Source organism: Pantherophis guttatus, chromosome 1, assembly GCF_059756535.1.
Source record: "Pantherophis guttatus breed Tessera chromosome 1, ASM5975653v1, whole genome shotgun sequence".
Taxonomy (NCBI): domain Eukaryota; kingdom Metazoa; phylum Chordata; class Lepidosauria; order Squamata; family Colubridae; genus Pantherophis; species Pantherophis guttatus.
The window spans coordinates 111,068,471-111,211,540 of NC_142063.1; the positions used below are offsets into that span (position 1 = coordinate 111,068,471).

Genomic DNA, 143,070 nt, shown 5'->3' on the forward strand with positions numbered 1-143,070 from the left:
CATACTATAATTTTGAGTTCAAAGATGGAGGAGCAGCTGTATCAAGTCATCCTTGTGCTGTTCGGATCATATCAAATTAGCTAACAGTCATTTCTAAGTTATGGAGAATATAAAAAGATATTGCTATTAACAATCTCTTTGAAGTGGCATGGGAGTTTGTATCCTATTCCACTATTAAAGGTCAGGAGGAGAAAAAGTCACCTGAGAAGGGATGAACCTGGCCTTTGCTACACAAATCACTCCCATTTCAGGATTTTCCACCTCTGACTGATTTTAAGAAAGCGGAATAGGGTATGCATTACAACTCAAATCACCAATTCAACGCTGCTTATTAAGCCATGAGCATAACCTGTCTTAAATAGCCTGTAAAGGGGGGTGGGGGGACTCCATGCAATGGACGATTGTGCTGGTGCTGATTTCTCTCTGCGGGAAAGGACATTAAGATGACATCCAGTGAACTTGCTCCTTTATAAGAACCTATAGGAAGCACCACTTCACGTCTTCAGAGGCTAGTCAACTTGAGGGGCTAAACTCCAAAGTCCAAGCTTAAGGACGGATATATTTTATTTTTATTTTTTTTATTTGATTTGTTTGTCAAACATGTACAAGGTAGCAAGTGTAAATATGAACATGAACACGAATAAAGGAAATAAATACAGATAAATGGGGACAGTATGACAGGGACAGTGTTACTCTGCTGCGCTTATGCATGCCCCCTTTACAGACCTCTTAGGAATGAGGTTGGTGGGCATGGTGTGGCTTGGTGGGCGTGGCAGAGGAAGGATACTGCAAAATCTCCATTCCCTCCCCACTGTGGGGCCAGCCAGAGGTGGCATTTGCCGGTTGTCCAAACTACTCAAAATTTCTGCTACCGGTTCTCCAGAACCCGTCAGAACCTGCTGGATTTCACCCCTGATATGAGAGTTTAAGGTTGAAGCTGTGAGGGTTTATATATTAGAATTAGAATTTTATGTATGTATGTATTTATTTATTTATTTTTACGGATTACATTAAACCGGGTATCTGAATAGGTTCGTTTTCAGGAATAGATTAGTTATGGATTGATTAGAGATTCCGTCTTCCACTCTCCGGAATGATAATCTATTCTAGATAGAACGGGAAGGGAAAGAACGCGGGAGATCGGCTTCTCCCTCCTTTTCTCTCCCCCCCCCCCCCCGCCTCTCCTCCGAAAGCTCCGCCCCGCTGCGCCCTTTGCGTACTCTCCTTAACCCAGCCCCTCCCTTCCGTCTGCTCCTCTTCCGCAGCGCGTAGCGCTTTCGTCACATCCGCTGCGTTCCGAGCGAAGCACCTGCAGGCGGCGCTCCTCTCGCCGAGCCTGCGACAATCTCTCTCTTTTCTCTTTTCTTTTCTTTTTCTTTATCCCCCCCCCCCCCCCGCTGACCTTGCGCAGATCTTCCCAGCCTAGGCGCGGTTTCGGTCGGCGGCTGCAGCGGGTTCAAGGGCGGAAGGCCGTCCACGCGTTTCTCCCTCACCCCCTCCTCAAAGGGTGAGCGGGCCGAGAGGCAGCCACCGGCGCAGTCATGCTGGCTTTCCAGAGGGGGCTGCGGTTGCTGAATGGGACCGTGAGGAGCCAGATCCTCCCAAGGGCAAAGATGTCCACCAAGTCAGGAAAGAACAGCTTCTTGGTGAGAGTTTTTTTTCCCCTTTCCTTAAAGCTTCCAGCACCACACACACACACACACACACACGCACGCACGCACGCACGCACGCAGGTCAAAGGCTTCTATTTTAATTGCTCTGCTACGGGGAGGCCGTCTTATATCGTGCCTCTTTTTCCGGGACGGACTGAAATAATGTGGTGGAAGAGGAAATGCTGCTCCCAAGGACAGCGTCACGTCCCTTCATGTCTTCTCTTTAAAAGGGAATTTTAAAATGGTCGTTTAAATGCCTACGGTAAAAGTCTTCAGCGTAGCTGGCTGGAGAATTCTGGGAATGGAAGTCCACAAGTCTTAAAGCTGCCAAGTTTGAAGACCTCTGGCCTATGGTATTAGGCAGAGGACCTTCACCTAGTTACATGGGGGCCGTATAGTTGCAGGAGGCCTTAATGGAAACCAATAGACATAAGCCTTAAATCCTGTCTGCATTCTTGCACGCACTTTGCTTACTAAAATAAAGATCATAATAGGAAGGCCAGAGAGATTAACTCTCCCTTCCTTCCTCGCCTGCCAATATTTTCCCCCTGAAATTCATTTAAATGTGTAAGATTTGCTCTTAATAAGTAGACTTTTAATTGCTTGTCACTTTAAGACAGTGTTTATATCCAACATTTTACAATCTGAAGCATTATATCCCCCCACCACAAATGCCCAGTGTTGTAGCAATCTGTGTTCCTGAGAGGCTGCCATGTAACAGATGAAATCACAGTGAAAAATAGGATGAGTGGTTTGAGCTGGTTGTTTAAAAATCATTATGATTGGTTTCTTAGTTTGGAATGCTTCCACTCGGCGCATTTGTGTTTGCTTCATAAAGAATTTTATGAGACTAGACTAGATAGTGGCCTTTTTCAGTTTTTAATCTTTTCTACATTCCCATTTTTTTCATTTCACAAGAAACTGGTAAGAGGGGAAAGTCTTACTGCCAGGAATTCTTATTTCAAGACTATCTAAATTTTAATGGTTTCTTGCAGCAAACATGAGTACATTATTTTTCATGTTGAAGATTTCCCTGCAGTATAGCACTAACTGCATACATTTAAAATAGACTGCAGTACATCTGAGATTTATGTTGCCATTGTATTTGCTGTAAGAAATAAAGTAAAACGTAACAGATAGAACCTAATTTGAAGGCAGTACTCTGTAAAATTACCTCAAGGAATCTACAGGAATTTGTACTATTGAGAAAACTCAGGATCATTAAAATTACAATGAATATTGTATATGCCATAAGTTATTTGCTATATGAATTATAAATCACATGTACAGTAAGTTATAGAAGTTTGCACGTAGTCCATAAGCTTTCATATATAAACTACAGTAGAAATGAAACAAACAGTCACAATTCTCACCTCACTTGTGCATCTACTATCTTGTATGCTGCATCCTTAACACTTTTTTTTCAATTTACAGGAAAATGCCATTGGATTCACAGTGATTTTTACTGGCGGCTTTTTCCCAATTTGTTGGGTTATGGGCAATCTGGACAGTTACTCTAAATGAGAAGAAAAAGCTTTGGGAACATGGTCACGAAGAAGAAAATATCAATGTTTGTTATTCCCAGAGGCTTTCATTATTAAAACTAAAATTTAAAAATTCACAACAGCAGGTCCAAGTTTTTATTTAGAAAAACCAGTATGCATTATCTATGATAGAAGTAAATATTGGGCTTTTCTATATTAATTACAAAAATATTTTATGCAAATTCCAGACACAATTTTTTTAAAAGCTTCCCAGGAACAGAAGGCACAGTTGAAGAAAAACAAAGTAGGCCCTCATCATCATGAAATTTATATTGGCAGAGAAAGATATGATATGAAGAATAGTTTTTGACACCAGTTACAGTGTTTAAAATAATTTTTGTTGGCAGGACACCCAATCTTGAACCTAGTCACCCACATCTAGCCTAACATTGTACAATTCTAGTCTGCAGTTGGTTTATTATTCAGAAGGCCATGTGAAAATGTGATTGACTAAACCATGGCTAAGTAAGTGTAAGTAAATGTAAATAGTGTAAGTAAATACAACTAGTACTTGGTTAACAGCAATTGGGACTGGAATTTTTGTCACTAAGCAACATGATCTTAAAGTGAGATGTCAGATGACCACATTACTTATTCACATCAGTTCCAGCCTTTCCTGGTTGCCATTGTAATAGAATTCCATGTCATTAAGTGAGGACATTGCTGCCATTTGTGACCACCTGCTGGTTCTCATTGAGTTTGTTTGAAGCTAGCAAACAAGGTTGCAGATGACAATCACACAACTTTGGGATACTGCGATGGCTAGAACTTTGAGGATTAGTCGTAAATACCATTTGTTCAATGCTGTCAACAAGTTAAAACTATCAGTGAACAAGTCATTAAATGAGAACCATTTGTGTTATAAATAACCAGTCAATCTGGAAACAAATATGATTTGTAACAAAGATTGAGAGTAGGGAGCTATAGGGTTTATGAGAAAGAATGCAAGGAGTTACAGCTCAGCATTACATTTCTGTTTCTGGATTCTATCACACTTTTTAATGTGATACCTCATAAGTATTATATAGCTAGTTAAAATGCTTTTTAGTTTTTCTGATAAAGAGAAAACTCAAGCTAGATTTTTATTTAAGTTTTTTAACCAGGACTGTCAGCTGAACCTAATTACAGGTAGTCAACTAACAAAGGTTCATTTAGCAACCGTTCAAAGTTACATCACTGAAAAAAGTGACATGACCATTTTTCACATGCAGCATCTCCATGGTCACATGATCAAAATTCAGTTGGTTGGCAGTTGACTCATAAGTTGCAGTGTCCAGGGGTCATGTGATCACCTTTTGCAACTTTCTGACAAGCAAAGTTAAATGGGGAAACCAGTTTCACTTGTGTGATTAACAACTAGTGATTCACTAACTGGCAAGAAAAGTCATAAAATGGGACAATACTCACTTAGCAAATGTTTCACTTAGCAATAGAAATGTTGGACTCAATTGTGGTCGTAAGTTGAGGACTACCTGTAATTTATGTTGACTTTAAAAAAATGGCATTTATTTAACCCATTTAGGCTGATTGCATTTTTACTGTTTCTATAAAATGTGAGGGTAGCATTAAATTATAATTCCTAGTATCTTTCTACATCTGGCATGCAGGGCAAAACTACTAGTATTTATACTCTGAAAGCCACATAAATGGTACCATAAGTACATTAGAGGTGAGTAAATAGGGCACATAATTACTGAAAAAGTAACATTAATGAGAACAGGTTTATTTAGCTGGCATGTTTGAACTATGAAATAGTCTGAGGAATTAACTTTGCTTGTTCTATAAATACCCTATGTAATTTTAGATAAGCAACTGAAGTTTGGTATACCTCATTTGCTGAATTACCCTAATATCCCACAGGTCTTTATGGACTGTATCTTTATACATGGAGTATTCAGATTTTTAAGATAAATCTGGACAGTGAAAGCTTGACACTTGGTTGGAGAAGCTGAGATATCCTGATAATGAGATTATCTATTATGCCAAATCTATAATGGGTGGGGTAAAGTAAGCATTTAAATAAAAGGATTTGGTGAGAAAATAAGTTTTAATGTTGTTTGGCAGGAAAATATAAATGGCTGTAGTTTTAAAGACATTGGACAAAAATAACATTTTGTAACATTTTAGACATTGGCTGAAAAATAAGACTCATTAAATGGTCTTAAGCTAGGTTCCATTACATATTACATTAAAAAATAATACAATTTTTGGATATATCTATTTGCAGGCATTATTCAACTTGTGTGGGAATAAAGCTTGCATAATTTTTGAATATAGGTTTTTAGATTCAAAAATATGTGACTTGTTTTTGTTCAGAGTAAGATAACATTTCAGATGAGCAAAGCACCGTGATTTACATCCCATCTTTTTTAAGCAGAAAAGGGTACTGTAGTTGCATTCTTTTTTCCCACCAATCTTGTGAAATAAGATGACTTCATTATGTATGACTCGCCTACTCAATGAATTTTTGTGGCTAAATCTGGGTTTCTCTGCTCCTAGCTCAGTACTTCAGTTGCATTAAATGCAAACTCTTTTCCATTAGAAAAATAAAAGGCATTCATTCCTTATCCATCTTACATTTTTTGAAAAAAATTATGGTAGATCTGGCTGAAAGTGGTGATCTTTGCAGAGCACATTTGCTTTCATCTGATACTCATATTCATAAAACTGTTGGCCTTAATGCATAGGAATCCTGATTTTCCTTGTGAAAGCATGAAATTAGTTTTAAGCAGCTACACCTGATCTCTAACCACCTAATACATAGTATAGTAAGATTGGCCAGTGATATGCAACACTGTTCACTTGATTCGGTGGAGGTGAAGCCTTATAGCGAATTGCCATGCAATTTTGGGGACAACAATCTTAGAAGTGATTAGCCATTGCTTCTTTTCCTGGGGCTGAATGAATATGAAGTTCCCTATTGAATTTGTACTTATGGAAGGATTAAAACTGTCTTCTTGTTTCTAGCCCAATGTTCTTTCCACCACACCAAAGTGACTCTTATTTGGAGTGTGTGTGTAGTTGCTGTTTTCTTGGCAAGATTTTCAGAAGTGGTTTGCCACTACCACCTTCTTAGGACTGGCTTTATGCCAAAGTTGGTGTCAGAGTTCAGTTTCTTTCCAGCTTAGTGCATTAACTACAGCAAACTGCCTCTCATGACATGTCCTTATTTAGTGACTGTTTGCTGTTACACCAGTGGCAACAAACTAACTTTGTGACCAATCATTGCGTTTATGGCTTTCACAGCCTTTAAGGCAAAGGAAAGCTGAATTAAGGCCATAAGCACAGTTTCACTTAGCAACCATTTCACTTAACAATGGAGTTGGTGGTCCAATTATCACTAAAGGAAGACTACGTGTATTAGAAATGTAGTGGTGCAATCATTAGGACATCTTTGCACATAATCTACACAAAAAGGCAATGAATTAAGTGAAGTATGAAAGATGATGCTGCCAGAATTATTTTAGAAGACCCAGCCCATGTACAAAAGACAGATGTTAATTAATACATTTCAAATGTTATAGTATTGCCCTTTAGTTTGTTTTCTGCACCTCCAGTAGGTAAGCTGTTGTAAATACCACTTACTAGTTTTCACTTGGAGACCACTCGATTTTTGTTAATACTTTTTAGAAAGTAATATTGCACATCATAGCAGAACAAGGAAAATAAATTTAGTCTTAAAATATGGCACTCTAATAAAAGCTCACTTTTCCTGTTTCCATCATAAAATGTTCAAGTATGCATTTTAATAGGACTTATTAGTGCATTACTTATTTCCATAAAAAAAATATTTGAACACATGGGTACGTTAGTCGTTATATTCCAGAAAAAAGTCACAAGCACCTTTTTCCAAGAATCTGTTTTAATACAGATAAGTGTGACTGTTCAAATCACAGGGAAGGCAGGAAATTTTAACAGACCAATGGTTTTGCCTATCCTGCCATTTAAAAAGAATGGCTATGATTTTTCTCCAATGAACTTTTGAAATTTGAAATAAATACTGCATGTAAAACAAGTATCTTTGTAAACTACAATAAAACTACAACCATTTCCCTTACTCATCCATTAAAGTTGGAAGAAACCATAGCAGAAATTATATCAGCAACACTAATTCCATTCATGATCAGAATCTTTTAAAACTATTTCTACATCATTAAACAACACCTTGGATCTCTTGAAAACACTCAATTCAAAAGTCAGCTTGTAAAAGAAAATCAATAGAAATGCACAAGAGGGATGGCAGAGACATTTATTCCAGCAGTTGTTTTACTGCATCATATTTCAGGATAAAATATTGTAAAACATGAGGAAACCCAAAGAAAAAATATAAAAACAAATCCACAAAATTTATGACTTTATTCTCAGAAAACTCACGATGGGACTGAGCAATTTCCTTTATTGCAAAATATGGGGAGGCAATGGGAAAAAGTGTGAGTTCCCAGTTTTGTTACCTTTGAGCTATCAGGAAGGTTCCAGGAAAAAGATCATACTTTCCGTCCACCCATCAGAAATGCCTGACAATGGTTGAAGACAGCTTTACCTTCTTGCACAATAAGTGCAAAATGGAAGTCTTGCTGCTATCCTACTGTGGAGCTAATGACCTGCACCCCTTTAGTATATGGAGCACCTAGCATTCTCCAGTGGAAACTCACAGCAAGACAAATTCGCCATTATAGACTACCAAACCCCATTTTGGTGACAACAGGATGAATGCTCCCAAGGAATACACTACTCAAATGTTAGTGCATAGGAAGGAATTCCTGACTCCAAGCACCAAAGGGTCATGCAGCAAATGCCACTTAGATCTCTGTACAAGCATGACAAAACGTTTCCCCCAGTCCCTCCCCCCTTAATAGCATTTAGTACAGAGTCAGTGGTCAGGGCACTGCCAGTTTCAGCAACAGTACAAGATATTTCCTCAGCCAGTGCAAAGTCCTCTATGTTAGGATATCATGGGCTTGGTGTTCCACCAACATTTCCATGTTCTTCACATCTGTGCACCAGAACTCCAGACGGTCTTTCATACCCTTTATCTAGAAAACAAATCAACAATCATTAGAAATTAAGACACAAATGTGACAAACTGAGACACTACAATTGCCATATCGAAAATTTCGCAAACAGTGCACAAGAAGCTGTAAAGGCTCTCTTAGCTCTCACATTTGGCAACCTGTGGACCTGTACTCCTGAAAGCACTGAGACTCCTAGATGACAACTGCCACACCTCCACCCATGCCCTGAAGTCTCAGATGATGCCACACTCGAAACCCAGCTGGGCACATTTCAAAAAGAACCAGCCCACCTGCCTCCCTTCCATACCCAATTAGATTTTGGCAATATAATTGCCAAATACAATACATATTTGAAACATTCCACCTGCTCAATAGAACTTCATCAATCTAGTGAAAGGGGTGAAAATTTCTTGAAAATACCAGGACATTTGTTTTAGGTAGTTCATTTTGAGGCATTCAAATACTGATAGTGCTCTACAACAGCTAGGTGCCCCAACTTTTGCTACGGTGCTGCACTGGATGGTTGGATCATCCATATATAAAATTATATGGGGCAACTGATGAGAGGGAGAATGAGGTCCATGGGTGGAAAACTATAGGTGAAAATAGCTGGTATAAAACCTCAAATAAAGGGACAGTAGATGTGGAGTATAGGCAGCTTCAAAAAGTTCACTCTGAAGACCTCTAAATTCTAGCATTCATTTAATCCAGACTGAAGGTGCTGTGAGAAATGTCTTTCCAATTCTAAATCAACAGGAACAAAAACTTCCAAAACACCCTACATTACTGGAGAAAGCATACTTTTTTTTTCTCAACTCAGAATTCGTTTCCCAATATCTTAATGGTTCCATCTGTCTTGGAAGCAACATATTACACTGACTGAAAAGTGTTGATAGAAGTAGATATGCTGGAAATTAGACAGAATTAATGTGATTTCTGCTGCTCGTTACAAAAATGTAAGATTTCTACATTCTAAAACTGATGTGTGTGTATATATTTAAAATGTGAGGATTAAACAAGTGAAACACACTGCCAACAGCCTATTCTATTTTCCACCATAAAACTTTTTGGTATAGTTCTAAAACAAAACCTGTGAGGGAGTGCATGAGGAGAGGCTACCTGTTGTAAATCCAACACACGTGGTTGAACCCATGTCATGTGAACCTTTTTATCCACTTCATCAATACTGCCTTTCACCAAGCCTACTGAGAGTGCTTTCATCACTAGCAGCTCCACCTGCACAAGAAAAGAAAACAGGGTCTTTACTGTCTTTCGAAGTAGTATCCAATATGTCCCAGGTACAATTTACTGATCTGAAAACATGGTACAGCTAAAGGTGAAATAGTGAACAAATACAGAGAACACATGGAACTTACAGGAGTTAGTTATAGCCTTGCCCAAAAGCTTAAACAACAAAAGTTACTTGAAATGAAAATGTTAAATTAAATGGTGGATTGATTTCTATTCAACTGAGTAAAAAGATGGTATATAAAGCAAATAAATAAACTGCTCATCGGACCAGAACATCTGGTTACAACTGAGGTTATTTCCAAAAATAACTCACCTCATTTATAGTAACTTTGGCACTTCTAGCAATTTCTTCAAAAGTAAGTTGCCTGTGATTAGCTGGTCTGGTGAAGGTCATCTGTAGCCAAGAAAAGCTAGAGGATTAAAACTAATATGGACTTTAAAAAATTATAACATGCCCACTGCACAAATCTGTTTTTATCTATCCTTGCTGACCTCAGTACAAAATGTTATTGACATATAGATTTTTGATAGAATCTTTAAGAAAAAATAGTATCTTGTATTATAAATGAGAACTATATAATTATATATAGAACTATATAATGATCTCAAAAACACGACCCCCTCAAAGCAAGCTTTCAAATAAAATTTAAAATTAACTGATATTAAGCATGTGATTAACATTTAATATATATTTAATAACAACAATCAATCCATATGAAAATATTTCATATAATGGCTTCCTTTATACTGTTTTGGGGGTCTAATATTTTGAACAACAAACATTAAGACTGACATACCAAATGATTTTTCCCCACTAGTATTAAATAGAAGCCAATACAGAATGCGATTCAATTGAATGACATACTGCATATGGAAGGACAGGAAGCATAATATAAGTATTACTAAGAAACTAACTGGTGTTCTTAAAATCCATTTATTTCAACCACCATGAGAAACAGCCACTCTTTTTGCATCATAATTTAGTTTCACAAAACTTAAATAAAGAAAGTTTCAGTGATAAGCAAGACAGTTTCCAGAATAGGGGGGAAATGATCCTTTGCAGTGAGGATGCAAATTAAAGTAAAAGCAATGTCAGTTAACAACATAAATATACATTTTTGCCCCATGATTTTGACCAAAAAAAAATTATGCTATCCAGATAGCTAGCAATGGTGCTATCTTTGTTGCAGGACCTACCTCCATTAAACACAGTAGTTGGATTTTCTGCAGCAGAAGGGTTTCATTTGCAGCCAAGTCTGGCTGTAAAACATAAATCCAAAAAAGTTAATCTGCATTATTTTACAGTACCATTCATTTTGTGTTTTGCTTCTGTGCTCAAAACTATTCTCAAGTACACTACAAAATCATTCTAAACTTCTAAATGCATCTATCAAGATGAATTAAAATAGATCTTGTGAAGGGAAAGTGAAGACAAATAATAAAGAATTCCAACAGTCTTTGCAAATTATCTTTATCTCATTTTACTGGAGATTCTTAGCTCTGGATGTTAGGGATGCAGTTTTGCGGAAGAGGTTCTGCAGAACTCTCTGGAGTGTAAATCCAGCTCTTATCTGCAACTCTTTAAAGCTGCATCTTTTTCCAGGAAGGCACAGTTGCTTTAGTGAGCCAAAAAGTGTTATACATTCCAAAACATTGTACAGAAGAAGGCCTACACAACATGTGGAGAGCCAAGCAGATTGGTGCAGCCCATTAGCATTTTTTGAAAAACAACCAGTCCACTGACACAAAACGTCACTGCCACCAGAAAGTATCTGCTGTTATTGCCTAAGTTTTCAAGGCCTCTTCCATCCTGAAAGACATGCTGTCAAGCCCCTAAAATGCCTCCAGGCCTCATGGACACCACTAACTCTACTCCTGCCACTGCACTACTAGCAGCCAACAGCTGATCATCTCACCAGCTATTTCAATGTGATCTGTGATTATCTTTTAAGGTATAAATCTGGCCCTTTTGCCTCTACAAACTATGTAGGATTGATTTTACCGTGTTTCCCCGAAAATAAGACATGTCCTGAAAATAAGGCCAATTGGGCTTTTCAGGACATGTGATAAGCCACCCCCGCAAAATAAGCCCCCCCACCAACTACGTACCCCACTCCCCACATTGGGCATGACAGGGCTCCTGCCCCTTGTTTAGCCACCCGCCCCCTTTAGGGTGCAATTTGGGGGTGGCAGGTGGGGCGGGCGAGAAGCGACTCGCTTCTCCCCCACCCTACCTGCCACCCCTCTCAATAAAGAGACTGTGGGAAAAGAAAGCAGCCAGGCTGCTGTTGCCATTGGGGTGGGACGCGAGACATGCATTTACCTTTCCAGCACCATTACATTCATCGCCTTTCTGTCCAGGGAGACACGTTGTAGAAAAAACTTTCTCGTGAGTTCAAGGAGTTTGACTGAATTGACGAGAAAGTTTTTTCTACAACTTGTCTCCCTGGACAGAAAGGCGAGGAACATGATGGTGCTGGAAAGGTAAGACATGTGTCTCACGGCCCAACACGGCCCCGTCCCATCCCAATGGCAATAGCAGCCTGGCTGCTTCCCTTCCCCACCGTCTCTTTATTGAGAGGGGTGGCAGGTAGGGTGGGGGAGAAACAAGACGCTTCTCGCCTGCCCCACCTGCCACCTCCGAATTGCACCCTAAAGAGGGCAGGTGGGGGCGGGTAGCTAAGTGAAGGGCAGGAGCCCTGTCATGCCCGGCGGAGGGTGGGGGAGATGAGACGGTAAGGAGAGCCACGTCTTGCTTCACGCGTCTCACTTCTCCCCCACCTGCCAGAAACGAGTCTTTGTGAGACTCGTGGTGCCACCGCCGCTGCCTCGTAGAGCAGGACTCTGCAAGGCTTGTGCTGTTGCATGCAGGAACTGCAGCACAGCTGCAAGGTTCGACCTACTGGCACAGCCGCAAGCAGCAGAGCGCCAGCTGTGCCGGTATGATGAAGCTCGTGGCAGTGCTGCAGTTCATGCACACAACGGCACAAGTCTTGCAGAGTCCTGCTCCATGAGAAAGCAGCGGTGGCAGGAGACATCAGAGCAGCGGCCAATGCGAAGAACGGGGAGGGGAGGCAATGGCAACAACGGGACATCCAGTCCCACTCTTACCGCATCCTGCACCCCCAAAATAATAAGACACACGCACATCCCTCCCGATAATAAGGCCAAGCCCTTATTTGGGGGGGGGGGGGGGGCAAAAGAAAATAAGATTCAAGTCTTATTTTCGGGGAAACACGGTAAGTCAATCCAGGTTTGCAGGTTGAGTTCTGCTCACAGAACACAGTCAAACATGGATTGTGTTCTGCAAGATGCTCAACAGCTCTTTCAATTTTGCAATACTGGGCAGGCAGTGAAACTGGGGCCTCTTGTTAATTAATCAGCTTAACAAACCTAAGTTTGCATAAGAACTATTAAAATGATTTGATCTCTCTGAATTCATATCTTTACAGAAATAAAGAAATCGATTCATCTAAAGGTGTTTATATTGCTTTCCTAAAATGCTGTCAGGTCATGCCAATCACTAACCTGTTGGCCCCATGATGATTTCAATGCTTGGAATTTTTCCACATTGCCACTATTGAAGGCATAAAGGGTGTCAATCAGCCATTGTCTGTCAGTGTCCCTCAAAGATTCCAGTACAGGATGCATAAGCTATAGATGGAGATTAAGATATATTATTAACAGAAAACTTTTTTTAAACTCAACTGTTAAAACTAATATAACTCTACTTACCAGTTCCCCGAAGTTATAGACTCCTTCGCCCAAGAGTCCTGCCAAGCCTAAAGTAAAAGCTCTTTCCTGCTGGTCTGCCACTGAAAAGAAAAATTTTCTACTTCAGTGACTATCCCACATTCCTTCCCCCATTTCAGTAGCTGGGAGAATCCACAATTTCATAATTGCTATTTTAAACTCCATTCATATCTATTATATTTAATAAATACATGTAATATCTATTAAATATTTAATTCTATTAAATAATATTTAAAGCTGAAACACTGACTTTGTATAAGATAAACACATATTAGTGTGCATTCCCCACCCTTTTGAAAAATAAGGCTCTCTCTCTCTGACCATTCTATTCATAGAAGTGCCTTGTTTTTTCCTTAAAATGTTTGATGTGTATTTTTCCATCTGTGTTAGTTTTTTATAAAAGTAAATTCTTGAGTGGAGTTGCTCCTTCTAAAGGCCTACCTTTATAAGCATTACACTGCCAAACACTGCCAAACACATTCAGTGTGAGAGGGGGTGGGGAGAAATCACTACCTGGCAGGTCTTTGACATCTATGCAGCCCAGGAACCTTAATGCATCCTTATAGTAAGAGGCATGATTTCCAATTGTTTGATAATACTTGCTAGAGAGATCATAGAAGCGGCTGTGAACAGATGTCACTCCAGGAAGATTATTCAACATCTCCTCAACTTGTTCAATTGTCTCCTAAGGAAAATAAAATGGAGGCCAAATCTTAATTTTCTTAATTCTTTTTCTTCTTGTGCCATATCCGTCATTGGATGTTGGTAATCAAGTTGGCGATCCTATTTTTATCAACAGCCACACAAAAAAGTGCTGTTGAGTTTTGTCCAAACCAATTTTCTTAACTATATGTTATTATGGAATATATATACGGAAAGAATGTAAGTTTGTTTTTAGAAATATATGCATATACTCAATCAATCCCGAAGAAAATTATCAGTATTTGAATCAATGAACATTAGTAGATATAGCCTTGGGCTACCCATTTATTTTAGGAGTATGGCAAATAAATAGGCATTTACATGTCTCTAGAGTACATAAAGTTAGCTAGATTGTCCTGAAGAAGGCCTGGTATAATTAAGCAGGGAAATTTGTCAGAATGAGTGAACAATATCTGAAGTCAAGCAAGAGACTTCCTGGTTTCTAAAGAAGAACTAGGTCGTAATATCTGTATCTGTATATTTATTGGCAATAATTGCTTCAATTTCTCTGAACTGATATAAAGTATACTCCATTTATGTAAAGTAGAAAGGTACAACCTAAACTCTCCTGTAATTCCACATCTTAAGAGTCACTCTTAAAAATTTTAACAATTTTTAATCAGAACAATTTTAATCAGAAACAAGAGAGGATGAATTATTAAAAAATTAAAAGAGAATATGTATGATTAAAAATGGAGAAAATAGAATTTGAGGGCAAAAGAAGATACTGTTTACAGAAATAAGAATAGAAATATTAGGATTTGATTAAAAAATATGGAAAAAGAACACTTTGGCAGAAACTGTAACTAAGCAAATATATTTGGATATGACAAATTGTGTATGATATGGTCATTACTCTGTTTCAAAAAATATGTGGGTGTGTATTGGGGGGAAAATTAATGAAACTTGTTTTTTTAAAAAAAAAGAAACAAGAGAGGAAACAATATATAGGAACAGCCATATTAACAATATTTCATTAATTTAATTAAATCAGATTTTAATTTTCACGGAATTCAATCGTAAGCACAGGAATACTGGAAAGGAGAAATACTTAAAAATTGTGAGCAACCTAAAAATATAACTATTTAATGCAAAAGGCAAAACTGAGTCAATGAACATACTAATAAAATACTGTCTCACCTTTGTAACTTGCAGGTCACCAATGTTTAATTTTAGAGCACCAATGGCTGTTTTACATAGAATTACAGCTTCATCGCTGCTTTTCACCTACAATCAATATAAATGTCAAGTCACAAAACAGCTGTTGTATACTGATACATCTGTATCAAACAGTAAAAATATCAGATTAAAAATCCTAAATCTGACTTCTGCCCTTTGTCTATTTTCTTAGTGAAGAAAGCATACAAGTAGATAGATCTCAGTGTGATTAATGAATCCCATAAATTAGTCATTTTTCAAATATTCAAAATATGTCTATGGAAAATAGGGTAATTGGTTTCAGTTCAAATAAGCAATTAAAATTTTTAAAGCTTACATTTATTACTGAAATACAGCTAGTTCTCATTTTATCAAACATTCGGCAACTGTTCAAATTTACAAAGATGCTGAATGAATGATAAGTTACAACTACTCCGTGAAGTTATAGTTGTTGCAACATCTCTACAGTCACATAATCAAAATTCAAGCACTTGGAAGGCCACCCACATTTACAACTGTAGCATGTTGTAACTCCTCCTACAACTCCTCCAATCTCCCTCTCTCTCTCCCATATATGTCTTTTGGTTACCCTGCACTCTGCTGCCACCATCCATCATCTTCCTCCTGCTGTTGACAAATCATGCCTGGCCTAGGCAGTTGTTGGTCCTTCACAAAGCCTTCACAACAGTCATCTATCTTCCCCCATCTCTGCCCTTTGGGCTGCCATGCATAACCTTCACAAAGGGCCAGAGACTGCCTTGGCCAGATGTACCTCATCATGAGGAGGAAGAGGATCGTGAAGATCAGCTGGGCCAATGGAGGTACATGGTGAGTGCAGGATGGCTAAAAGGGCAGAAATGGAGGGGGAGGAAAGGCAGATGTGGGGAGGACTGAAGCAGAGGGGAGAATGGCAGGGCAGGAGAATTGTACAGTCCCTGCCTAAAGACTACCAGAACTTCTGTCACTAAGTGGCACAGCCATGTAATGTTTGCCTAACAACCACTTCGCTTAATGAAAGAAATCCTGTCCCAAATTAGGGTCGTTAAGGAAGGACTACCTGTACTATACTAGAGTAAAAGGGGATAAACCTATATCCAAAGCATACGTGCTATTTTAAGTTCTTCAAAATTAGCCTCTTCTTTGAGTTAAATTTGTATTTACCAACAAAGAAATAAAGGGAGACTAGTATAGATCTATTTCAAGCTATTTAGCTCTAAATAGCTCTATGGCTATTTAGCTAGCCATACCCTTCTGAGATTCAAACCTGGGCTTGAATAAATAGCTTGAAATAGATCTATACTAGTCTCCCTTTGTCAGTAAATATAAATGTAACACAAAAATAGTTTGTCGCAAAAGTGTCTGCCTGCGAAGGTTCCTGGATTGGGGCTGAAAGGCGAAAGCGGAAGCAGTATGCTCCGTCCCATATTTGGGTAGACCAGGTTACCCTGATAAAAAAACTTAGTCTCTTCTTTGAATTTTCCTCAAACAGAATTTTCCTTTTCTCCATTTTATACACGCAGCAATTAACACCTAAAACCCAAACAGCAACCTGCACTAACTGAAATGTGACCTGATATCAATTTATATTTTGTATTAAATTATTATTTGCGACCTACTTGTACATTGTATACCTGGCCAGTATAGCACATGTCTAAAACTATTTGAATTAATAAAAAATTATATATGACTGTCTATTGCGTTCTTTCCTTACCTTTTCGCGGGTCTTTTCCAGAAATGTAAGAGCAACATTAGGATCTAAAGAAATACATACCAGAGGCAACATTAAGGATTAGTTTAAAAATATATGCCATGCTCATCATGCATTTCAGCATTAACCCTTTAAAAATATTATGTACAATGAAACATATTAATATAAAACTTATAAAATATAATAAAATGCATTTCTACATTATTTTAAAAAGGAATGTATACAGTGAAATATATTAATATAAAACATATAAAATAGGATAAAAGAACTTCAGGCATGCTTTTTGTATCTCTTAATTGTAATTCTCTCAAATTAAAGGAAATCTATGGCATAAATAAAAGTGGATTTCTTGCATATAATTTCATCCTATACTGAAGGAACTGTAAACTCAAGATAAAATCCTACAAGTAAATGAGCAATAAAATAATATTTCAATTTCAATTGAATTGAATACTTTATTTGGCCAAGTGTGATTAAACACAAGGAATTTGTTTCCAGTACAGAAGCACTCCAGAAAAGCAACAGAAAAAAAATATCAATACATACCATTAAAAGAGGGGAGTAAAGAAGATAACAAGGATAAATAATGCTACAGCCACACTACATGGATAAATATACATAAACATTACATAGTACTGTGAGAATTGGGCATTCAGCAGAGTAACGGCATGAGGGGGGAAATGTCCATAAAAAATTGTTTTCAATCTATACTTTCAGAATTCAGCACTTAGCTTGCATATTAATACCATCTGTGAGCAAAATACTCAAGTTTGAAAATATTTTTTTGAAAATGTTCAAATAATGTTTGTTATCTTGGAATACTTTTGGAATAATCAAAAGTTGCACATAGCTATTCTAGATTTGAAACGGTTTACATAACACAAATACTCCTTTGCCGTATTTGATATAGGTATTTCAAAGTCAAGCAACAGTAAGTACACACAAAAGGCTAAATATACAGATGTTTTTCCCTAACAGAATTAAAGGGTCAGATGCTACTACTTTATTGAAGGTTACTGTATACCATTCCCAGCTTCAAAATTTCAACCTGAAATTTGTTTTTAGGAAAATAATTATGTGTAAAAGGAGTTTACCTGTCATTTGCCGTACCACATGAAGAATGATTTCTACAAGGGATAAAGGGTTCACCCTGAAATAAAGAGAAATTACTATGAATCGATGAAAATAATATAGGCTTTTTAAAGTCTAGCTATATGAAAAAAAATTACCTGTGTTCAAATTCACTGATAAAGTTCTCATAAAGCTGTAAGCCAAAAGAAAAAGAAGATAATTTTAAAAACACAGAAGCACATGTTAAGTATCTACAATTATTGCTACTGAGCACTTTCTTGACAATAGAAATATATCTGAACAAAAAAAGGGAAGAGCAATGACAGTTCTATGAACAGTAAAGAGACAGGATAGGGGTGTGGAAATCTGGCAAAATCACTTTCTTCTGTCCCAGTTCTACAAAGATATGAGAGAGTATATAGCGGAAACCTACAAAATTAAAGTGTCTCATTAAATCAAGGATAGTATCCCATAATCTATCTTATTTTAGAAGTCATCCAAGTAAGAAAGTGCACCCCTATCTCCAGGCATTAATGTAATGCCCTTAATGTAAGAAAGATTCATTACATGCTGCATCAGTATCTTTAACTGAAACTTGTTAGTTATAATTCTTCGAAGACAGAAACCTAGTTTTGTGTCCCATTCTAAATGGTATCCTTTCAAGAGTTTGAAGAGTATCAAGTTCTCCAATAGCAAGGAAAAATATATCCATTTGATCCTTCACTGGATTTGTTTTCAAAATCACTATAAACTTTTTATTTTTGCTATATAACTTCTTCAGGGCCTTACTTCATTGCAGTGACATTACATGCCATTCTACAGCAATGTGAATATCTGTGTTATAACCCTAAAAAGTAAAATCAAATTACTAAAATGAAGTTCCTTTGAATATATAAATTACAGTACTGAAAACAATAACTACTCTTTGCATTTGTTGGGGATGATTCTTAAATAAGACATTCTAATTGACACAAATTTAATAATACTAGGACACATACCTTGATAAGACCATCTCCTTGAGCAAAGCAGGGATCTTGCACAAAGTCCAAAACCTGCAATGTTAGTTGGTGCCAGAGCCTGTAACATAGACAAAAGAAATAGTATCAATATTGACAAATGTATACACGAGCAAATCCAAACTGAAAATTCACTCTAACACCTATTATATATGGAATATTTGTTTGGATAATAAGAAAACTTAAATAACATTGGTTTTAAAATAATGTACCAACAGAGTATGTTGCTTAAAATAAGAAAATAACCAATAATAACAAAATAACTTCCTAGGAAAAGTCCATCATTAAGAAATATCAGGTAGCAGGTTTTCAGGGAACTTCTGCCATTTAAACAATACTGAACAAAATAGACTCTCATTACAAAATAGCTTCAATATATCCATAGTCAATACTTTACAACAATGTATGCAGGCCATCAAAATCTGGGTAGGTATGTATGTATGTATTTATGTGTTTTCAAGTCAATGTTGATTCCTGGCAGTTGCCTGGACTGCAGTTTTTGTGGCAGGAATTTTTCAGAAATAGTTTGCCATTATTTTGGCAATACCTACATGTTGGTTGAATCCCCCAGTGGAGCCCACCTGTTCTCTAATATTTGAGAATTAGTAGTCTCAAATGCAGAGCAGATAAGACCTGTACAAGGGATTGCGGAAATAGAACATCAAATGGAAATCTGCTCTGAGAGAATGGAATCTTATATGCCTGGAATATATTTTAATGTTACTTTAAAAAAAAACAAAACCCAAAATTGTTCGGAGCATAAACATTTAAATATTCTGCTCAGAGGGCAGAATCAAATGCTGTACTGGCACTACCATTAGCTGCATGAAAAGCCAGGAAATACAGAAACTAGCAACCAGCAGACACCCCCACCCCAATGTGCATTTCCAGAGTAGACCAAGTCAACAAGATCGGCCTGAAAGCAAGCAGGACTTAACAGGGCAGGAAGTCTTGCCAGGACAAGTGAAGCTGCCTCGCCCAGCATGAAGAAGGGGATGAGATAGAGAGACAGGTGAGTGTCCTGTCTTAAACACACACAGCCTGCTGCGAAAAATGGGGTCTTTTTTTTTATTTGATTTATATGCCGCCCTTCTCCGGAGACTCAGGGCGGCTTACAGTGCGTTAAGCAATAGCCTTCATCCTTTTTTGTATATTTTATACAAAGTCAGCTTATTGCCCCCACAACTGGGTCCTCAATTTACCTACCTTAGAAAGGATGGAAGGCTGAGTCAACCTTGAGCCTGGCGAGATTCGAACTTACTTTAATTGCAGACAGCTGGTGTTAAATTACAGTGCTTAGTCTGCAGAGCTATCCAGGCTCTTCAATCTCTCAATAGCTTAGCCGTTGCTTCTTGTGCTTCGGCATCTCCCGAGTAAGGCAACCCCCTTGCAGTTAGCAAAGATCTCCCCCCGCCACCTCCCCATCTCCAAAGCACGTGTACCCATTTGCTTCGCTCCCCTTCCCCCCCGCTCTACTGAACCGATCCCCAGACTCACTTTTTATTGTAAAGCTCCTCCAGCCGGTGCCAAACGGCGGCCTGACCAGGCCCCGAGCTCTGGCTCTGCTGTAGGAAAGCTGGGACGTCCTTCATGGTAGGACCGGGAAGGGAACAACAGCACGGAAAGAACCGCCGTTCACTCCGAAGAGCAACAGAGACCGGCCCTTCTCGCCGCCGGAAATGCACACTCACTTCCGGCACTTTCAACGCGGAGCATGCCGGGTACCGTATGGCCCTGCGTAGAGTAGCCTCGCTTCAATATTCCGCCCCCGAAGAAGGATTGGTCGGTCTCTGTGCTAAGCTCTCCGAATGGTTACTTGGGAGTGTTCTTCTGAGCTGCCTTTCTCGCTCGGGCGCCCCCTGCCGGTCAGTTTGCGAAGTGACAAGAAGGCGCAGTTGGTTAGCATTGGGCAGCTGCCAGGTGGGAACGCGTCGTCGTTTCATTCCTTTCTGTCGCGTGTCGTGTCACAAGGATAGCAAGACGTAGTACGATTCATTATTGTTGCTGCCTAGGTGCGTTGACGTTACTGTAGTCTCTCTTGTAGGGACCCAGGACTCGGTGGCCTTGCTGGCCATGGATCTTGGGTTCACACTCGTAGCAGAACCAGTAAATGGGCTGCCCGTCCTCCAATAAAGCTCTTTGCTGTTTTCTATACATTCGGGCTTATTTTAGAATTGAGCAAATTAGAAAAAGTTAATGTTAGGAAAGACATTTCTATTCCGTTCTGTGTAGTTTGGAAAAAGCAGGTAGCCCTTGCATTTTAAAACAGTTTTGGGGAAAAATTCATGGTTTGTTTTAGAAAAATGCATGTGAGGAATAGTAGGAGAGAGATTTTTAAATTTTTGTTGAATTTTTTTTGCAGAGTAAAACAGTGCAACTTTAAAGAAGGAAAAGTAGGGGGAAAAGGAAGCAAAAATATATAAAGAAATATCTTCTACTCCTTACAGCAGTTATAAATGCATTTATAATTTCTTTTCTATAGATATTGCTCCATTCTTTCCATATTCTTTATAATCGTCAAACCCATAAAATCACAAGTTCATTTTTATTCTATTTTCAGCTTAAAGTCCATACAGGATTCCAATCACAAAATGTAGTTGCTGCCTTTTCCCTAATCAAATAACTCATTTTTTGCCATCTCTGCAAATTCTGTCATCTTCACCAACCTCTATTGTGTGTGTTTCACAGTGTTTCCATCTTTGTGCATGTGTTAATGATCTTGCTGCAGATAAAAAGTGAGAACAAGATTTTGACTGGCAGAGAGTTTTTCTACAAGGCCTTCCAATCTATTTAATTAGCCAATCTTACAGTACATACTGTGTTTCCCCCAAAATAAGACCCTGTCTTATATTTTTTTGAACCCTGAAATAAGTGCTTGGCCTTATTTTCGGGGAGGTCTTATTATTTTGGGGCGCGTGGAGCAAGATGGGACTCCTCTTGCCATTGTAGCTGATTTCCAGCTCTGCGTTTTATTTAATTAAATTAAATTAATTAAATATTTAATTTTCGGGGAGGGCTTGTTTTCAGGGGGAGGCTTATTTTAGTGTACGCATTCAAAAGCCCGATTGAGTTTATTATCAGGGGATTTCTTATTTTCAGGGAAACAGGGTAGCTATATAGGTGTGCCCCTATACCTAAAGCAGTGTTTTTCAAACTTGCAACTTTAAAATTGTTGAACTTCAACTCATAGAATTCAACAACCAGCATTTTAAAGTGCCAAGTTTGGAAAAAAAGAACCCAAGGAATATTATTTATGGCATTAATCTTATTGGTTTTCTAAAATACAACTTTTGTTCATACAGCTGTGTTGATAATTTTAGTAAACTCCGCTTTTTGGAAGGAATTTTGTTTCCAGAAATTGAGCCTTTCCACTTTACTAAGTTAAAACTCTATCCATCCATCCTTAAGCTGACAGAAAAATATACCTGCATGGGATCTGCTATCCCTATTCCAGTCCCAGTTTCTGCCAGTCACCTGTCTTGCTTCCAGAACTGTTTTAAATATCTTGATGCTGCCCTTAGTTGGTCTTGGAATAAGAAGATAAATGTTCCTTTTGACAGTGGTACAGTTTAGGAAATTTTAAAACTATCTCACAGTGTGGGGATAAAGGCAATATTACAGATGCAAGTTTCTACTAGTTAGTTGAAAAAGGGGATATGGTTTTAGTCATGTAGGTTTCAGTGAATCTTGTCTAAGTGAAACTGACTAGAATTCATCCTGTATTTTTTTGTATGGAAATGTAGCCACTTGTTGTGATAGAGGGATGGTAGAGGACAGGAAGGCCTGGAGAAAGGGATGGTAGAGGACAAGGAGGACAGGGAGGCCTGGAGGAACGTTGTCCATGGAGTCGCAATGGGTTGGACACGACTTTGCAACTAACAAGAAGCCACTTGTTAAAATTATTTAAAATTTTGGTTTTAAGTTTGTGGTGCTTAGTCAAAAAAATCTGATGATTACAGAATTATATAATGGCTAACACTGGAAATTTAAGCTTAAAGTTCCACCGAGCAAGTAACTTAATTATCACTATACTTAGAGATATTTACTTTTTTCCCTAGTGTTTGCTGTATGTGTATTTGGTTGGTTTTCCATATGTTTTTCTTCTTGTTCAAAATTAAATAGAAAAGATGACTATGAACACTACTAAGGGAATAAATATACTCCTTTATATATGAAGAAGGGGGATAATACCCAATAACATTTTATATCATCTGAGCATTAACAGAATATTTTATGTTTTGTCAGTTTTGCCTTGCCTTTTATACTTCCATTTTCCTAACTATAGCAATGTAGAACAATGCCAATTTTCTTAATTCATGCTAAGATCTTTATTATATGCATCACATTCTGGCAAATGGCAGAACATTTCAGTTACTAATTCCCTCAGGTAACACAAACATTTGCTTAGTTTTTAATTTTACATTTACCTCGTGTCATAGCTGTGCTTTCATATTGTACAACTTCTACCATTTCTACTGAAAGGCTGATTAGCATTGTCAGCTGTAATGAAAATGATTGGTAGCAGTGACTGTTAATAACGCAACTCTCCAAAAGGTGATTAGTAGTGAAGGCAGTGTTGATAACAACTAATACATGATTTAACTGATTTTTACTAAATCACAATTTATTGGCTTATTAATCATGCATTAATTCTTATGTTTTATATGTATGCTTATCCTTTATATATATATTTTAAATATTTTTGTTTTCACAATTATTAACTCTTTGTAGTCTACCCTTTCTATTAAGACCATAATAAAGATTTGAAAAGAAGCTGTAATCACATTAAGACTTAGCTTAGTGAGTATATCTAAACTAAAATTTTGAGGCATCTAGAAAATCTTCTAGTTCAGAATCAAAATTAATTTCATATGTCAATCAATGAGTTCTGCAATAAATCAACATTTGAAAGGAACCATATATAAGAAGCAGTGTTGTGTTTTCTTCCTCAGTTCTCATATGGTGATGGGATTCAGCAGCCCCCAAACTGAATATACCAGGTGAGTTAAGCAGGCAGTTTTTCACATAGTGATGTGCCAAGTAATAAAGAGCTTTATAGGTAAAGACCAGCTCTTTAAATTTTATGTGGAAGCCTACTAAAGCCAATGCTGTTTTTATACTCCATGTAAAGTAAATGATTGAAGCAAGAGGTATGCTTTGGGAGAAAAGGCAAAATCTCCTTTGGATTGAGCTCAATTCCTGGTGATTTCATGGGCAAAGTCATATACTTTGTTTAGAAACATATAGACACGGCAAGGGGAAATGGGACTGGCTGGATGCCATTTTTTTACATTCTCCCCTTGGTTAGGTAAAAGAAACATTGGCTGATTTATGTTAGTTTTTTAGTATTTCAAGATTGACTGTAGTGAGAAAAAATAGGGGTGGGTTTGAAGATGTTTCTGATGATTTTGGGGAGTGAAAGCAGGAGCCTTTTGGGAAAGCTTACATTCACCAAGGTCTACCCCAAAACACATCTTACCTCCTACTCCAACCCTCACTATTGCCTTGCCTCACCTGTAGCAGGTCCTTCGTCTTGAAAGAGAAATGATGGGGCACAAGCAAAGCAGAGCAATGCCCATTCTACAGGTTTTCACATTGGATAGAAGGGAGGCTATAACCATTTCAAACACCAGAGCTGTTTTGTGGCATAAGTGCTGCTGCGTTTCATTTCTGTTCTTATTTTTTCAGAGGTTTAGTAAGAGAGTAGTAGTGGAATCAATCACACTATTATTATACTATGCTCAAATACTGATAAAATAGGCTGTCATTGGTCCTTCTATTAGGAACATTGTGGTAAACAGTGTTCAGCTGTGCTTCCTGGCTCAAGATAATTGAAAGCAAACAGAGCTATGCTGCTTTGCCCTATGTCCTAAATTAGTCGTTAGATCATAGCCACTGACTAAATAATGCCAGGCTTTTATCAGCCCCTATAAAAACAATACTTTAAAAATCACTTCTCTTGGTTTTCTGATTTAGGACTAGGCCACTGAAGGGAAATGAACTGGAGAATGCATTTCGGAGTCTCTGCAAGGAAAACTGTGCTTCAGACTGCCAGTTTACAGAGATTAATTGGTAAGTCTCAGACTGTTTCAGGTAGCTCGCTGGATCTGGGAAAAGCATATCGGAGTTTAGAAAGGCTATGGAGATTTGTGACAGTAGGTGGACAAATATATGGGAGTTAATATATTATGAACAACAAAGGGAAAAGTTGAATATAGGAAACAATGCTGTTAGGATCCTCATCTAGTCACTAGGAATAAAGCTCAATTTACTTATTTTTACATTTTATTGCATAAATTGTAAGCAAATGCAACATATAATAAACAATGATAAAACTATTCCCATATGGCAAGCATTAACCATGTACAATTTTGTTTTGCTGAGCTAAATTATTTGTCATTCCTCTACAAAATGATTCTTCACTTTCAATATTTTCCCCAAAAATGTTTTTTAATAATTTTTAGGATGGAAGTCTCTGGATCTCTGGATGTATGCCCAGCATCAGCATTTTGGAAATTCTTCCAGTCTGACAGCCAGCAAAAATCTTTCCTTAATTCCATTCAGATCTGCCCTCTGCTTTCCTCATGGAAAACATTTGCTGCAGAAGACTTCAGAAAGTAACTTAAAAAATACAACAGACTTGTCTGGGATAAGGTAAGGCCTTGATATCCTTTGTGTAAATATTCTTTAACATGAAATTCTATTAAATCTTATTTAACAGTAAGGCTCAGTAAAACTCAGGAGATTTTTGACTGTTTGTTATGAGCCTATAATAAGCTACCTTTCAGGTTCAAAGTTCTCATTCTCATGATAGTTTTATTGCTGGCAGAAGGAAAGGATCCAGAGGACACTTTGTCTGTTTGGTATTAGACTAGAAAGCATGTAAAAAGCTATTCTCTGCATAAAATGATATATATTTTAAAATGTCATTAACTTAATATAAAATACTTTTAAGTATTCCAATCCATAGGTAATAATACAATGTACAGTTATCAGGCATACAATTTAAAAAGATTTTTTTTTTAAAAAAAAATTAAAATTATTTAAACTAATGTAAAAATATTTTTTGTTATAAGGACAAAATCATCCCCATTTAATGATACTGTGGAGGACATGTTTATGATGTTGGGTTGCAGTCAATCTCCAGAGTATTTTTCAGAGCTGTCTTCTGTGTTTTCCATAAGAATTCAGTTTTATGGGAATCAGGGTAGAATCCTTCTTTTTCAGATCAGGTTCTAAATATTTGGCAAGTACAGCAGAATAAGTTGGTCAGGAGAACAGATAGCATGAGATACCTTCTACATTGCTTTTCTGACAGAGACAGACTTGTCAGCAGGGTAAGACTTTTAGGAGAATGGCTGTCATTTTTGGCCAATGCCATTTCTTGTGCTTGAAATTGTGTTAGTGCTGATTGGAGGGAAGTTACAGTAATATATTTCAGATGTTGCCTCCATTCAACTAAGTATTTTCATACTGCATATCAAAGTCCAACTTTTTTGTTAGCAATTAAACTTTAATCAGCTTTAATCCTGCAGATACAGTATATCTAATACCCTGCTCTTGAAAGTCTATCAAAGCGTCCCCAGATGCAAAAAAAATAAAATAAATAAATCTTGGTGAATACCACGTTTTACATAACATGTAAAAAGTGCTTTTCTGTGTAAAAAGTAGAAGCTAGCAAACATATACTATATGAGAAATGATGCCATTGATTGTCCGTTTTGGCCTTAACTTTAAATGGAATTATCTAATAATTAAAAACACTCCGTTCTCCATTGAACCTAATGGTGCAAATATGCCCAATAAGGTTTTTTTCCCCTACTATATCTCCATGGTATTGCTTCAGCTTGACTTAAGTCCATGAATGAGAAAGCCCTAAGTCATCCTTGGCTGAACTGATGGTGTTTTTCACTTTACCTTGGCATGGTCCAAGGACAATCTGTATAAAATTTCTTAAGCCATATCGTCCTTTATCAAGGAAGTCAAGCGATTGCAATTATTTGAATGAGAGACAATAGGAACTGGTAATGGGAACAGAAAGCTCTATGCTAGTATAATTTTTTTTCAGCTAAAGGCTGGGTAGATCTGGGTAGAGATTGCTTTAACTCTGCATCAAGGGAAGAGGAAAAGCTCATGCTGATCCTTTTCTGAGTAAATTAGATAACAATCCATGGATGGGTATGCCTATAAATCATGGATTGGACTGGAATGTTGGTTCTTATTTTTTCCCTTATAAATGTGCTTCTTTATAATCTAAAGCAGGGGTGTCAAACTCGTGGCGTCACATTGTCACGTGACATATCACAACTTTTTTCCCCTTCACTAAACCAGGGGTGGGTGTGGCCAGCATGTGACGCATCTGGTCCGCGGGCCATGAGTTTGACACCCCTGATCTAAAGCATACTTACTGATAATGTTTGCTGCAGGACCCAGGGAGTAAGGTTCTTGTCCCTATCCACATTCTCAAGAGTGTTTTTTGGAATTGGCCAAGGAGGAAATAATGGTGGAAATAAGAAGCTGAGCCTAAGAGATGTGATGGAACGCATCCGGAAGAAAGAATGCCATAGGATAGTAGTGATGGCTGGAGCAGGACTCAGTACCCCGAGTGGGATTCCAGATTTCAGGTACTGTATGGAACTAGTTATATGGCTTTGCCAGCTTTAACCAAATAAGCATCCACCTCACCAAGCCACAAGGATGGTTATCCATGAAACCTGTTTTCAGTAGGTGTCACACTGTCACATAACTTTTATCATGTGTTAAATATCAGCGGCTCAAATAGGGTATTTTTTTTTGGAACTGTAGAGAAATGTCAGTGTAATTTTTCTGCCTCTCCCAACACAGAGCCTTGTTTCCTTGGGCTACATGAAATGTCATACCTTCAAGAGTTTCTTTAGAGGTTCTCAAGAATGATTGTGTTGCTAACAATAATGTTAGTATTATTGACCAAGAATCATTCGGCCTTTTACTTTCCTTTTTTCATTTGATCTTGCTATTCTAAGACATTAACACACTTCCTATTTATTTATTTAGTGTTCAACTAGATTTGATTATGTGCTTATTTCAGAAACATTTTCAGAACTGGTTTAGCATTGTCATTTTCTTAAGGTTGAGAGCAGGGGTGAAATGTAAAAATGTTTGCTACCGGTTCTGTGGGTGTGGCTTGATGGGTGTGACTTGATGGTCATGTGACTGGGTGGGTGTGGCCAACTTGACATCATTCACTATTAGAGCCAGGAGCTGCACATTTTGAAGCACATTCTGCCCTTCTGAAGCCCCCAACGCTTTGTTTCCTTCCACCACCCAAGCGAACATCTTTTCTTGCAGAAGCAGAATCCAGGCACAGAAATGGAAAAGGGGGGGATGGGGAGGAGAAAGTGTAATTATCAGAATCCAGATATAGAAATGGAAAGGGGGGGGAATGGGGAGGAGAAGGTATAAGAAGATGTTTCCTTAGATCACTGACGCTCCCAACAATGAGTTTGGCAGCAATCTAAGGAAACATCTTCCAGCTCTTCAAGATCAACTTTAAGCCAACAGCAAAAGTAGTGGTGGCGGGGTGGGGGCAACAGGGGCATGTGTGTGTGTGTCCGTCCTTCCCTCCGCAAGAACTTAGAGGCAAACCCTCTGAGGAAAAGAGGCGGCAAAGCCCTGGCTGTCACCTGGGAGAGGAGGACCACGGAGGGACACAGACACACACACACACGCCCCATCGCCCCCGCTGCTGCTACTTTTGCTGTTGGCTTCTTGGCAAGTCGATCTTGAAGAGTTGGAAGACACTTCCTTAGATCACTGATGCTCCGAACAATGAGTTTGGCAGCGTGGAAGGCAGGCAAGCATGGCAGGCCTGCTGGGAAGGGAGTAAGCTGCTAGTTCCCTTCCCCACAGCCCTGCCATACTTGCCTGCCTTCCACGTGGCCTTACACTTGCCTGCCTTCACAAGCTGGCCACGGGAAGGCCGCATGGAAGGCAGGCAAGCATGGCAGGGCTGCGGGCGGTGGTCTGGTTCGGGGACATGGCCAGGCAGCAATTGCTACCGGTACAGCGAACTAGCCCCAATCTCCGCTACCGGTCCTCCCGAACCGGTAGCATTTCACCCCTGGTTGAGAGGGAGTGACTGGCCCAAGGTTATCCAGCTGGCTTACTATGCTTACATCAAGACTAAAACTCATGTTTTTCCCATTTGTGATCTAACACTTTAGCCCCCAGATCAAACTGGCCTGAATTTATAAATTAGTTGCAAATTAAAAATCTTTTTTTACAGTTGGTCCTCACCAATAGTAATTGGGACAGGAATTTGATTGCTAAATGACATGGTTATAAAGTGCAATGTCACATAATTGTGCTGATTTACAATGGCAGTTCCAGTAGTCATTGTCATTAGGTGAATCATACGTGACGGTCATGTATTTGCCATTAGTGGCCTCTTGCTGGCTTCCTCATTGACTTTGCTTATGGAAGCCATCAATGAAGGTTGCAAACCACAATGATTTGGCCATGAGATGCTGCACTATCATAAGTGCAAGCTGGTTGCCAAGCACTTGAATTGCTGTCATGTGTGTGCAGGAATGTTGCAACAGCTGCAACTAGAGAACCCATTATAAATACCCCTTGTTCACTGTAATTTTAAGCAATTGCTGAGCAAGTGAATGTTACACAAGGACTACCTGTATATGAATTCATTTTACCAGGTAGGCCAGTCATTTCTGTTGTCTCCAGTGATGCTATTGGAATGTTGTGTTGCCTGTTGCATTTGGTAACTTGTGGATAGCAGCAGAAACCAATTAAATATCTGCTGTCGCTGTCTTAAAGTTGGGTGAGGTGAGCTTCTTCCTTAAAGCAAATCCAACCTATCGCATGCTCATTAAAACCCACATACATGCAAAGTAAAATATGTCTGGGAGAGGTAAATTTATTAGGTCCAACAGATGTTCTGTATTTTGTGGTGACTTCTTGGGATAATTTTTTTCTTGTCAAAATACTTCTAACTTGGAACATTCTAGATGTAATTGTTTTGTTCTGAGTGAAAAATAAAATGCATTTACCACTTTCCTTTCCTTAGAACTCTAATCATGTTGATTTCTTGGATTAGATATTTCAGTACTGTACCTAGGTATTTCTCTGGTTAAGGCTTGGTGAACTTGGTTTCCTGGCCTATCATTATTCTAATTTTACTCTACTACTCTTTTTGCAGGTCTCCTGGGAGTGGGCTATACAATAACCTTCAGCAGTATAATATTCCATACCCTGAAGCCATATTTGAACTTAGCTACTTTTTCCAGAATCCCAAGCCTTTCTTCAGGTTAGCTAAGGAGTTGTACCCTGGCAATTACAGACCAAACTATGCCCATTATTTTCTTCGACTTCTGTTTGACAAAGGGCTCCTTCTGCGCCTCTACACACAAAATATTGATGGGCTGGAGAGAGGTGAGCCACTTGCTACTGGCTCTGAGAAGATAAATTGAAAGCAGATTACACAGCAATAATATTTGTGGTGATGATGAGGGATCATCCATTTTAAATATCTTTTGAGTTGGTGAAGAGCTTGACCAAATCTTATCTTCCTGCTTGTGTGTTCTAGTTGCTGGGATTCCTCCAGATAAACTAGTTGAAGCTCATGGCACATTTGCTTCTGCTACATGTACTGTCTGTCGAAGAACATATTCAGGAGAGGATTTCAGGGTAAGCCACAATGCAGCAGATAACAGCACTCCAGGAATAGTACAAGTATTACATGTATCATTTTTAATGCAAATGTACAGTGAGCCTGCTTTTGTTGATTCCAGGCCTCCAGAAAGGTAACATTTCAATCAGTGGTGAAATATAAAATTTGTTACTACCAGTTCTGTGGGCGTGGCTTGGTGGGAGGTAATGTGACTGGGTGGGCGTGGCCAACTTTTTTTTTTTTTTAACTTTTAAAAGCATTTTTTCTACAACCTCTTTGGCTGAACAGGTTGTAGAAAAAAATGCTTTTAAAAGGCTATGGCGATCCCAGGTGAGCTGCGCGATCATCAGAGGCTTTTTTTTTTTTACTTTTAAAATAATTTTTTCTACAACCTCTTTGCCCGAAAAATGCTTTTAAAAGTAAAAAAAAAAAGCCTCTGATGATCTCGCGGCTCAGCTGGGCATGGGGGGGGGCAGGGATTTTTGCTACCAGTTCTCTGAACCACCCACCACCATCGCTACCAGATCAGGCGATCCGGTCTGAACCGGGAGCATTTTACCCGATTTCAATCCTTGAAAGCCTTGTCCTACTAGAACACCAGCCAGTGGAGATATCTGCTCCTCATCCTTACCCACACTTCATAGGGAGCATCTCCCTTACCCCACATCTCTCATGACACAATCCGAGATCATCATCTTTTCTCACGTATCAGTGAAGTTAGCAGTGTGATTTCTCCAAAATGCAAAGCAGACATTGATAAGACAAAGACAACCAGCCACTAATGCTCCTCCAGTTCTTAGCTTTTTCCTGGCTGCTCCTATTCATAGGCTAGGCCTCCTTCCACTGGCCAGGCTAAAAAATCACAGTTGCTGCCAAACTCGCTGGCTCCTCTTTTCAGGTGGATCCACGTATTTCGACTAGATCCTAGATCTTTGCTTCAGCAGGCTCATAGGATTGCCTTTGCTTTTATTGCAGTTTTGGTGTGCGCTGTCATCAGTTGTGATGTCAGTCTTGTGGCTTGTGCTGCCTGATTAGGAATTTATATTCCTATTATCTGATTTCATTTCAGGGGGATGTGATGACTGACAAAATTCCCAAATGCCCTGTTTGCAGTGGAGTAGTCAAGCCTGATATTATATTCTTTGGAGAAGAGCTTCCTCATCGGTTCTTCTTGCATTTGACAGATTTTCCTATGGCAGACCTGCTTTTTATCGTTGGAACCTCCCTTGAGGTCTGGCTATTATGAACATGGGAAAGAATAAGAGATGGGTTTTTAAGACAAAGTGATTCAGAGACTCTGGAGAACAGAGAGAAAAGCCATGAGAAGTCAAGGGAATGGAAGGGTGGCAGTTCAGCAATCAACAAAAGAGATGGGAAGGAATTTCAGAGTTTTAAGTTCATTATATTGTAGAACAGGGGTGTCCAACCTTGGCCACTTTAAGCCCCGCGGACTTCAGCTCCCAGAATTCCCCATTCTGGCTGAGGACGTCCATGAGTCTTAAAGTTGTCAAAGTTGGATACCCCTGCTGTAAAGCCTTAAGAATTCATTATCTTCAGCTGTCTTCCCCTATATGAATAATATTGCAGGCCACCTTGCTAGGAGGTTTCACTCAAAATATATTTTAAAGACTCTTAGGAAAATCAGCATACAAATAAAAGTACTGTATCATCATCTTAAATCTTGACAGTACCATTTTTAATACCCTGTGATTTGTGCACGGCTCATATGGAGTGGGCATATTCAGATGTTTGGTGTGAGCTTTCAGTTAGCATTTGAAGATGTATAACAATTTTTTTTCTTAGAAAAAATACCCTAAAGTGCAGCAATTTTTACTTTGCAAGAGAGACAACTCCGTACACTCTCCTTTCTAATGCTTTATTTTAGGTGGAGCCCTTTGCTAGTCTGGCAGGAGCTGTCCGTGGTTCTGTGCCCCGTGTTCTGATCAATCGAGACCTGGTGGGGCCATTTGTGGTCCGGTCACAGCACAATGATGTAGCTGAACTGGGAGATGTAATCAGTGGAGTGGAAAAAGTGGTAGAACTGTTAGGCTGGAAAGAGGAGTTACAGGAACTAATAAAAAAAGAAAAAGAAAAGGTAGGTCATTTTGATTTGAAAACTTTGCCTCTTGCACTCTTTTTATTTTGCTGGCTGGAGTTATGAAAACAATACAATTAAGGATAAGACTTTAACTAATATAGACTACGCAGTTATTTTATCCATCATAGTCATATAGGTTTATTTTTCTTGCATTTGTTATAGCCACCCAATTCCATGGGATGCTATCATTTTCCATCTTGTATAACTCAAGGGAAATGACTATGTCACCTGTCCTTTGTGACTATTTATTGCATTTTATTATTTATTTCAGTAACATTTGCTTTCTCAGAGTGAAATTTGAGATTTGGAAACAATAAATAAAATTATAATTTGGGTATTCCTTGCATATCAAACACTCATTCAATAACCAAAGTTGCAGTAGAACTGAATGAAAGATACTTAAGATAGTTCCTCTAATTTCCTGCCATCACAGCACCCTAGAGTCACATGATTGTTATTTGCTTGCCTGGCAACCAGCTCATACTCACAAAAGTTGCAGCATCCTGCAGTCATAGGATTGCCATTTGCAACCTTCCCTACAGGTTTCTCAGAAGCAAAGGCAATGGGGAGTTGGCAGGGAAGGTTCTGGTCAGTCTCCCACCTTCTGCTCACTGCACCACACCCTTCTTTTGGTTTCCCTGCCCTTGTATCAACCTGTACCTTTCTTCCCTCTGTGTCCCTGTACTCGTGTGAACCTGTGCCCCCCCTTCCCTTGGCCTCCCTGCACTCGCAATGTACCATAGCACACTCCCAACTCGTGCAGCCTGTGCCAATTATGTAAAATGAGCATCACTCTGTTTTGAGAGAAGGCCGCACAGACATATGTTAAACATATTTTGTCTGACAACCCAGAATGATATGATGCAAAATGTCAGTACATTCTGCTCAGGTTTAGGTAAACATAAGTGTGGTTAAAATTGGTTCTTCTTTGTACATTTATTTTACCATTTGGCAATGGTAATGTTTTTGTTTAACTAAATACAGTCTCTACTTCATCACTTTTTCTTTGGGGGGGCGGGATCTCAACAGTTGGTGTGGGTTGTAATCCATGTTTTTTGTGTTTTCAGCTGGATATAAAGGAGAAATAGAAGTGTATTCTCTACTTTTGGACAGATTTAACTCCTCAAAAAGTAACGTATGCCTCAGCCAAAGGTTATAATGATAAATTCACAGATTGGGGTGAAAAGATGGGTTTTTTTGTTCACCTAATAGGTAACGGTAAGAACTATCTGGAGATAGTAATTTAATTCCTTGGACATTTTTGATGTCTCAGAGCAGGGCATGTTCTCAAGCCTCTTCGGGACATGAAAATAAAATAATTTGATGAAGACTAAACCTTTGGTCCCGGTGACCAACCCAGATTGGATCCTGCAAATAATTTGAATTTAATTTTCTATGAAGATAAGCTGTAAACATTTTCAATGTAGCTGCTACCTCCCTTTTAGAAGGCATTAATTTTCTCCCATTTTTTTTTTTTTTTTTACTTTTCCACTTGGATTATTTCTGAGTCATTTAAAAAGTATCACAGATCTGAGGTTTTAGTCAGAGCCTCAACAAGAGTATTATTTCATTCATACTGAATCCACGATTTTCTACCCACTCGGAAGAAATCAATATTGGGAGTGGTTTTTTATCAAAAAGTGAATTCCAGCTTTCTTTATCAACGTGTAAAGAAAAAGTTCTTAAAATAATGTGTATATTAATTCGCAGATATCACTTATGTATCTTGAAAAGATAATTTGTTTATGCGTCAACATTTCTAGTAAGAAACTAGCACATACAGGAATGCTATACTGTAGCTGCTGGATGAATGTGTAGCATTTGCAACTACAGTTCAATTTAAAGCAAAATAAAATTATTTTAACAATAGCTCAGTATTTCTTTTGACTAATTAAAGCTTTTATTCTCTGACCTTGATTTTATTTAATACTTATATTTCAAAAAATCCTTATAATTTGGTTACATCAATCCATCAAACCATTCAACCATTATTTGAATCCATTCAGCAGATTCAACATCAGTTAACTAATTTCCTGTTTATCCTCCTCTTAAAAGAGATAGTGGTGTGCCTTTTAAGCGTTTTTTGTTTCATTTTACAGTAGTCATTACAATAAGTGAAGAGCTATTCAGAAATTTGTTGATAGACTACAACTCTCAACAGCCATAGCCAAAATAGGCTAAGGTAAAAAAAAAATGATTTGAAATGTAATCCAGCAAAATCTGAGGAAAGTCACAAATTCCCCTTTCCTGCCTTGTTATCTTCGTAAACTGTGACTCTGGAGGCCTCCGCCGGTCCCGTTTTTGCCCTCCCCGGCATCCAGAAACACTCTGCAGGCCAAAAATGGGCCTATTTTTGGCCTGCAGAGCTTCTGGATGCGGGGGAGGGCAAAAATGGGACATGCAGAGGCAAAAAACTATTTTTTGTTCTTGTTTTCCTCCTCTAAACCTAGGTGCGTCTTATGGTCCGGTGCATCTTATAGTCCGAAAAATACGGGTAATTAATGAAATTGATATTTTGTTCTTCCCTTATCAACTCAATATTGTCTTGACTGTAATATTCCTGTAAATGGAATCATCCACATTGATTTTAACTATGCCTTACATCTTTTATAAATATCCATCTGTTTTTAAGAATCATCACCCAAATAATTATAGACAAAAGTTCACATCTTGGTATTGGAAGGGTTTGTTTATTCCAATGAAAATTTTTAATTTACATTTGTGCTAAATTTTGAAATGCTAGTAAAATGAAAACAAGCTGGGAAATGGAATTTCTTTCTAAACCAGGAAGTTTAAATTCAGGTAAAGGATAAAAGTAACCTGTGAATGCAAAATGCTATCGAAATACAGAAAATAAAGCAGATAATTTATGGAAATAAAGCAGTCTTTTATCTCAACAGTACAATGAGCAATGTTATTTCAGACAACTAAACTTGTAGGAAGAGGAACACAAATGTAGTTACGACTGAAAAGATCAAAGTCCTACTGCAAATACTGTATATGTACTTCATTGTGGACCAAATACATCTCTGTATTTCCCATATATTCCCATATTTTATTTTGTGTGGTAATTTTATTAAACATTACAATTAAAAATTTAAATGTTAATGCAAACTAGGAAAAAATAAAAATGTACAGAAAAAATCGTGCAGAAAACAGAAAAGAAAAAACGTAAGGAAAATGAATATAAAGAAATGACTCCCCTTCCTTTATCACATGCATAAACAATTTTAATCTTTTTATCTTCTCTTAAAATACAAATTATCTCTTACTAGATCTCATCTCATCTATAAACAAATCCTTAAAACTTCATTACTGATCAACAAAAGTCCATTAAGCATTACCAGAGATGTTTATTTTAACTTGATCAAATAAACCAACTTTATATTTCTACCTTTTATTTTTAACAAACTTGATTTTTAATCCCTTCAAATAATGTTTTAGAACTTGGTTCTTTTTCTGTCTCACAATTATTCTCACAAAATTCTTCAAAATTTTAACAAGTCTCTGGTAAATCCAATATAGGGTAGATATCCAGATCATTTTTTTCATTTGTTATTTGTATATCCAGTGTAGCATTTTTTTTCCTATATCACTTGTGTAGCCTATTACTTTTAGGTCATCTCAGTCTTATCCAGGAAAACATGTTCCTCTTCCATAACGTCTTTTAAACACCGTCTATTTATAACAGCAGACATTCTGAAAATTAACTTTTGTGCTATTGTTCACAAATATCCCTCAAAAAGTTTAATCTTACAGTATTTTGTTCCACTCTATACTAGTAAATCAAGTTTAAATGTCCTTTAATTGTAATTTTCAGTTCCTTCTGGCATCCAATTTTTAAAATGTTTGCAATGTTGTGTTAAAGAATTCAAAAGGACAGCATTTTCCCTGGGGAAGAATTCTTATAATTTCAGATTTTTATTTCAAATTTATCTGGCGTATTGCTCCGTTTGTAACTTTCCAAAATCAATGTTCTAATCATTTTTTTGCAATTTAATTAGAAAGTTTTTTTTTAAACTCCTTAAACTTAACCCGTTTTGCTAAGGATTGAACTAAATTTACCCATTGCTGTAAAATCTGTTGTTCCAAGGATTCTGAAAACAGTAAGGAATTTCCAATTGATTAAAAAAGGAAATATGTGAACCTTGTGTCCAAAAGGACGTGAACTACGGTTTGGATGAAGATAGTGCTCTCTCATCTTCCAAAGCCCTAAACCTGCTGGACTCTTCATGAGGAGCAACTGTCTGGACCATGTGTGGGCAATCCCAAGTCCTTTCTTATCTGGAGAGGAATCCAAAAAAGTTGGTCCACTTGCTGTCTCTTCATTCCACTGTAATTGTTGTCTTTAGCTCCTCATTTCTTCCCTGGAAATTCTACATTCCCATATTTATTTAAACATACTTCCTTGCACCTACCTACACACACACACACACACACGCACGCACTCATACTTTCAACAATGGCTCTTTCGTGAAGATTTCCAACCATCCTTCAAAGGTAAAGGTTCCCCTTGCACATATGTGCTAGTCGTTCCCAACTCTAGGGGGTGGTGCTCATCTCCGTTTCAAAGCCAAAGAGCCAGCACTGTCCGAAGATGTCTCCATGGTCATGTGGCCGGCATGACTAAACGCCAAAGGCACAGGGAACACTTACCTTCCCATCAAAGGTAGTCCCTATTTTTCTACCTGCATTTTTTACGTGCTTTCGAACTGCTAGGTTGGCAGAAGCTGGGACAAGTAACAGGAGAGCACCCCATTACGTGGCACTAGGGATTCAAACCGCTGAACTGCTGACCTTTTGATCAACAAGCTCAGCATCTTAGCCACTGAGCCACCACGTCCCTTTCCAACCATCCTGAAGGTGTTCTAAAAAGGAACGGTATGCAACTACATTGATTGTCACACAATACATTCATAAAAATGCACACTTTGTTCACACATTTTCATAATATATTTCTAGACATGTATATTATACATACACATTCATATTTGCCTACATTTCCCATAACACAGTTTTTAAATGTTGTGCTTGGCCCAGAGATTAACGTAAATCCCTAATTCATACAATTTTTTCTCCCTAAACAATTGACTACATGTATGTACCCTTAGTGTTTCATGTGTTATAAGCTCACTTGAAACCACCCTCTCTTGCATCCTTGCCAATCTGCTGGAAAATCTTTGGAATGCATCAGAGGGTGAGACTCTTAAACAATGAGGAGAAAAGACAGTCAGAAAGACAAAGCTATAAAAAGCTTTCAACAGAAGTGCTGTAGGGCTGCCGAAAGAGAAATCAGATGGATGTGGGTGGAGGAATCTAAGCCATCGAAAGTCTTTTTCCAGGTGTTTGTATCAGAAGATCAGTCCTGATATAGAGAGACAATAGCAGGTCCATAGACTTGTGAGAAATAGAGGAGGATGACTCAGTCTATTTCCAAATCAGAATCAGATGATAACCTCTGCTCAGCTATCTGATGAACAGCTTCATCCAGGGAGGTTACACTGACAGAGCTTAAATTGCCATCAGGATCCAGGCCCATAGGTCTGATGATTTGCTGTCTTCAAAGGAGAAAAAGAAGAAATTGCAGGGATGAAAAAAAAGTGGTTTCACCCTAGAGAAAAGCCTGCCACGAAATGTCTTCTGACAAGTGAATATAATGAAGTGTTCATTCATCAATTTAAGCCCTGAAGATCTTGTGTGAGGATCTAAATCCTTTTATTAAAATTGAAAGAAAATATTACTCCTAATAAAAACAATTCTAAAATTTCCAGAGATTGATCCACAATGTATGTACTGGGACTGGTTTTGCTAACTGACATTTTTTGAAGAAGGTATGAAACTTCAAAATATTCTAAACAGACACTTTGAAATGTAATTGCTGTTGTTTTATATGAAAAACTCTATTTCAGGTTTCAAAAAAATGTAAGACAGTGTCTTATTTTCAGGGAAACATGGTATCATACATGTTTATATGAACTTTATATGAAATATTTTCATTGAAACCTGAAATAAGCGCTTGGCCTTATTTTCGGGAAGGTCTTATTATTTTGAGGTACGTGGAGAAAGATGGGGCTCTTCTTGCCGTCTTACCTGATTTCCAGCTCTGCGTTTAAATATTTTCGGGGAGGGCTTATTTTCGGGGGAGCCTTATTTTAGTGCATGTGCTCAAAAGCCCGATTGGGCTTATTATCAGGGGATGTCTTATTTTCAGGGAAACAGGGTAACTATTACAAACTGTCCTGGATAATTTTACTGAAGTTTGAAGGCAAGGCACCACCTCAGCCCCTTTCAGTGCAGAGATTATAGTAATACAGGTAAATGAAGAAGAAGAAATCAATCTCTTCAACCATCCTCTGGGCTCACAGTTGCCTTCAGACATTTCTTCCAATGTTAATAGAACTCTCAAACTAAGTTGCAAATTAGTTCAAAGAAAATGAAATAAGTTGAAATAGCTTGTCTGAATCCATTGTAATTTTGTATCTTAGAGCTTTTGATTTAACCAACTGCTTTCTTTCAGCCTGTTTGCCTATTAACAATCCATTTCTGAATAATTATGCTGAATCATTTAGTACCTGGAGAGTTTGTCAAACATGTTCACCAGTTTCATTGCCTCAAGCTCCTTCTGTTCATCTGTCATCCCTTCCATTGGATTGGGAAGCTTTTCCTCCACACGTCCAGTAATAGGATTAATGCTAAATAGTTGAATCACATAGTAACCCAAAGAAAAGAAGGTACAATATATGAAACACAAACAATTAATCAACAAATCCAATTCTTCATTATTTTTTCAGGAAGGTAACTATGGTCAGCTTTCCCACTCATAAAAATCAAAAGGGCACAGGGACTTGGAAGATATGATAAACATATCAAAATTTATATCACATATTCCCTTGGATGTTGTTTTTTAACGGATAAGAATAAAAAAGGTATGGCGAGTAGCCTAAAAATATAACTCTAATATTCATTTGATTAACACAAATACATGCTACTAAAATGAAGAGGAACTATATGGAATATGCAGATAATGATGTGTTTCTCTCCCCAAAACATGTCCATTCCATTATTCTTAATTCAGTTTTGTCTATCAATTTTCTGTTACTAGTCTTGCTTCTAAGGTTACAAGGAAATTCCCAATTTAATAACAGTACATCTTACATAGAAGAGTTTCCTTTCTAGACAATGTATTTAAATGTACAATAAATGTGTGCAGAAAAATTGGGAGTAAGGTGAAGCAGGAGGGAAACATATATTGCATTATATGTTTCCCTCCTGCTTCACCTCTTCCAATTTTAAAATAAGATGTAATTAAAAATTGAAGAGCCTTGGTAGTACAGTGGTCTAAAGCACCCTGTTATTAAGACCAGCTGCCTGCAATTACTGCAGGTTCGAATCTCGCCAGGCTCAAGGTTGACTCAGCCTTCCATCCTTTCTAAGGTAGGTAAATTGAGGACCCAGTTGTGGGGGCAATAAGCTGACTTTGTATAAATATACAAAAGGATGAAGGCTATTGCTTAGCACATTGTAAGCCGCCCTGAGTCTCTGGAGAAGGGCGGCATATAAATCAAATTTAAAAAAAAGAGAATGTCAAAACACCTAGAGTATAACTTTGTGTGTATCTATTGGGCAATTGAGTCTTGATAACTGTCACTGTCAATTAAGTCAAGAGCTGGAGGTAAAAGGAATTGTCTATTTGTGAATAACTTGGCAAGAAGTGAAATAGACCACTGAACAAAGAAGCAGATAGAAGAAACATAAGAGAAATCAAATAATAAAATGAACTAGGGCAGGGGTGAAATCCATCAGGTTCTCACAGGTTCTGGAGAACCAGTAGTGGAAATTTTGAGCAGTTCGGAGAATCGCTAGCGGAAATTTTGAGTAGTTCGGAGAACCGGCAAATACCACCTCTGGCTGGTCTCAGAATGGGGTGGGAATAGAGATTTTGCAGTATCCTTCCCCTGGAGTGGGGTGGGAATGGAGATTTTGCAGTATCCTTTCCCTGCCATGCCCACCAAGCCACGCCCACAGAACCTGTAGTAAAAAAATTTGGATTTCACCACTGAACTAGGGGCAGTCACAGAGCAGCAGGTCTTTTTAAAAAAATTTAAAAATGAGATTCAACTGAGTATCAGGAGGCATTTTTATGGTAAGAGTTCATAAGCAGCAAAGCGGGCTTTGTAAAACAGCTGTGATATTCATAGAGAGGCTAGTTGATTTAATGGATTCCTGCAAATGATTTATAAGGTTCATTCCATCTCATCTATGCTAAGATTCTAACATCCAGATACAACAGGGATTTGCACCAAAGAAGCAGAAGCAAATATATTTAAGGAAGCAAAGCATGAAATGCACCCCTACTTGGGTTTTGCTTCCTTGTATTCCTCTGTATCAGTATCTTCATCCTCAGAGTATTCTCCTTCTGTCTGCCCCCCAGCCATGAGGCCTCGTGCTGCCAGAAGACCAGCAGCATTTCCATATCCCGTGTACTTCACAAACCGTGACACTGTGGAGACATAGGAAGTCAAACTTTCTCTTATTAGTGTAGAAGCAAATGAATTCAAATAGTAGCACATAGTCTCATCTTGATCAGACTAACTTTTCAAGGAGGTAGATTCTTGCAAACCCCGAGATAAAAAAGAAGCTGAGATGACTGACAGGATTCCTCTGTTACTGATACAGCTGGATGGAAGCATGACTCATTTGGACTGGAAAAAATTCTTGATCGTGACCACTTGTTTAGTACCATTCTTCTATATTATAGTGAATCTGGTAAAAATTTAATACTATTCTTCTTCAGGCCACTTCTTACCTTTTCCTTAAGTTAATATAACAACTACATTAGGTTAGGGTTATAGATGTCACATAGGTTATATAAGATTGTATACTGTCTACCAGGTAAACCATTTAAAAGAAAAATACCACTCTGAAAAAAGGCATCTTTGCAAAGCTGCTTTTCCTATTGTAATGTTCAAGAAAACTAACAGTAGCTTTGCTGTGAGGAAAAGTCTGATTAACAGCTATAAAGAATTCACAAGCCTGGCAGCAACAAATTTTCTTCAAGTTTATTTATCTTCTTCCCTAATTTTAAAATTGGTCCGGGGAATGATATTTCCCTTCATTTCCATGCAATGTAATTTAATCCAAATCCCTATGAGATTCCAGTTTACCTGTATTCTTAATATTCAGCCACCATCCAAATAACGTCTCAGTTAAGATGGATTAGCTTGTTCCTATTTACTGATTCAAACTGCCAGCATACAACAGGCCTGAGATGAACAAGAGAGAGCATGGATAATTACCACTTTCCTTGCAGAGTACAAACAGGAACTCAGCAGCACAGTGTTTCACATCCGTGTCAATGTGAGTCATGAGGCGTACAAGTTTATTTCTCAGCAGGTTTCCCACCTCAGGTCTATTTTTCACATCCCGTAATGGAGGAAGTACCTGTGAATCCATGGAAAGCCAAAAGTGATGCTTAGAGCCATATTAAACTTGGTTTCATCAAGCCCTGAAAATACTGCATCAAAGTTGCCTCAGTAAGAATAATCTCATCCTGACACTAAACAAAGATGTCTTCTTAATGTACTGATGTACTGATATATTGATAATTCCTCCCATTTGTACTTTCATGGCTTTGTTGGACCCTGATTTGGAGGAGGGAGGAACCAGGGAGGGCATGGCCCCCTCCAAATGAGTGGAAAGGCCAAGGGCTGAGGACAAGGTGGTTCTAGGCTCGTCTGGCAGTGGGGGAGAGTAGCTCAGCAGATGGAAAACCACCTGGAGGAGCGGAGCAGGTGCAGTGATCCAACAGATGACAAGCTCCAGACCACCTCTAATGAAGAACAGTTACCTCCCCCATCCAATCCGTGGGTGAGGAGAAGAGAGCAGAGAGAGTCACAGAGGAGCTTGCAAGGAAGCAGCCCCATCCCTCCTCACAAGGAACATATGGGGAAGGGTGATTTAACCAGACGCTGGGGGAAGTAATGTTTGCCAGGAACATCTGTTTGCTTTGATGTGCATCTTTCTGGCTTTCGTGAATACTGCCTTATGAACCTTGGATTGTGTTGTACCTTTGTTTTAAGGAATTTCCTTGTCTGTCGATGGACCCGGGCACTTTCAGTCAGCAAGTTCAACACCGGGGTAAGACTCTCCTTGAGTTTATGACCCTGTGAAAGAGGCATAAAAAGAAACAGATTTAACTGTTCTTTTTAAGTTTTCCATGCACAAAAATAGTGCAGGTCAGCAAAAGACTACATCACACTGACCAAGACAAAAAAACGTTTTTTTAGGAAAGCCATCTAAGCTTCATTTTTACATAAAATTTCCTCCCCAATTTCCCTTTTAGCAACTGCTACTACATATTTCATGTCCTGGCATTATTATGTTCAATGTTTACCTGTATAGCTTTTTTTATAATGAATGGCCTAGCAGGTGGCAGCATCTAGTCAAGGTTTGATTTCAAAAAGCTCTGCAGGATCAAATCTGGTTAGTAATTAGATAGAAAACTATCAGGGCATCCCATAATTTTAGTCTAGACCAGGATATTAAAAAAAAAATCCCAGAAAAAGACAACTACAAACCACCTTTGTATTATTGCCAAAAGCCCCTACACATTTGTTCATCACTAAGAAACTACAAACCACCTTTGTATTATTGCCAAAAGCCCCTACACATTTGTTCATCACTAAGAAGTCAGCTTGACTTGAGGGAGTCTTCTTTTTTTAAGATAATGAATAATCCTAGCATTAATGCATGCAAAAAGCAATATTCTTCTGCATGAATGTCTAACTGGGTGAGAGTTGCTTCATGTACAGGTAGTCTCTGACTTACCACCAGTCCCTTAGCGACCATTCAAAGTTATATTGGACTCCCCAAAAGGTACTTATGACCTGGTTCCAATTGCTGCTCCCCTCCCACAGTCACCGCGTTTTGGGCACTCAGCAACCAACTCGCATTTATGACCATTTGCAACATCCTGCAGTCCATAATTGCCATTTACAATGTTTTTGTAGAAAACCAGAATTTACTTCATTTTCAGCAAAAACATCCCATGGTAACAATGGGTTTGCTTAATGAGAGCTGCAAAACAGGTCATAAAATTGGGTGCGTTACATGGGTGGGTGACCTGCTTTATCACTGTTGTGACTTTTGACTATGATGGACAGGTTTCATTATAGTCATAGTCAAGGATTACCTATATTAATGAAAAGCAGAAGCATTTGGACTCACTAAGACAGTGTTTCTCAACCTTGGTCACCTGAAGATGCGTGGACTTCAACTCCCAGAATCCCCAAGCCAGCAGAGCTGGCTGGGGAATTCAGGGTGTTGAAGTCCACGCATCTTCAGGTGGCCAAGGTTGAGAAACACTGCACTAAGAGATATCTTTCTGATTGGTGTAAGAAGATTATAAAAGGTGATCACATGACTCCAGGACTCTGTAATCGTCATAAATATGAGTCAAGTGCCAAGCATCTGAATTTTGATCACGGGACCATGGGGATGCTGCAACGGTCCAAAGTGTGACAAACAATCATAAGTTACTTTTTTCAGTGCTGTTGAAACTTCAGATGCTCACTAAATGACTTGTTGTAAATCGAGGATTACCTGTACCAGGCTGATTGCTACTACATAAGTTTTCTTAGAGAATGATAAATAATTGAGATTTCCATCTTTGTGTGGTAGGGCAAATGACATATATTTAAGCACAGGATGGACTCTCAAATGAATCCTAATCTAACATGGGTATCATCCTAAATCAAAGTAGCTTGGGACAAGCAAGGAAGTGGTGAAAATGTTTCGCTTTACCTACCCTATCAAGACGTCGATCAAGGAAACTCAGGAGAACATTGACAGCATCCATATTGACTCCCATGTATTCAAGGGAGCCCCGGTGGACCTTGGGAGTCAGCAAAACATCTAAACACTTGAGAGGCAGATTGCCCAAAAGGTTGATTGTATGGCTGAAGGCAGGATACAAGGCAAAACAGGAAAAATTAGCAACCAATATAAATGAAAGAATGCTTCATTCTGAAAACTCTGGTACTTTCTAGGTTTTAGCAATAGGAGAACAAATTTCAAATTGTGCCATATAAAACAATAGCAAACCCTTCCTTTATAGTTCAAGCTTCCATCATCTTCTCCATTTGCTGTTATATATCCATTCTTAGAAGTCCAGTAGAAGTCACAAATTTGCCAGATCTCTTGTTCATAATGTGCAATGTGCCCACATACTATTATTTATTAAATGTACAGTATATCAATGTCTCTCCTTATACAACAATGTAAACATGGTTTACAATAGATCAAAACACAAATGATAAAATACAAGAGTAAATTCAATTCAAGGCAAAATTACCATTTACATCAATGAAATCAGTTAGTTCAACTAATGAAAAGTGGTGGAAAAGATGCATTTTCACTATTTTCCTAAATTCCTGCCCTAAGATCACTAGAAAAGGCTTTCTCCTGTGTACTAGATATGTACAAATTTTCAGCAGTAACAGCAAATATTTCCGGTTGATAATGTTTATAATTATTTAAAGTTATTGTTGGCTGTGTCAAGTACATCAAGCAGAATACTAAAAAACTCTACTGTTTTAATACTGCACAAGCTGCATAATTTTTCAATGCTAAAGCAATCTCAGTCATAACATTCTTTTTTCACTACTAAGAATTACTGTATACTGTATTGGGGTCCACATTTTTCTCTTTTAATAGTTTTATTAAATTTATCGAAGTATAAAATACAAATGAAAATAGTGGGAAAAAGGGAGGGGAAAGGGGAAAAAAGAAAGAAAAACAGACTTCTGACTCTTTTTAGCACAAGAGTTATTAGAATATAACTCTTAGTTATTAGAATATAACTTTTATTCTAAACATACAACCTCAACTTTTACATAATAATATGTATTAAACATTAAACATTTCTGTAACAACAAACTTATCTAATCAGCAAAACCCAAAGTCAATGTTTCATTTTTTTTCCATCTCAAAATCAAGAAGTGGTTTACAAGTAGATATTAGGGTCCACATAAGCAGGATACTACATTTATTTTAGTATAAATGTAGAAGGAGGAGAAATCTATACCTAATCTGCAGTAATGAATTGATGAGATACATGGTTTTTGTCAACAGTGGGGAAAAATATTTTCAGCAGCGTAGCCCAATTTATTTAGCTGTTCTATCATTAGCTACTACCAGGCTTTCCCCACTCCTCCCCTACTTTTATTACTAAACCTACCAATGTTGTGGTGGTTATCGATCGTTTAATATTGTTCTATGTATTTTTTGTTTGTTTTATCGGCAATACAGACAATCACCTGTGAAATTCTTCTGTCCGATCATCACCATCTGCTGAAATCATCAGGCAGTGACGAAGAAGGGCACCTAGACGTCGGTACAGAGCAGCATCTTCCTGGCCCAAAAACAAAATTAAAACCTTTTAGTATGAGAAAAGAGCACATTTTTATTTTAGGCAGTCTGTTTATTGACACAGGCTGTTCTAGCAATGCATTTTCAGAACCAAACATACATTTAAGTTCAACAGGAAAATGGCATACATGGGATTTGAAAATCTGCAAATCAAATCAGCATACACAAAACAAAGATCTGTTAATTCCTGGTTCCCTAATTTGTGACAAATTGTAAAGTCATAGCAACAGATGAATTAGCATAACTGCCTTATATAGCATTTATTTCCCTTTGTCTCTTCATGTATGTCAGTAGACATTACTAAGTAAATAAGGGGGAGAGCTGTAAGGTAAAATAGAGCAATGCAAATTTCCTCTGGAGCTCATTCCTGGTGTATCCCAGATGTGGACATCCAGGAAGACTTGAAACATGTCCCTAACTATAGGAATCATAGGTGAAATGAAATGGCGAATATAGGCAGTCCTCAACGTATCACCACAATTGGGATCATAATTTGTGTTGCTAAGCAAGATGGCTGTTACATGAGTCATGAGCAATTTATGAGCTTTTTTGCTGTGATCGTTAAGATCACTGCAGTTGTTAAGTGAATCGTGTGGTCATTTAGCAAATCTAGCTTCTCCCTTTGACTTGTCAGAAGCCAGCCAGGAAGGTCACAAATCACATGATCCTGGGGGGTCTGCAACCATTATAAATACATGCTGGATTTCAAGCGATGGTTATTAAGGGTGAGGATCAGCTGTAAGTCACTTTGTTCAGTACTATTGTAATTTTGAACAGTCGCTAAACAAATGTTTATAACTTGAGGACTACCTGTGAAGAATAAATAGAAATAGAATAACAGAGTTGGAAGGGACCTTGGAGGTCTTCTAGTCCAACCCCCTGCCCAGGCAGGAAACCCTACACCACTTCAGACAAATGGTTATCCAACATCTTTTTAAAATTTCCAGTGTTGGAGCATTCACAACTTCTGCAGGCAAGTTGTTCCACTGATTAATTGTTCTGTCAGGAAATTTCTCCTTAGTTCTAGGTTGCTTCTCTCCTTGATTAGTTTCTACCCATTGCTTCTTGTTTTACCCTCATGTGCTTTGAAGAATAGTTTGACTCCCTCTTCTTTGTGGCAACCCCTGAGATATTGGAACACTGCTATCATGTCTCCCCTAGTCCTTCTTTTCATTAAACTAGACATACCCAGTTCCTGCAACTGTTCTTCATATGTTTTAGCCTCCAGTCCCCTAATCATCTTTGTTGCTCTTCTCTGCACTTTTTCTAGAGTCTAAGACCAAGACATCTATGAATGAACTACTCAGTGTCACTTCTGGGTGTTTTACCTCATCCACGTCCTTTTTGTTGATATCAAAAGTGATATTGAAAAGGATCTTCAGGATTTCCATAGCACGCTCTGTCTCCTGCCGAGGTAATGGCAGGGAAGGATCCCCTTTGGCAGCTACCTCATGAGGATCAATCCATTTTACTTCCAGTGTAAGTTCCAGGGTATCTGTCATTAAACCAATACCTCGAAGTTCTTGTGCAACCTGCTGCCGAACATCCACCCTTAGTGCCGTCAATAAAAAGAGAAGGCGCAGGTCAAAGAATTTTATGTCATGGGGAAAGTTTCTCTCATTGTAGAGTTTGATGCGATCTGTAAGTCCCACCACAAATTGAGCCTCAGCCATCAGTTCCTGAGCCCGGGGACTACTGAAGACAATATTACAGAGGCACTTAAGTGCCTCCAGAATTACATCCAGATCAGGAACCTCCAGGATTTGCTCTTCCCTATAAATAATCCCAGCATGCCTGGCTAGTGTCTTCAGACTTTCCACGGTGGTGAAAGGGCCAAGACATTTTTTATCCCGGGACAGAATTCGTATGCTTTCCAAGCACGTCACTTGACAAGACGGCTGGAGAACTCTCTCCAAGAACTTGATCAGAAGCATGGCCAGTTTCTAAAATATCAGAAAGGAGATAAAAGGAGATAAAAGAACAGATCTAGTAGTATCAATGAACTTCTGCATAAGGCAACAGGACTATCTATATTTGCATTTGTACAATTTCAAAAGTCCAATAAACTCTTAACGTATCTATCTGCATATAACCAATGTTGCTACAACATCCACTTTATAATATCACAAGTTGACACACAGCAATTAGAATGTGCCTCTACTTCTTAGGTTTAAGCTGCAAATGTCTTTTCTTATACAGACAAAACAGCACCATAAGGACAGTACTATATAGTAGGCTCAGAGAAATTCTTGAGATTTACATAACATAAGGGAAATGGAAATTCTGAAATAATGTAATGATGACTGAGCATGCTTAGTAATTATTTAATGCAGATTGACACGTGGAGGGAGAAAAGTGGAAGGAGGAACGTCCCACAGCAAAGAGACTGAACAGTAATTCTTCTCCCTGCAGTGAGGCATTGACAGCATCACTGTTATGGTGAAAAAGACAAACAAGATGGCAGCCAGCCAGCAATTCAGCCCCTTACCTCAGTCTTCCCTCAACATGTTTGCCTTTCAAAAAGTCAGGAATTTTTTTTAAAAAAGTAACTAGTGACTGAATAAGCAAATCAGCAAAACCTTCCAGAGATTATCTGCAGAGCCATTGGGTAAGGGAGTGGAGGGGATAGAGAAAGCAATATCACACTGTCATGCACTTTTTGTTTGTGTATTATGACCTCTTATGACACATATGCAGCTTTTTCATTATTTCACCTTTGATTCTGTGGAAGTCACCCCACATAAATACCGATAGTAGTTAGTATTTAATTACCAAGTATACTCTGCCTTGGCTAAAGGAGGGAAACAAATATCAAGATTCAAGAGGCAGAGTTGCTCCAATGATAAATTATCTACTCACAGCTTGTGACAATGTCATGAGGGCTTTGGGGGAAGGGGGGGTGGAAGGATGCCAGGGCATGTCTGTACTGCAGATAGATGTAAGTGGGGAAAGGGCCTTAGTCATAACACTGCCAGAAACACAAAGCCTGGCAGTGCAATGATTACTTAAATTGGGTAGTCACATGTAAAGCATAGAGTTGCGCTATTTCAAAAGAGGGAAATGCATTCAGACTCAATTAATTTTACTAAACATACTTGACTTTTCTCTCTGTATTTCAACAATGCAGCAGGTAGTTATTTGTTTTCCACAATAGTTTTTCAGACATCAAACATGGACATTTTTGTCACTTTGCAGGCAGTGTGGCCCCAGAAGCACGACAAACAGTCAATTCCCAGATGGGCAGACTAGACATTTTCCATCTCTATATGGAACTGCCCTTGAAGAGTATCTGGAACCTTCAGCACAGGCATTTATATGTGTTCCTCATAGAAGACATTACTCCTCTGGTCCTTGAGCTGCATTGGTTATCAGTTTGTTTCCAGGGTCCAATTCAAGGTGCTGCTTTTGGCCCTTAAAGCCCTACATGGCACGGGGCAAGGTTTTTGAGGGACTGTCTGATTTTTACATTTTCCCATCCCACCAGATCTAATAAAAAGGAAATGCTGTAGATTCCATCAGGGAGATACATTTGGTGGACGCTAGGTGGCAGGTCTTCTTGTCTATGTGGAATATCCTCCCCCTCGCCCCCACTTCCCCAGGTTAGGCTTCTGACTTTCCAAAAATCCTCAAGATCTGGTTGTGCTATCAGGTCCAGGATTTCAGGGAATTGGTGCTGTAGCTCCATTATTATTAACATTCCTTTTTTAATTTTTTTTAAATTTTTAGCTACATTTTATTTAATGTTTTTAATTAATAATATGTATTATTTGTATACTGTTGTTTTTTAACTTTGTTGTACGTTGCCCAGAGTAATTTGTTTTCTGACATGGTTGGCTATATAAATTTTAAAAATAAATAAATGAAATCTCAATAGCTTACTCCTGCCTCTTAAATACAGAACCAATGTATTTAGTATGAGACCTTCCCATCTGCTCCCACCTCTTTGGATGGTATTAAAGTATGCCATCATTGGCTCCTTTCCATTATGAAAATATGACAATGAGCTATTTATGCAGCTTATACCTATTACTGTTTTAGGTTGGCATTTGGCTCTTGGGCAGGATCCCCCTTTGAGAAATTTGCTGTTATGGAATTCCATATGGAATCTTGTGGTGCGACTTTTAAGGCTCTAGCCTAGCATAGGAATTGATGGGCTGCCCTACTCTCAGGTGAAAGGATAAGCTTATGATCAGCTCACAGTAAGATGGAGCACAAACAGCTCTGCTCCCTCCCTATATAATCAGTTGGTAAACAAGAGCATGTTCAACAGCAGGCAAGCAGGTCAAGAGAGGTTCGTGCTCTACAGTATGCTAACTTCTTCTAGCTGTAATGATACAGTTGAGGACTAATCTCAGTGAAGTTTGTGAGCTCTCCTTTGATGTCCCCTGAATCTATTACCACAGCAGATTTATGTTGCAGCATCATAGATAAATGTGGTGAGATTTAAATATCTTTGGGACTGATGTAATAAGTTACTATCCATAACATTTGTGGATAAGGAAGCATCTGATAAGTAGGAAGAGGAAAAGAAAACAAGCTGTACCAGCTTTCTCCTCCAGTAATAAATGGAAGAAAGGTATTTGAATGCAGATGATACCTTCATTTCTACTCTTATTGTTGAATAATAATAATCCAAGAAAGAGAATTGTTGCTTTTGGTGTGTGTTTCTGATCATGAATAAAGTTGTCTTGAAATTGAATATAGTTTAATGAAGAACTTGTCTTCTTTTGATCACCCTGTTACATACCCCATCCATCTTGTCTTCCAAGCTGAACAACAGTACAATAAAAGTGAACAAACCACATAAAGCAATCCTTTATATATTGTGAATATATAAAAACAGCAATGCTTTTTAAAACAGTTAATAGCTCTTCAATAGTTATCTATTAAATAGTAATATTTAAAATAGATATAAGAGCAGTATTATGTGCAGATTGTAAATAGTATTTATCAATGGTATACAATGGTAAGAAGAGGGAGATCACAAACATTGCTGTCACCTGATCAAAGTTAGTGCATTTAATGCATTATCATATTTTTGCAATGAAGTGCATCTGATGTGTAATTACTTGCTAGCTGCTACCAATGATCATTTCCTTTACAATTTGCTGGTGTGTGCAAGAGGTTTTGCATCACTTTCTGTATTTTATAAATGCCATATGCTGTGAAGAGTTACATCTGGATGTTAAGGTGTACAATGATATACAGTGAACAGAAATACTTATTACTACTACAGAATATATGTGTGTGTGTACTTTTTTCTGTTTAGACACAGCATGCACACAGACAATAGGAAGAGGAATGTCTGTTGGATATGCTGGCCACTTTGAGTTATTTGTAAAAATAATTAAGATGGGAAATAAATAAAATTAAGCTACTTTGTCAGACTCTTGGTCTATATAACTCAGTAGCGTCTTTTCAGTTGGTTGCAGCTCACCCAAGTGATTTCTCAAGATCTGGGGAATTATTTTGGGTAATTTCTACAAGCAGTGCCTGTGTACTGTCACACTTGGTACTTCTAATTGTTGTAGGTTCACAATTTCTAAGAAAGGAGGTTTATTTAAATGGGGAAATCTATTTAAACTGATCACAGCATTTCCAGATCTTTATTTATGCTAGGAGATTCCACAGAACTAAGAAAGAAGAGAGTCACTGCATTTTTGGCATTGCTGCTCCAACAATATCTGTGCCCAATTTGCCAGCTATGGAATTTAAAATCTGGTCTGTACTGGCAAATGGAAAACGATGCTGGATTAAATTGGAACCTAAAAATAGAAACCTGCACAGCTGGAACATCTGATATTTTGAGGCTCTATGTATTTGTATGTGTGTACGTATGTGTAAATGAGTGAATTTTTCTTGTTGTATTTGAGTTAATCGACATAACTGATACTGATTGATCCACAAGCAGACACTCTCTTGGATAGAGATAAGCCTTATAAGCTCATACAGAAAATCAGAACAAGATGTTCAGCTACCAAAGTATTCCAGTGTAGGTCTTTTGGAGCCCTTCAGATATAGTTGGACAACAACTACCCACTTTGCTCATCATTAGCAATGCTGGCTGAGACTACTGAAAGGTACAATACATCTAAAGGGCCACAGGCTGTTGTATACTTTAACCATCCTTACACCCAGATGGATTTAATTCTCACTGGACATTACCAGCGTTTCTTTTCTTCCTGTAGGCACTCCTGGACTTCAAAAGCAAAACTGTGTACTATGTTAAATATGCCTTAAAATGGCTATGCTCCCGCTCTCCATTTTGCACAGTGAAAAATAGTTCATGCCTTTCTACAGCCAGAATCCAGAAATTATTATTTCTCTCATCCAATATTCCTGGTGGACTACAAACAATGAGACAACAACGTACCTTTCTTTCTTCCTGCTCTTCATCATCAAAGGTGAAACAATGAGAATTCTGAGAAAGAAAAAATGGAAGTTCATTGAATGAATTAAGAAAATAATTTTCTCAAAACATAAGAGGTTTTTTTAAAACAAATGGCAATTACTCAATTTCTTCCAAATACCTAGCTACTCAGATGCTAACCAATTAAATATTTAAGCTGAGTAAAGAAGGAAAGAAAAAGAAAGGTAAAATGGATTATTACTTTCTAAGTAGCTTTATTAATTGGGGCAGTTATTTTCAAACCTATCTTTTTAAAAAAATCTTTCTATGACTACTTGTTTTTTGAAGTAAACTCTAGGCACTGTAAAATATTTTGAGGCACATTCTAAGGTAAATAGTCCGCTCAAACACGCACTGGCTTGACATTATAATTTAAATGTGGACCACATGATTACCAAACTTTTTCTACCATTGCACATTTCAGATGAAGATAATGAGCAAGACTTCATGCATAGGTTTGCCTCCCGTTACCTTTTTTTCTAACCGAGGCATTTCTCATTAGCCTGTAATGATCTCCCAGGTGGCCCAGTTCATAAACTGGGATTTTGTCCAAATTTTCCCAAATGGCAAATACCTTCACCTTAATAGAAATTTCTTCCCAATTGCCAATCATGTTCTGAAGAAGGGAATTGAAACAACTTTTTCAGTTGTTTTATTTATTTAAATTGTATTCATACAACTATTATTCCACTTTGGAAGTCCGTTAATAGACTTCACTGCATTTGGCAATAGAAAGCATAAGGTTACAGCAGTTTATTTATAAGGAGACTAGATCTGTGTGCCTTTCTTGGTTACTGAAATCAGAGACATCAGCTCTAATATAATCCAAGAATTTTCACTTATCATAGCATATTTTACCGCAAATGAAAATTTCCAGCTTGCAGTATCTTGAAAAAGTATGCTTGACATTGTTCTCAACAGACTACTATAGCTTAGTTGGAAGCTATAAGCACATTAAGCAATCCATTCTCAGCTACTTTTCAGTGGTGACAGCTTGAAAGAGGAACATGGGCTACAACTGCTACTTTTAGAATTATATCAGGTCTTTTTGGAACAAGATATATTTCTCTGTTATTATTAACTAGGAAAGGAATTGCCATATGTTTTGCTTTATCCATTATGCAGTACCTTCTGGAGTTATCTGGCACAAATTCTTAGAAAGCCTCAGCATTAGCCTTTTTCCATATTGAGAGGTACCCATGAATCATTCATGTGTTTTCTGAGAATGGCATCTACCCACCAGACACTGAGACTGATGGAAAAACATGTTAACGAAGATCTCAACTTCTCTGTAGCGCAACAATGGAACTACAATCACATTTTCTCTAAACAAAACTGTTAAAAATATCAGTATCTGAAAAGACAAGATAATCTGATATTTTATCCCCCAGAGTAAAAAGTATTGATATTATCATTACTGCAGTTAAAGTTTTCACCAAGATAAAACTTCCTGGTTGAACATTTTGGGCAGATCAGAGTAGCAGAGCTCATTCTCTCACAGTATTTCCAGTTAGGAAGGTTTTATGGTCAACAATGTTTTTTTTAAAAAAGTCTGCTTGAAGTTTCAGAGACCTCCTCTCAATTGATGGACAATGGCCAAATAGGTAGTAGTAGGTAGTTCTTGACATACAACAATCATAATAAAGCCTGCCCATTATAATTGTATGTCATGACAGTCATATGACCAACCTGATCTTATTACTTTTTTGGAGCAGTTGTTAACCGAATTGCCTAGGTTATTAAGTGAAGGTTATAAAGTATGGTCATTGAGTGAATGCCACAGTTGTTAAACTGCAATCGTTAAGCAAATCAATGGTTCACTATGGGCGCCATTTTACTAAAAATCGAAAGTGCAAAACATTTGGCAAAACATCGTAAAGAACAGTCACATGATGCAATACCCTGTATTTTGCTCTGGGAAGTCGGGGGGGGGGGAGGGAGAAGGGAATGGGTGGGGGGAGGAGGGGGGGAATTTGTAAAACATTTTAAAACTTTTCAATTAAAAAAAAAGAATAGTCACATGACTATGGGATGTTACAAACTATTATAAATGCAACTTTGTTGCTGAGTGCCCAAAGTTTAGTCACAGGATTGCTAAGGGGACCTGATTGTTGGATCCTTGAATCTGGATCATAAACCCCCTTTATTGATGGGGTGGCTCTTTATATAGTTAGATGTAAGTTGAGGACTACCTGTATAGCAGCTTCACAGATGTATATAAAGAGAATGCAATCTACCAATTGATACTCATATTCCTTCTCATTCCCCTCTATGAAAATAACATTTGGGGTTACATGTATTACATGCAGCTATTCTGAAAATCTGTTGCAGAGAAAGTCACAAAGATGTCAGAGCAAAAAGTATCCATGATAAAATCAAATATAAATCAATTCACAACTACATATTCATTAGTTTGATTTCAAGTTCCTAGAAATGTTTAATACTGAAGGACATAGTTCAGGTTGTGTAACATTTTGAAGTAAGTCAGGGCGACTAAGTATGAACACTTAGCCTCACCACAACCATTTATTTTGTTTTATCATTTGTTATATGAAAAGTTCCAAGGTTACAATAGATTTTATCTAAGCCAGTAATAATCAGCATAATTCTTTACATACACTATTTCCTAGGACTGTGGATTTGTGGATTTCATACACCTGTCTGTCAGTTAGTTCTTTTTTTTTCCTTTTTCATCCCCACCAATTCTCTGGCATGAGACATTCTCTCACAAGAGCATACTTTCACTGTTGCATCCCAGCTGCAGTTCATTTTTGAGAAAGGAAGGGAGAAAGTAACCCCAAATGGCTAGGTTAAAAGATTAATACCAAGAATATACTGCCCAATAATACAGGCAGATGAAACTGAAGGCAGCATCACAAGAACACCTTTAAAACATGCAATGTGAATTCTTCAACACTCCATCAGGATGCCTCAATTCTCAATGAAAACTCACCTCCTGGTTGTAGATCTGTAGCACTTTGAGGACAGTATCTTGCTTCCCATTTTCTACAGTCTCTAGCACAGCTTGGAGTGTCATGTCTGCCCAGAGGAACAGGGCCGACTGCAGTGAAATGTAGTAGAAAGCTTTGTGGCGTGGCTGGATATTTACTGATGCAAAGAGTCCTTGTTAGACAGCTGATGAGAAGAGGGAGGAACATTAGCGAGCCTAGCCACTCCAGGATGCCAAAGTACAAAGCAGATGGAAGCTCCCAGTAAAACCAGCCAGTAGCTTGCTATCTTGCTCACACACTAATCCTCTTCCTCTTTGGGCTTTTCAGCATTTAATAAATGTCCTTTGAGCAAAGCATTACCTAGCTAGCCTCCCCTTCCGCCAGTCGAGGATTACCTTAAAACAGATAACTGCATGATGTAGCTCCTCAAATCACCTCCTCCACCCATTGTCCTCATTTCTCTCTATAAATATAAAACAAAAGGAAAGAAATTCCCCTATGATAATAAAAGGATGCACTCCCAGCAAAACCACCCATATCTCCTTGCTGGATTCAGATGGCAATACATTTTCTGGTGAAAAAACATTGGAGGTCTGAAAACGTACTAAAGCTGTGCTCACCAATCAGAGTACCTCTCAAACTGACTCATCCCACAGATTCAAATCTCTGATCCTGCTTAGAAAACATGAGGTGGGGGTAACCTTTCCACCCTACAGCCTTAACTCTTTGGTTGCCAAGTTCTCTGCATTTCTAGGTCCAACATTCAGTCTGTGTCACCACAAAGACAGTAGCTGTTTAAGAATGCAGATATATGTTTGTAACCCTCCAGTAGTCATGCTAATCACAGTGCATGTCACAGTATGTGATGGTAACAACTGTGACAGGGGAAGGGACCGGCAGGCTGTCAAGGCAGATGTTAGAAGAACTTGCCGCAATCATAATGCTTAACCTTATGATTTAAATTAGTGCCCCCCCCCAAACTGTTCAGCTTATGGATCTTTTCATGAAGTTTTAGATTGTTCATCAACCCTCAAATATTTATTATATGAAAATAATTTAATGAACACTGCTTTAACTAATAGTACTATGAATAACAACAACAACAACAGACAGACATCTGGCCCACAACATGCCTGACATCACTATTGTGGAAAAGAAAAAATGTCTGGTTCATTGATATTGCAATACCAGGCGATGCATGAATTGAAGAGAAAAAGGCTAGAAAACCCCCCCCAAAATATTGTGATTTACAAATTGAAGTTGAGCAATTGTGGAGGAAGAAATCAATGGTTGTACCAATAGTATTTAGGAGTCCCTGGAGCAATACCCAAAGGGCTGCCTAGATACATGGAAATCTTGAACATTAGACCTGAATATTCTGACTTTGCAAAAAAAATCCACTCTACTCGGAATTCGCTGTATACTTAAGATGTTACCTTAACAGCTCTTAGGTCCTTGGTTAGGACCTGAATTGTTAATTTTTTACCTTTACTCAGACTGTGAATCAAATTGAAAATTAAATAACAACACCTTGGAGAATCCCAATGAGGATCTGGTGGTCAGGCCCCCTCATGTGTATCCCATAGCAGGGGGACCTTTAGCAAGTGCTCCCTAGTTCTCTGTGTAGGGAGGCAGAAACTATTAGAGAATTTGTTCGGTACAAACCAGAACTGCAAATAACAGTTCCCAGAATATCATGAATGCTACTATTTCAGTCACTTCTCACTTTCTAAAGTGTTTGTCCTTCACAGTTTACATATCTGTTAAGGAAAACACCAGGCAACTTAGTTGCCACAGAAATGATGAAGTGGCTTTAAAATAAGTAAACTGCTTGTTGTTTTTTATTTGCAAAGTTCAAGAATAGCATGGAATAACATTTAAATAAAGAGGAATAATGTGCCAAAATGTGTATATGACTGAGCAACTGCCAGGATCAGCAGTTCTGGCAAAAGGTTTCCCAAAGCTTGAAGCAATCTGTAGATTACAAATGCTTCATATCCTTCCACAATTGTTTAAAAGAAACAACAACAACATTTGACTACTCATACTATAAACATGCAGCAGAGCTTGAAAATTTTTAAAAACAAATTAGAATATTGTAGTCAACTTTCTTCTGTGCAGAGAACATGTACAGAATACCTCCTCACCGAGCACAAGTAATATCTACATACAGCCAATAACTTGTAACTGGAATTGGCTATTGTAGCCCTGAAATCATATGAGGAAAGAACTTCATGGCATTTTAATTTAGCATATTTTTTAAAAATGCTACAGAAAATTATGATCACACAATTTCAATACAATTTTTTAGATCTACAGGTTTGATTTGTTAACAGGTATAACTGATAAAAATTTCCAATATGGTCCCAGGCATTACAATCAGCCAAGATGAGGAAAGCTATCCCTGTATATCATCTTAAATATTTGTGTTTCACAGTTCTGTCATTGTTTTCTTGATTCATCTAAATCATTACTGACCTACTTATCAGAAATTAGGAACACATTTGTCTTCTAAATCCTCTGAAATCAATTTAGTAGCCAGGAATTATGGAATTATGATTGGGGTTTGAAAAGTCTCCACCACAATTATTAAACCAGATTAAAGCATAAAAATAGGGAATTCTATGGAGCAATAGTTCTCAATCTTTTCTTCACCATGGACCAAAGGACCAAAAACTGCCATGACGCAATTCATTCCCTTTACTGGAAATGGGGAAACAGAGGCCCATGGGAGGGGGGGAGGGGAGGGGGGAGTTTCTTGTACAGCTGTCTGACTCTAAGAGTGAGCAAAACATCAGGAGAATGGTAGTACATGTAGTCCTCAACTTACGACCACAATTGAGCCCAAAATTTCTGTTGTTAACTGAAATATTTGTTAAGTGAGTTTTGCTCCATTTTATTACCTTTCTTGTCATAATTGTTCAGTGAATCACTGCAGTTGATAAGTTAGTAGCCCAGTTGTTAGGTGAAACTGGTTTCCCCATTGACTTTGCTCGTCAGAAGGTCGCAAAAGGGGATCACATGACCTTGGATCACAGCAACGGTCATAAGTATGAACCCGTTGCCAAGCATCTGAATTTTGATCACATGATCATGGGGATGCTGCAAAGGTTATAACTTTGAATAACAGTCATTAGTCACATTTTACAGTGATGATGTATCTTTGGTCACTAAACAAATTGTTGTAAGTCAAGGACTACCTGTACTTTTTCTAGTTAAGGAATTTTATTAAAAGACACAAGCTTCATCTCATGAAGGGAGACGATTCCTTTTTATAAATCTACTAGTCCGAAAACATGCTACTCAACTTCTGATTTTTTTTTTTGCCAGGGTTTTTGTTGCTATTGTTATTGCAATAGCAATGAATAATCATTATATACCAATATATAAATTGTACTTTATTTATTATTCATCAAAAACAAAGCTATTCTATTTCTCTCTACATGTTTCGACCAGGTTTCTTTATGCACATCAACGAATAGATTGCAGATATGTTTATTTCTAGTAAAAAGAGTACCCCTGTGCTCAACTCATATCCTGAAAGTCATAGAATTCATTATGAATTTCAGGATAAGAGCTGTAATAGATTGTGCACCAAGGTCCTTCATCTTACAGTGTTTGTAACTAAGTCTGAGACACTCTGACAAAAAGTGCACTTGGCATATCTTGCCACTAAATTTGTAACAGTCACCTGTAACTCTATCTCTTTGGATTTTCTTTTGAAAAAAATAAATATTTTGAAAAAGGCTCTTTCAGGTTTTTTAAAAATTTCAATTTGCAAACTGAATATAGTGGAACACTGCAAAACAGACAAGATCTTTACACAAAGATGAATTGACCAATTGGAAAACTGTTAAGATTAGAATCAGGTCTGTTTTAGATCTGTTGAGTGGTATTACTGCTACCTACGTAGTGAGTCTCCTTCAAAATTCAACATCTAGATTCCTTTGGAAACATTCACACACTCCTCCACCACCCATTCATCCACTATTCTTAGCATAATGGACAATTTATTTAAAATAGATTGTGTAAAATAGCCGTTTTATACACTATCAGTATTTTTAACTAGCAAGAATAGAAGACAAACACTTTTTCACTTTAAATTCCATTCTAGCCAGCACCAGCGTCCTGGATTAAAAACCGTAAATTTAAGAATAATTAGAAGCAAAAAGCAAAAGTTACCTTCTTTATAGCACTGCTGTTTTTGTGTACATAGTTATTTAGCAAGATTTTTGTTTCGTTTTTTGAATGAAGCAACTATCCTATTTTCCCTTAATCCTCCTAATGCAATTTTCGAGTGAGAAGACACTGGTGGTGTTTTCTTTCTCCTGGATAATCTTACTAGCAGAAAAACAGAGGGAGCAGTGGGGAATTGTAATGCAGGGTTACTGATCCACAAATTATAGCAAAGGAAGAATTGATCTCTAGGGAGCTCCACCCCTTTAACAAGCTTCCCTTCAGCTGCAGCTACTGTACAGCTGCCCAAGGCTGATGGGAAAGAATTTATACAAAACTATACAGAAATAAAATCTAAATCATGGCACTGAACAGACTGTCAGCTGTATCCAATTGGATTTTGATTCAGAGACAACATTAAGTACATGAGAAGGCATCCAAAAGAATAAGAGCTCAGACAAAGACTTGAATTTTTAGCTTTAGAGACAACGAACGATAATTCTTTAGAGGGTATGTGAGCATTGTGTCAAAATCATCTAATAGAACATACAGGTAGTCCTCGACCTATGACCACAATTGAGCCCAAAATTTTTGTTGCTAAGTAAGACATTTGTTAAGTGAACTTTACCCCATTTTATGACCATTCTTGCCACAATTGTTAAGTGAATCAATTCAGTTGTTAAATTATTAACCCAGTTGTTAAGTGAATCTGGCTTCCCCATTGACTTTGCTTATCAAAAGGTTGCAAAAGGTGATCACATGACCCCAGGACACTGCAAACATCATAAATAGGAGTCAGTTGCCAAGCGTCTGAATTTTGATCACGTGAGCGCAGGGATGCTGCAATGGTGCTAAATGTGAAAAATGGTCATAAGTGCCATTTTTTCAGTGCCGTTGTAACTTTGAACAATCACCAAATGAACTGTTGTTAAGTCGAGGACTACTTGTGCATCTTGTAAAGGCATTGATATAAATTCTTAGCAGAATGAGTCAAGAATTACTACTACCTTATAACTACTGGTATGTGAGTATTTTATGGCCCCTGGGCCACATCTGGCCCTTTGGCTGTCCCTGTCTTGCCCATGTGAAGTCAATCAGAAATTAGAAATCAAATGCAAATAAGTATATGCAATACACGCAATTCACTGCATTGCTTTTATTTTGAAGGCGAGTGTTCTTTTTTTTCAATTTACGTGTGGGTCCATACACACCTTCACAGCACTATTGGTTCGCCCCTACACAACAGTCCCAGTTTTTTATGTGGCCCCTTGGGAAAATTAATTGCCGATGTAGCCCAATATAGGACAAGGCTTTTTTAAACTGATCTCTTTTTGGTAAATATGGAGAGGAGAGAGAATTCATTTTATTATTATTTCACTTCTATTACCCTTCATCCACATTACATGTTGGCTACATGTCACACTAGGTTCAAATGTATTTTCTCAACTATGTAAGGAGTCCATTTACATATAGGAATGGGACATCACAAACAAGAACTTCCCCATTTCACATCACCTTCTTATAACCCGTATCTAGTTATTGGTGAAGAAATGCCCCAAAATCTAGCCTACATCTCTGGGAATGTGAGATCTTTTTGAACACTGAATTGTTTTAGGATTTATTGCAACTCTGCAACTCCATAACAATTCATCTGAGTTTGGAAAGCCCTGTCTCTATAAATTTTTATCCTTTTCAGGAAACTGTCTCCTAGCTTTTCTCCTTTTTCTTTTGATCCTAACAGAATCATTTTCCTTCTACCTTAGATGCAAGTCTAAGACAAAAAGCTCCTTTCTGTTAAAGTTTGAAAATAACTTAATTAAGACAGGTTCAGAGTAACAGATTATAAGTATTAAAAATCACTTCAGGATTTTATTTGAAATTATTGATTTACATCTATGACAGAAGAGCAACAACTACATTTTATTAGCATTTCTTTTGTGACCTTTGCATTCATTTTTGCATTTTGGGAATGGGGCAGAAGTGGTAATATAAATATTCTACACCTTATAAATACGTGCATCCATTTCACCCCTTAAAACTTGAGCATCCCTTTTAAAACAAGCTTAATCCTATCTAACTTTTGGAATATGGGTCTCTTGAATACATTCATATTTGAAATTTGATCTTTTTGTTTTTTAAATCACTGATGCTGCTTTTTGCAGAATATACAAATCACTGTAATAAAATTGGCTCTGACAACAGTTATTTTCCCATTCTGCTGAGCAACACACCTGCTACTGCTGTACTATCATATTTGCATGTGACACCTGGGCATTTTTGCTTGCTAGGATAAAAAATTATATTTATTGCCAACACATTCACAAGTAGTTTTGTAAAAGAGCATCATTCAACCATCTAATTTATTGGACCCGTGTCCCTCCTGGTTAGTGCTGGCTTCTCGGGAGGTGACACGAGGCTGGTTCCAGGGGATTATAAATGCTTCGCTGGGTGAGGGTGTCTTTCCTGCCGCCTTGAAAGAGGCGGTGGTGAGGCCTCTCCTCAAGAAGCCTTCCCTGGACCCGGCAATGTTGGTAAATTATCGTCCGGTCTCCAACCTTCGTTTTGTGGCAAAGGTTGTTGAGAGTGTGGTTGCGCAACAGCTTCCCCAGCACCTGGATGAAACGACGTATCTGGATCCGTTCCAGTCGGGCTTCAGGCCCGGGTACAGCACGGAAACGGCATTGGTCGCGTTGGTTGATGATCTCTGGAGGGCTCGGGACAGGGGGTGCTCCTCTGTCCTGGTCCTGTTAGATCTCTCAGCGGCTTTTGATACCATCGACCATGGTATCATGCTGCACCGGTTGGAAGAGTTAGGGGTGGGAGGCACTGTGTTGCGGTGGTTCTCCTCCTTTCTCTCTGACCGGTCGCAGTCCGTGTTGACAGGGGGACAGAGGTCGACCCCGAGGCCCCTCATATGTGGGGTGCCGCAAGGGTCGGTCCTCTCACCTCTCCTGTTCAACATTTATGTGAAGCCGCTGGGCGAGATCATCCGTGGTTTCGGGGTGGAGTACCATCAGTACGCTGATGACACCCAGCTGTACATCTCCACCCCGGATCACCCCAACGATGCCCTTGAAGTGATGTCCCGGTGCCTGGAGGCCGTACGGATCTGGATGGGGAGGAACAGGCTCAGGCTCAACCCATCCAAGACCGAGTGGCTGTGGTTTCCGATGTCCCGATATAGCCAGTTGACGCCATCACTGACTATTGGGGGCGAATCATTGGCCCCCACGGAGAGGGCTCGCAACTTGGGCGTCCTCCTGGATTCACGGCTGTCTTTAGAAGAGCACTTGACGGCCGTGACCGGGAGGATTTTTTATCAGGTCCGCCTGATTCGCCAGTTGCGTCCCTTTCTGGATCGGGACTCGTTACGCACGGTCACTCATGCCCTCGTCACCTCCCGCCTGGACTATTGTAATGCTCTCTACATGGGGCTCCCCTTGAGGAGCACCCAGAGGCTCCAACTGGCGCAGAGTGCGGCCGCGCCGGTGGTAATGGGAGCGACATGGCGCTCCCATGTAACACCTCTCCTGCGCGAGCTGCACTGGCTCCCGGTGGTCTTCCGGGTGCGCTTCAAGGTTTTGGTTACCACCTTTAAAGCGCTCCATGGCTTAGGGCCTGGTTATTTACGGGACCGCCTACTACCACCAATAGCCTCCCACCGGCCAGTACGCTCTCATAGAGAGGGACTCCTCCGGGTGCCGTCAGCCAAACAGTGTCGACTAGCGGCCCCTAGGGGGAGAGCCTTCTCTGTGGGGGCACCTACCATCTGGAATGAGCTCCCCCCGGAGATACGGAGGATCCCGGATCTGCGCTCCTTCCGCCGTGCTGTGAAGACCTTTTTATTCCATCAAGCGGGCTTGGCCTGATCTCTTCCCTTTTTAAATATGTAAATTTTAATCTGTTTTTAAATTATTGGGGTATTTTAATTTGTCTGGGCCAAAAAGTTTAATTTGATTTTATCGGGTTTTTAAATTTTGTGTATTTATGTATTTTATTGTTGGCTGTTCACCGCCCTGAGTCCTTCGGGAGTAGGGCGGTATACAAATCAAATCAAATCAAATCAAATCAAATCAAATCAAATCAAATCAAATAAATAAATAAATAAATAAATAAATAAATAAATAAATAATTCTCAAGCAGCATTGCAACTGGAACAAGATATTGGGAACAGATGTTAGCACTTCTGTAGGCCAACTTATTCCAAAGGAGATTTGCTTTGCAAGTAAGAGAAGCAAATTGCATTTGATTTCTGTCACAATAATGCCTTAACATAGGTAAAGGTTTCCCCTGTCCAGTCATTTCTTACTTCAAGGGGAGGTGCTTATCTCCGTTTCTTAGCCGGGGAGCCAGCATTGTTCAAAGACCTTTTCCGTGGTCATGTGGCCAAGGCACACAGAATGCTGTTACTTCTCTTTGAAATGGTACCTCTTTATCTACTCACATATACATTCTTTCAAACTTCTAGGTGAGCAGGAGCTGGGGAAGCAACAGAATCTCATCCTGTTGCACGGCACTTGAAAGGCTGCCAACTTTCCAGTTGACAAGCTCAGGGTCTTTAACTGCTGAGCCACCATTCCCCCACCTTAACATAACATGTGAAACTACTCATCTTTTTTTTTTAATGCAGGTTTAGTAAACTAAGTTGTGACTGTTTTTTGATCAATTAGCTATGTGCCATCAAAGTCAATATCATCTCTAAGCAACCAACAGATACTTTCTCCAGGAGGACCATGACTATTTTCAACAATAATAAAAGCACAAAAAGAACATATTAGGGCAGAGAAAATGAGAAGGGAAGATAATTTTAGGTTGTGACCTATGGAGCTCTATCAGGTCACTCAGTTTATGCTCAAAAATTTCCTAGATGGAAGTAATTGAAGCAGTATACGGGTAATTATGACTCCACACTTCCACACAAAAGCTGTAGTTGATGGGTTTGGCATTCAATGCTATACACCTGCAGACACCTACTTTCCTAAAAGAAATATTTCTTGCTTTTACCTGCACAATACAGGACAGATGTGACTATATGAAACATGCAAGTATGGGACACTATTAGCTTGTGCTGTTCAAGGAAAGAAACGGGAGGATTTCCAGCTTTCCCTGAGCATGGAGAGTACACAGAGCGCTACCACTTAAACTTTCCCCACTGATAGGAAATGGGACCTTTGCCAATTTACACCCCTTAAAATGATGCCCCCATTGAAACTGCGACGTGTCCTCCTTTTTTTCTCCCCCCCCCCCACTAAACTCCAATGCAAATTTTTAATCAAGGATCTTTTCTGCAATAAAAAAAGCTCATACCACCAGAATAGTGTGTTCCTCTGCTATTAAATCATGAAAAGTAACCCTTATTTATGACCTTGCACATTTGCCAAAACCCTGGGAAGCTGAACCCTGGTTTACCCAACTAAGGCAGTTAAACCAACACTGAACCGTAAACCAATTAACGCCAGGTTGAGTCAGCTACTGGGTCAATGCGTCGTGGGAAGACCATTATTTCATATTTAGTCCCCCCGCTAACAACGCACGAGAAGCCCTGGGCTGCTACTTATGCTTCTTGCCTGATGACACCGAGACCGGGAAAGGAGGGGAGGCAGAAAAAGGGGGGAGACTATACTTAAGCCTCCCTGGAACCCCCAAGAGCAGAAGTTACCTACGTTGCGTAATAAAGAAGGTCGCCCGCAGCATTTCTCTGCCTGGGGCGGAAACTCCAAAGGCGCTTCAGCGGGGAGCTTCCCCTTTTGGCTCCCGAGACGGACGGGCGTTCCGCGCGCGAGGCTTGCCGTGCCCCTCTCAGCCCCGCTTGCCTGGGCGCCCGCGCCCGCTTCCTATTACAGGCTAGCCCTCCCTTCGTTCACACGCAGCGGCAACGCGCAACACCCCGCCAGCGTCAGGCTCCCTAGGCCAAAGAGCCCGCCTTCCCCGAAAGACCTATCCGCGGCTGCAGCCGGGCCCAGAGTCCTCCTCTTTCCCGCGAACCAAAACAAACCTCCGCTTCTCGGGGGGCGGAGCAGGACACGGAGGGACACGGAGGCAGGAAGCGGCCATGGCGGACTGGGGCCGAGGTGAGTGCAAAAAAAGGAGGAGGGGGAGGAGGAGGAGAGGGGGGGAAAGAGCGAGTGGGTGCCGCGGCTCTCCTTTTCTTCATTGCCTTGACAGGTCCATTAGTTTTGGAAGAGGAGAGGGATGCAAAATAAGGAAGGGGTGTTTTCGAGCCATCCTCTGCTTAGAGTTCTCTCCATTCCTTTCGCATTACTCCAACCTTTTGGGGATGGGGACTGGCACCATCGTCTGTGGAACATCTGGCAGGCAGCTGGCAGGAGAGAATGTCCTCCGGGAAGAACAGTTGACTTCTCCGTTCTCTTCTCTCCGTGGCCACTACGCCTGCTTTCCTGCTTTCACTTAAGGGTCTTGGTTGGGGCTGAAGAAAGGCAATAGTAAAATAGTAAAATACAGCAATAGTAAAATACAGAATAACAGAGTTGGAAGGGACCTTGGAGGTCTTCTAGTCCCAACCCCCTTGCCCAAGCAGGAGACCATACGAAATGGTGATAGGATACCCTGGTATATGGAACTGGGTAGGCTTTGGTGGCATAGCCATTTTTCATTGTTTTTATCTTTTTACAAAAGTATTTATTTTTGAACTCTTGCCAGCTCAATAACATTTTGAAGCTGGATTTTGGGGAAATGTTCCCTGTGTGTGTTAAATTCTCTAGACATCTGTAGGTTTGTCCTTTTCTATGAACTCCTACATGTATTCTTAGCTGTTCTTAAGTTATGACTCTTTTTTTGTTTTTGTAGGTCCAAACACAAATGCGGTGGATGATATGTTAGATGTGGAAAATAAGCGCATGACAGAAAATCTGGCCACTAAAGTCACCCGTCTAAAATCGGTTGGTAGCTCACTCGATCTGTTAGTTTTTCACTGCTAGCTTATTATAATGAGTTCTCTATGCTGGATTTTTTTTCTTTATGCTGGATTTTTTTTCTCTATGCCGGAATTTTTTTTTCCTCTATTACTATTGAAGAAATGAAAATTGTAATTTTGATCAATCTTTTCCAAAATCAGTATTATTACTAAAATATGTCAAAGATGAGAATGTTAAAAACAATAATTTCTTCTTTTTTAAATCTAGCTTGCATTGGACATTGACAAAGATGCTGAGGATGAAAACCAGTACCTGGATCATATGGTAAAGAACTATTTGCAGTTCATGTGGAATTATTAGTGAAACCTTCCATATACTTGTGCCTTCATCCTGTGAAGGATGAGTTATATAATATCGGACAATACACTTGAGTTATATAAAAACGTGATTTTGTGAGAAGATTGTACCAATCACATTTAAAGAAGTTATTACTACTAAACTTTCTTCCTTCCTGGCAACTTTCGTCATTTTGTTTTCATTCCAAAGCAAAACAACAACAAAAACCAATGTATTTTATCCTGCCATGGAGTTCCCAGAGATATATGTTTGTGTGCGCTACTTTTCTAAAAGAAGTCAAATATGAACCTTTGGTCTCCATTGCTCATAAAATATTTTAAGAAACTGCTTTGTATAGTCAAATTGGTGAAGTCAATTTCAAAAGGATTTCCTATATATAAACATTTCCATGTTTGCAAGTACAAATCATGTATAGGCTATTGCATATTATAAAAATAACAAGTGGTCTGTAATGCTGGTAAATCACAACCAGTCATGGCAGCTGTGGCTTGTTATTTCATGCACATGTTAGTTTTCCCTTTATATTATCATTGTAATATTTTTTGCATATGATATGTTCTGTTCATCATACTGTTTTGTAAGACTTAAGTTTAATAGTCTGTTCATTATTAATAAAAATGAATGATGGACCTCAGACATGTAATTTTTCTCCTATTGGATAAACTGTGAGGATAAATAACGTTAGAAAATTCATAGTGAAAAATACTGCAGCATCACTATAGTATTACATTGTGAATGTTGCCAATGTAAGAAGTATGTTTGTGTATGTTTACAGTTTGATTTGATTAGGAGCTGCCCAACTGAAGAATGACTAGGTTGCTCACAATACAATGAAGGAAATAAAAACACAATTCTAAAAGACAAAACCAGAAGAGTAAGGAAGAAAAAGAACAAGATGATTGATAGAATTTTCCTTTCAAATATTTAACAGTTTAATTAATAATTTCTTTAAATGGGAATCAAAAAATCTCTCAGATTCTAGATTTTCTTGGCTATTTTGAGCAATCTATAATGTGTTACAGTTATCTTTGTTTGTTTGTTTTAGGATTCTGATTTTATGAGCGTGACAGGTCTTCTCACAGGAAGCGTGAAGCGTTTCTCTACTATGACTCGGTCAGGAAGGGACAACCGCAAGCTTCTCTGTTATGTCTCTGGTGGACTGGTTCTTGTCTTCTTCATCTTGTATTATTTGGTAACAAGAACACGAACTTGAGGAAAATTATTAGTTTTGTACTGGATGTTAGTTGAAGGAAAAAAGTGGTAGTGGAAAATGGAGCTGTGAATGACCTTCAGATGTGTATCTTGGGAAGGATTATTTAAATTTTCACAGTAACCCAGAAGCTCCTTTATGAACTACAGCATGATCTCTCCATTCTGAACTCATCTTTTTTCTTTAAAGGGGATATGATGTTGTCTCTTTCTACTTGAACGCTCAAATGCAACACAATTCACTAAAATGAAGTCTCTTTCCCTCTGCCCTTGTATTAGTTTGCTGTCTTTACTTGGTGAAAGAGGAAGCATATTGGTGATTTGCTTTCTGCAGTTTATGGTTCAGCAGGAAAATCCTGACAAAGTTTAATAAAAATGTTCTAATGCCCATTTTGATGGGGAAAAAAGTGTTGCTTAAAAGACTGTTGTTGGAATATGTGCATTTTTTAGAAGTAGTCTGTCACATTGGAATGTCTTCTAAAGCAAAATTGCTTTATCACTGTTTTTGGATAAACCAGCAGCTATAAACAATGATCCTTGCTTGTTAACTCTCAAAGAGGTGTGTAGAAGAACAGAGTTGGACTTAAAGCACTCACAAAATAGAAAACACCTTGAATATATGACATTATTTCTGCTTTTTTCTTTTTCTATTCTAATCAATCCTTTAACTGATTTGCCAGTTTTGAGTTGTACTAACCATGTAGTAAGTTAACATATCTTCATTTTTTAAACTTTGTCCAAATCAACCTTAAGGTTCTTTTTTAATTTGATGTACTGATTCTAGATTAAAATTTCAATTTTATGCATATTTTCCTAAATTGTATTTTATTGAATTCAATAAGATTTATTTTTGAGTAACGTGCATAGGATTTCATTGTAGTTCTAGAGGTATTTTGACAACTAATGATTGATTCTCATCTCGCTAGCATCAATAATATTTTCCTTCTGATGTTTATTATTAAAGCATTAGCAGCATTTAAGCCAAAATAGTATGTACAATTACAGGTACTGCTCAACTAATGACCACAGCTGAGCACAAAATTTCCATTGCTAAGCGAGACAATTGTTAAGTGAGTTTTGCTCCATTTTATGACCTTTCTTGCCACAGTTGTTAAGGGAATCACTGTAGTTATTAAGTTAGTAACATGGTTATAAAGTGAATCTGGCTTCACTATTGACTTTGCTTGTTAGAAAAATCACAAAAACTGATCACATGACCCCAGGACAATGCAATTGTCATAAATACATGTGTGTTGCCAAGTGTCCAAATTCTGATCACATGACCATGGGGATGTTGCAAGAATTGTATGTGTGAAAAACAGCCATAAGTCACTTTTTCAGTGCTATTGTAACTTTGAATGGTCACTAAAAGAAAAGTTATAAGTTGAGGGCTACCTGTAACAAGGCAATTGTGTATTTGTCTACTGAAAAGAACTCTAGATGTACAACACAAGATTTTTATTTCATATCTGATTCATCAATACTTTTGGTTTCCAAAATACAGTTTGCCACCATATATGGTTCCATAGTGGGGAAAAAAGAATAGAAGGAACAGGATATCCAGTGCTGGTCCATTTTGGATCTTCCTGTAATTGGTGTACATGTACCTTTCACTTGAACCAAGTGAATATTCTTTTGTGGGTGAATCTGAATTGCAACTTATCTCACAATTGAAATAGTAACATTCACATTGTATTTAAATTTGAAAATAAAGTAAGTTTAAGCATTATGACAACATTCCCAATTTTCCAGAGCATTCATTAGGCCCGTTTTTCTCAATGTTGGCCATTTTAAAATGAGTGGACTTTCAACTCCCAGACTTACCCAGCCGGCCATGCCTTCTATTTTCCATATTGTATACCATAAATGGAGAATTAATTTTCATTGAAAAAAAGGACAAAGTAGACACTGACTTTCCAATTTATTTATTCTAAACGAAGATAGTAAAGTGATATACAAAATATTTTTTAATGTGACTTACTGCAAGAATAGCAAGTTCTGTGAAATAGTTCTGAAGCAGGAATCCAAGTAGGTTTTTAGAAAAAAATATATACTATAAAATATTTCTAATTTCAATTTCTGGAAAATGACACCATGGTCTCTATATTAGTGTCAAGAATCTAGGCATATATTCAGCAGGGCAAAATTTGCAATGGGCTCTCTTCATCACAAGAGGTGGCTGTGGCACATTCTTTTTGTCAGAGAGATTAGAATGTCAGTCTCAAACAATAACTGGTTACTGAATATTTGTGATAGTCCTTCCAGACAGGTGTTTATAAAACATGGTGAAACAGTTGTTAGTTGGTTTTGAAGCTTTAAAAATAGATAGCTTTGAAACGTGAGCAACATGATATAAAAACAAGTTGAAAAACCAATGTGATTTCTGCATAGAGGACAAAGTCAGTAAACGTCCACAATCACAGGGGTTGTATAATCAGAATGTCTGATTCCAAAACTGATTACAGGAGCACAAGATATCTAGAGATAGGAGGGTGAAAACAGGTAAGGCAAAATTGACGTGTCTTCTGGCTATTGGTACATTTTTGTACTGTAAAATTAGTACATTTTAATAGCATTTATTTTCTTCGAATAAGAAAAATATTGTTTATAATAGCAAACGTAGTGGTAGACACCAAGACCCATTTAGCAGATGGGGTCCTCAAGAGAGAGAGCTCAAATACTATGCCCTTCCCTCAATCTTGACTTTTAACTGCTTACAGCCAAGAAAAGGACATACAGCCACTACTTTCCTACTGATACAGCAGCTGTAGGCTTGAACCTCATGACGGTCTCTTCTCACTTTCAGCCACCCATGGCCCTCAACTTCTTGCCCCAGAAGATACCTTTCCCCCACTTAGCCAGGTAAGAGTATCCTTCTTATATGCCTAGGCTATATCTCTTTGCTGCCATCTAGAGGTCTTCTGAAGCTTTGATAATGGAATCCCTGGAGGTATATTGCAGTACAGCAGACTACAGACTTTTTCAGGCTGCAGAAATTTTTAGTTGTCTTTTTAAAAAAACTCAAAATCTCTAATTAAAAGGCATACATCTGATGATATCCTATCTGAACAGAAACCAGAGCATTGTAATGTTAGAAAATTAGCTGCATTTGAGTGAAGAGGTTTTTTCTTTATCCTTATTCTCCCATTAAGTCTCACGGAACCTTAGGTTCTCCATTTCAGATTCCATGGATATAATTTGAAAAGGAATGTTGTGTGGGAGATGCCTATTCTTTCTCCCTGATCCCTTCAAAAGCTAATAGAAGACGAGCCAGAAGAAGAAAGGGAGCAATCAGCAGAAACAGTTGAAGAAGCTGTTGGAGCCTCCAGGGATTCCAGTTCCAGTGCATGCACTAGTCAAAGGGCAGTAGAAAAGAAGGGGAGAGCAATCCTTTGTAATGTCAGTTCTTCTATTCTTTGCTTCCTTCTTACTTCAATAACTTTTTTCCTCTATAACTCCTCTTGAGGCCCTGGACTTGAGCTACCATGTCTGGATCATAAAAACCTAGGCTTTACAAAACTCTTCTATTATCTTATGATCTGGATCAGCATTTCTCAACCTGGGCAACTTTAAGATAGCTGGATTTCAACACCTAATTCTAGGCATTGAAGTCGACCTATCTTGGAGTTGTCAAGGTTGAGAAACACTGGTCTATTTTTCGCAGCTTCGATAAGATGGCCCTTCTTTAGACAATCAGGCTTGTTGACAGCATGGGACAAGAGGTGGGTGACCAGAGGAAGCTTTTCAGCACTTTTCTTAGATTAGAGCTAAAAGCTACAGATTTATCTTAGTTTGTGGGAAGAGTTTACATTACAGTTGGGAACTCTGAATATCACAGTCAACTGTAGTTTTAAGAAAGCAGATGTTTCTTCTGAGGCAAGATAAAAGTTAGGAAGAATGAATGCCCAATTTCATTCCTAATGTAACAAGTTATTGGAATATGCGAATGGATTATATGAATGTTGCAGGGTAAAGGAAAAGATCACATTCTTAAAAATAAAGTATGTAGCGAAACGGTCTTCTATTGTACAAGAATAAATGCAACATTCTTCCCTCCATACATTTTAGCCCTAATAAATGTCATAACCCTTATGAAAATTAAGTAATACTTTTTCAGGTGGGTGGACATTTTTCTTTTTTTCTGTAAAAAAAAATATAATTTTCTCACCTTTCCCAGTTCATACTCTGCAGGTCCAGGCATTTTGTCAGTCTTCTGATCTTTGAGTCGGCCTGCCATGGTATATTTTGGTGCACTCTTTTTGTAGATCTCTACACTGGGCTTGTGATATGCTGCTGGACCTGGGGTCTAGAAAGGAAAAGCCACACAGTGCCCCAAGTTGAAAAGGAATGTAGGTAGCTCATATATCATCTTCTAGAAAAACTGGGCAGCTCATTACACATTTCAGGAATTATTGTTATGTGCATAGTCAGGAATTATTTTGTTCCTTCTGCTTTTTATTAATTTAAATAATGTTCATATCTAGCCTTCTTTGATTGAATACAGCTTCTCTACCAATCTGATAGTATTGGGGAAAGTTCTAGATAGCTGTAGACTATAGGCAAAGAAGTCTTCCTTCTGTCAGCCTCCCTGCACTCACAGTTATCCCGCTTAACAACCCACATAGCTGAACGCAACTAAGACTGTCTGGATTTGCTGTCGCTAAATGATGCAATTCATGACATTGCTCTTCACGGCCACATCACATAGCAACTGCAATCTTGGTCCCAATTGCCACTGTAACCTAAAGACTAGCTGTAGAGTTCATTGCTAGGAGACAGGTTTATGTTCTGTTGGGATAGGATGGAGGAGAGAGAAAAACAGAGACGAGGGCAAAGAGGATGCTGGCTTTGGCCATGGGGCTGATTTCAGGAAAAGACAGCAGCACTTTAAGGAGCTGGAGATAGATGCTGTGTGTATGTTCCCATCTGCCCCAAAGCATAACTGAAGGGCTGGATAGCCCAAGAAAATATTACTTTGGCCCAACTATGAATTATTTGAAATTAAGTATCCTAGTCTTCTAGGTGACTCATGTTGGTATTGTATGTGTAAATGCACTGTCACTCACTTTTCAGCAATTCATGATCTGACTAACAGAATGACAGAGTTGGATGGGACCTTGGAGGTCTTCTAGTCCAACCACCTGCTCAGGCAGGAGACTATACCATTTCAGACAAATGGTTGTCCAATCTCTTCTTAAAATCTTCCAGTGTTGGAGCATTCACAACTTCTGGAAGCAAGTTGGTCCACCGATTAATTGTTCTAACTGTCAGGAAAGTTCTCCTTAGTTCTATGTTGCTTCTCTCGATTAGTTTCCATCCATTGTTTCTTGTCCTGCCTTCAGGTACTTTGGAGAAGAGCTTGACTCCTTCTTCTTAGTGGCAATTCCTGAGATATTGGAACACTGCTATCATGTCACCCCTAGTCCTTCTTTTCATTAAACTAGATACACCCAATTCCAGCAACTATTTTTTATGTTTTAGTTTCCAGTCCCATAATCATCTTTGTTGCTCTTCTCTGCACTTTTTCTATGGTCTCAACATCTTTTTTCCATTTTTTGGTCATCAAGTGATCAAAACTGGATGTAGTATTCCACGTGTGGCCTTACCAAGGCATTATAACGTAGTTGTTAACACTTCACTTGACTACCAGGGAGCAGTGGAATGTAGATAGAGAACTAAAATTGTGCACTCTTTCTTCTCTATTTTCTATCCCTCTGCCTGTTCTTTGTTTATGATGTTCCCAATCTCAGGTTGCTTCCTTCTGCCTTTCTTCCTAGACACCCAAGCACAGAGCACCTATTTGGCACTCTTCCTTGTAGGATGTAGGTACTAGGCTTTGCCTATCCCTACCATGTATTTCCTGTAAGTAGATTTTTTTTTTTCTCTTATAAAATGTGTTTCACTACACATTGCTCAGGTCGGATTTCTGCTCTTTGGAATGCTTTACCTTTAGCATCCCATCCTTGAGACTATGATGCAAAAATACAACTGCAAATCCCACACAGAATACATCCCACACAAGTAAACCAAGGAAACTGAAAAACAATTCTGTACAACTGTTGTGCTTTCCTCCAACTTCAGAGAAAGATCATCTTTCTCCCCATTATATCCAAAGAAGCCACACTGATCCCCCACCTCCAAGCAGACAAGATCTTGTGAATAACCAATAGTCAGTTCCCGTGAAAGTTTATGCTGACCAAATATTCATGAGCATAACCAAGATATATGAAGTAGAACAGTACTGTATTCCGAATTCTTCAAGAAGGAAGTAGAGAAATAAAGTCCCTGCCTGCGGAGCTTAGCTATGTCTGTTAATAATGAGTTATGACTTAGAGTATTGTACAAATTTAGTCAGTTGTAGATTGTTTATCAAAAGACTCAATCAATATATGACCCCCAGATGTCTTTCTTGGTGTCTAGATGTCTTCAAGTGGATCCCAAACATTTTCTTAAATGAGTAAAATGCTGAGCAGCTGCAGTCCAGAATTCGGCTTAGAAATCTAACCATCCACCCCTCCCACACAGAAAAAGATAAGAAGATGCAATGGAAAGTGTCCTGTAGGGAGTAGGAGATGGGGTAGCTGGTAGCAAACTAGCAAATCATGTCCATAGGGCAGCCATTTTGTAACTGGGCAAAACTTTCACCCAGCAGCTGCTTTTGCAAAAGTATCAGAATTCCATATATGTTCACCAGTACAATCCCCCCCAACTTTTCATATTAATTATTTAATGAATAAAGTACAAATTGCTGCTTTTTATCACTCCTCTATTAGTCATCTGGATGGAGTTTTGACTCCATCAAGATAGAGACAATGGGAAGAGTTAAGTGCAACTCAACAATGTAACCATTATGCTGCCCAACTGTAAGTAGCAGAAGACCACAAATGTTGGGTTTAAAAGCCAAATGTGTTTCCAGATTGTCCATTGTGGTAATGAAATTACAAAGTCTGGTACAACAAAATAAGAATTGAGTCCACAGATTACCTTGTGAAGGTCTTCATCAAAACGTCCAAGCTTACTCTTTCCTGTCATAGAATAGGAAGGGCTGCCTGAGGTAGCCACTGAGTGTGGTCCAAGGACCTCTGGAATCATATAATTGTTAGGACCTGGAAAAATGTGAATATTACCAAAATGAAGAGTGAGAATTCTGGCAATCCTGGAGAAAGAGACTGGTAATCACTGATTTTCAAAGTGCTACTTTGGGTTTGTCTAGACTAGGATTTGGGAATAACAGCCTTTCACTTTCCTGCACTTTCTAGACATGTTCCAGGATTTCAGTTCCCAGAATTTTCAGTGAATAAACTTTCCTGTGGCATTGCTGATTGGGAATTCTGAAAATTGAACCCACAAATTAGACTATGGAAGGTTGTTCATGAGAATAGTTGAGTATTTTTCTTTGATTGTCAAACTATCACAAGACATCACAACTGATTTTTGAATACTTTCATGTCCAAAGGCAATTTCTGAATTTTATTGTTTAAAGAGGTATGAAGGGCTCTTTCTGTGCTATGCCCATTTTGTTGTTGTTCTTGTTCTTGTTTAAATCAATTTCCCACCACGTTTATGTTCTAGCTGCACAATTGGTCCAATAAATTGTGGATAGGCATAGTGCAACAGAGATAGGCACAACTGAAACTTACCTCAATGAGAAAAAAAAATCTTTTGTAGTGGGAAGAATCACAATTCTATGATCTTCGGTTCAATTACACATAATCAAATTCAGTTGGGCTTTTCTCCAAGGAAACCTGCATGGAACTGAGCTGCATCCCAGTTTATTAGATGATATTGCTCTGAATTGTGAATTAACAGGATCTGGCTATGATTCCTTCAAACAATAGCAAAGTCAAACAACAAACAGAAGGAATCAGACTTACCTGGTGTGCTATCCACCTTTCCTCCATGAGTTCGATATCCCATGGAATGCATGGGAGAAGCTTTATAGATAACCTTTTTTGCCTTATCAGGTGAGTAACAGGCTAGGAAAAACAGACAACATTGCTGAAAACTAGATTTAAACTTAATTTTCATTGTACCTTGTATGTCTTAAAGTAGGACTGAGCAATTTTATTCAGGACCAGGTATTGTTCTTTCTTTTTGAGGTTAGATCAGAGACCACACTTTAAAAAAGTAGATAGGGTTGGCTCGCGAAATTGGGCAGGAATGGAGCAAAAAAATAAATTTGATTTAATTTGATTTAATTTCAAATTTCCAGAAAATAAAGTAAATAATTCAGATACAATTAATTATTGAGTGACACCCCCCCCCCCAAGTTAAAAATATAGTGGCCATTTTTTGAATGGCTTTGGGAATTGTGTTTAAGGCATCAAGAAATCCCAGAACTGTAAGCCAAACTAGGATACTGGGGAAAAAAACCATTCTGGAAGAAGCAATGGTAAACCACTTCTGTATTGTTGCTAGGACATGAACCTCTTCTGTGGCCACCATGAGCCAAGTTAGTTACAGGATAAAATATAATCTTTGCACCATTTTTTCTGCTTGCAAAGAGGAACAGGGTTAGAACTTTAGAAGTAATATAGAGGAGAAAAAACATTGAAAGTAATAAGCTAGGAGAGGTATGTGTGTGTACACAAAAAAGTTATCTTGTCAACGTGATCTATTTGTCCATCTGAACATTCACATTTTGAACAAATAGTAGGCTGTTCATCCCATTCTTATAATCTAAGTACACTAGTTTGCTTATTTATTTGATTGATTGATTAATTTGAGTACTGCCCACATCTGATCTAAAGGTGACTATTTTCTGAACGTTGAAGTCAGTTCTTCAAGCACCAAGATCTATTTTTAAACAAAGCCTTCTTGTTAACTGAAAACAGTTCTGCATGATGAAACTGCGAACGATAACATCACTTCCTTTTCTTGTACAGGTGATGACAGGGTTTTGTTTCTATATAACCACCCAGAATCTTTCAAAACCAGAGCTTTTAGAAGAGGCAATCCACTTGATTTATATACTTGGGATCGAAGTCTGTTACTCACCGGGACCAGGGGTAGTCTCCACTTTTGTTTCAGTTCGCCCACTTAATGAATAAGAGGGACCAGTCTTCTTTCCTCTATTAGTCACAGTACCCTGCACAAAGTAAGGACCCGGAACATTGTCCTTGCTAGATGGAGGCTTTGCACCATACATACTATAGGCAGGCGCTTTCCTTTTGGTGGGAATGTGCGATACATAACCTGGAAAGAAAAGAGTTGCATCATGTCAACTTTATAGTAGTATGACCCCCTAAAATTATAAATATCTTCCTTTTGCAAGGAGATCCCAACCACAGTCAGAGAAACCCTTAGATGAGAGATAGTAGTAGCAAAAAATGAGGAGTCTGATAACACCTTTTCTAACTAAGAATTTTTTTTTTAATTTGATTTATATGCCGCCCTTCTCCGGAGACTCAGGGCGGCTTACAATGCGTTAAGCAATAGCCTTCATACTTTTGTATATTTATACAAAGTCAGCTTATTGCCCCCACAAACCGGGTCCTCAATTTACCTACCTTAGAAAGGATGGAAGGCTGAGTCAACCTTGAGCCTGGTGAGATTTGAACTTACAGTAATTGCAGACAGCTGGTATTAATCACAATGCTATCAGTCTGCTGAGCCACCAGGCTTTTATTTAAAGGCATAAGTCTTGTGAGCTTCATCCAATGCTTTTATGTGCTGCAGTTCATGAAAGCTTATGCCTTTTAATAATAAATTTGTTAGAAAAGGTATTATCAGTTTCCTGACTTAGTATTCAGAAATTTCGCATTAAGTTGTATCATCTTAGCATCTTCTCTTCAGATAACAACTAACACAAACTTTGTAATCCCTGTCTCCTGATATCCTATAATCCAATACAGAAATCAGAGGCAAACCTAGGATTCTGTTCTGAAAAACTAATTTTTCCCCAGTTTAGCAACTGTCAGGATGTACTGACACTGCAACACCCAAAATTTCCTTCTGGCTGGGAATTGTGATTGAAATACATCTGTAGGGTGCCAAGCCAAGAAACCTGGTCTAGATATTAATGGAATAACATAGTTGGAAGGGAGCTTGGAGGTCTTCTAGTCCAACCCCCTTCTCACGCAGGAAGCCCTATACCATTTCAGACAAATGGTTGTCCAATCTCTTCTTAAAAACTTCCAGTGTTGGAGCACCCACAACTTCTGGAGGCAAACCATTCCACTGATCAATTGTTCTGTCAGACATTTCTTCTTAGTTCTAGGTAGCTTCTCTCCTTAATTAGTTTCCATCCATTGCATCTGGTCTTGCCTTCAGGTGCTATGACCTCCATCTTCTTTGTGGCAGATCCTTCCTTAGATATTGGAATACTGTTATCATGTCACCCCTAGTCCTTCTATTAAACTAGACATAACCAATTCCAGCAATCATTATTTATATGTTATAGCCTCCAGTCCCCTAATCATCTTTGTTGCTCTTCTCTGCACTCTTTCTAGAGTCTCAACATCTTTTTTACATCACGGTGATCAAAACTGGATGCAATATTCCAAGTCTGGCCTTACCAAAACATTATTTTTGCTGGCGCTTTTCCCAAATGATGTTTGAAAAGTTGTTTGATTTCTGGGTATAAACCAACTGAAAATAAAAATGGCTCAATAAAGTAACTTCCCGATTTCAACCTCACTTCAATTTTGGCTAGAATGAAGTCTTTGGTATTCCATATGGACCATGCTTCCCGTGGCCCTGAAGTGGTGCAATCCTCTATTTTTTTTATCCTTCCAACCAATGCTGGGAAAGCAGGAGCAAACCTTTTCCCTTTACATGAATGTTTCTTTGAGGATGTGTAATTTTCATTGATGGACAACTTCCCATTAAGGGTTTCTATTGATGGGTTGGTTATAAAGCAGGAAAAAAAAGACCTAAAGAGAAAACACCATTGTTTTACCATTCTTCCTGTCACCTGGGCTAGAAGGGGAAACTGGCAAAACTCTTGTCAATTTATCTTATCTTTATTTAATAATCCCCCATTATTTTACTCTTCCGTTGGTGAACTTAGAAGGGAAAAAAGCTTCTTGAGTTTCATACTCCAGTGACGAATTGGATTCATCTGTGAAGAGCAGTTCAGAAATGGGGAAGGCAGCTAAGCAGCACAGGGCAAGATGGTTGTGGAAAGCAAATGACCTATAGCACCAGTTAGAATGCAATATTTGTCTACAATGAAGTGAAGCACAACAGATAAACAGGGCAGCATGGCCAGTGCTGATACAAGTTGAAAATTTTTGATGTGCAGCACAAGATGGCTGAGGTTATCTTCCTGATGGCTAGGGTAGGGGGGCAGGGAAAGGATGGCCTCATCCATGTTGCCCTTGGGAAACAGTTAGGAGTCTGGATTTATGCTGGCACAGCTTGGATGTGCAGATCTACCCTCAACAGCATCACCAATCTGGAACCAAGATTAAGTGCTTCCAATTCAAAAGTTTGTCATTTGCCAACTATTGTTGTGTTGACAGAATTCTCGGTGTTGCAACCTCATCACTTTTGGAGGATATTAAGTGGAGGTGGCTGATCTAGATTTTAAGAGTTATGATGTTCCTGACATAATGTCAAGACCTGAAGTTTGAGAGGATGATTTTTCAGGAGGTCCCCAAGCCCTGAAATTAAATTCTACTTGAATCAGGGGGAAAAAACACCAAAAACAGTATTACAGTTTTAAAAAGCTATAAAAATAATAAGTGTAGAACATTAAATATCAGCATCAAGCAAGTACTATATTGACACATCAGGCACTAACTGGTAGGGATCACACTGCTGAAATGTGCAGAAAATCATTACAGAAATTTATTGCCAAAAGAGAATACATGTGGGTATGTTGTGATGTCTTTTCATGTTGAATTCTTTTTTTAAAAAAATCAGTTCTACTAATTGTTATTATTGGATGCTTTACATTGTTATCTAAGACATTTTTGGGTGGGGGTCTGCTATAAATGGCAATGATAAATAAATATATAACAAAACACTGACTATATTTTAAAGTCTTGAACATTTTTATTTCTATTTATTTACCTGTTGCTCCTTGTATGGAGTACTTGGGGCCAGGACTGGTATACTGGGCCATGATTGGGCCTCTTGGACGATGAGGCCTCCATGTTCCTATCCAACCTCCTTGGCTCATGGTGGATACTTATTCCAAAACCTGAGAAATGAAGAAATGAATACAGAACAAATGTTTTAAAACACCAACTGGATATTTCCTTTTATATTTTATACAGCCTTGTTGCATTTTCTCTGCTTTATTGGCATACAAGTGCTAAGAAAACATTTGGTCTTTACTTCCTACTTTAAGGTAGTCCTTGACTTATCACCATTCATTTAGTGGCCATTTACAGTTACAACAGCACTGAAAATTGTGACTTATGTGACTTCTGACCCTTTTTCACACTGACCATTGTGGCATCCTCATGATGAAGTGATCAAAATTCAGACATTTGGCAATTGTCATGTGCTTATGATAGTTGCAGTACCTCAGGGTCACATGATCATTTTTTGCGACCTTCTGACAAGCAAAGTCAATGGGGAAGCCAGATTCACTTAACAATCATGTTACTAATTTAACATCTGGAATGATTCACTTAACAACTGTGGCAAGAAATGTCATAAATGGGGCAAAACTCACTGATGAACTATCTTGCTTAGCAACAAAAATTGGAGGCTCAATTGTGGTCATACGTTGAGGACTACCTGTAATCCCTGTCTTCTTCTGTTTTCACCTTTTCTATCTACCCTTAGTGGGAAAGTATCACCAGGCCTCCCCTAAAAGCAGAGAAGGCATAGGAAGCAGCAATGGCATTGGGAAGAGTCATGGTAGACTTTTGTGAGGAGAAAAGAATTTTGATTGAGTAAATGATTGTGTATCAAGTCACTATTGATCTTTAGCAATCCCATATTGTGGATAGATTTTTCCATTACAATCTGTCGCCAACAAGATTTTTCAAGTCTTCCAGTATTGGGCAAAAATAAATTTGTCACCAAATGCTGACTCCTAAACACTTTCCCCTGAAGAATGTATATTGATTTTTTTATGGATTGAACTCACCTATACAAGTATTTAAGATTACACACCTAATTTATTTTTTCAGAATGTTGTTTGGTTATATTTCATAGGATTGGCAGACATTGTAAGAGGAATGATGTGTTCAGATCTATGGTAGCCAGAAATCAGGAGTCTAGTAGCATCTTTTCAGACTAACATATTTTATTAAAAAGCATAAGTTTTCATGAAGTACCCCTCACTTCATCAGATGGATGTCTGTTTGCTAAGACTTTCTGGATTAGCCTGAACTACTTTTGAAGTACACAGTCTCTCACTCAACTCATAAATCAAAAGGCTCAGGCTATTATAGAATATTTTAATAAACTCAACAGGTTTCTAACACATTTCAATTGTTAAATTGGCAAACAATTTTATAAGGACAGATCAGTTTGGTCCTAAATGTGAATTGGGCATAGTAAGTTAAAACTGGTAATAAATTTGTTACAAAGAATGTCATTAAGAGCCTCAGCACTAAGCACTGATCAAACTAAACAAATGGATCATAAGCTGGCTCCTAACAAAAGGCTCATCTTTTTTTTCTTTTCTTTTTTTTACTGTGAGCATACTGGCTCACATTAAAAATGAAATTCTGTTGCCTGCTCTCAAGAGAAAATATATATCTACACAAACACATACATAATATACATATAAACATCCTACATACATATATACATAAATAGGTTGACAGAATTATACAAGACTTGCTCCCAAATAAAGGATCTGAACGTTAACAATTAAAAGATACTGTGCAGCTTTTCTTAAAGCCAATCATTTGGCTGCATTGATTTATCAGTTTAAGGGGCACAGAGAGATGTGTAATTATAGAAGATAACCAAAGACCAAGAAGACAATGCAAAGAAGAGTTTGAGCTGCCCTTCTTTTATTAGAAAGAAAAGGGAGCTTAAACCTAAGCTTAATTAAGGGATTTAAAAAAGAAGCCTGGTATGTGATTAATCTGAAGACAGTATTTAGGCTATTTTGAAATCTGCCTCCCTCTGTTCATATGATAATTTATTTGATTCATTATTTAAATTGATGTATTCTGCAGTTCCTTATAACCCATATCAAGCTTCAAGTTGGCATTAATTTCTAAGGACTCATAGAAACTAATTACACTATAAAAAGAAATGGGAGAGAAATGAGGTATATAAGGACTTTCTTAAACAATCGAACGCTAACTCACCTTTCGCCTTGGGATATTGGACGTATATGAGTAACCTTCTTGTCTATTATATCTTTCCTTACTTCTGTTCAACAGGCTATGGATGGGTCAAAGAGAAGATGGAATGCTGGCCAGTCAGGACCCATCTCTATTTGCAAGGATTTGCCCTCCCCTCCATGAGGGCGTAAGAAGAATCTTCATGAAAGTGTCATAGAAACAAACAATTGCCTTTCATAGTAGTACTTAGTGTTCTAGAACCCAAAGAACAAGTAGGAAAGTCTGGACTGTGTGTCAGGAATTAGGGTCAATCTATATATGTGAGAGATCCATGATTAGGTCTCCTAATGTAATTTTCTATATTATAAAAGAGAGGCTTGGGCGGTCAGTGCTGCATTGGAAGTGAGGCACTGATCTTCCCATATACACACACACCTATATTTTCCTAGGCAAATTTCTTCCAATACTATTTGCCTTGGAGGTGAAAATCTGTTAGACCAACACATTCTGAAAATACAGGGCAATAATTCACACCAATAAATAAAATTGCTTGGAGTCTAAATATATTGTTTTTCATCTAGATTATTTCTGTGTTTCCTTACCATTTCTTTCTCTTTCTCCTAGAGAAAATCCATTAAGAAAGGAAAGTTGCGTAATGTCTTTTGGCAGCTAAAGCTACAACTTTCATTTGGCATCACTTCTGAATAAGTACATTTGTCCATTTTGTTTTATTTTTAAAACAACAGGATTATAGAGTGAGGAAAGGATGGTGGGGAGAAACTGATAAATTCATACCAACTACTTTGAAGCTCAGAGAGCTAGGTTCACAAAATTTATAGCATTTATATCAGTATGATGGCCTGCAATTCCAGACTTAAAAAAGGATGGACTCCGTACATCTTTGGACGTGTCTAAAATGCTACTTTAGATGAAGTCACAGTCACTTCTTTTAATTTCTGCCAAAAGATGACTATAGGATTTAGGGACTAGCCTACATATGAAATAAATAAGACATATGATATTCTCCTTCTGAATAATCATCATATTTATTTCAGTTAAAGCTGATATTCTTTATCTAGAGATTTTCAGAAGCCTAGAGGAAAACAGTCTTCACAAAACTGTATTTAATATGCAGGTAATAGTATGTTTAATCTCTTCGATTCATGGGGTTCCCATATGGATTATATATATAAAAGATAGTTTTGGGAATGTGGTGATCATTAGTCAAAGAACAAAGAACCATGTAAGCAATACTTCCCATACAAAATTACATATACTGAAACAGATAATGTTATTATCCCTTAAGATGACCTTCCGCCAAAAGCAAATAAAATATTAACAAATTTATGGTTCTCACAAAAATGAAACTCACTTGCATTTTTATATATTGTATGAATGGAAATGTATATTTTGATCAAAACAGAGGAATTCTCTTTTCTTAACCCAGACTAGGGTTACCAAAATTGTAACAGTGCAAACCTGTATCTTATTAAACAAATGCAAGAAAAAGATACACATATTTTGTATATCTTCAGTTGTGTCTAATGTACTGAATCTGGTGCATACATATAAGTATCTAAAGACACAGTCTCACTTTCTACTGCAGCCTGTTGTGTAAAATAATCTTAGGTTATTCTTGCATTCCTCCACATAGCTATTGGAAGAAACCAAGTCTGCTTCTTTCCTAATACTTTGTCTCAGGCAACAGAGAAGAAAGGGAATTTACAATAGTTAACACAATTGACCACAATTATGACCACAATTAAGCCCAACATTTCCGTTGCTAAACGAGACATTTGTTAAGTTTTGCCTCATTTTAGAACCTTTCTTGCCACCGTTGTTAAGTGAATCACTGCAGTTGTTAAGTTAGTAACACAGTTGTTAAATGAATCTGGCTTCCTCATTGACTTTGTTTGTCAGAGTATTGCAAAAAGTGCTCACGTGACCCCAAGATATGGCAACCGTCATAAATATGAGTCAGTTGCCAAGCATCTGAATTTTGATCATGTGACCACAGGGATGCTGCCTTGGTCATGTGAAAAACACTTGTTTCAGTGCCATTGTAACTTTGAACAGTCACTAAATGGACTGTGTAAGTTGAGGACTACCTGTATTTGCTCACCCAGGTTGGATTAAAAATGAGAGAACTTTATTCTTTTCCATGTTGACTTAAATACCAAAAGAATAATGAAAGTTTTAACTTTATGATGGTTTGGAGAAAGGCATTCATGGAAACATAATTGCCTGAAGTAAGATTTACCAACCCATTTGACCCACAGAGTGTTGGATGGAGAAATGCCCAGATCTTTAATAGAAAGCACCAAAGACAAGAAATGGCTTCAGTACAATCAACAGCCACCTCCTTTTGGAAGCTGAGCAGTTTACAGAGAATGACTATTGCTTACAAAGAGACAGTCTTTAGCTTGAACTGTGTGAGAAAAGATGTGGTCCTGCAGATCCAGTGGTGGGTTGTCCCCAATTCATACCGGTTCTATAGAACCAGTAGTAAAACCGGTGGGAGGCTCCGCCCACCGACCCTGATGTCATCAAAACGCTTCTGCGCATGTGCAGAAGAGTGCGCGTGCAGCCCCACTGCGAACCAGTAGTAAAGGTAAGTAGAATCCACCCCTGTGCAGATCATCAGACTTTCCATTGGCTAATTCTTCTCAGCTCAATTTAAAACACTCTTGGTAGTGATTTGGGCGCTTTGGATTATTTGAAGTTTATTTGGATGTTACAATGCTATCTGCATTGACAGGTCTACATCTTTATGAATCTAGAGTTTAAAGAGCACCGTCAGACAATCAGCACTTACCCTTTCTGGCCAATGGCTGAGCAGAGAAAGAGAGTTGTCATCCTCTATCTTGCACTATTCATCCAGTGCATAATTGATATCAGGTCAAAATGCCCAAGAAGAGAGTGATGTACTTGTCCCCTTAGATTTCACTGAGCACTAATCAAACAAACATTTCTTCGCTACTTCACAAAAAACAAAAACAAAAAAAGAGGCTACTTCTGTGTATTGGCCTTCTATTCTGCAAAATATACCAGAGAAAATGTGAAGGGACCCTATACCACAGGAAGACAAGTTGTTTAAAAAAGTAAATATGTTTATTGAAAATCCTCAAAAGCTTCCAGGTCAACATGGTAACAAAACTGTCTTGTCCTTCAAATACCTGAAATTTATAATGCTGGTATTCCAGCAACCCAACAGCTTTTTATAACTGTCCTAAGGGATTACAAGAACAGGAGCAGAGGAGTCCCAAGGTGAAGTGGGGCAAGAATTTTTCCAGTGCATAGGCTGCTCCTTAAGCACCCAACATTGATAGACTGTGAGTTGTAAAGCAGTATTTGTAGGACTGAAATGATATTTGAAATGATATATTGATGACTAATGTGGAGATGGAGCATAAACAAGCCACTGCTAGTGGAAACTCTTCATTTATGAGTGGTTTCCAAATAACGAATGGATGACAGCATTGTCAATACGATGAATCTTTTGATATAGACAAATGCCTGGCGAGGTTGACTTTTGATATCAAACCCACCAAGAATTTTTCCCTTTCTTTCTCCTGGTGGCTTTTCTTTTACTTCAATTTCACAAATAGTCATAGAGCATCTGATTCGTGAGTTCAAGAGAAAACTTTTCCCCCACCCACCCATGATAATAGCACACTTGTGAAGCCTATTATCTGCCAGCATAAATTAAGATTTGTTTCTGGAGGTCTTTAAAAAGTGCTCCTTAAAACAATAATATTTACTAATATTTCTCCTAATATCTGTGTTCTGTGTTAAATTTGAATGTTTACATTAGGCTGGTTTTTATTCTACAGTGGGTTTCATTTATGTAAGCTGTCAAGAGTTATTAGGACTAAATCGCATACAAATTTGCTATACACACATATAGATAATAATATTGTTTTGAATAGGCTTTATTAATTTTTGTGAATGATATTTTATGAATTTGCTAAGCCTTTATTCAGAGGCTCTTTTTTATCCTAATAAAAATTTCATTGGCATCCTTATAACTAAATAAAAGTAAGCAACAGCATTTGTCAGGTAATCATAAAACAGAACTTTAAAATTACCAATGAGCTCAATGAAACAAGGCCTTTAAATCTTTTGGAATATTCTTGATGAACATTTTATACATGAAAATTTGAACTTCTTTGTCTATAGAAGCTCAAGGTGACAGGGTGCAGTGTTCTTTCAGTATTTCTTGATTACTGCTAGTAATTAAATTATAGGCTTTTTATATTTTTCTTTGAAAATTCAAATTCCTCAGATGATCAGCACTTCTTCCCCAAAATCTTTATCTGAAAGTAAATAAATGGAACAAAAATAAGCTTAAGTGCAGAAGTCAGTGTTTTGAGTCAATTAAAGCCTTATAGAAATATCAAATGTCTGCCGAAGTCTGTATACTATACTCAGGCTAATCTTCATCTAAGGTCATAGGAGCATCGTGGCCCTTTGTGGTATTAAGGATGTTATGATGGACATACTAGTGGTCATGTTTTTCTTGCTGACCATAAAACATTATCCTGAGATGGATGCATTATTCCATTAACTAATGTGAACAGGGAGAAGAGCAAGAAAGGAAAAGGCCACTGAGCCAGGAGTCCCAACAAATTGGCCAAGAGTGTCAATCCTTGTTAGGATGTAAAGCCTCAGCAAATGCCTACTGATGGTCACTTTTTAAGAAGATTTGGTAGTCCTGAATCCTATCTATTGGGCAAGAAGAGAAGGAATGCAAAGGATGTAAAATAGGTAACTGCCATTTCAATGTGGAAACCATGAGGAAGGTGTGCTGGATTTGAGTCTGAAAGAATTTGAGGTGGGATGACAGCTTTTACTGATACAAGATATTAACAGTTGAAAAGAGGTTCAGTTCAGAGTTACAATATGGATTCAGTCTTAGTTATGCTTTGAGGAATTCTGGGAAGCGCCAGTGTAGTTCTACCCAGTTAGTGGACCCCGGAAATTAAATTCTACTCCATACTCTATTTGATAGCCTTCACCTTTGTTTTGTATTTGTAAAAAAGCATGGAAGAGTTAATCACAGATCTACTTGTATTTATACGATATAACAATAGCATGAAATAATCTAGTCCAAGGAAAGGCAGCCTATAGTTCACCAAGTGTTGTTGAATTTCAGTTGCTAACAACTCCAGCCAGTATATAATATTAGGTGATACTAAATATTAGAGATCAGCTAGATGAAAATGAAGTCAGTGCAATCTTGCTTTATCACCAACTGTTTATTTCTCCTTGTCAGAAGAATTATTTAAAAGTGTCCCTTCCCTGAAAGAAGAAATCCTATGAACTATATTGGATATATTTCTGAACCCTCTTCTATAATTCAGGGCTGTAATTCAGTCACAAATAGAGGACTACAGCTTGCTGCACTCAGAAATCATGATTTTTGACCATTGGAAGCCTGTGTGATTCTTTGTTTTTGTTCAGTATGTGGTTGTTGGATTTCCAGAATAACTCATTGTCCTCATAAGAAATTTATGTATAGGTCATAAACGTATCATATGAACTCCTTAGTGCTGAGATTCAATTGCAAAAGAACAAAAACAAAACTAAGAATAACATATCAATATAATTACCATGAGAGCCACAATGGCATATTTTTTGACAAGTGAAAACCTGGAGACATGGTATTTCATTTTTAATGCTGCATTGATGGCATTACCATTGCTAGTGTACTTTAAAAGTTCTTGCTTCAATCCAGTGCCCGAATGGAAGATTCCTTTCATTACAATGGTCTCAACATTTGAACAGATCGAGAAAACTAATTTTGAAGGGAAAAAAGAGCAAATTATGCATAATTAAGAAAATAGTTTGACATTCTTTTCATATTGAATCTTTCTATTTCTAAAACTTATTGAACCCAGAATACTGAGTTAATTTATCAGAGGATCCCTAATAATTAGCCATAAGTCTTCTCCTCTTATTCAGATATGATGTGTCCTATTCACAAAAAATTGGGGGGGATGGGGGGGATAGTAACCATGTACACCAGCACATATGTAATTTGGTGTTGAAAGTATGCCTTTGGAATAAGTACAATTGCACACATACTGTAACTCACTTTAAAAGGTAAATATTACATTTCCTTCGAATTGAGCTTGATGCCTGGAGATTTCATAGACCCATTGATGAAGTTTCCTTGATAACAATTGTACGTGGTTTTCTATTGTCATGTCATGTCCAGGACATTTTAGTTTACAGCTCTGGGATGGACTCTCTTACAAGCACTAACCAGGTCTGAGTCTGACCCTACTCAACCTTTCAAGTTGAGACGCAATCAGCTAGGGACAGCTACTTATTTGGACAATTTACTATAAATGACAGGAAAATTGAATTTTTGAAGGTTAACATTCGAATGCCAGGGAAGTAGAATAAGCATTAAAAATATTTGTAAAAACCCTTCCTATTTCATATTTAAATCACTGTCAGGCTATGGGCAAGAAAACTATCTGGACTTTGGGTATTCTGTAGAATTTAATAAATTCTATGAAAAATTCCAAATAAATAAATCTAAATCTCATAAGGAGGAGGACACTCCAACAGAACCAGTTTAATACTATTAATTTTAGCTTGACTAAATTTATAAACATGGAGTTCCAGTAACATTTATTATTAAAATTGCATTAGTCATAGGTGGCAATAATGATACTTACCTGAGCCACACCAACATGCCAAGATGAGGAAGAAAAACTTGACTTCATAGTTTCAAGGAAGGGTGCCTACTAGATGCAGTACAACTCTCACCAACTTGTTTTGAACCTCAGCACCCATAATTTATATAGGAATCAGGAGGAGTGACTTTCCTCCAGCACTGAATAGCAAATCAGGTGATGTTTTGAGTTTCATAGACTATTTTTACAGACAGAATCAAAGGTCAAACCACCAAGCAACTTTTTCTTGTTCTATTCAAAAGTTGTGGGAAAAGAAAATACCATCAAGGGCTTTAGTTTGTCTCAGAAGATGACACAATTACATTATGATAATATGCATTGCCGAATTTATTAGAATGTTTATTACGAGCACAATTTTTCTCCCAAAAATGCTTTGGAATCTACACTGAAAAAATATGAATAAGGTACATCCTCAAGAGCCTGGTATTTCCTCATTTCTGGCATTTACAAAGACATACTGTATCTCTGTCTCAGAAGAAAATATCTGATCTCAGACTGGTTTTGGCCAAAGATAAAATAGCTATTTCTTATGATTTCTGAATTTCCATGAACCAGAAATTAAACAAATTTGTTGGATTCATTGAAATGCAAGACTAAAATAAGTTTGGATAGTTTGTGGTTTTAAACACAGCCTGTAAGAAGCAGTTAATTTTTCAATAAATAAAATATATTAATTCCTTTATATATGAATTAAGAGGAATTATATAATCCTTTCTAAATTCTAAATCATCAGTTCAGTAATGACTGTAGAATTACTTCTGTTCTTGCTCATTCTCAGGTAATTTTAAATTGATTGAGATTTCAGAATGTGATTAAACAACCTCTCCATGGTGTGATAGTGCTAAACTGTAGTGTGACATCATACTGAACAGCTAATATTTTATTTGTTTACCCTAGTAGTCCCAAAGATAGAGAATTAGAATAGATTCCTATAGCATAGTTTATTGTCTATTACTTAAATAAGGATATTGTGGAAGTTATATTGTGTTAGAACGATGATACTAGACAGCATGCATATTAACTTGGCTCAATGCTTTGGACCAACTACTCCAATGTCCCCCCACACCTTTCTCCAATAGAAAACTGGAAAGGTATACCCAGCGCAGGACATAATAGGATGGAACCCCAAGGAGTTATTTAAGTGAGGTACTGCTATTGGACATCCCCCAAAGTTTGCATATCTCAAACCTACTAGCTTGGGGCAAAATACATAAGACTTGGCTCTTTTCCTTGTCTCTAGACTGCAGTTTTGCTAATCCCTAGATAAGATTAATAGATCTAATTTAGGGTTTCTTCTTCAGCTCAATTCCTTTCACATTTGGGTTTTATCATTTTTAATGCCATTTAAGCCATCCTGTTTTTGTAGAACGGGCAGTTTTAGAAGTCAATAATTAATCTACAGTAGTGCTATGCACAATAGAGGTGGGAATATCAATTGAGTTCATCCAGATTTTTTGTTCTGATCAAGACTGCAATCCACTAGCGAAGAAAGTGAGAAGCCATACTAAATACAATAATGCAGTTTCAAGCTAGGCTTTATCTCCATTGTAGCAGGCACATTTCTGAACAATGTTGTATGATTGTGTTTACAATTCAGACTGAACTCCAGTTGCTAGGATGTACTACCCAGGTTTTTTTGCATGTTTTTTCTCTCAGCTGAAAATTCTAACTAGAGCCAAGGTACTAGAAAATTTACTATTTTATTATGTATTACATTTATTATGGTTGACCGCTCCAAACCTTAAATCTTTAATTTAAACAGTTTAAATATCCTTAAATGTTTAATTTAAAGTTTAAAAATCATGACACAAGACATAACAGCCTGGACTAAGAGAATCAATCCCACACACATCCAAAAAAAAAAAAAAACCCTTACAATAGAGTCCTTGCAAAAATATTACTCCCCAGCCTCTCTCCCTACAAATACTTCAACCTGCTTTGGGATGATTTTGGCTGCTGCCAGTTATCATCACAGTTGCTGTTAAAACTGCATCGGTGCCATATATAACATGCTTTTGTCAAAAGTAATGAGAACATCACTATAGCTCTGGATCAGATAAGTGATCTGATCACTTAGGTGGCCTTAACTGGGTGTGGGGATGAGAGGAAGGGTGTGCCATGAGGAAGTATCCTTCATATCAAAGAGATTTCAATACCCAGGTTAGGGCACCGCGTGGATGGGTTTTCCAATTCAATTCACCAGTTATCCATGTATGTGGACTCTTCTATTGGGAATTCTGTATGGTTGATGGTTCCTAATAAAGCCAGTTGTCCCCTTAGCCAGAATCTCAGAAGGCAATTCTTCAAAGATGAGGTGTAAATAGTGGTATATGCACCCTATGATGAACTCTTGTCAACCATGATGACTCAAGCACAGATTTGGTTGGATTTCATCAATAGGAGGGAAGCAATGAGTTTTAGTTCCAATTTCTTGGACCAACCTTTAATGTGGACTAGAAAGCTATACAAAGCATAGCCCAAGAAGTGTCTAAGACAGTAAGAAAAATAAATATATATAATGAAATTTTAAATTGCTAGTGTGGGATTTTTTAAAAAAATACAAAAACTATTTTTAGTGTTTTAGCATATTTCTCCTGGATATTAAAAATGGAACCAAATACATAAATCTAATTTTACATCCACAAGTTCCTACTATATATAAACATGAGACAGTCGTGACCGGGAGGATTTTTCATTAGGTTCGCCTGATTTGCCAGTTGCGTCCCTTTCTGGATCGGGACTCGTTACGCACGGTCACTCATGCCCTTGTCACCTCCAGCCTGGACTATTGCAACGCTCTCTACATGGGGTTCCCCTTGAGGAGCACCCGGAGGCTCCAACTGGCGCAGAGTGCGGCCGCGCGGGTGGTAATGGGAGCGACATGGCGTTCCCATGTAACAACCCTCCTGCGCGAGCTGCACTGGCTCCCGGTGGTCTTCCGGGTGCGCTTCAAGGTTTTGGTTACCACCTTCAAAGCGCTCCATGGCTTAGGACCTGGGTACTTGCGGGACCGCCTACTACCACCAATAGCCTCCCACCGGCCGGTACGCTCCCATAGAGAGGGGCTCCTCTGGGTGCCGTCAGCCAAACAATGCCGACTGGCAGCCCCCAGGGGGAGAGCCTTCTCTGTGGGGGCACCTACTATCTGGAACGAGCTCCCCCCAGAGATACGGAGGATCCCGGATCTACGCACCTTCCGCCGCGCTTTAAAGACCTTACTATTTCACCAGGCCGGCCTGGCCTAATTTTCTCCCTCTTTTATAAAAGATTTTTAATTTTTAAATATCTTTTAGTATTTTATACATTCAATTTTAAATTGGTTTTAAAAGTTTGGGGTTTTAAATTTGTTGGGGCCAAAATTATTTAATTTGATTTTATTCTACTTTTAAATTTTGTATATATGTGTTTTATTGTTTGGCTGTGCACCGCCCTGAGTCCTTCGGGAGTAGGGCGGTATAGAAATCAAATAAATAAATAAATAAATAAATAAATAATATGACCATATATTCTCTATAATAAAAAAGCTGGTAAGTATATTAGTTTCTAAAAACAAACTACCTGCCATTTAGTGATATGCTTTACTGGCTGATATTTTTTTCCTCAAAATTTTCAGATGGTGTTTTTGCAGAAGCATTCCAGAACAATCTAAATGGCAGAATTCATGCATTGTGTTAGCTCATAATTGTATGGTATAGAAATGTAACTTGTTGCATGAAACTTTTTTTATTTGTAACTATGGTTTGTGCCTTAGAACAAGGGTGGAAGAGGAGCAACTTTGCTAAGGCAAATATATTATGGGACAAAGTAATCAAAAGACTGATGCAATTTATTAAGGAAACTAGAGATTAATAGCAGCTAATCCTATCCATAGCTAGACTGAAAACTAAGCCCCTTTATCAGCAGTTGCATTCTCTATCACAGCAGTCCCCTACCTTGCAGCTTGGCAGGGGGGACGGGGGACTGGGCCACATGAGTAATGGTCCAATTCGCATGCATGTTGGTCTCCCGCTTTGATGGCCTGGTTGTGAATAGATCACAGCTCAGTAGTGGGCCGTGGACCCCTGCTCTTTCACGTCTAACAATAAAGTTCAAAAATATATAAGATGACCTTAGGCATGCTCAATGGTGCATTTCTATCCCCTCTGCCCCCTTCAAGGGCTTGATCTCTCCCAATTTATATTCACAGTTATCTAATGATAGGTTAGAATGAGCAATTACCGAAAGTCATTCAATGCCAAGTGAAGACATGTCCTTATTCTTGGTCCTACATGTCAATCGTACTAGACAGAACAGATTAGAAAATAATATACTTTATTGAGGTAGGCTATAGAAACAGAATCTTGCATGTCTAATAGTACTGTACCCCCCACCTGTCTTTTTATACCTCAGTAAATCAGGCAAACATTTGGCTGAGCTGCTTCCAAACATTATCTTGCTTCCTAGGACTTAAATAATGTTTAAAACCTCTTTGCCTAGGTAACCGTTTGCATATGTTTCTATCAAGGTCAACTCCCTTACTCTCCACAAAGGTTTCCAATAGCTACACAACGTAGGATCATTCTAATATTGTTGTCAATCCTAGGTCACTTAGGCACTGTGAGCACAGACAACAACTTCATTATATGAGTATAATATTTATTAATATGGATAAAAGAGTGTACAACACTATTAAAAAGCAACTCATTTTCTCCTTTGACAAACATAACCAGACACACATTAGACTGAACAGGCATCAGAACCTCTTGAAGGCAGAAGACACAGATTTGCCCCCTTGGAAAGGTGGAGAATTCCACACTGCAGAGCTTGTGCGCTTGAAATAACGTGGCTTGCTCTTATCGAAGATTTCTTCCAACTTGGGACTCTTCACCACTCCAAAGAGCGCTTTGGTGTTTGGTGGATTATAATATTGATGCAGGATTACTTGGCTTAGTTGATTTCCTAAGGAAGGGAAGAACCAATATATTGACTGCCATTGATGGTTTGTATTGTGAGGTTTCAGTTCTTAAAATGCACACAGCAAGGGTTCCCAAGGAAGAATGGATAAATTTTCCCCGGTCTCACCAAGGAAAGGGTCTTCTTTCCTCATAATTTAAATTCACACAAAAGACAGTAGCAACTATTATGAACATTTTAAAATGAAAAAACAAAAACCAGATTGAAATTAGAATTGATCTTGATTTTGTTAGCAAAGCATTTCCTTCCTGAAATATTTTTGAACCATTATAGATTCCTACTAGAAGCAGTGAAATCTGCCTGTCAAAATATACTTAACAGAACTGGCCAATAAGAGAGATGGACATCTTATATACAACTTTAATTGTAAATTATCTGAAATGTATTTATGCTATTTCTATAAAGTATTTTCTCTATATTAAAAATAAAGTCACCATTCTAAAACCAACAGGAAATAGAAATTCTGCTTCCTAGCACATTTTAAAAGTATATTCACAAAGTGTGCTAAAAGACCAAGTGCTAAATCACATTTAAAAAACTATGTCAAGTCTTCAGATACATAACAAATACTGTATTGTCACATTACACAGAATTTTCATATTTTTAGTAGCCCAGATCTTTAGAAGAAGTACAATTCCATGTTGTATTAAGCTCTGATTTGTTTTTAAGCAAGCATGTTTAGAAGATGCTTGAAAATCTTATTAGACTACAGAAATAGTTACACTGGTCATATCTAGCCCAGCATCTCACTCACTCTTCCAAAGTACTAATGGCTATTACACAGCTTCTGAGCACAGATGTTCTGTTCAGCACTCAAGGCTAATGCAGGATAAAGATGTTTTCTGTAAATCTGTCTGCCAATTTTTAAAAGCATGTAAGGTGAACTACCATATTTTGTTGTAACAGTTTCTATAAAATACTGAGAAGCCTTCCACAACCTAGCACCCTCTTCTCATGTTACTATTTTGTCTCTCTGAATTCTTAGCAATTATAGAAGCTGTACTTTCCATACATCTGCAGAACACTGGATTAGGGAGATCTAAGATCTAAGGGAGTGCTTAGCTATAATGTGACTCAAAGAAACACAGATGGGTTTCAACATACCAGAAGCCCAAGCAGGGATAGTTTTGCGGGGCTGACTCTCATCATCTGTTGAATCATCACTGTTCAAATCCATTCCATAATTATTTATATCAATCTTGGGTTGTTTGGGGCCTTGAGGTGTCATTGGATATGAATTACAGAGAGGTGAGTTCTAGAAAAAAGAATGTCAGCAGCAAAATCAAGTCACTGGAACTGGATCCTGGAACTACTAAAAGAGTTACAGCACATGCTAGGGGATATCTGCTAGTAGTTTCCCACTATTTCACACGAGTAACCCACATAATTTATTCATCCTCATTCCCAAATAAACTCTCTAGTTCTTCCAACAATGGCAGCAGTAGGTCCTAATTGTCTGAGCTGCACCCTCCCTTCCTTTTAAGCAGTTTTGGACATTTGTGGTAAAGCATAACCCAAAGATCCAAAGTTCCATTCTATTTGATGAAAAAAAAAATATTCGAATAGCCTTATTTTTCCATCAACAAGCTCTAGGAAGCAGGTTTTTTTTAAAAATACAATGTACAAATCCAGATATTTCTTTCTAACAAGTTTATTTTCTTTCCTTAGATTTTAACTTGATACTTTCAGGTTTTTCCAAATCTGTGAAAAGATGTCTCAGAGAGACACATATAGAAACACAGTAAACCCCCTTCCCCAACACAACACACACAAAGAGGGAGGAGTGATGGGAGAAGCAGATTTGATATTAAAATGACAGAGCAATAAAATAGGCCAACATTCTTATTTGTTATTTTTAGGACCAAGGATATTTTATTCTGATTTATTCAGTGTCAGATTGTGTTTATTGTAGAGTAATTAATTGGGAGCCACTCAATTTGTTATAAGATGGGCAATTATACCAGGTGTGAAAGGCTCCCGGTTCGGACTGGATCACCTGATCCGGTAGCAATGGAGGCGGGTGGTTCAGAGAACCGGTGGCAAAAATTCCTCTCCCCCCATATTCCCCAGCTGAGCTGCACAATCATCAGAGGCTTTTTTATTTTTATTTTTAAAAGCATTTTTTCTACAATCTCTTTGGCCGAAAAAACGCTTTTAAAAGTAAAAAAAAAAAAGCCTCTGATGATCGCATGGCTCAGCTGAGCTCATCAGAGGCTTTTAAAAGCATTTTTTCTACAACCTCTTCAGCTGAAGAGGTTGTAGAAAAAATGATTTTAAAAGTTTTAAAAAAAAGTTGGCCACGCCCACTCAGTCATATTACCCCCCCACACACACACATACCAAGCCACGCCCACAGAACTGGCAGTAAGAAATTTTACATTTCACCACTGAATTATACCCTTTAAATACAACACCACCAACAATAATAAAAAGTGACTGCCTCTCCAGATGCTGCCAAGCTACAATTCCCAGCAGAAGTGTATACAAAGAGATGTTTCTATTCAACAATTGAAAAGGTGGAATTCTACTTTATTGGCATTACTAAAAATGGTTCTATATTTTAAATCTTAAGACTGCTAGAGGTAACCTGCTTTCCAATATAATCTTTAAGACCATATATTTAGGGTTATTGTTACTTTTTGCTAATTATTCAGGGTAATTCTGAGGTTACCTCAATAGTCACGGTTACATTCAGTTGCTTATTAGCAACCTTTGCCTGAGCCTCTGAAGTTGTTTTCAATAGTTCCTCTTCTTGCTTCCGTTGCTCCTGCTAAAGAGACCATACAATATTGAGAGAGGTCAGTGCTGTTGCTCCACAACAGGATCCAGATGAGATGGATGGAGGGCAAACATAACAGAAGACATTCAGAGAGAGATGGAGGAGTCCCTTACCAACTTCCACTCTTTTTCCTCCATTTCTTTCCTGAGCCTCTCTTTTTCTTTAGCTGCTTGTAAAACCTCTCTCTGCAAGCGTGCAGCCTTTTCTTTTTCTTGCTGTTCATGCTTCCTGTAAGCAAACACGCTACAATTACCATCTGAAGAAAAAAGCAATCAATGTTTTCATCATTAACATGAACCCCATGGCAGTCCTAGCTATACTTCCAGGTACCCTAATCATATATTTGTGCACCTCAGAAACCTTCCCATGCCTACTTTTATGGGAATTCATGGAAGAATGCTCAGCTACTCTATTCTTACCGCTGTGCCTGAATCTTTTCCTGCTCTTGCTTCTTCTCCAGTTCTCTCTTAGCAGACAGTTCTTTTTCTCTTTCCAGCTCAGCCTGGTGTTGTTCTGCAATCTTTCTTGCTCTTTCTTGTTCCTCCTCTCTTTTCTTCTGCATCAATTCCTTATGTCTACGTTCTTCCTCCTCCTAGGAAAAGATCTTGTTATTTTCCAACTGAAAGCCAGTTAATCTGAAAATCATAGAGGAGTCACAGGAAAAATCATACATCATACTAGCTACATCTCTTCCATAATCACATATGAGATTGTGAACTGAAGCATCCTGGGGTTTTTTTTGCTACTCAATTCTCAATATGTAAGATTGTAAAGAAAAAAAAGAGGCCAAAAAATTATTCCAATTATACACAGTGACATTTTGAAGCTTATCTTGACTATGGGGGAACAGTTTCTCAGAAAAAAGTTCTATATAGGAAGAAAGACTAAACCAAGAATTGAACTTGATCTTCCTAGTGGGTGCACTTTTGCAACCACTATACTAATGTGGGTGCTATCAGGCAAATGACTCATCCAAGTGCTTTTTCCATTGCTATGATTTTGGATGGATTCAAATCTGCATTGGATAAGATTAGTTATAATCTGTTTTACAAACCAGGTTTTCCTTGATGCTCATGATATAAACACATTTAATCTGGGTAATCTAAAGACTTCCCCAAATCAGCAGAAATTAAAAGAAACGTGTCAATAACAAATAGGAATGTATTCATTTCCCCTTCTTCAGTCCCCTAGGTCTACCACTGCCCTGCTTTTGCCAATCAACCCTCTACTTTACCAGTTGCAGTGCTCTCTGTTTGCGGGCATCTTCCTCTTGCTTGCGCCGGGCTTCGAGTTCTTCTAGCTTCTTAGCCACTGCCCTTTTCTTAATTTTGCCTTCTGCCATTTTTTCCTCACGGACCTAAAATACACAACTTGCCTGGTACATAGAACATATTTTGTTCAAGATAATAACAGAGCAGATAATACATTATGCCAACTGGGCAAGCAGTATTTCCATCATGGAGGGCTGTAGCGCATAGGACCATGCCACAAACACATAGAAGGGAGTTTTGTTTCCAGCTTTGAGAAAAAATGGGGAAGAGGGTGCTTTGTTTTTCTACAATTTTAATGTATTCCTCACCTCAGATTATTAGAAAACAATTCTACTAACATATCGGTAGGAAAGCGTTAGAGTAAGTAGAGAAGTAAGAACCATAAAAGGGTCTTATGATCTATACATGGACGGGAGCCTCTAGAGTTGTAAAGCAGCGGCTTAGAAAAAAACTAAGTCCAAAATATGAATGTGGTGTGGAATTATATTGAAAAATTTGGAACCTAGTGAAGTATGAAGAACATGTATTTATTCAGCATGGGAACAGCAGTAGCTCAGAAGATGTTCTGCTGTATCCGAGTTAAAAGTTTCTACTGTGTTTCCCCAAAAATAAGCCCTCCCCCAAAATATTTAACCGCATGCGCAGCCAGTCCCCGCCATTTCCTTTGGTTAGGATTAGGGAGATAGAGCTGGAAATCAGGTAAGACGGAAAGAGGATCCCCGTCTTACTCCACACGCCCCAAAATAATAAGACCTCCCTGAAAATAAGGCCAAGCGCTTATTTCAGGGTTCAAAAAATTAATAAGAGTGTCTTATTTTCGGGGAAACACGGTATAGATGAATTCCATCAATGCTGTGAGAAATCTGATAAACATGGTTCTGGGTGGCCAAGGTTTAATTTATTATTTAAGAGTTGATTATGATCATATTTCATTGTTCTATGTATATGTCGTTTCTGTTTTTATTACTGTTATCTTCTTTCTAAGGTTTAGTTTTATTCTTTTGTTTTTTTGCATTATCATTTATTACTGTATTGGATTATTTTCTTTTTCTCTTTTGTTACAGATTAAAAAGCAAGTTTTTTTTAAAAAAAAGGAAATAAAAGCTAAAAATTGATATTTTCTTTGCACAAGTCTGAAAAATCTGATATAAATAGTAATGTGGTAGTTTTGAGCTGAGAGGATAAGAACATAATTTTAACAATCTTACCTGGCTTTAGCAGAAGTTACAGTGCTAGCAGTATCTTACAGCTAGATACTATGTAGAGATCCCATCTTCCCCAAAAGCTCTCTCATTGCATTTACCTTCTCATTCTTCTCTTCATGCTGAGCCAACTTTTGTTCAAGTCGTTTTTTCTTTTCTTCTTCTAACTGCTCTACTCGCTCCCGAGCCTGCAACACCTTTTGTAGGCGCTCTTCACGTTTACTGAGGGCACACATGAGACCGGTTAGAAGAAAGTCAAAAAGATTGGGGGAAATTACAAAAGGGGCAGCCAGAAGGACTCAAATCCACACCGTTTCATCTCCTCTAATCGCCGTTTCTTTTCCTCCTCCATTTTCCTTTTTCTTTGATGCTCGGCCTCTTCTTTCTTCCTCAGATTCTCTAACCGCTGCCTCTCTTTTTCCTAGATAGAAGAAGAGAGGGAAGAAGCTTATCTTAGGATCTTATGAAAAGCTGCATTCATTTTTATTGTGACTGTAAAGGTCCTTGCTGAGGTGAAAGGTCAAAAGCAGAATTGTGGTTTTAGCCAAAAAAAAAAAAAAAAGGTAACCTACTCTAGCGAACACATTTCATGGTAAAACTGCAATGGATTCAGAAACTACTGTATTTTTCGGACTATAAAACACAGCGGATTATAAGATGCACCAAGATTTCGAAGTGGTAAACAAGAAAAGTTTTTACCCTCCCTGGCCCCCAGGAGCACTCTTGCAAGCCTCCCAAACCCTCTGCACGTCCCATTTTTCACAAAAACGGGATGCAGAGGGTTTGGGAGGCCTGCAGAGTGCTCTTGGGGGCTGGAGAGGGCAAAAACGTGACACGTTGGAGATTTGGAAGCCAAAAATGGGTCCATTTTTCACAAATATGGGGCACGCAGAGGGTTTGGGAGGCCTACAGAGTGCTCCTGGGGGCTAAGCAGGGCAAAAAAGCCCGTTTTTGGCCTCCCAAACCCCCCACGTCACATTTTTGCCCTCCCCAGCCCACAGGAGCACTCTGCAGGCCCCCAAACACTCTGCACATCCCGTTTTTGCCAAAAATAGACCTGTTTTTGGCAAAAACAGAACCCGCGGGCAGGATTTCAGGAGGGCAAAAATGGCTGTATTCGGTGTATAAGACACATCAACATTTCCACCCTCTTTTTCTTGGGGGGTGGGGGGGAGTGCATCTTATACTTTGAAAAGTACAGTAAATAAACCACCCTATTTGGAAGATGGAAAGTTTCCGAGGGCATCAAGGATTATTTTTTCCTGGACCATGATGTTCCAGCCATTTATTTAGGTTGTTAAAAGCTTTCTGAAATAGATTAGCAAAAATAGGTATTCTTAAATATTTTTGAGTCAATACCAAGACAACTGGTTTAGTGAGGCCTGGGGGAAAAAATGGTGGGATATTCCAGAGTTCTTCTCAACATTACTTCAGGAACAGAATGTTTTCTGTGTATACAAATTAATAGTGCCAATTACTCAGAATTTTCAAAGGGGGGGGAGGGAAATGTAAGAGCTTAAGTAGTTGTTTGCAAGCCCAACTTTGCTCCTGTAAGTCGTGTTCACTGCCACTACAAATTCCTGAAATTTTCAAGCAATTGGCATAAAAAAGAATCAGGACTGGGGATTTAAAACAAAGCCTTGATAAAACCTTAAACATATCACATACTTAAGTTTTAGCACCCTTTACAGATTGCCCTCAATTTATGCCTGCTGGACCAGTTCTCTTCCACTCAAGGAGGTCTTTGGGACCTGAGGTTTCCGCTGTCCTTCAGAAGATATCTCTCCCCCCACTGGCAGCCCTTTTGCTTTTGGAAACAACTAGGCCAGTGATGGCTAACGTTTTCTGGACCGAGTGTCCAAAGCACGTGCATGTGTGTGTGCAAATGTGGGCACACGAGCCCAAACCCCCAAAATGCAATGCACGCACGTCGGCCATGCATGCGCCCCACCCCCCGTGCATGTGTGGCAAAGAACTGATGACCAGCTGGCTGGCAGGAGGCGTGCGCAAATGCGCAGCGCAGTTAAACTGGGGCGACAGCTCGCATGCTCAGAGAGGGCACTGTGTGCCACCTGTGGCACACGTGCCATAGGTTCATCATCATGGAACTAGGCAGTTAGGCCAAGAGATTGCTAAGCGAAACCACAACTCTGCTTAACCATTTTACTTCAGTTTTCCTTTGCTTTGCGGACCTGCCAACATTGTAAATGTGAGGATTGATCATAAAGTTATTTTTTAATCACCATTTTAATTGCAGAGTTGCTAAACAAGGCAGTCGCTAAACAAGGACTACTTGTACAAATATACTAAGCATGTCAGCATGAATGTTGTATTTTATTTACACTTCACATTGCACACCTTAAAAGCAGCTGTATTATTAATATACATGAAGTGATCCAAAGATAGCCTAGTTTTTTTGTTGCAATTTCTTAGCTTGAAAAATGGATCTAAGTTGAGACATGAATTAGATGAAATAATGTACAATATTCTGAAATATTGAAGGCTATCACAATAAGTAGTACAATTCTAATAATGTATATGCACTATCTACTTTTTAGTAGAATTTAGTTGAAAAACACTAATATGCTGGGCTTCCCTTAAAAAAGATCTCTATGCAAGTTAGGACAGCTTTGGACAACACACACTGGGTTAATTATGCACAAATGCACCTACTGTAAGAGCATTCTTGTTACTTACAACAAACCCTCCCTGTGTAAAGAAAAGATTGAGAAATGGTTAATAAATATATTCGGGTGTTAGAAAATCTTTTCAGTATCTGTATATTGCCCGCAATAGGGCTGAAATAGGATCCTGCCCTATTACACATTTCGTTAATTCAGACTGAATTAGAATCAATAAGAGCAACCTGCTGGGATATTTAACTCAAGAAGCAACAAAGGACTGAACTATCTGCCAGAAACTCATATGGGAACTGAACTGAACTTAAAGGCTATATACAAATTTTGCATGAGGCAAAATTATTGAGCTTTCAGGTTTAACAAAGAGCTAAATCTAAAGACATTGCTCAGAATTTCAAAACAATGCATCTCCCAAACCCCATGCTTGCCTTTCAGTTTCTTTGGCCCTTTGCCTATCGACTTTCTTGCTGCCACTAGTCCACAATTTCACCTGTTCAGAAGTTGCTTACCCTGGTCCTTCTTAAACCTTGTTTCTTTCATCAATTGTTCACATTCTTGCTTTTCAACCTCGCTCTTTTATTAGCTCAACTCAACTGAATATAATCATACAGTACTTCAAAGCTTTTCGCTATTTGAACCCAAAGAGCTTCAAGCAGGGACTTTCAAACTGAACATTTGTGTAAACTCCTGAGTTAACAATCAGAATAAATGCAATGTGAGATTATGTTCTTAGCTAAACTTAGTAACAAGACTAAGAACTTGAACTTCTTGATGTTTACAACTTTTGACGAGGGGCAACTTCCACCATCAATTCAGATGTCCCTCCCCTCTTTTTTTGTCATTAAATACAGAGTACTTTAAATTACCCTGGGAGTGAAGCGGAGTGGAGTGTTCTGCCGGAGGAATGATTTTATTGTGTTGTTTCGATTTACAGAGGCAGGAGTCATCAGCATCTGGTTCTTCTGCACTGTGTGCAAGAATGTTTTGAAAGGACGCACAACCTGAAAAACCCAGAACATTATCAATCCATGGAAGTCAATCCTTTGTCCTGGGTGTACTTTCAGGGATATAATGCTTGTCTTACCTTGCTGGCAGGACACTGAGGAGATAGAGTCTTTTTTCTTGGTGGGGAGAGCTCATCTTCTGTGTGCTGTCCATCATCTCTATCACTAATTGCTCTCTTATAGCTTGGCTTTCTCCTGCAAGATTATAAAGGGCTCATTGGACATCACGACTCAGCCCTAACATTTCCTTGCCTCAGATACAGGTGGCAAATATAAAATTTTATATCCTGTGTCTTTCAAACTCATAAATTACTCAGGGGCAAAATAGCTGCTTGGTAACTATTTAATGAGGTAGAAGTCCAAGATCAGCTACTTAGGATTTAAGACTGCATCTAAAACCCCTTAACCTAAAATTTGAGATACAGACAGGGGAAAGGATACAGTGTCTTTATAAGATTATCACTTTAGCAGCCTATCAGTAATTGCCTCCCATATAGTACAGGAAAATTAAATGCTAAGGCTCTAGGGAATTTTTTCTTTTTTCCAAGAAAATTCTCTTGAGGTTTCCAAAGAAAAGAAAAGAAAAGCCCCCCTTTGGTTTTAACTATCTGGAAAGGTTATTATTGTTCTTTTCTCCCATTGGTGGCTCCCGAGAATAGTTTCCTTATGTCTGGGATGCAGAATAACCTGCAAAGTTTATTAAATACTAACTGTCATCAGCATTAAGCAAAGGTAATGTATACTGAGAGATGTGGAGCACTAACATCTGAAAAACTACATGAAGCCCACCTTGGCAGGGGGTACATAGAGGCACCACTGGATTATTTTGGCAGGAAGCTGGTAGAATCCCTGGGGGGACTGCTCTGTGGGAGGCTTATGCTGAGCATTTCTTAGTATTTGCGCAGATGGCTGGGAAGACTAGCAGCAGGAATTCCCTCAATAGCTTGGCCTGAAACCAATGACTCTTTTTTGTCCTGTGACTTGGACCTGCTGAGCTTTCTTCTTGGTGGGTTTGCTACATCACACACTTCACTGGGGGTGCTGTGAGAAACAGAGGCAAGGAAAACAGAAAGAAACTGTGCAGCCTTTTTTCCTATTGAATTTAAGATTACAATGCTCTGAAAGCAGAGAAGTTTCAAAATCCTTGAAAGATTTGGGGAAGAGGATTGCATCTGTTCTGAGCACACAGAAGAACTGGGAAGGAATATAGCTTTTGATATTAAATCACATAGTTCCCTGCAATTAGCTACAAAGATTTAAAACTTATTGTGATTATCATCAAGTTGTTTTTAACTCCTAGAAACCAGTGATAGATTCTTCTACCCAATGGTGCACTCGCCACCACTGTAAGTGAATCTATCCTTCTTGCTGCTGGTCATCCTCTTTCACCATTCTTAGCATTACAACTTTTTTCCAGAGAGCTGAGAACTCTGGTTTGATTTGTTCAATAATCCAACTGTTTGTTTTTCATGACTGTCCATGGTATTCTTGGAAGTCTTCTCTAACACCAATGTTCAAAGGTGTCATTTCTCTTCCTAGCCTGCTTTTTAAAATCCAGCTTTGACTTCCATAGAGTGTCACAGGGAATACCATGGCCTGCATGATTTTGATCTTTTGATTTTGATAGTATTGATATATATGGCATTTGAATATCTTTTTCAAAGTCTTTATGGCTAGTCTAACAAGTGCTAATCTTCAATGTATTTCTTGACTGCTTTTGTCTTTACTGTTGAAGTGATTGATCCTGAAAGGAAAAAGCTATCCATTACTTCAGTATCTTCATTGCCAATTCAAAGGCTGGTTGCTCTACCTATTGTAATTACTTTTGTCTTCTTTTTTAAATTTTTAATCCCATTTCTTTCCAGTTTGCTTTTTGACTTTCAGTATTAAGATTTGCAGATCCTTTCATTTTCAGCTATCTTTACTAACCCTGACTACCTTCTATACTCAAAGAACAAAGTAGAGAGGTTTCCTTTCTTATTTTCCTCCATCTCCCTAGATCAGTATTTCATAGCTTTTGTCAAAAAGAAGTAAGAAACGTACCGGGCACTTAGAGGCTGCTTTTGTAACTCATCACTCATTTCAGAGCTGTCTTCTGCATCTAAAGAAAAATAGAGGATGAGCATTCAAGGGTTTGACCAAGTTAGGCAGAGGCAAAGTTGTTTCATCAGCAAATAAACACTGTGTTTCTCCAAAAAGATGATTTTCTTTTGACCACCGAAAAAAGGGCTAGGCCTTCTTTTTGGAGGGTTCTAATTATTGACTCACCTCGCACCAGTGGCATTGACAGCTCCGCCCAGAAGCTGCTGCTGGCTCACTTCTTCGGCGGCCGCTTGCTGCTACTCGCACGCATTACTCCGGCCTCTGTTTTGCATTTAAATGTCTGCCAGAAGGCATCTTCAGCTGATAACAACTCTGTTATTGGCTGCAGATGCCTTCCGGCTGGCATCTGAATGCAAAACGAAAGCCAGGGAGATGTGTACGAATGGCGGCACACGGCCGCAGAAGATGTTGGGGTTTTCAAGGCCTGGTAAGTAGGGCAGCTCCACCCCCCATCCTCACCCTAGCTTATTTTTTTACCTGTGTGCCTTGCCCCACCCCTTGCACCCCAGGGTTGGCGGGGGTCTTAATTAGGGCTAATTTTGTGGGTGGGGCTTAATTTGATTGCATGCATTCAAAAACATGATAGGGCTTCTTTTCAAGGAGGGTCATCTTTTTTGAGAAACACAGTAAATAGTCAATTGTCAGGGCAAAATATTCATATGTGTACAAATTATTTTTTATAGAAAATACAATCTGTTTAGTGTAAACTAAATGATGGTAAACCCATGACATGCTGTCAAAGGTGACATGCCACAATGTTTTGAGTGAGACACCAGCATTCACTCAACAACTATTCTCAAAAACATGTCCATTTGTTGTGTGATTTCTGGAGGCTGCACAAGCATGGGGTGTGCTCTCAAATGGCCTCGAGTGCCTCCATAATCAGGAAAAGGGTGAGGGGGGAGTGAGGGATACTTAAGAATGGTCTCAGAGATAGCAGAGGTCACGGAAGAGCATTCACCTAAGACACTTCAAGAGCAAAGGTTTTGTTTGACCAGGAACAGCCCTGAATAGGTTGCAGGGCCTGGCTAACACAAAGACACCACCTGAAGGCAAGGGATGCACGTCGGGAGTGCTTAGCCCTGAGGCAATAGTACCAACCCCAAAGGGCCACAGGGAAAAGCACAAGGTGGCCTTTTGGGGGGACAGGGGTGGCACTAGAACTGAAGTCAAGGCCTGGCATCAATTTATCTAAGAAGCAAAAATCCAAATGATCAGTAGATAGCAAAGTTTTAGAGATTTGATCCATGATTGTTGCAACCCTATTATGATAGGTATAAAGTCAAGAGAGCAGCAACTCAAGTTTGGCCAGTCAGCTTCTTGGCAAAAAAAAAAAAAAAAAACCTGAATAAAGATTCTAAGTAAAAGGTTGACACTCTAATATAAGAGATGCACAGGCTTTTAAACCAATTTTCCAGTGAGCACGTGCGCTGGCCAGCTGATTGGCGTGTGCGCATGCGCGGCAGTAACCTGAAGAAACTGCAAGTACATTCTCCAGCGGATGCACACCCCTGGGCAATCCTATTCCTGGTCTTGGCCTAGATGAGTGCACACAAGTGCTCTCTTTTCTGCACTTGGTGCCGCACGCGCGCACCCTTTTTGGCACTTGGTGCCAAAAAGGTTCGCTATCACTGCTCTAGACCTTCTTAAAGGCCAGTAGAGCAAAACCCATTTCAGGGTGAAGGTTGTTTGATATGGCAGACACAAAAAGTATGCTTCCTGGGCCCCATAAGGTGATAATGTTTAATTGATCCAACCCAGATCACCGGAACTCTAGTTTTAAAGGATGGCAAAGATAACTAGAAACAGACAGTCTTGCAAATATCCAGCTGACGCACCATGAAAGGCATTAGAGGCAGCCATGTTCTGAGATGCACTGTTACAGAGGCACCCATGTTGCATAAGCAGCTACATTCTGGAACAATTTTAGCTTGAGTCATCTTCAAGCGCAGCTTGAGATGAAGAAGATACTGCAGTACTCCAGAAAGACTAAGGCATGAGTGACATTGCTAATTTCATTTTGTATTAGCTTTTTATATTGTTTTGGCTTTACTTTTTTTTATTAGGTGCTTTACTTCACAGAGCAAAAATGCCAGGTATAAATGAAATCTGATCACCAATGGAAGATGGGAGATTTTCCTCCCCACCCCCTGAAATAAAACCCTTATTAAAACTATTACTATTATTAAACTTGCCCTCAAATAACTGGATTAGTACTGAATAAATATGGTTAATGTTTGTATTCCTTAGGCATGTCCCATCTGCTTCAAAGTTGGCTACTTTTGCTACTTAGCTAATATACTGACCTTCCCTGTCTCCTTTATGCTGTTTTTCTTCGGATTGGGGAGTCTCTGGCATACCAGTCTTATTAGAACAAAGGGTTTTGTTGAGATTTTCATCAACCTATGATAAAGGTAATCACATTTTGAATTCCTTTCCAAGCAAGGTACATAGAATTATTAGTTGACTGAGCTATTGCTTTAATGGTTTAACCTAAATTTAAGATGCTTCTGAACCGAATGTAATACTATAATTTTTTTAATTGAAATTTACGTTTCACCCACTGAAATCAATGAGGCTTAAGTGGCAGAGAATTCTTATTTTATAAGTATAATTAAACCAAAGTCCAATGCCTGGTTCAGAAATATCAAGCACAAAAATGGGCCAGAAATTTTTCACCACAGGTTAAGTTTGGCGGATTCAGAAATATTTGCTTTCCAGATGATCTGACACTAGCAAGAATCATAAGGCTCCCAAGATATAATTTGTATATTCTTTCAGATCAATGACCTTTGTGACAATAAAGATTAATAAACAGCTTTTTAGTTAGACAGTCACAAATATGATGTTCATGTCACTTTAATACAAACTGCTTTAAAACAATAAAAAATAGTAAAAGAACTTAGGAATGTAAAGCTCCAAACAGAAACAGTTGTTTTTATTGTACCAGTCATCTCCAGAACAGTTTATGTAAGAGATTATACAACTCTCCATTATTATGAATACTATAATACACACTCATAGGTTCCTACTTCCGAGAACCAAAATGTTCAAGGCTTGGCAAGAAAAGTTATATGTTCTTATCTACATGCCAGACTCTGCTCTATAGTGTCAGTCACATTACACAAGGAAGAATTACATTTGGCCAAGGGTAAGCTGCATATGAATTTTCTCATCCCATAGTACAAGCTCACAAATGTGGTATGATGTAGGAAAGTATAAATTTAATAAGCAATTATATGGTACCAACCATAAAAAAGTCAAACTTCTATCATTTAACGATGAAGTAACTGTTTCCTTTGGAAACACTAAGAAAATACATTTATAGATGGCTACCTGAAATTTAACATGTGCTCTGATATGGGACAGCGAATAGTCCCAGTAGTATTACAGATGTGCCTTTATCCTGGGGACAGAAAATTATTACTAAATATATGAAATCTGATCAGTTAGAAATTATCCAGTTGAAGTTCCAAAATGCAGTTCAGTAGACAGAACAGAGCCAAGCATTCAAAAGAGATCCTTTGCAACGTTTGTTAATGACAGCAAATCCCTCCCATTCAAAAGACTTCTTTGACAGGCTTATATAAGCACACATACACAGTTAGAGTCAGCCTTAGAAGTAGCTACACATTCTATCAAAGTGGCTGATTAATACTTTATGAAGGGGTGCTCTGCTTACATCAACATGCTTTTATAAACATCTGTTTTAACTTACCTTCTGAGAATGAGACGTAGAATCTAATGTTGCTCTACGAGAGAAAAAAAGAACAGAGAGATATATAATATCGATTAACTACAGATTTCTTTTTAATAGTAAGATTTTAATAAAGGCTGTGCAACGCTCACAGATTCTAAACAGTTCTGTTACTCTCTAGTCCAGGGATCTCCAACCTTTTGGTCCTCAGGGACCACTAAATTCATAATTTTAAATCCCACAGACCACTAATATGATCTGCCTAATGACTGGCTGGCTGGGTGTGGCTAGGTGACTGGGTGGGCGTGGCCAACTCGATGTCACTCGTGTTGAGGAGCGCCTCACTGGTCTCTACTTGCCCCTCCCCACCCAGCCCCTCCTCGCCTTCCTGCCCGGGCTCCTTAGGGCCCCAACAGGAAGCAGTTGTTGGAGCTAAGCAGCCACCACAAGAAAGAGTTGGTAAAACAGCTGGCTCAGTTCAAATTGGATCTGGTCAAGAAGGAGACTCAGCAGAAGCACCTCACTGAGGGCTAGGAGCATAGGCTTTCCAAGCAGAGGGAAGACCTGTGGGAGTGCAAGGCCTGGAGGCTCAGCGGGCTGAGATGGTCAGCCAGTTCCAGGCCATGATGCAATCCCACTGGAACAAGGTCCTCCGGCTCTTCGCCACCAGCTGTGCTTCCCTCCAGTATTCGCCCAAAGCCCTGCACCAGGAGGCCAAAGCAGACGCCATATGAGAATTTCTGCCCCCCTCCGACCCACACAAAAAGACCCCGAAGGGGGAGACTTTCCGCAGCAACACAAATGTTCATTGCATTTATTTGTCCTAGGGGCTGTAGTTTGAGGATCCCTGATTTAGTCCAATATAAAAATGCAAATAATTTTTCTGAGGACCACCAAAATTTTCTCGTGGACCACCAGTGATCCACGGACCATCAGTTGTGACAGCTGCTCTAGTCCATGCAAAAACTTCCCTCTATCTAGATTGTGTTTTTTCCAGAGGTTGGCAGTTTAAGATTCCAAACTAGAAGTAGACCAAAATGACCTAGGTAGGGTGTTCCAGACCCCATTGACATACATCACTGTACATTAGGCTTCATGGAGAATAATTAAAATGCCACACAAGAATGCAGAAGAATCTATTTTGATAACTAGATTGTATTGTAATAAAGCTAAGAAAGTGAAAGAATTTGAAAGACTGCTGTGTGTGAAAAGCAAGCTCTAATTACTACAGGCAGTATTCAAATGTCTTGTTCCTTTTTTCCAGTCACTCTACATAAGGAAAATAGAAATCATTTGCTTTAATGCAAGAGAGTTTCCACCAATTCTTTCTTTTGTTGATCTAGTATTTATTTTTATTTACTTTTGTTCAGGTCTGAGCATCTCTTTGACGCCATGTAATAAATGAATCAAAATGATTAAATAAAATTAACTGCTTATCAAAGATATTCCATATTAAACTACAGTAGCTGTCTTCAATCAATAATTTATTACTTTCACAAAACCTCTTTGATTGAAATAAGCTTACCTGGATTCAGTACTTTCTTTATCCGGAAACACTTCCTTAATAGCCTCAGCTGAAAGCACAAATAACATTTTATCCCCCACATAAGCTAGACCATTAAAATAAAACACAGCAACAACAAATATATCTTTTTTCTATTACATTTTTAGCAGCACCCAGGCCAAAAGATAACTCACTGAATTAGTCTGGGTTTGAAACACATGAAACCTGTTTAAGAAATTTTAGGATATTCTGAGACCAGACTTTTTTTTTTCCCAAACCAGAAATTCGAGTTATTGAATTCTATTGAATTTTATTTTCCGTAATGAATGTTCTTTCATTTGTTAAAATATTTTTTTACTGGCTTTTTAAAGTTTTAACTACTTTTGCCAGTTTCTGATATTTTTTAAGGATCAACTTTAAAGGTGGTCCTTGACTTTCAAACATTTAACAATGGTTCAAAGTTATGAGGGAGAAAATCACTTGAATTTACAACCATCGTATCAGCCTCACCATCACATGTTCACAATTCAGGCACTTGGCATCTGGCTCATATTTACACCTATTGCAGCATTCTGCAGTCACACGATTACAATTTGCAACCTTTTGGTTTGCTGTTTTCCAGCAAAAAAAAACACTCATTTGACAAACTGGATTCACTTAACAACCTTATAATTCACTTTACAACTGTTGTAGAAATTGTCCTACATTCAGGTCAGACTTGATTTATGATCACAATGATTTATGATACAAATTCTAGTCCCAGTTGCAGTCGTAAATTGAGGATTATCTGTATATTAAAAAAAAGGGGGTTTATAACAATGAACTTTCTCCTGTTAAAAGGCTTCTCCATTGAGAATACCAGCTACAGCTATATTACACTAACTCAGCTGTGCTTTATTTGTCTAATACCTATACCCTGTTTCCCCCCCAAATAAGACACCCCCTGATAATAAGCCCAATCGGGCTTTTGAGCGGATGGCAATACAGCCAAGCTTATTTCAGGGTTCAGAAAAAATATAAGATAGGATCTTATTTTCGGGAAAACACGGTAGCTATCCATTTCACAAACATGTGACTGGTGGCATACAAAACGATAAAAGAATCAATAAATACTTAGTACAATTATCATCATTAAAAACATTTTAAAATTTAAAAACAAATTTTCAGTGCTCACTTACTAGGCCCTCCTGAAGGTCAGTACAGCAGAGAGATATTAGAATGAGGGACTTTTCTTTGGAGTAGCCCCAATCTGATTAAATCAGTTCCATCTAGGGACACTTTAAGGGAGTTCTGAAAATACTCTAGACTTTAAATAAACCATGCTGTGTTAAACACTTTCACTCTTAAAGTATAACTATAACTTTGGGAGGGATGTGCCTTCAAGTTGGCCTTGACTCTGGACAACTGCCTGGACTAGTCCCTGCAGTTTCCTTGGCAAGATTTCAGAAGTGACTTGCCATTGCCTGCTTCCTAGAGCTGAGAGCTTGACTGACCCAAGTTATCCAGATATGATGGAACTAGAACTCACAGTCTCCTAGTTTCTAGCCTAATGCCTTAACCACTACACCAAACTGGCTCATATCTAGTTTGAAACTGCATTTTTTTAAAAAAAAAATTGAACTTCTTTAAAAGTACAGTATTTTAATAGTTTTATAGAGAAATTTATTTTGTATTATATCCTCTGAAAGGACCACGCTTGGAATGGACTTATAAAATTGAAAAGAAAAAAACTTACTCTTAGCATGCGTATGCACAGATGACTGCTGGATAGATTGTTTAGATACAGTCCTGCTACTGCGTCTCAAGACAATTTGTTCCCTTTTAGTGCTTAGTGAGTATCTGTTGGCCAGAGAGGCTCTAGAGCTTGTGGAGGCTCTGCCCATCAGGCTTCGGCGTACTGAGCGACGGCTTCCTTTACAGACAGTAGGTGTTTGTGGAGATTCATTTAAATTCAAAGTGGCTTTGGGTTCAGATAGCGGCTTATCTGCTTGTTGCTCTGGAAATAATTTTTCAATGCTGGCCGCTTCATTTTCAATAGTTTTGGAGAGACACACATTTGCTATCTTCAACTTACATGCTGTCCGTCCCACCTCTTTTTTTAATTTTTCCTCGGGAGTGTCTTGGATTATGATCACAGAATTTTCAGACAAGGGTTTTGATCTCTTAGCAGGTGATGAAGACAAAGTATGGCTTAAGGCAACCTTTGCTAGTTGAGGTGGCGTATTTTCTATCTGCCCTTCTGCACTGTGTCTCTCATTGGCACTAATTTCTACTAGTGGTATCCTCCCTTTGGCTAAATCAATAACTGGATTCTTAACAGCAACTGAGAGAGACTTGAAAGACCTGGCAGCCTGTGATCTTGTTACACGAACACAAGGAGAGATGTTCTCTAGTTCAGCTTTCTGAATTTCTAATTCTTTTTTGCGCTGAGTATTTTGGGAAATCCTCTTTGAAGCTCTTATCCTGGCACTGTTTCTTTTAGATGATCTGGTAAAAGAAACATACTGTCAAGTGCACAATGCCAAAACCAGCACTTACTATGAGTAAGCAGAACAAGTCTCCACTTAATTTTTCACACAGTAAAAACAATTGGGAGGAAGCAGTTTGCTAAAATGAACTAGGCAAAACATTTTGCTGATCTTTTGATCTGAGAGTGTGACCTTTGGCGGGATACAAACAAACAAACAAATAAATAAAAAGAAAGCCAATCTTTAAAACATGTCCTCAAAATTACGGTGAATACTATTTTACTGAGCAGAAAATTCTAAAGAAATTAATCACATCATACATATAGAAGTCATTTAGTACTACATAATCTAGTAGGCAGACTCTACCTAATCAATGAGCTCTAAGGAGCTGCCTTCCTTTAGAACAGGGGTGTCAAATTCAATTTCATTGAGGGCCGCATCAGGGTTGTGTTTGATCTTGGGGGGCCGAGGTGGGTGTGGTCAGCTCAACATCACTCGTATTGGGGGCGCCTGTAGAGGCCCAAGCACTTGCCAGAGAAAATGGGCTCCCGAGCTCTGTTCTCGGCTGCCACGGACTCCTGCAACCCTCTGCCAAATAAAATGAAGCTGGGGAGAGCCAGACATAGCCACCCCCCGGGCCTTGAGTTTGACACCCCTGCTTTAGAAGGTCTAATGGAAGTCAAAGCAATTTTTGATGGTCCCTGAGTAGTGTTTGCAAATCTCTAACTTTCCTCCCTTTTTGGCCAGCAGCTGGGCTCAGAAGGCATTCCATCAGCTGTTGTGTGCTTTGTGATCAGAGTGAATATATTAGCTATCTTTCAGAATATATAGACGGTCCCAATCTGAGCAACTTTAGGCAATGAACAGGAAGCAAACCAAAAACAGTTCATCCCAAACATTAAAAAGAACACAATAATATTGTATAATAAATAATAAGTAATGGCAAATCATCTGGGCACTAAAAGATTTAAGAATTTTTCTGAACAAAAGAGCATGAGCCAAACATGTTGTCTTCCATAATGTAAAGAGACTACTACCAAGAATACCTATTTTCTACTCCAGATTTCAAGGGAGGGTAAAATCCCTACAACATCTTCCTCAACGTTCGGACTTGTCAGATAGACTCATACTTCATAAAGCACTCCCTGATATATCTGAGTACCATGCCATATAGGGCTTTCTAAGTGACAACCAATATTTTGAATGGGGCCTGGTAATCAGTGTGATAACCTCAAGGTAAGGAAATGTCCTTGATTAGTAATCTGGCACCAGCACTGTGTAACAGCTGCAGTTTTTGAGTTGTCTTCAGAAGCATTCCCAATATTTTCAGGAAGTTTTCAAAGAGGTTCTTCATTCAAATATCTGTCAAAGCTAAACTCTCCTTCAAAGATTCACCCAGTCCTACTTAAAGTTACCTAATGTCAAACTATCATAGACTCAGAGCTGAAGAAGCTTCTTGGATGAAAAGTGAAACATCTTCAAAGAAAAACCAGAAAGTCCAGCTGCCTCTTGAAAAAACACCTTTGGGACAATCGTGACATGGATTTCTGAGAATCTCCATAGACAGGCTCTGAAGTCCTTAACAATAATCCAACACATACAATCAAGTAATCAGAACTGCAGACACCCAGATGACTACCATGCTAAGCATTTTCTGTATCTCTTTTGTTTCCATCGAAGTGATGATCCATATTTCTACAGGCCATAACTGGTATCTCAAAAAATCCATTTTATACTTATGAACCAAATAGTATGTTTGAAAAAATTATGTAGAATCTTGGGACTCTGGCCATCTTTCTGTCCGTCAGCAGGCCAACTCTCTCCAACAGCACATAACTAGATAAATTTGTCAGAGAGAGAAATCCGGGTGGGGGGTGGGGAAATCAAGTTCAAAAATTGGCTGGATCAGAATTGGAGATGTGCTGGGGGGGAAAGAACTCTTAATATATCCCTATGAAAGTTGCGCAACTTTGAATCATAATTCCAAGCATCATTTTGAAATGCCTATTTGTCCAAAGCACACTACTTTTCAAATCTGTTGCCTAAAGGAAACTGGTAATGGAAATGAATGGTAATGAAAACTACTTATTTGGGGGGTCTGAGTTTGATTTTTAAGTGCAGCAGGAAATGAAATATTTTAAAAGCCCCTGTGACTGTTGAGTTCCCTACAATCAGTTCACATTTCCTCCAAACAATTACATCTAAAAATAACCTATAATAAGCTATTATTCTACACAGAGCAATTCTTGCTCATTAGAGTCATTGTATTTCATATGCTTTTATTACAAAGAGGTGAATGCAGCCTTCAATTATCATCTTATTTTGCATGTTTTAATGTATGGCCAGCTCCACTGACACTCAAGAAACAGTTCCATTCAATTGAAACAGGACAACAGCAAAGACATGAGTTGTGCTATTTATTTATTAGACTTGTATGCCACTTATGTTGCCTAAGTAGCTATGCCATCTTCTCAGGGGTTTTTTTCCTTTTCAACACTGCAGAGACTGCATATATTTTTGTGCCAATATAGGAGTGCAGAGTTTCAAGCTGCTTACAAACAAAAGAAAATACAGACATGCAAGAACACAAGCTGAATTCCTGGGCCATGCAACTCAAGCAGGCTCAAAATTCCAAAGATCTAAACTAGCCTGCACAAGTTTGCTAAGCCTGTCTTCAGAGGTTGTGGCAAGTTGTTTCTTATCCCCAAACCAGGGTGGATAAAAATCATTGATTTTTTAAAAAAAATCATTGATTTTTTTTTTGATTTAAATCGGATTTTTTTGATTTAAATCGAATTTATTTTAATAAAAAACTTTTGGGGTAAAAATCTATCGTAAGACAGTTTTCTATTTAAGATACATAAATAATTTAGTTTATTCAGCATGAAATGGAACTTAGTTATGTAGCATGAGGCTGTATATTCTGCAACACTGAGACTATCGGTGAGTCAACAGTGGGTCAAAGGAGTAGCAGAGATGACAGTTGCTCTTTAAAAATTATGATTTAAATCAAGTTGATTTAAATCAAATCCACCCTGCCCCAAACATTATATCTATTTGGCTTACTGTTCCTATGATGTGCTCATTTCATTGTGAATCTATAATCCATATAATTTTAATTATCTTGATTTTCTCATCATCCACCTAAAAAAAAATAGTGATCAAAGGACTGGTTGCTCTCCCAAAGGTGCTTTTTCAGGAGGCAACTGGACTTTGTTTTTTCTTTGAAGACATTTCACTCCTCATCCAAGAAGCTTCTTCAGCTCTAACAGGATAGTGGGGAATGGAAGGATTCATATTCCTTGCAGACAGCTGGTCATTTGCATCCTTTTAGAGGGTCATTGAAGCACTTGGGGGTTTATCTGTGTCCTCAGGGACACCTGAGTAGTGTATAGTTTTATAGTCTGCAATTTTTTCTCCCGGGAAATCCATTCCTACTCCAAAGGGTGTATTCAAAAGGTGTTCATCCCAAATTGTATAGCTAAAAATCTATATAGAGATTCTCAGTCATCCAGGTCATGGTTGTCCCAAAGGTGCTTTTTCACAGTTGCCTAGTGAAAGAGCAACTTTGGGACAACCATGACCTGGATGACTGAGAATCTCTACAGACTGGTTGTTCTGCACGATTTGTAAAGAGGACAGGGATAAAGAAACAAATTGCTGAATCTTCCAAAGATCTTCTGGCTCATGCAACCCAAAAAACACCACAGATCTTTTAGTACATCAGTCAAGTGTCTTTAAAATTGGTTACAATTGAATTCAATGGGGGGGGGGGAAGCTATGTAAATCCAAGGTTATCGTAGGCAGATTTCAATCTTGAAAACTCACAAGTAACAGGGAGACTTCAACTCAGTGGATCAAAGACCTCACCTAGAATACCATTATGCTGAATATTCAGAACTGTCCATCAACAATACATTTCTATCTATGGGGATTTCTACAGGTACACCAAGATTCTGCTCCTGTTCCCACCATCCATCTGGACAGCACATCCTACTATCTGACAGGAGAGGGATTTGAGAATAAGGACTGAGTCTATTAATTATGAGATCATAATATACCGGTACTTATTTACAGATGAAGATAGGTACTGTGTCTATGTCTTGTAAGCCATAAACTGTCTCATTTAAAATGGTTTTGTACTTTAGTTTATAGTTTGTAAACCATTCCCAAATGATAAATTTATTCAGTTTACTCTAGATACTCCTAATCCTAACATTTTCCACAATTATTTATTATGCAATTTGTCTGCCTTCCACCTCATGTCCAATGACTCAGGGGGGAGGGGGTTTACAACATAAAAAATATTAAAATCATCAATTATAAATAACACAGGTGATAAAATCATTAAGAAAAGATGGCAAGAGGGAGTGGGACAGATGAGGAGGAGGTGGGAATAGACTTTAATTACTCAACTACCTCCAGTGCGAAGGTTTCTTGATTCTCCAAGTCTTGGAGGAGCGTGGGAATCAATCTCACCTCAGGGGGTAAGATGTTCCAGAGGGCAGGAGCCATAGCACAGAAGGCTCTTCTCCTGGATCCCACCAGTCAAAATTTCTTAGCTGATGGGATCAGCAGGATGCCCTCTTTGCTGGCGCGGGTGGGGCAGGCCAATCTCATCGGGGTGAGACAGTTCTTCAAGTAGACTGGATCCAAATATCAACTGGAATTGTACATGTAACCCAAATATTCGCATAAATTCAAACATGAAACAGAAATCCTACCTTCTTGTGGCAAGTTGATCATTCTTCATAGAAGAGAGACATTTTTTTCTACTACGATTTTTCTGAGATGGGGTTTTTGGCATCAGCTCTGGTTCTCCATTAAAGCTACTACTTTGACAAAAGAAATAACAATTTAACCATATTTGATAGGTGCCTTTATTAAAAATCCTGTCAATTTTTCCTAGGATATTTGCTGACCACTAATTTAATTGTTCAGATTCACAGTTTTGTTCAGTAAAAGAGGATTGATCATTTTCTTTTTAAAAAAATCATATTATAATGGTAGAACAATCGAGCCATTTGGAGATCTGTTTCATTGAAGGCTGCTGGTTGGTGTGGTTTGATGTTAGCACCTTTTTTGAAAATTAGAAGCAAAGGACCAAATACAATAACTAGAAGTTAGGACAAAGAGCCAGGACCAAAACTACTTACTTTTATATATATTTAAATTGAATATAGATAAAATTGTTTCCTGTATTCAATTATTTTCTCCTATTGTTTATAAAGATTTACATTAAGAATTTGAGACTGAAGAGTTTCTGGCAGCTATTGTTTGTTTGGATGGGTAGGTGGAACCCACCTTTTTAGTACCATTTCTAGCAATTTGTTAGTTCTTACCTCTTAAACATCTTGATAGCTTCTTCAAGAATCTCATCCATCCATACAAAATCTCTATCATGAACATTCTGGATAAATTCTGTGAGCTTTTTATTTGTCTCCTCTTCTAATGCCATAGGATTCAGCATATTCAACATGTTTTAGCCTGCAAAACACAAATAACAACTTCTGAATAAAGTCACAGAAAAGCAAGATCGCCATTATAACATGCTGTAAATTGCATTTTTCAATGTAAAATTGCAAAAAGTAACCTTTTCTCAAATTCCATACAATTTTTTAATTTTATTGTTTATTAATTTTGAAGGCTTGTTTTATTTTGATTAATTATGTTATATTTTTTCTTTTCCTTATGTTCACTATTTAAGCGGCAATTTAAATGCTTAAATAAACAAACCCTAATAATTGTAAAATACTTAATCATCTTTGATATTATTTTCCCCCAGAAACATCTAAGCTGCAGTAACCTTAAAACCAAAATCTGTCTACAAATACATTCATCAATTTTAAATGCACAGTGGTACCCTGGTATTTACTGTTAATTCCTTCTGGGAAGTGTGATGAGCATCAAAAACAATGACTACCAAACAATTTCCCCCCCATAAGCAATAATAATGTAGTGAATCACAAGTCAGCCAACAACAAAAGTTCTAGCTTGTGCATTGAGTACCAAACAATGAGTATCAGGACAAAATTTTCATGTCAATATGTGTTGAGTACCAAATTCAATGAGTTTTACAGCAATGGGGTACCAAGGTATCACTGTAATTTTATAATATTAATATTTACATTTACTATAAAATATATACTGTATAATTTACTAGGGTTTTCAAGTGCTGTGAATTGCAACTTCTTAAAATTTTAAAATAAATTGACTGCTTCCCCAACTAATGAAATTATTTTCATTGACTTTATGGGTGGTCAAAAAACAAATATTCTGCTTTCCAGAATACATTTTGACAGCACTCCCTCTTGCTGCACATGGATGGTCTTTTTTCCACCCTAAGTGTCCCTATCACCTTTACAAGTTGATTGTAATCCCTAAGGTTACAACTCAACCTGCAGAGCTTGAAAATCTTTGCTGTAACTCATTGTCTAATCTTGCTGCCAAAATTGGCTTACAGGACACAAATATAACTAAAAATAAAATTAAGAGACATTAACAATTTACTTATACAATGTGGCATTTATTTGCTATATATTATAAGTGACGTAGATTTCCTGATCTATAAACCAAATCCCAGAGCAAATAATGCAATTTACTACAAACAGCTCACACAAGAACAGATTATCAGCAAAAAGCCTGGCCAAACAAAAGCCTTCAAAAACAGTACAAATCAACTTTTGCAATACAATAAAGCACAGATTTGAGATTTCAGCAACTACTTAGTTGATCATACAAGTGGTCCAAATGAAGCAAAATACGACATAACTGGTTGAGCTGATAACTTATTGGTATAGAACCCTAATTACTAGGAGCTGAAATTTTAAATATAATACTGTGGTGTTCTGCAAGATGTCAATCTTGACAAAAGAACCTGGCCAAAAACTTAAAAAAGTGAACCCATCAAAACATCCTTCAGGGCTAATCCCCTTATCAGAAGCAGGTACTTCCTCATATTCTTTTCCAGGTTACAGACCATTTGGAAGGAAAGACATTTATAGGGTGGAATAACAGCACCGAGACTGTATTTGCACAAAACCAACCAAGCTAGATCTAGATGCAATATTTGCACGTGCAACCTTGGTTCAGTGTAACTTTTGGTTATACAGTATATATCTACAATTCAGGATGGGGGTCCCAGTAGCCGTTTGCGTGGCTTTTACGAATTTACGATTCAACGCATCGTGCAAATGCAAAGCGGATTTATTTCGTCAACCAAGTTAAGCGCGCCGTGCAAATCCAGACTTCAGATACCGGCCTCCTTTCAAAACCCTCTTTTCAAATCCCCTAGCGATACTGGACTACAATTTTTATTCCTAACCGAAACCATGCTGGCAGGGCATGATGTTCCGGAACTGCACTCCACATTGTCCGTTACTCGCCACTGAATCCACCGAGAGCAAAATGAAACCTTTGAAGGCTGTAAAACCCACCACTGTCCCCACCGTCTGACGATCAAAGAGCCAGACAGACACCGATCGTCCTTCTTTCATGAAACCTCGCTCGGTCGCTCATTCACCGCTCCCGCGGCGGACGGGCAGCCTGTTTCCTCCGGACCCGACACAGATCCGAGCGAACCGCCAGCCTTTCTTTCTTCCAGCAACGGGCGCGGGCAGGAACATCGGCGAAACAGCCACTTGTGGCGCCCGCTACAAATTTCAAAGAGCGTCACACTGTCAGAGGTCCAATCAGAAGCGGAGTTTTTAAAGGCGGGGATTACTATTGGCCGAGTAAGGGAAAGAAGACCGCCCCAGCGGCAGATCCGCTCGATTCCGGGGGAGGGGGAGGCTTTTCCGTGTCATCTGGAGGAAAAGGAGCTGCGAGGGCGCCTGCCGGACGCAGAGGGAAAAAAAGCGCGTAATGCACAGCCAATGCAAACTCATTAAGTACAATACAAAAATCGTGGCAGGAAAGCCGTGCGGTGCCTTCGAGTCAGCGTTGACTCCTGGCGATTGCCTGGACTACCTACTTCCTACAGTTTTCTCGACATGGTTGTAGCTGATAATGCAGAAATCAAAAAGTGAAGAAATCTTTTAATAGACTCGATTTAAAAACGGCAGCTCCCTTCTCAAAATAACTCTGCAGTTTCCCCACCTAGTTGAGAAAGTGCGCAGAGAAAAAAGGCGACAAAAGCCCCCTTTCCCAGAAGTGCGAACGAAAACGAATCCAGCGAAGGGAAGCGAAGTGCACCCTCTTTTGTTATGTGACGAGGGAGCGCAACGCCTCGAAAGGTTACCTGCGGGCAGCTTCCTAAAGACTTTGTAGACTGTAGAGAGGGAGGTCTCCAGTTGCAACTCCTTCCTGAGTAGGTCTTATAACATCTGTTGGTTTTTCCTTCCTCCCCCGAGGCCGTTGCTTTAATCTGACTTCAAAGCCCCTCTAAGGCAGGTGGTCCCCAACCTTGGCAACTTTTAAGACTTGTGGACTTCAAGTCCTAGAATTCCTCAGCCAGTCATACTAGCTGAGGAATTCTGGGAGTTGAAGTCCACAAGTCTTAAAAGTTGCCAAGTTTGGAAAAAAAAAAAACCCCGCTCCTAAGGCACCTGAAACGAAGCCGCCATCCCCTCCCCGCTCTTTTGCGATTGCAGCCTGATCGGGCTAATTCAATGACTCTTCTCCCTTTCCTTTCCGTCCTTGGGTTTAAACGTGCAAGGGAGCGGAGTTAGTCGGGGCGCTTTAATTTAGAGTGAAAAAAAAAAAATTCAAACTATCGGAGATGAGACGCTGCCTGAGATGGTTTCCAGCGGCGCAGCGAGCGCACGCCCACATTACGCGGGAGGCGCTTTGTGTGTTTGGCTCAGGTGTTGTCTGTTGTTCAAGTGGGGTAAGTTGTTGGAAATGTGTGCTGTCTCTTGCGGAAGAATTGACTCGTTTTTTATGTTATTTGAAACCTGCCTTTATTGTTATTAATGGAAAGGGGGAAATATTTATTTATAGGTGGAAGGAGGAAAACGTGTTTTTTTTTAAGTTTGTAGGACACATTAGTTATTTTTCCCTCGGGTCTGCATCTGGTTCCTCTGTGGTTCTTTCTGTTAAGTTTTTCAGATAGAAATTGTCAAGAAAATGAATGTGCCCCCCAAACAACTAGCTAGAATTTAACTAAGTCTTCAGGGGATGGTTATCTGTAAGTGTGATTGTGGGCTTCTTAAAAATGGTGTCATTGCACTCTCTTATAGAAAAATTGTAGTATTATTACTTACTTTGTTACTTACTAACTGTAGAAATCAAATCAAGATAAGAAACCCCAAAAATGAGAAAGCAAAAAATATCATGTTTGATTTCTTCACTAAAAATTTGAGAGTGTGGCTGTGCACAACTGACTTTCACATCTGAAAACAAAATATTTCTTTAACATTCTGTTGCCTTCGGTTCTCCTTTTCCTTTGTTTTATGCAGCATCATGGCTGAAGCAAGACAACCCATTCACCTTCTAGATGTTTGCAATCAAAAATTCTCAGAATTCCTGTTCAATGCTGAACATAAGTGCTTGGTGTGGTTGAGAGAAATTGAGGAAGAAGCCATGAAGATATTTGATAGGTATAGAATCTTGAATCTTGCAAAATGGAAAAAGTGTTAAGTTTTTACACCGAAGGGCTGTAAATTGATTTGGGGGTCATATTTACACAGCAAAGTTTATTGCCTAGGGTGGGATTTTTTAAAATGATTTATGGAATCCTAGAGTTCCAGGAAAACAGTTGGGAGTTCTGAGAGTGAATAAAGGCAAAACAATAATAAATTACTTAAACCCAGCTATCATTAGAGCATGGATGTCAAACTCGATTTCATTGAGGGCCGCATCAGGGTTGTGTTTGACCTGAGGGGGGGGGGCGGATATGGCCGGGGTAAGTATGGCTATCTTGACATCACTTGTGTTAGGGGTGCCTGTACTGGACTGATCGCTCTGCCAGTAGAAATGGAGCTCGAAAGGGCCGCGCACAGTCATTTTGAGCTCCATTTTCGCTGGCAGACGACTGCAGGAGGCCGTCACAACCAAAAACAGAACTCGGGAGGGCCTCGCCTCCATTTTTGCTGGCAGAGGCTGGTCCTTCACTTTTTCCAGGGCAGCCCCGTGGGCAAGATCTAAGTATCACTTGGGCTGGATGCAGCCTGTGGGCCTTGAGTTTGACACCCCTACATTAGAGTTTTGTCTCTTGGTCAGTGATTTGGGTATTTATTTCTAACCAGTAGGTCCTGCAACCTGAAAACATTTAAAAACCTGTAGCATAGAGCAGTGTTTCTACTACAGGTAGTCCTTGACTTATGACTACAGTTGTGCCCAAAATTTCTGTTGCTATGTGAGATAGTTGTTAAGGGAGTTTTGCCTCATTTTACGACCTTTCTTGCCACAGTTGTTAAGTGAATCACTGCACTTGTTAAGTTAATAGCACGGTTATTACTTGAATTTGGTGTCCCCATTGACTTTATTTTCAGAAGGTCGCAAAAAGTGATCACATGAGCCAGGGACACTGCAATTGTCACATATATGAGTCAGTTACCAAGTGTCTGAATTTTTGATACATGACCATGGGGATGCAGCAATAGTTTTAAGTGTGAAAAATGGTCATGTCACTTTTCAATACCGTTGTAACTTCGAATGGTTACTAAACAAACTGCTGTAAATTGAAAGCTACCTTTTTCTGCAAGAAAAGCAAAATACATAGATTCCCATTCTTGAGAAGGAAAGCAGGCCTTTCTTACACCAGTCACTGGGAGTCAGGTGACATAAATTTAATAATAATACTGGACTTTCTTTGTCCATTCTCTTCCAAAAAAGTCTTATTAATTAGGAGTTTATTAATTATCCTGATTTAATGATTCCTTTGTTATCAATGTAAGGAATACAAGTTGGTCAGATAATAACATCAAGTTACATTTCAGCATGGGTCATCTAAGCAAGATATAGACTTCCCTGTATTGATGTTAATTGCAGTTCTTGAGATCAATAGTTGTTGTTGTTGTTGTTGTTGTTGTTGTTGTTGTTGTTGTTATTATTATTATTATTATTATTATTATTATTATTATTATTATTATTATTATTATTATTTTGGACCAGTAACAACTTTAGTGCCGAACCTGAACTGATGCCCAAAACCCCATCTCAGAAGAAGTATCGGAAAAAGAAGCGATCTTCATTGTTTAAGGATGAAAATAAAGAACTAATTAGAAAAAGGTAGAAAAATAGCTAACAATATTTAAGCTTTATATTTTCGAATTGTACCCAAAGGTCTCAGGCTGTATGGATTTTTCTTGTGCTATAAATTGCATATATTCTCCAGTCCCTCTGTGTATCTATCCATGTAAAAACACCATAAGACACACTTCCCCCCCCCCAAAAGAGGGTGGAAATGTTGGTGCATATTATACACTGAATACAGCCATTTTTGGCCTCCCCAAACCCCGCCCCGCGCGTCCCGTTTTCACAAAAAAACAGTTTTAGCAAAAATGGGATGTGCAAAGGGTTTGGGATGCCGACAGAGTGCTCTTGGGGGCTGGGGAGGGCAAAAACGTGACACGTAAAAGTTCCTTATGTTCACTTCTTTTCAAGGAAGTTTCCTCCCAAATAAGCATGCAGTAGTTAATCCTATCTATTTTGTATTTTTAAGACACATTTATGTGCTCATGCATTTGTCTAACTACACCTAGTAGTTTCTATACCAATTTTAAGATATGTGGGCTTAAGATATGTGGTTGGGGGATTCTGAGAGTTGAAGTCCACATATCTTGCCAAGTTGCCAAGGTTGAGAAAAATTGTTCTATATTTTATTAGATGCCTAGTCAATCTAGTATTTATGTGATGTAGGAAATATAGAGAATTATTTTAGTTTTTACCAGAACAATTTTATTGAAATTCTTTTAATTTTTGAATTAATCATTTCTTTCTTTCTTTTAAGATTATCTAAAGGACATGGCAGTGTAAAGACTGAATCCTTTCAGAAGCTTTCTCCAAGAAGAGTACTGAATAACCTCAACGTAGGAGATGCAAAATCTTTGCCAGATATTATGACCAACTCTTCTAAGGGAAGTTCAAAAGTACAGTCTGACAAGATAGCTAGGGAACCAGTAGGGGAATCACTTGTTCCTGGCTGTTGTAAAAATGGTGAAGTAGAAGAAAAAAGAAATGAAGTCATGAATGGAATCCCTGAACTTTTTATTGTGCATTCAGATAACCATTTAGCTGATATTTCGAGGATCACTGAGATTCCCACCATGTCAGACAGTCCTGCAATGGTAGTTCCAGACATCACTGATCCAATAAAGGCAGAAAAAAATGGGATTAAATCAAGATTACCAAGTACAACCACTTTAAAAGAATCTTTAAATGGGAAGCACACACCTGGAAAAGAGATTCCACCCCAAGAATTAGTTAATAATTTGGATCCAGAAGGAGAACTTTCCCAAGGCCTGAAAGAAAGTTCTGCTGCCTCCACAGGGTCTTTGTCAGGCCATCGTCATCTAAGTAGACCACACAAAACTCCAAGGATCTCACTGGTGGAAAAATATTCGCTCAGCAGTAAAAGAAAAAGCACAATTCGAAAATCCATCAGCAGGACAATTGCCAGGAAGCAAGCAGTTCAGGACTCATCATCTGCTTCAAGTCGAGTAAGCTGTAAGTGAAGGCAATTAACCATGTCATTATGCAATTGTTATAAGTTGGAGGAGAGTTGATAGGTCCAACTGTTTTTTCCCATAAAAATATGATACAGGGCTTTCAAAAGGGACATCTTGCAATGCTCAAGACACATTCAGAGTACTTTAAATGTAAGCATTGCTTACATTTCCCACTGAAGTTAACTTGCGGACGTAGAAAACAAGAGATGTGAGTTCGAGTATGAAAGCCAGCTGGGTGACTTTGGGCCAGTCACTCTCTCAGCCCAACTCACCTCATGGGATGGTTGCTATGGGGAAAGTAGGAGAGGAAGGAGCTTTATGCATGTTTGCTGTCTTGAATTACTTATAAAATAATAAAGATGGACTAAAGATAAAAAAAAATGCAAAATTTCATCATTTTTTGTCATGCATGGTGAAAGTGTAAATGGCTTGTAATTGGATCTGATGTAGTCTGATTATTTCACATCTGATATATTGTTCTTTACAATTCAGAGACCTCAGCATATTTAAAACTATATCTACTGCAATTATATATTCTAATATATTAGATTAATATCTGGGCTTGCCCCTTTTCTAATTCAAATTTGATATGGCTCTGCAGAGCATTATTCGCTTCCAACTCTATGAAGTCAAACTTAAATCTTGAATTTATTCAGTTATTTTAAAGTGTTCCTAGTCTTTGTTGGTAATATGTTTCCTGAAAAACTATGCTTTGTCAGCAGAATTTGCATGCTTATAATAAACATTATTACAGGTACGCATAATGTATCTTTTATGAAAATCCAAATGAATATAATTTTTGGAATGAATAACCAGCTCTGTTTCCACTGGAACTGTACTGATCAAAGCTAGGCTTTGTTTGACAACGTAGGTCTATTTTGCTGGATGAATGTAAGGAATAATAATAATAATAATAATAATTATTATTATTATTATTATTATTATTATTATTATTATTATTATTATTATTATTATTATTATTTGCCAGTGACTTTCCAGAGACTGAGTGGTTTACAAAGTATTTAAAAGATAAAAACAAGACAAAAACAACAAATGTTGTAAAGTGCTAGAATTCGTCCTACATTGGGTGTGCAGTTTCTTTTTTTATTGAAAGCAATACTCATAGTATGTACTCCTATACTTACTATATTTATTTATTCTAACATTTCCATTCTCCAGGCCATAGTTCCACTGAAGTATTTTTGAATGATGAAAACCACAAACTTGGGTAAGCAAATTCTTGAAAACTTTTAAAGGACTTTGATAATTTAAACCTTGCCGAACTTCATCTAGAATCAACAAACATTTTCTGAATCTGTTGTAAACTTTGGAAATAGTTTGAAATTTTTTAAAAAAGGTTTGATTAGAATCTTATGGTTCTATTTACATACAGTATTCAAAATTAATACCATATTAAACAATTCAGAATCATGTAGCATTCAGACATCTGATTAAGAAGTTGTGTTTTTCTAGAACTGGAAAAGAGGTTATTCCTGGTGGTCATCTCTTCTCCATCAGTGCCACCAACTCTTTTTTGAGGAATGGAGAAAAGATTATCATAATACATCATTAGACTGTATAAAATACAAAACAACAAAATTTTCCTAAAGTTTGAGTCAATGGGAAGAAAATTATCCAAGGTTTAAATTTGTGATGGGTGGGTGGGTGAATGTTATAAACACATATATAGATATACACATCACTTTCAGTTTTTTTCTTGTTTATTTACTTTGGTTTAATTCTTGAGTTTACCAGTGTAGGTATTTATATTTCTTTGGGACAAGTATTTTCAAGAATTATTTTTCTCAATAGTGCATGTCTTTGAAGGTTGTTGTTAAATGGCCTATACAACCCATTCCAGATATCTCCCATCTTTTTGCCTGTGATCCCTCTTTAAGGACAGTTCCATCTATCGAATAGTTCATTTGTCAACTTAAGTTATCAATTATTGTAGTAAAATTCTTCTTTTATTTAAAAAGACTGATCATTGCTTGCATTTTAGGAAATTGTACAATTCAAATCATTTGTAATAATTCTACTGAAGTATTATGTTCCATTTTTTGTAGGATAGATAAATGATGGAACATTAGATTTTTTTAAATAGTTAGATCTTAGATTAACTGTGGCAAAATTCTGGAAAACTAAAATACATTTTAATGATTTATCAGTGCAGGAAATAGCATTTGGTGAAAAATTAATATGGCAGCAAAGAATCTTGAACAATCCTTTAATTAAAAATTAATGGTCAACTGGTGCTCATTTTTGCTATAAGAAAAATAAAGAGATTTTTTAAATTTTGCTTTTGTGCAGATACTAATGTTTCAGCACTGAACAGTATATATGTGTATGTGTGGTGTCCCTATGATTATTTATGAATTGTATGTACTGGTTTTAGAAATGTGTTGATTGAGGATATACTGGTTTTAGAAATCTATTGATTGAGAATTTAGTTGTTGATTGAGTATATATTTGTTGATTGGAGATGACGCCATATTGTTTGAATCTACAATCTAAAAGATTTGTAGCAAACATATATATTTTATATGATTATATGATGCATTGAACATGGCTCATATTGAACATTAAGATATTGAAGATGAGATAGATGATGGGGAAAATGGAGTGAATGATTGCAAGTTATACCTAAAAAATAAAAATCAGAGCAAGTAAATGAGTATGTGTGCCTTAGTAAGTTTACTAAAGATGCAGAAATGAAAGGGAAAATAGTGTACATAGATACTGGTAAAATATAATGAGTAGTATGTGGATTGTTGTGAGGATTGTTTGAAAAAAATGCAAATTTAAGAGTGTGTATTTAAGAGTGTCCTTCTTCCTACTGTCTTATGTGGAAATCAGAGCTGGAAGTGTTAGAAGAAATGTGAATATAAGTTGGCTGTAGTGGGAATGAGTTGCATAAGAAATATGAGTAGTAAAATAGAAAGATGTACTAGTAGGACCAAGAATGAATTGGTGAATGAATGTGGTTTTAATATAGAAGTGAAAAAGAAGCTCTACACATTGTTGATATGGCTACTCAGAGAGAATTAATGAGGATTAAATTACAAAGCTAATATATGAAAGAATATATGAAGGAAAAGAAAAATGAATAGATGAAGAATAGGAAGACACATTTATGATAGAATGGAGTTGGTGAGGTCCTGAAAATGTCAGAGCTGGTAATTTGAAAGAAAAACAAGACCCAGTAAGGAAATCAGTAATGAATCAGTAATGGAAACTCATATGGCCTATAAATGTAAGAAATTATGGAGACCCCTATGAATGATTTTGTTGGAAACTAAAAACTAAAATAAAGTTTAGTTGGATTTCCTTTTTTTCCCTTTTAACTCCTACCTTTCTCTCTCTCTCTTTTTTTTTTTACATTTGACTTTTCCCTATATTTTACATAACATTGCTTCTCTGAAAGGAAATAGCGTGGTGGGTATATACACAGATAATCTTGATTCAACAACCACACTTGATATCAGGAAACAGTTGCTAAGTGAATTTGTGACTATGCTTATGATCTTATTAAAACTTTACTTTGCTCTACAGACCTGCAAAAGTCATAAATACAAGGACTGGTTGTAACAGTTGTAACTGTTTTGTGTGTATTGTGTTCACACAGACATCCATTTTCACTGTTTTTTTGCATTGTTGTTTTTATGTTGTCTTTAAATAATGTCTGTTGATCACAGTACATTTAAACAAAATAATGAAAACTGGAAAAAAGAATGGTTAATATTTGCCCAAATTCTCTCTTTAGGCCTTTGACACAGAACGCTGAATTAGGAGAGGTAAGGTCTTGAAGATGTACCTATTTGGGTTTACATGATGGATTGCCTTTTGCTTTTAATGCAGTTCTCTGAACTCTGATCACAATTCTTAAGATAGCTCTAAAGTTATACAGTTGAATTTACCATTCCAGTTAATTATTTAGTCAAGGCTGTGGGTGACTGGTGTCTCAAGTCATTTATTAGAATGCAAGAATTTTACTTCTATGGAAATGTGAGAATATCAAACCTTACTGAAATCAATGTATTTAGGTCAGGGGTGAAATCTACTTACCTTCCTTACCGGTTCAGAAGTTCACGTGCCGCACGCGTGCGCACACAGACCCTCTGCGCATGCACAAAACCTGCAAATGCGCAGAGGGTAAAAAACACATTACTTCCTGGTTAAAACCAGGAAGTAATGACACCTGGGCAGGTGGGCGGAGCCTCACGCCATCGCTACCAGTTCTCCGAACCACCTGCCACAATCACTACCGGATTGCCCGATCCAGTCCAAACCGGGAACATTTCACCCCTGATTTAGGTCCATCTAAATGCATAGGATCTGCTGGGACAGAAAATAAATATGCTATTCAGTATAGCTTTCAACTTCAACACTACAGCTTAATACCCAATAAGATTTTGAGAAAACGCTTTTATTTGACACTTGTTTTCCATTCATATGTGTCTTTTGTGAAAAATTAGTGTTGTGAAATTATTTCATTTAAGGGGCTTTAGCATTGTATAACGGTGAAGTAAAGGGAGTAACTTGAAGTTACTACTTCAAAGTGTGGGGTATTCTTAATCTCTGTTGACCTAGGCAAGATATTGCTACAAAAAGATTTTTCTATTCCTTTTTATGGACCAGTTTATATGTCTGGGCTAAATTGCAGATGATAGTTTTATAGAGTATCATTTCAATCGCAGTCTATGCAGATACATACTTATTCCTCATAGTCTAGTCTTTCTAGACTCTGGAAAGTTTAGAAGAAGTTTTATTTGATCTTCACATGTAACATATATTCAGATTCCTCTTCCTGGTAAGTATTTTCATGGCTTTCACTGAGTCTCTCTTACTTGGTACTAACCGGTAATTTTGCTTTTCTTGAAGATGAAAAATAGAAAATTAACAGGATGTTATGGCATTCCTCTTTTCCTTCCTTGGACAATGTGAGAAATGATTGTTATTGTATTCATATGTAAGTAAAGGCTCCCTTTACTTACATATAGTGGAGCCCCTGATGAAACATGTTAATGTTACTTTTTTTAGTAACAATGTGGAAATGGTTTGCCATTGCCTATTACTGAATTTATTTTTCCATTTCTCATCGCATCCAAACACTGTCCATCTTTTTAAGAAGAGAGTCAGCTAAGAGCTGCTACCTTCAATAACATACTTATGTGAAATGTTACTTACTTAACAAAAATTAAAACCTTTCTTGCATTTGTTCCCATTGATAGTCCTACTGCTTTAATTTTTTTCCTTGATTTTTCTAACCAATTAGTATCTTGACACATATATTCATCTTAAAATGAGAGCCCAAAAATGGGAAAATATGGTAAGAGCAATATTCTTCGTATCTCTTTATTTAGAAAGTGCAAAAATAATATATTGTTTTTTCCTTAGCCTTTGAACAGTCTACAAAAAGAGCCTTGTACTCTGGATGCACCTAGTCTAGTTGTTAGCACCCCTATGCACAATCCAACACAATTTGAGAGGCACCAAGACAAGACTTGCAGTAAAGGTAAATAATGTTATGGACAGATAGGAGTTTTCATTAAATGCTGTTAAAACCCACAGGCAAATTATTCTGCTTTTCCCTATATAATTAGTATGTGTATGATGTTTGTCTAGACTTTTATTTTTAAGTCATAACATAAACATATTTGCTAGTATATTTACCACCTTGTCATTATAATTAAAAGCATTTTATGAAGCAGTTTTGAATCTTGATATAGTTTTTTACTTATATTAATGCTACTAGGAATAAATTCTATCTACAATATATGCTTTATTTCAACTGAGCAGTTTTTATTAGGCAAAAAGATGGATTTTGTGGCAAGACCTCTCTTACTAATTGTGCTTTCCTTGCAGACAGACTTGAGACTACCATTACTGATTCCCACATCAGTAATTTTGAAGATTTACCCAGGAACAGCAGTCCCCATGAACAAATGCAGAATATCCGGTATTCCTTCTTTCCTTCCTTCTTCCCTCCTCCCTCCCTCCCTCCTTCCCTCCCTGGAATGGTTTCTCAGAATTCAGAACAGTAATCATCGTGAGCAGTTACCTAAGTTCCTTCCTTCCTTCCTTCCTTCCTTCCTTCCTTCCTTCCTTCCTTCCTTCCTTCCTTCCTTCCTTCCTTCCTTCCTTCCTTCCTTCCTTCTTCCCTCCTCCCTCCCTCCCTCCTTCCCTCCCTGGAATGGTTTCTCAGAATTCAGAACAGTAATCATCGTGAGCAGTTACCTAAAATTGCTTTAGTTAGAAAGAGCTATTTAGAAACTAGCTAGACTTTATATTAGATATTTATCTTTTAGGTTACAAGCATTTTTTAAATAAAGATTTCCTGTAAACTTGTGCATTTTTCTGGTAGTCAGACTGTTATAGGTATTATAGTCTAGACTGCTTCAGTGAGAACCACCTGTATACGTAATACTGCAATTGCTTAGAGAAAAACTGAATTTAGAAAATTTACATAAATATGTCATTGAATTTAGACAGAGTGAAATGATTTAATAACATGGGCAACGTATCTTTCAGGGTGCACGATTTGAAATAATATTGAAGTTAATATCTGTGTTTTTACTGTGGTTACTGCTGACTTTCGTCTCAAGTAGCATGTTGGAGAACTTGCTAACAATTAATACTTAAAGAATATAAATCATACTATTTTGATATACATTTACCTGTCAGTATCACATTTATGAAATGAAATATGAATGGTTTAATTCTATCAATAAGAAATTATCTGGAACTACAATTATCTCATGAAATTGAGTATTAGGTGTTGAATTTAGAAGTGACTATTTGCCAGTTATCTAAACATTTTCCTATGCCAAATTTTGGAGGAGAAGGGATTGGTAAAAAGGTAAAAAAATGGAACATTATGGTTTGAGTATAGAAATAATAGCTACATATACTAATTCTGTTTAGTCTAGTGGTTGTGGCATCAGGCTAGAAACCAGGAGACTGTGAGCCATGAAAGTCAGTTGGGTGACTTTGGGCCAGTTACTCTCTCTCAGTCCAGCTCCACTCATAGGATTGCTGTTGTGGGGAAAACAGAAGGCAGAAGGAGTCTGAGGTACCCTTTCACCTCAGTATGTTCACCACTCAGAGTTATGCACAAAAATATTAAAGGCAGGATATAAATAAATAAATTTCTTTAAATTCTTTAAATTTCTTTCTTTTTTGATATAATATTAAAATAAGAAAAAATTGCCATTATAAATGTGGTCCATAAGTAATGGGTTGAAATCATTCACTGGCTTTTTTATGAAACAGAATTTTGTGAACGGTTGGACTCACAGTTTATGAAAGTACAACACTTCATGTGTTGTATGAGTGGGAGGGGCAGGTATGACGGGCACAGGGGGTCATATCAAGTGTCGGGGGTGCGCACACGTTGTCTCCGAGCGATTGCGCACTCCGGCCCCCAATGCGTGACTCGTGTCCTGGGTTGTATAGAGCCTCATGCCCAGGGTCTGCGGCTGATGTTATGTAATGCCAGGTCAGTGGTTAATAAGGCCTCCCTTATCTGTGATCTTATTTCGGAGGGGGGTGCAGACCTGGCAGGTATTACGGAGACCTGGTTGGGCCAAGAGGGGGGGGTCCCCCTCGTAGAGATGTGCCCGCCAGGTTTCCGTGCATTTCATCAGCCAAGGGCCCAGGGGAGGGGTGGGGGAGTGGCGGTGATCATTAGGGAGAGTCTTTATCCGAGGGAGACCACTGTTCCTCAGATAGCCGAATGTGAGTCCCTTTGTGTGAAGTGGGGCCGTGGGGTGCAGATGGGTCTGCTGACTACGTACCTGGCTCCCTGCCACGTGGCAGCAACCCTGCCCGAGCTACTCGACGTCATTGCCGGGGTGGCGGTCGATACCCCCAGACTTATTGTCATGGGGGATTTCAACCTCCCATCCACAGGTGGGTCGTCAGAGGTGGCTCGGGAGTTCATGGCTTCCATGACGGCCTTGGACCTGACCCAGTTAGTTCAAGGCCCCACTCACATAGGGGGACACACTCTGGACCTGATTTTTATCTCTGGTCAGTGGTTGAATGATCTTGGTAGAGGGGACCTAGACATCAAACCCTTGTCATGGACAGATCATTCGCTCCTTCACTTAGACTTTCCTACCGCTTTCCCCCGCCGCAGGGAGACGGAACCAACCAGATGGTTCCGTCCCAGGCGCCTGATGGATCCCGAAAGGTTCCTGACGGAGCTTGGGCCGTTTCCTGAGACTCTAACACACGACTCGACTGAAGAACTGGTGGCCGCCTGGGAAAGGGCGGCCGCTGGAGCTTTGGACAGCGTCGTGCCTTTGCGGCCTCTGACCCGATGCCGATCTCAATTAGCTCCTTGGTTCTCTGAAGAGCTGAGAGAGATGAAGCATCGGAAAAGACGCCTAGAGAGCATTTGGAGGACTAGTCAATCCGATTCTGACCGGACACAGGTGAGGTCTTATATCAAGACCTACCTAGTGGCGATAAAAGCGGCAAAATCTAACCATTTTTCCGCTCTTATCGCATCTGCAGAGAACCACCCAGCTGCCCTGTTTAGGGTGACCCACTCCCTTCTTCGGGGGGGAATACGGGAAGATCCCTTGCAGGGTCGTGCTGAGGATTTTGTGCAATTCCTGCATGATAAAGTCGCTCGGATTCGGGATGGCTTGAACTCCGATTGGATGAGTCCACGGGAGGAGACCGGGGCAGGTCTTGAGAATGTTATCTGGGAGGAGTTTGATCCTGTGACTCCCGAGGATGTGGACAGAGTTCTGGGTAAGATTAGTGCCGCCACGTGTTTATTGGACCCGTGCCCCTCCTGGTTGGTACTGGCCTCCCGGGAGGTTACACGAGGCTGGCTCCAGGGGATTATAGGTGCTTCTCTGAGTGAGGGTGCCTTTCCTGCCGTCTTGAAAGAGGCGGTGGTGAGGCCCCTCCTCAAGAAGCCTTCCCTGGACCCGGCTGAATTAGCTAACTATCGTCCAGTCTCCAACCTTCGTTTTGTGGCGAAGGTTGTTGAGAGCGTGGTAGCACGACAACTTTCCCGACAACTGGATGAAGCTATCTATCTAGACCCGTACCAGTCGGGCTTCAGGCGGGGGTACAGCACAGAAACGGCATTGGTCGCGTTGGTGGATGATCTCTGGAGGGCTCGGGACAGGGGTTGCTCCTCTGTCCTAGTCCTATTAGATCTCTCAGCGGCTTTTGATACCATCGACCATGGTATCATGCTGCAGCGGTTGAGGGGGTTAGGAATAGGGGGCACCGTTTTGCGGTGGTTCTCCTCCTTCCTCTCCGACCGCTCGCAGTTTGTGTTGGCAGGGGGACAGAGGTCGACCTCGAGGCGTCTCACATGGGGGGTGCCGCAAGGGTCAGTCCTCTCGCCCCTCCTGTTCAATATTTATGTGAAGCCGCTGGGTGAGATCATCCGTGGTTTTGGGGTGAAGTGCCATCTGTACGCTGATGATACTCAGCTGTACATCTCCACCCCAGACCACCCCAACGATGCCCTTGATGTGATGTCTCGCTGCCTGGAGGCCGTGCGGGTCTGGATGGGGAAGAACTTGCTCAGACTCAACCCCTCCAAGACCGAGTGGCTATGGCTTCCGGCGCCCCGATATAGTCAGCAGGTGCCATCGCTAACTATTGGGGGTGAATCTCTGCCCCCCACAGAGAGGGCTCGCAATCTGGGTGTCCTTCTGGATGCACGGCTGTCTTTAGAAGAGCATATGACGGCCGTGGCCAGGGGGGCCTTTTATCAGGTTCGCCTGATTCACCAGTTGCAGCCCTTTCTGGATCGGGACGCCCTACGCACGGTCACTCATGCCCTTGTTACTTCCCGGTTGGACTATTGTAATGCTCTCTACATGGGGCTCCCCTTGAAGAGCACTCGGAGGCTCCAACTGGTCCAGAATGCGGCCGCGCGGGTGGTTATGGGCGCAACTCGTTGTGCCCATGTGACACCCCTCCTGCGCGAGCTGCACTGGCTCCCAGTGGTCTTCCGGGTGAGATTCAAGGTGTTAGTTACCACCTTTAAAGCACTCCATGGCATAGGACCCGGGTACCTCCGAGACCGTCTTCTGCCACCAATAGCCTCCCACCGACCAGTCCGTTCCCACAGGGAAGGTCTCCTCAGGGTGCCGTCAACCAAGTTATGTCGACTGGCGACGCCCAGGGGGAGGGCCTTCTCTGTGGGAGCCCCATCCCTGTGGAACGAACTGCCCCCGGAAATTCGTAAGATCTCCGACCTCCGGGCGTTTCGCTGCGCACTGAAGACCCTATTATTCCGCCAGGCCGGACTAACAACACAATAGTTTTTAAATTGGGATATTTAAATTTATTGGGGTTTTAAATCTGAGCCACTTTATTTAATTATTTTAAATTTTATATTGTTGTTTTGTTTGTGTTTTTAAACAGGCTGTACACCGCCCTGAGTCCTTCGGGAGAAGGGCGGTATAGAAATAAAATTATTATTATTATTATTATTATTCATTTTCAGTGCTTTATAGGCACATACTTACATACATCCCCTCTCCTTCCCTTTTTCTATTTCTCTCTTTTCACCAACTTTAAGACTTTCAAGATTTTTCACTTTTCCTTTTGAAGAGACTAGTTTTTGAAGAACTCCCAAACTTTTTGGATATGCTGAATAATTAAAGTCTAAAGTTAATCCACTAAGCAAGAATATGTACATTGTGTAACTGAGAAAACTTTGTGAATTCTTTTCCCCCCCAGGAAGCAAAGTTATAGACAAGCAGTGGAGGACCTACCTGCTCCTTCATGCACAGAAGATAAAAATCCTAGTCCTTTCAGTCATACAACCACATCCATTTCTGCAAAGAAAATGCTGCCAATGTCTGGCCCGTCCAAGGTAGGTAAATATCATAGAATAGAATTCTTTATTGGCCATGTGTGATTGGACACACAAGGAATTTGTCTTTGGTGTATATGCTCTCAGTGTAAATAAAGAGAATAAAATACATTCATCAAGAATAAAAAGATACAACACTTAGTGATAGTCAAGGTTACTAATAAGCTATAAAACTGTACTAGGAAACAAATAAAAAAATATAAATTGAAAGATGCAAGCAACATGGTTATAGTAATAAGTGGGAAGAGATAGATACTAGTAAGGAAGAGAAGAATAATAGTAATACAGTCTTAGTAAATTATTTGACAGTGTTGTGGGAATTAGTTGTTAAGCAGAGTGATGGCATTCGAGGAAAAAACTGTCCTTGTGTTTAATTGTTCTGGTGTGCAATGCCCTATAACGTCGTTTTGAGGGTAGAAGTTGAAACAATTTATGTCCAGGATGTGAGGGGTCTGTAGATATTTTCACAGCCCTCTTTTTGACTCGTGCAGTATACAGATCCTCAATGGAAGGCAGGTTGGTAGCAATTGTTTTTTCTACAGTTGTAATTATCTGTTGAAGTCTGTGTTTGTCTTGTCTGGTTGCAGAGCCAAACCAGACAGTTATGGAGGTGCAGATGACAGACTCAATAATTCCTCTGTAAAATTGGATCAGCAGCTCTTTGGGCAGTTTGAGCTTTTATTAATATACTCTTATGTTATATTAATATAAATATACTTTTTAATATTTTATATCTATCCATAAAATATTACTTTTATTAATATACTCTTATATTAATATACTCTTGTGGGTAATGCCTAAGCAGTAAAAGCATGTATACTTTTCTGACAGATAATACGACCTTTCAAAAACTTCTTTCAAACCATGCAAAAGAATCAGCTTCTCAAATCTCCTGGGTCTTCAGGGAACAAAGTCCCCAAACATAGTACTCCTTGTAGATCTGCGACCAAGGTAAGAGGTTTTTTCATTTAAGTTTAGAAATAATAACAATCTCTATATCAAGAACTCCTGCTAAAATTGGTTAGAGAAACCAGATCTTTGTGGCAGAGAAAATATTCTGCATGATGCAATCTAACTCCAGTTTCAGTTATGTTGTAGGGCTAAGAGTCTTTCCCTCCCTCTCTCTCTCTCTCTCTGTGTGAGTGAGAGAGAGAGAGAGAGAGATAAAATGAGATAAATATAAGAAAACTAGCTACTAATGATATTAACAATGATACAAATGTATTATTATAACACAGTTCTATGCTTAAAGAGTTAGAGTGAACACATTGATTCTATCAAATATTAGAAAATGGCACTATGAGAATAGAGGGATGTCCATTGAGGAGACCCGTAAGAGAAGCTGAATGTGGTCAACTCTGTTTCTCCCTACACCTGCCCCCTTCTCTCCCGTCCTCCTGGAGAAACCAAGTTGAAATAGACACCGGGGTGGGGGGGGGAGAGTAAGTCAACAAAGAAAGTCTCTTGTTTTGCCCAGGCCTACTTGAAACGTATCTGAAATTTCTTAAAAGTAGGGGTTGAGTATACAGTACTTTCAGTGCTGAAGTCCTTGCCTGCTATGTGTAGAGGATAATGAAGGTATTAATTCTGAGCCTGCTGCCATATTGCATTTTTCTAGTCTTTTGCTTCATCAATGTAGACAGGGCTGTTATTCAATCACACTGATAAATGAAATGAAATAGTCATTAGGCATTTGTGTTCCTGGAAGTTGATTTGTATTTTCTTTCCATGTTCGTTCTACAAAGGGGGAGTTTGTTGTAAGTAACTATCTTCCTTATTTTCTGGATTGTGATCCTAGTGCTTCAAATTGTTTAAAAACACTTAACTGCCCTAAAACCACTGTTCACTCTTATTTTGGAGATGGGTCATTCTGCACGTGCTGGTGTTTCATATTTGCACTGCCACATTTCCTTGGTGTGATTTAATCTGAATAGAAAAAATGGAAGAAAAAATAGTTGGCAATTGAGCAGCAAATGGTCACAGCAACTTCAGTTAATATAAATCTTCCTTAACATCTTAGGAAAAGGAGCGCCAGCGTCTGGAGAGTCTTCGAAAAAAACAAGAAGCAGAGCAACAGAGAAAGCAGAAAGTGGAGGAAGAAAAGAGACGTCGGTTGGAAGAGATAAAACTGTTAAGTACCAGTACCTGTTTATGCCCCCATGCAAAAAGGGATTACGCTAACAAATTTCTTTTAGCGATATTGTTGTTGTGTAGTGCAACTTTTGTAGACCGTGGACACTACAGGAACAGATACATGTTTATAAAAATAATAGCAAAATTACCCATTTTGTATTGTGAGCAATACAAAGAAACTTCAATGCTGTGCTTTCTACATATTACACAGAAAGCGTGAAGAGCGACTGCGAAAGGCATTGCAAGCTCGAGAACGAGTAGAGCAGATGGAAGAAGAAAAGAAGAAGAGAATGGAACAGAAATTTTCTCAGCTTGATGAAAGAAATGACAAGGTGAAAAATGGCCTGACAACAGACTGTCTTCATATATTAACAGTTGTCTTTTAGCATTTAATGTTCAAACATCATCTTAGGCCAGAAATCTAACAAAGAAGCAGCTGGTACATTGTGTTGGGTCGTTCCACTTATGCTATGCTTGAATGCATCCACAGAATGGGAAACCCACCATTTGTTGAGATAATCAGTTCCAATTTCAGTTTGCTGTTACTGTTAGGATGTTTTTTCTAATATTCAAAATTTCTTTCCTATAATTTAAATCCATTATTTTACATTCTGCATTGATAGAAAACAAACCATGACCTGTAACTCCTTTTCTACCAAGAAAATCACATGGAAGTAGCCATAAAACAACCTAGAGTTGAAGGAGACTTTATGTTAGCTTTTAATGCCCCTCTTGTCCTGAATCTATATTTCTTATAGCAATAGCACATAGACTTATATATTGCCCCATAGTGCTTTACAGCACTCTCTGAGTGGTTTACAGATTCAGCATTTTGCCCCCAACAATCTGGGTCTTCATTTTACCAATCTTAGAAGGATGGAAAGTTAAGTCAACCTTGAGCCTATTAGGCTGTTTGCCTGCAATACTGTATTCCAACCACTGTGCCATCAGCACTTGTTACGTAATGTACCTCACCAGTCTGTCAGCTCCAGTGTGCTGTCGGCATGGAGCTGCCATTCGTGGGGGGAGGAACGCACAAACCTCGTTTCAGCCCAGCATCTGCTTCGTCGAGCCTCCCAGGAACTGACAGGATTGGCGGGAGAGAATAGCTCGGGGGATGACATCATTATGGCCAGCCGGAAATAACAAGTGGATTAACTGTTTAGATGCTGGTTATAAATACTCGTGAGTTAACTGTTTAAATGCTGGTTGTAAATATCAAGAATTAAACATAAGCCAACTTCCGGATCACGTGGGAGGGAGCAGCGCGCATGATTGGTTGATAACTAATGGATAAATGGTGGTGGGAAGCACAGGGCAGTAGCCCTAACAAGATTTTCATCTGTGATTCTCAGTGAGTGCCAAGAAGTGATTAAACTAAGGTAGCAGCCATCCAGGTTTGTCTCCTTTTATTTCCTTCTGTTTGGAACCTGACACAGTCTTTAGCACAAAATAAAATAGATAGAATTTTAACAAGTTCTTTGCACAGATGCGAGAGGAGAAAACAGCAGAAGAAAAGGCAAAGAAAAAAATATCTATAAAGTCCGAAGTCCGAAAATCAAAATTTCCACAAATGGTAAGCACTATATTGACTTTCCAGTAAAATGGAATTATTGAGAAGGAGGCTCTGTATGCTACAGCTAGAATAGGAAAACTCCAAAGGGGCTTTAATCATGATTAAGAAGTAGTGTTTTTATTTATATATGATCAAAAGTATAAAAAGCCTTACAAATTGTTTAATTGCTGCCTGCTTGCTGTTAAACAATATCCAAACGGGATGAAGGATGAACAGATTGTATAAATAAGTGTACCCTGTTTCCCTGAAAATAAGACATCCCCTGATAACAAGCCCAATTGGGCTTTTGAGCCCAAGCGCTAAAATAAGCCCCCCCCCCGAATATAAGCCCTTCCCAAAAATATTTAAATGCATGCGCAGCCAGTCCCCGCCATTTCCTCTGGTTAGGGTTAGGGAGACAGAGCTGGAAATCAGGTAAGACAGCAAGAGGAGCCCCGTCTTGCTCCACACGTTCCAAAATAATAAGGCCAAGTGCTTATTTCGGGGTTCAAAAAAATATAAGACAAGCTCTTATTTTTGGGGAAACACGGTAGTTAACTTAGTGTAGCTTTTTAAAATTCAGTAGAATTGCTTTGTATCTCACATTCATGGACCCAAGCATTTCCATGTGTTTGGAGATAGAATAAATGTAGAATTTTCTAGTTGAGACACTATTTTCTTTGGGTCTTGAGGAATGGTAGAATATTCTGTTCTTGATGTGACAATATATATTGGTAAGATTTGAAAAATAGCTGTACCATCTCATTTCTAAAATTTGTTTTTAACATATATATATATTACTGCAACAAAAATTTTATATATATTTATATATATATATATATATATATATATATATATGTTTTCTCAGGTTTTCGCGGGTGTTTGTATGTAGGTCTTTGGTTATTCGGGTCTTCTCCCACGTAAAATTGGAAGTGTCTTGGCGACGTTTCGACGAAGTCTCATTCGCACCAGCCTGAAGATGACGAATGAGACTTCGTCGAAACGTCGCCAAGACACTTCCAATTTTACGTGGGAGAAGACCCGAATAACCAAAGACCTACATATATATCAACATAATATTGTAAGTGTTCTTGTTTTTCCACATATATTTCCGTGGTTGTTTGTGTGTGTGTATGTGTGTATATATGTATTTTTGCAAGTATGAAAGACATTGATTCTCTATGCTGGTTTCAGGAAGAAGGGCCAAAACTTCAAGAACATCCAGAAAAATGGAGAACAGTTGGAGAGATTAAGAAAATGCTGGAAATCAATAGTACAAGACAAGAAAAGGGGTGAGAATTTTGTTTCCTTAATGCTATAAACTGCCCAGAGTTGTTCCAATTCAAGATGGGTGGCAAATTAATTAATTAAATAAATAAACAGTCAATCAATCAATCAATCTCTGAAGGTTTAAACTATGGGTAAGTCAAAATTCAAGGAATTACAGGAGACACAAAAACAATCAAAATTGAAAATGATGAACCAAATAATCAACTCTGAAATGATGTTACTTCCTTTGAAGGTAACATCCAGGAAAGCTATTCACATTTGTGGAAAGTTTGCATTCCCAACCCACTTTTTTTGGCAAGGGTTTCACAGTGATCCCAGGGGAATTTACTCCCAAGCAATCAGTGCACTGCAAGTATTTGTGAATTAACTCAGCTTTGTTTTTAGGCACCAAAGGCATCAAGATAAAGAGAAGTTGGTGAAAATTCAGGAACTCACTGTAGTTAAGGAAGAGGAAGAAAATGTAAAGGTATGATCACTTACTGAAAAGCCAATATTGGGAGGGGGGAATAAGGTCAAGCAAGCTTTTGCCAGCAAATAATATTTTCAGCTGCATTTCCAAAATATATGGCTTCCGTTTCTCTCTTCCGCTTTGTTTGTGTCTGAAAGGAATGACAAGTTTGCATGTCACTTACTATTCTAGATTTTTAAGGGCGATAACAGATTGTTAATCACACATTTCCTCATGTGATTTATGGAAAATGAAATTATATACACTTAAAGCAGATTATACAACTGTAGTTGGTTTTGCCCTAGGACTAGGAAAAAGGCAGTGGTTATAACTGTAGTCCTTCTTGACATACAAACAATAATTATGATGGAAGAGAATGGGGCAAATGTTGGATTTCACTGTGTGTTTCTTTAGTCAGGTAGCAAATAAAGCAAAAAAGAAAAATCTGAGGACTCATTAATGGATTACTTTAATGGAGATCTAAGAAGAAAATGGTTCTAAAGAATAGATAGATTGGCATATGTTGTTTTTGTGTGAAATTACTACTGCAAAATAATTACATTGGTTGGCCTGGTAACTAAGAGTCTTCTCTGGTTAATAGGAAGAAAAGAATCCTGCCTCACTGGCTCAGCTGCAGCAGGACAAGACAGCTGTGCAGGTGGAAAATGCCCCTGCTGCATGTGGGTGGCTGAATATAACTGCTCAGGTGAGTAGGAACTATTTTGCAGGCTTCTTCTGCAAGATGAGAAATGATTGAGGCCTGCAGTCAGTTATTTAAGTCTTCCCACATTTGCAAATTGCTATGGCAGAAATATGACTTGACATCCTCTTCATCTCTTCCTGATATGTTTCCATGATGTTGCCTTTAATTTTTTCCCAAACCATGAAAAAGATTGACCTGGGTACAATATTCATAAGTGACTTGGTGATGAAGTCATCTATTCAAGCACTGCCTAAAGCAGGACTGTCAAACTCCTGGCTCATGGGCCGGACGCTTCACGCATTGGCCATGCCCACGCCCGGTTTAACGAAGGGGAAAAAAGTCCTGATATGTTTCCATGATGTTGCCTTTAATTTTTTCCCAAACCATGAAAAAGATTGACACTGTCGTGACAACGTGAGTTTGACACTCCTGGCCTAAAGAAAGTTTCAAGGTATATTGAATCTATTAGGCTTTGCCACTACTGTGACTCCTTGAAAGGAAATCAGATGGCTGCAATAACTTGAGATAGAATAACAGAATTGAAAGGGATCTTGGAGGTCTTCTAGTCCAACCCCCTGCTCAAGCAGGAGACCCTATACCCGTGATGGCGAACCTATGGCACATGTGCCACAGGTGGCACGCGGAGCTATATCGGTGAGCATGCAAGTGTTGCCGTAGCTCAGCTCTGGCGCGCATGTGTGCGCCGGCCAGCTGATTTTCGGGCCTTCCGGGCCCACTGGAAGTCGGGAAACAGGCTTCCCCAGGCTCCTAGAAAGGCTCTGGAGCCTGGGGACGCCGAAAAACAGGCCTTTCAGTCCCACCGGAAGTTGGCAAATGGGCCGTTTCCAGCCTCCGGGGGAAGGCTGTGGAGAAAGCCTCTGGAGCCTGGGGAGGGTGAAAAACGGG

General features: G+C 38.5%; 7 protein-coding genes and 2 long non-coding RNA genes across 35 annotated transcripts in view; 5 read left to right on the plus strand and 4 right to left on the minus strand.

Moving 5' to 3' along the window:
- Window positions 1–1,273: 1,273 nt before the first annotated feature.
- On the plus strand, window positions 1,274–3,276 carry LOC117667004 (uncharacterized). Its single transcript, XR_004591929.3, has 2 exons — window positions 1,274–1,646; window positions 3,087–3,276. It is a non-coding gene; the product is annotated as an uncharacterized LOC117667004 (long non-coding RNA).
- Window positions 3,277–7,431: 4,155 nt separating this feature from the next.
- On the minus strand, window positions 7,432–20,583 carry PSMD13 (proteasome 26S subunit, non-ATPase 13). Its single transcript, XM_034420137.3, has 13 exons — window positions 20,365–20,583; window positions 18,850–18,928; window positions 18,010–18,044; window positions 17,875–17,930; window positions 16,784–16,827; window positions 15,055–15,141; window positions 13,726–13,897; window positions 13,195–13,274; window positions 12,988–13,113; window positions 10,657–10,719; window positions 9,773–9,853; window positions 9,328–9,444; window positions 7,432–8,229 (listed from the first exon to the last, which is right to left on the minus strand). Exons 1-13 carry the CDS (start codon window positions 20,457–20,459, stop codon window positions 8,134–8,136), a joined length of 1,131 nt encoding a protein of 376 aa, XP_034276028.1. The 5' UTR covers window positions 20,460–20,583; the 3' UTR covers window positions 7,432–8,133.
- Window positions 20,566–35,510, plus strand: SIRT3 (sirtuin 3). 16 transcript variants are annotated; one of them, XM_087881430.1, is made up of 10 exons: window positions 20,650–20,787; window positions 23,820–23,867; window positions 24,844–24,939; window positions 25,332–25,521; window positions 27,294–27,491; window positions 30,062–30,294; window positions 30,449–30,549; window positions 31,602–31,763; window positions 32,418–32,627; window positions 33,698–35,510. In XM_087881430.1, the coding sequence occupies exons 3-10, from the start codon at window positions 24,864–24,866 to the stop codon at window positions 33,716–33,718; spliced, it is 1,191 nt and encodes a 396-aa protein (XP_087737556.1). In that variant the 5' UTR covers window positions 20,650–20,787; window positions 23,820–23,867; window positions 24,844–24,863; the 3' UTR covers window positions 33,719–35,510. The 16 variants fall into 16 exon arrangements, with proteins under 16 accessions (XP_087737557.1, XP_087737565.1, XP_087737562.1 ...); XM_034420133.3 differs by having other exon boundaries at window positions 20,732–20,879; XM_087881431.1 differs by lacking the exon at window positions 23,820–23,867 and having other exon boundaries at window positions 20,566–20,787.
- RIC8A (RIC8 guanine nucleotide exchange factor A) lies at window positions 35,301–65,562 on the minus strand. 4 transcript variants are annotated; one of them, XM_034420138.3, is made up of 12 exons: window positions 65,258–65,562; window positions 55,814–55,881; window positions 55,421–55,602; window positions 52,432–52,479; window positions 47,387–48,001; window positions 45,947–46,041; window positions 44,437–44,587; window positions 42,698–42,793; window positions 41,927–42,071; window positions 40,986–41,130; window positions 39,203–39,322; window positions 35,301–38,188 (listed from the first exon to the last, which is right to left on the minus strand). In XM_034420138.3, the coding sequence occupies exons 3-12, from the start codon at window positions 55,502–55,504 to the stop codon at window positions 38,053–38,055; spliced, it is 1,635 nt and encodes a 544-aa protein (XP_034276029.2). In that variant the 5' UTR covers window positions 55,505–55,602; window positions 55,814–55,881; window positions 65,258–65,562; the 3' UTR covers window positions 35,301–38,052. The 4 variants fall into 4 exon arrangements, with proteins under 4 accessions (XP_034276029.2, XP_087737552.1, XP_034276031.2 ...); XM_087881426.1 differs by having other exon boundaries at window positions 65,254–65,449; XM_034420140.3 differs by lacking the exon at window positions 55,814–55,881 and having other exon boundaries at window positions 65,258–65,508.
- BET1L (Bet1 golgi vesicular membrane trafficking protein like) lies at window positions 65,351–68,841 on the plus strand. 2 transcript variants are annotated; one of them, XM_034420143.2, is made up of 4 exons: window positions 65,351–65,665; window positions 66,402–66,493; window positions 66,737–66,793; window positions 67,872–68,841. In XM_034420143.2, the coding sequence occupies exons 1-4, from the start codon at window positions 65,647–65,649 to the stop codon at window positions 68,037–68,039; spliced, it is 336 nt and encodes a 111-aa protein (XP_034276034.2). In that variant the 5' UTR covers window positions 65,351–65,646; the 3' UTR covers window positions 68,040–68,841. The 2 variants fall into 2 exon arrangements, with proteins under 2 accessions (XP_034276034.2, XP_034276035.2); XM_034420144.3 differs by having other exon boundaries at window positions 65,623–66,178.
- A 1,103-nt stretch (window positions 68,842–69,944) lies between these two features.
- Window positions 69,945–82,449, minus strand: CIMAP1A (ciliary microtubule associated protein 1A). The gene is made up of 7 exons (XM_034420145.3): window positions 82,264–82,449; window positions 80,054–80,183; window positions 77,033–77,230; window positions 75,910–76,011; window positions 75,020–75,141; window positions 72,204–72,341; window positions 69,945–70,513 (listed from the first exon to the last, which is right to left on the minus strand). Exons 2-7 carry the CDS (start codon window positions 80,160–80,162, stop codon window positions 70,436–70,438), a joined length of 747 nt encoding a protein of 248 aa, XP_034276036.1. The 5' UTR covers window positions 80,163–80,183; window positions 82,264–82,449; the 3' UTR covers window positions 69,945–70,435.
- Window positions 70,810–83,752, plus strand: LOC117667012 (uncharacterized). Its single transcript, XR_015730757.1, has 2 exons — window positions 70,810–70,897; window positions 82,339–83,752. It is a non-coding gene; the product is annotated as an uncharacterized LOC117667012 (long non-coding RNA).
- Window positions 83,753–93,564: 9,812 nt separating this feature from the next.
- On the minus strand, window positions 93,565–121,322 carry INCENP (inner centromere protein). Of its 7 annotated transcripts, none has more exons than XM_087883260.1 (19): window positions 120,806–121,322; window positions 117,909–118,053; window positions 117,291–117,398; window positions 111,834–112,585; window positions 110,120–110,168; window positions 108,616–108,649; window positions 107,204–107,300; window positions 104,838–104,895; window positions 102,875–102,989; window positions 102,657–102,791; window positions 101,825–101,860; window positions 99,463–99,572; window positions 99,253–99,373; window positions 97,913–98,035; window positions 97,098–97,270; window positions 96,792–96,906; window positions 96,571–96,669; window positions 95,004–95,154; window positions 93,565–93,884 (listed from the first exon to the last, which is right to left on the minus strand). In XM_087883260.1, the coding sequence occupies exons 2-19, from the start codon at window positions 118,043–118,045 to the stop codon at window positions 93,679–93,681; spliced, it is 2,619 nt and encodes an 872-aa protein (XP_087739386.1). In that variant the 5' UTR covers window positions 118,046–118,053; window positions 120,806–121,322; the 3' UTR covers window positions 93,565–93,678. The 7 variants fall into 7 exon arrangements, with proteins under 7 accessions (XP_087739386.1, XP_087739379.1, XP_087739382.1 ...); XM_087883253.1 differs by having other exon boundaries at window positions 117,291–117,401; window positions 120,806–121,165; XM_087883256.1 differs by lacking the exon at window positions 120,806–121,322 and adding an exon at window positions 120,003–120,774.
- Window positions 121,102–143,070, plus strand: part of LOC117667014 (inner centromere protein-like) — a 29,027-nt gene continuing 7,058 nt past the window's right edge. The window contains exons 1-16 of one of the 2 annotated variants that reach the window (XM_060687781.2): window positions 121,102–121,393; window positions 121,965–122,105; window positions 123,622–123,738; window positions 124,460–125,175; window positions 126,357–126,405; window positions 128,941–128,971; window positions 130,575–130,692; window positions 131,043–131,136; window positions 135,900–136,035; window positions 136,867–136,986; window positions 138,056–138,165; window positions 138,380–138,500; window positions 139,658–139,744; window positions 140,918–141,015; window positions 141,398–141,479; window positions 142,063–142,167. In XM_060687781.2, coding sequence (XP_060543764.2) covers window positions 121,969–122,105; window positions 123,622–123,738; window positions 124,460–125,175; window positions 126,357–126,405; window positions 128,941–128,971; window positions 130,575–130,692; window positions 131,043–131,136; window positions 135,900–136,035; window positions 136,867–136,986; window positions 138,056–138,165; window positions 138,380–138,500; window positions 139,658–139,744; window positions 140,918–141,015; window positions 141,398–141,479; window positions 142,063–142,167 — 2,121 coding nt within the window. In that variant the 5' untranslated portion in view covers window positions 121,102–121,393; window positions 121,965–121,968. The remainder of the gene's footprint in view (window positions 121,394–121,964; window positions 122,106–123,621; window positions 123,739–124,459; window positions 125,176–126,356; window positions 126,406–128,940; window positions 128,972–130,574; window positions 130,693–131,042; window positions 131,137–135,899; window positions 136,036–136,866; window positions 136,987–138,055; window positions 138,166–138,379; window positions 138,501–139,657; window positions 139,745–140,917; window positions 141,016–141,397; window positions 141,480–142,062; window positions 142,168–143,070) is intronic. The other variant, XM_060687780.2, reaches the window with a different exon arrangement.

Excerpts from the sequence above, each read along its gene's own strand:
- PSMD13 (XM_034420137.3), bottom strand. The coding sequence starts at position 20,459 with ATGAAGGACGTCCCAGCTTTCCTACAGCAGAGCCAGAGCTCGGGGCCT. Across the intron at positions 18,929-20,364 it reads GAGGAGCTTTACAATAAAAA|GCTCTGGCACCAACTAACAT; the intron begins GTGAGTCTGGGG and ends TCTATGTTACAG. Across the intron at positions 9,445-9,772 it reads CCAAAGTTACTATAAATGAG|GTGGAGCTGCTAGTGATGAA; the intron begins GTGAGTTATTTT and ends TTTCTTGTGCAG.
- SIRT3 (XM_034420130.3), top strand. The coding sequence starts at position 24,864 with ATGAACTGGAGAATGCATTTCGGAGTCTCTGCAAGGAAAACTGTGCTT. Across the intron at positions 24,940-25,331 it reads CAGTTTACAGAGATTAATTG|GATGGAAGTCTCTGGATCTC; the intron begins GTAAGTCTCAGA and ends AATAATTTTTAG. Across the intron at positions 25,522-27,293 it reads ACAGACTTGTCTGGGATAAG|GACCCAGGGAGTAAGGTTCT; the intron begins GTAAGGCCTTGA and ends TGTTTGCTGCAG.
- RIC8A (XM_034420138.3), bottom strand. The coding sequence starts at position 55,504 with ATGACACTCCAAGCTGTGCTAGAGACTGTAGAAAATGGGAAGCAAGAT. Across the intron at positions 41,131-41,926 it reads TGTACTCTGCAAGGAAAGTG|TGTCACGGTTTGTGAAGTAC; the intron begins GTAATTATCCAT and ends ATGTCTCCACAG. Across the intron at positions 39,323-40,985 it reads TACAAGGAAGCAAAACCCAA|CATTAATCCTATTACTGGAC; the intron begins GTAGGGGTGCAT and ends TCAACTATTTAG.
- BET1L (XM_034420143.2), top strand. Across the intron at positions 66,494-66,736 it reads AAGTCACCCGTCTAAAATCG|CTTGCATTGGACATTGACAA; the intron begins GTTGGTAGCTCA and ends TTTTAAATCTAG. Across the intron at positions 66,794-67,871 it reads ACCAGTACCTGGATCATATG|GATTCTGATTTTATGAGCGT; the intron begins GTAAAGAACTAT and ends TGTTTGTTTTAG.
- CIMAP1A (XM_034420145.3), bottom strand. The coding sequence starts at position 80,162 with ATGAGCCAAGGAGGTTGGATAGGAACATGGAGGCCTCATCGTCCAAGA. Across the intron at positions 76,012-77,032 it reads GGAGACTACCCCTGGTCCCG|CCTGTTACTCACCTGATAAG; the intron begins GTGAGTAACAGA and ends TGTTTTTCCTAG. Across the intron at positions 70,514-72,203 it reads CAGAGTATGAACTGGGAAAG|ATATCTTGTGCTCCTGTAAT; the intron begins GTGAGAAAATTA and ends TCCTATCTCTAG.
- INCENP (XM_087883253.1), bottom strand. The coding sequence starts at position 118,045 with ATGTTGAATATGCTGAATCCTATGGCATTAGAAGAGGAGACAAATAAA. Across the intron at positions 110,169-111,833 it reads TGTGCATACGCATGCTAAGA|CTGAGGCTATTAAGGAAGTG; the intron begins GTAAGTTTTTTT and ends TTGTGCTTTCAG. Across the intron at positions 99,374-99,462 it reads CGATTAGAGGAGATGAAACG|TAAACGTGAAGAGCGCCTAC; the intron begins GTGTGGATTTGA and ends GTGTGCCCTCAG.